Source organism: Anguilla anguilla, chromosome 6, assembly GCF_013347855.1.
Source record: "Anguilla anguilla isolate fAngAng1 chromosome 6, fAngAng1.pri, whole genome shotgun sequence".
NCBI classification, from domain to species: Eukaryota; Metazoa; Chordata; class Actinopteri; order Anguilliformes; family Anguillidae; genus Anguilla; species Anguilla anguilla.
In genome coordinates this window covers 26,376,214-26,498,109 of record NC_049206.1, presented here as the reverse complement: position 1 = coordinate 26,498,109, position 121,896 = coordinate 26,376,214, and the positions used below count along the sequence as shown (strand labels likewise).

The 121,896-nt window shown below is 40.5% G+C and overlaps 6 protein-coding genes across 15 annotated transcripts; 3 read left to right on the top strand and 3 right to left on the bottom strand.

Moving 5' to 3' along the window:
* Window positions 1-1,132: 1,132 nt before the first annotated feature.
* LOC118230560 (phospholipase A and acyltransferase 1-like) lies at window positions 1,133-4,702 on the top strand. 2 transcript variants are annotated; one of them, XM_035423672.1, is made up of 4 exons: window positions 1,133-2,317; window positions 2,960-3,098; window positions 3,192-3,457; window positions 4,295-4,702. In XM_035423672.1, the coding sequence occupies exons 1-4, from the start codon at window positions 2,315-2,317 to the stop codon at window positions 4,394-4,396; spliced, it is 510 nt and encodes a 169-aa protein (XP_035279563.1). In that variant the 5' UTR covers window positions 1,133-2,314; the 3' UTR covers window positions 4,397-4,702. The 2 variants fall into 2 exon arrangements, with proteins under 2 accessions (XP_035279563.1, XP_035279564.1); XM_035423673.1 differs by having other exon boundaries at window positions 1,135-2,317; window positions 3,192-3,379.
* A 1,222-nt stretch (window positions 4,703-5,924) lies between these two features.
* gpank1 (G patch domain and ankyrin repeats 1) lies at window positions 5,925-8,891 on the bottom strand. Its single transcript, XM_035420753.1, has 3 exons — window positions 8,705-8,891; window positions 7,368-8,024; window positions 5,925-6,879 (listed from the first exon to the last, which is right to left on the bottom strand). The coding sequence occupies exons 2-3, from the start codon at window positions 7,931-7,933 to the stop codon at window positions 6,435-6,437; spliced, it is 1,011 nt and encodes a 336-aa protein (XP_035276644.1). The 5' UTR covers window positions 7,934-8,024; window positions 8,705-8,891; the 3' UTR covers window positions 5,925-6,434.
* A 3,623-nt stretch (window positions 8,892-12,514) lies between these two features.
* On the top strand, window positions 12,515-15,549 carry lim2.2 (lens intrinsic membrane protein 2.2). The gene is made up of 4 exons (XM_035423737.1): window positions 12,515-12,692; window positions 13,287-13,424; window positions 14,386-14,520; window positions 15,191-15,549. Exons 1-4 carry the CDS (start codon window positions 12,515-12,517, stop codon window positions 15,259-15,261), a joined length of 522 nt encoding a protein of 173 aa, XP_035279628.1. The 3' UTR covers window positions 15,262-15,549.
* Window positions 15,550-17,152: 1,603 nt separating this feature from the next.
* LOC118228818 lies at window positions 17,153-69,726 on the bottom strand. 5 transcript variants are annotated; one of them, XM_035420276.1, is made up of 74 exons: window positions 69,602-69,726; window positions 69,152-69,202; window positions 68,412-68,569; window positions 68,193-68,263; window positions 67,289-67,454; window positions 66,324-66,461; window positions 65,635-65,812; window positions 65,398-65,537; window positions 64,629-64,732; window positions 63,640-63,805; window positions 62,545-62,730; window positions 62,139-62,291; window positions 61,100-61,244; window positions 60,668-60,826; window positions 60,462-60,580; window positions 59,572-59,784; window positions 59,257-59,412; window positions 58,168-58,352; window positions 57,831-58,013; window positions 57,538-57,629; window positions 56,424-56,593; window positions 56,024-56,183; window positions 55,854-55,933; window positions 55,456-55,636; window positions 55,158-55,313; window positions 54,850-54,983; window positions 52,586-52,744; window positions 52,017-52,197; window positions 51,386-51,597; window positions 50,549-50,737; window positions 50,152-50,294; window positions 49,219-49,378; window positions 48,651-48,734; window positions 47,619-47,753; window positions 46,559-46,678; window positions 46,188-46,277; window positions 44,591-44,808; window positions 44,109-44,305; window positions 43,158-43,397; window positions 41,475-41,704; window positions 41,138-41,305; window positions 39,553-39,630; window positions 38,136-38,507; window positions 36,834-37,190; window positions 33,389-33,700; window positions 33,109-33,240; window positions 32,374-32,523; window positions 31,883-31,999; window positions 31,609-31,782; window positions 31,161-31,365; window positions 30,761-30,909; window positions 30,175-30,287; window positions 29,901-29,982; window positions 29,597-29,734; window positions 29,316-29,478; window positions 28,690-28,817; window positions 28,283-28,429; window positions 27,286-27,399; window positions 26,946-27,074; window positions 25,924-26,082; window positions 25,423-25,584; window positions 24,640-24,802; window positions 24,063-24,238; window positions 23,549-23,641; window positions 23,136-23,316; window positions 22,463-22,650; window positions 22,172-22,269; window positions 21,841-22,025; window positions 21,346-21,548; window positions 20,965-21,127; window positions 20,298-20,407; window positions 19,415-19,555; window positions 18,367-18,508; window positions 17,153-18,261 (listed from the first exon to the last, which is right to left on the bottom strand). In XM_035420276.1, exons 1-74 carry the CDS (start codon window positions 69,651-69,653, stop codon window positions 18,251-18,253), a joined length of 11,457 nt encoding a protein of 3,818 aa, XP_035276167.1. In that variant the 5' UTR covers window positions 69,654-69,726; the 3' UTR covers window positions 17,153-18,250. The 5 variants fall into 5 exon arrangements, 4 of the variants coding, with proteins under 4 accessions (XP_035276167.1, XP_035276168.1, XP_035276169.1 ...); XM_035420277.1 differs by having other exon boundaries at window positions 41,138-41,302; XM_035420278.1 differs by having other exon boundaries at window positions 64,629-64,729.
* A 2,181-nt stretch (window positions 69,727-71,907) lies between these two features.
* On the bottom strand, window positions 71,908-102,933 carry LOC118228803 (GRAM domain-containing protein 2B-like). Of its 5 annotated transcripts, none has more exons than XM_035420231.1 (13): window positions 102,796-102,933; window positions 79,029-79,169; window positions 78,628-78,685; window positions 78,255-78,327; window positions 77,835-77,938; window positions 76,997-77,095; window positions 76,720-76,791; window positions 76,537-76,605; window positions 76,311-76,407; window positions 76,033-76,101; window positions 74,915-75,014; window positions 74,472-74,579; window positions 71,908-73,168 (listed from the first exon to the last, which is right to left on the bottom strand). In XM_035420231.1, exons 1-13 carry the CDS (start codon window positions 102,873-102,875, stop codon window positions 73,153-73,155), a joined length of 1,086 nt encoding a protein of 361 aa, XP_035276122.1. In that variant the 5' UTR covers window positions 102,876-102,933; the 3' UTR covers window positions 71,908-73,152. The 5 variants fall into 5 exon arrangements, with proteins under 5 accessions (XP_035276122.1, XP_035276121.1, XP_035276123.1 ...); XM_035420230.1 differs by lacking the exon at window positions 102,796-102,933 and adding an exon at window positions 84,563-84,976; XM_035420232.1 differs by lacking the exon at window positions 102,796-102,933 and adding an exon at window positions 80,874-81,253.
* A 4,389-nt stretch (window positions 102,934-107,322) lies between these two features.
* On the top strand, window positions 107,323-118,269 carry LOC118229657 (PDZ domain-containing protein GIPC3-like). The gene is made up of 7 exons (XM_035421819.1): window positions 107,323-107,373; window positions 107,451-107,732; window positions 108,855-109,040; window positions 109,898-110,078; window positions 111,783-111,892; window positions 115,304-115,385; window positions 116,757-118,269. The coding sequence occupies exons 1-7, from the start codon at window positions 107,323-107,325 to the stop codon at window positions 116,900-116,902; spliced, it is 1,038 nt and encodes a 345-aa protein (XP_035277710.1). The 3' UTR covers window positions 116,903-118,269.
* The last annotated feature ends 3,627 nt before the right edge of the window (window positions 118,270-121,896 follow it).

The following is a 121,896-nucleotide window of genomic DNA, read 5'->3' as shown; positions in this document are numbered from 1 at the left end:
GCATATGTCACTCACATACATCACTTCTGGAAATTTTGGGTCGCAGTTTAAAATCATGCATTCCACAAATGATTGACTTAACACATTCAGTAATATGACAATTCTGCTTAATGTTCTCTTTAAGACTATGCTAAATTTAGCCCTGGGGGGTGATGTTCTGCCAGCACAGCATATTTCATTAAAATGTGTGATATTTTCATACCTAGGTATATTACCCTCAATGTGCCAGTCTCACGTTTTACCATTAGGTGTGAGATTTATTTTATGAGCTATGAGCTAGCCAGCTGTTTATGAAATGGGAAAGGTGTAGCTTGGGCTAATTGTACTCATTTTAACATGCATTTTGTTTGGGGGTTGTTCTCTTCCTGGAAAGCTAGCTAATGTGCTCATTTTAATGAAAGACCTGAAATTAATTCCTTTTGTGAAACTCTGAAAAGTGGCAAATTCTCAGTGCTGCACAGGTATAGCACATGCTCACAAACTTTGCAAAAGGCATACCTGCCATCATAACAAACCATGATGCTCTGGTGGATTAGCCTTTTATCTTTTATCTGATTGATCATATTAAGTTTGGGGCAACTGGGCAACTGTAGCAAGTTAAGTATTGTAATATTACATCAATAATGCTATGTGGACTACGATAGCCTGCCATCCCAAACTATTTGCTAGCTTTGTTGATTCATTGTTGAAAGTCAGTTTTATTAGTGGGTTTTTTTAGTGGAGATGTGACAAACGCTTCACTATCACCTTGAAAGCAGTAGTTGAAGTACAGCTCGTATGAATGACTGTACAATCTCCAGGACTTGAAAAAGCTATGGCAGATTTACCATAGATTGCTTTGTTGGAAGTTGCACATGTACATGAACGGGGTACAGAGTAAATATAATATTAGCAACAATAGTGATAATTATAATAATTATAGTGGCATTTTATTATATGATTGTACACACATTGTTGTGACACAAAATGTGCGCTTTTTCATTTGTTTCATTTATCTTGCATTGTCCTTGATTTACACGCAATACTGTACTTGGCCAATTATTATTATTATTATCATTATTATTATTATTATTATTGTTGTTGTTATTGTTTCTGTTCATCCTGAAACTGAGGTTGTAAATTACTGTTGTGTGGTTATATTGCCTAAAGCAAAAGGTTTTTCAAACGTCAATGTTTGATAGACATGCATATGGATACTGTAATTATCATTTTCTGATAACAGAAATTACCAACTTTCTTTGCTTTCTCATAGACATTTTCAGTTTTTTAGGCACAATTGTTTGGTAGGCTGTTTGTGAATTTTGTGTGTACATGTGTGTATTTATGTCACCCTTTTCATCAGCTTTGTGTTCCAGCACTTTGCACTCTCTAGCAATTTGTCCTCTCTCAGACAAGAAATCAGTACAACCCTGTGTAAAGCAAAATTATCCTACACATCAATTCAATTCAAAACATTCTGCATATGTGTGCAGACCGATTGGCTACATTGCACAGAGAGTCTGTCCTATTCCCTCTCATGGGAACCTCCATGTTGTTAAAATGTGACATTTCAGAGCCAGTAAAACTCAAGTGCTGGGCCGTAAGTACTCTGCTGTCATGCAATGACCTGGAGTTTCAGATTTTGTGCGCTTGTCTGTGACATACAGTCAAAGCTTCAAGTATTAGAGTTCAGCCACATCCGTCTGGGAATCCAGGGTAGGTGGGTAGGTGTTACTACTTGGTTATATCACTCAGAATAACTGTGTTAGTTATACAGTATTCCAGCGACCGTAAAGCAGCTGTACAAGCCCTAATAGATAAGATACATTACATTACAGTTACATTTGCATTTCACGTGCATCTTACCACACTAGTCGAATGACCCCTCCATCTGTGAGCCGGCCTACTCTTTCAGCACTGCGTCTCATAATCGGAATATTATCTTCTATTCATGTCCTGTGTTGCATTATGGGACTATGCAAATTGCATTTTAGTGTGATGCATTCAGCTCCTCCTTTTCCTGTGGAGCAAGGTGAAACATCCTTAATAATGCATGCTCGTGCAGAGAGATGTGCTCTCTGTCCTATATCCCATCATGGGCTCTCTTGTGTATCTGTAGATCCTTCTCAACTTGAGCAAATTACATTCCTGCAGTGCCTGTAGTGAACTGACCCAGCTTGCACAACCCCTGTGTTTTATTGGCGCTGGGCGAGGAACTGAGGGGACACTTAAGCTCAAACAGAAGAGTGAGGAATGTTGCACCGCCCGATGCAGAGGAGGACATTTATCTGTACTCATCTGGTGCTGCTGGGAGACAGAGGGCTGCAGACTCATTATGGTATGGTACTGAGCTCTCACAGTTGTAACTTTGGTCATCTTGGACACTGTTTGCTGTCTAGTGTTTTGGTGCTTTTGTGCTTGGAAAGTGGAGCAGACATTACTTGAGTTCTATCACATTAAGTGACGCACACTGTTGTCGCTGCTTGTAGTCATTGTTCTGCTACAAATAAGGGATACAGAGAACTTTATACTGATTATGGATGTGATCTTGTGCCTCTGTAATTAAGTGATGAATAAACTTGTCAGCTGTAGCATTTTAAGCTGAAAATTCATTTTAATTTAATATAGCTTTGTTTAATGTGTTAGCATTATAAAGTAATATGTGAAGTAATTTCAGTGATTGTCAAACTTAATTGTGGGGGACCTCTGACCACAGCTGCTTCCTATTCTTTTGCTGTATGTAACAGGGAATGTTTCATCAAATCTGACTTCTGTGTATTGTGCTTTAAAAAGACAGGATAGTTTCTGAAAATGTAAATGGATACTGCTGCTTAGACCTGACATTTCTGACAACATCAGTTAACATTTGAAACAATCTTCTGAAGTGACCTCAATACAGTATCTCTATAGTGTGTACTATAATGGAATTCCAGTTAATAAATGCAGCTTGATTTTGTACCCACCTCTTCACCCTCTGTAGATGGCGTATAATGACCTTGACACCTTTGACACCCGTGGGAGTCCCCAACCCGGTGACCTCATTGAGATCTTCAGACCAGCCTATCAGCACTGGGCTCTGTACCTGGGCAATGGTTACATCATCAACCTGGAGCCAGTGGGTCAGTACAGTTATAAGTACTCTTTTGGTAAACCCGTGTTTTCTAGTAGTGCCGTTGTAATTTAGGACATATGCTGTGCCTATCCCTCCCCAGGAAAGATCCAGGTGGGAAAGTCCAGTCTGAAGTCTGTGTTGAGCCAGAAAGCAGTCATTCGCTTGCAGCTGCTGAAGGAGGTTGCTAGGGGTGACTCATACCGCATTAACAACAAATATGACGACGACCACACCCCCCTGCCCATCTGCGACATTGTTCACCGAGCCCGGCTCTACATTGGTCACGAGGTGCCCTACGACGTACTGTGCAGCAATTGTGAACACTTTGTCACCCTACTGCGCTATGGAGAAGGCGTTTCTGAGCAGGTCTTTCTCTCATATGGATCTTTTTTTCAGTGGTGACAAAGAGCAGCTTGATGAACCCAGTCAAGGACACAGCTAATATTTGCAGTCAGCTCGTTGCAACCAAATAAAGCTTAACTAAGGACACCACCCAAAAAAAAGCAGGTCAGCAGATTGAAGAATCATAGATGTAAATTAGCTAAAGGTTTTTTGTTTTTTTTTGTGAAAAGGGTAACTAAGTGGAACACCCTGCCAGGTGCTTTAGTAGAGACAGAAACTCTTTTTCTTTACACCAGTGGTTCCCAAACCAGTCTTTGACATGCTTAATGGGTTAACACATCACCTGCATCTTGTTAAAATGTAACCTGTCAAATATAGAAATATGGGATTAAAATGTTAATATACCTACATATACAGTGCCAGACATACAATTTAATTTGGCGGGTGTGGATGTCAATGGAACATGCACTCTTATTTGACTGAAATAACTTGGTATATATATATATATCTTACAAGACCACCTCAACCCTTCTCAAAACCTACATTGTGCCCCTACCCCTGGTTTGAGAACCACTGTGCTCAACAGCCAGCAAATGACAGAAAATATTCTCTTCCACTCTCCACAGCCTTACACTACAGTAGGTTAAAAACGCTGAGCCAGCACATTGGATTTAGGGCATCACTTTCAAACGTCCCTGCTCCTCATCAGTACTTTAAACTGCCTGCGATGCACTATTACTATAAACCTGCATCACATACTTGCCTGTGTCATATTACATACTGGTGGAAAGTCTCAGTCTGACACAATGTAACTGAACACTAGAATGAATGCCAAATGATACCACTCTCTTGTCTCCTCAGGCAACCTGGGCCATTGAGGCCCTCAGTTTGGTGACAGCGGCTGCAGGTGCATTGTCTGTGCTGGGAATGATCAACCCCCACTACCGAAACAGGCCATTCTAACCCCTGCTGTATACCTCTTCTCAGTTGCATTAGGCTATCGTTGTCTTTGAGCATAAATGTCCCAAACTGCCCTCTTGGTCCAGTTGACCTCTTATGTTGCAGATCATGCCTGCAAGATACTCACAGCTTAGGTTTTATGATATATTTTATGATATATAATGCACATTGTAAGATGAGAAGAGAGAATACAGGTTGCTGAACGGACAGTTTTTATACATGCCATGGTGCAGTTCTTTAATTCTAAGATGTTAAGATGTTCTAAGTGCAGACGTGAAAAATAAAAGTAGTATCTTGTGAATTCTTAAAAGATATACATAAAGTCATTTGAAAGAATGACTGATGGCATTGTGAAATTATTCTTGCACTTTTGCTCCAAAGACAAAATTATATTGCTAATTTAACCATCTAACAGCTAACATTTGACTCTTCGGTCTTCATCAGAACAACCTGCTCAGTCCACACAGGTCTGTTTAAATATTAAACCTTATGGAACCCATACGTATACAAGATAAGCACATCCCAGATACATGTTTGAAGAAGGCAGTTCATAGAACCTAGGGCCGTGTCCAAAATGGCATACTTGCCTACTGTTGAGTATTTAAGTTGATTACACTGGATTGGAAAGTTAAGTATTTAAAATTGTATCACACAGAGAAGAGGCAGAGCCATCTTTAGGTCCTATAAATCAGAGAGGAAGAGGCAGGTCCTTTTTACTACAAGGGCCTGACATTTTATGACACTTCATCAGTACTATTGAAAAAATAGGATGGATATTTTTTTCTATTTTGACCATTGCATACTGAAGAATAAAACAGTAAACAGCAGGTAGTATGTTTAGTCGGCAGTACGTGTTTTGAGGACACAGTAGTTAGAATGCTGTTTCTGACACTACCTAGGACACTGTATAGAAAAGATGGTTGAATATATATATATTTTTTTTTTTTTTTTTTTTTTTTTAAATCTTCACATATTCAAACAAGAAGCAGAATAACAAGCATACTAGATATGCCTACCAATCGCCTATCAATTACAAATATAATTTTCTAATACAAACTAATAATTCAAGCCAAATTGCCAAAAGTCAGACATATGGCTTTATACCAAATACTTTTACGTCTTTAAAGCATAACTGTGCAAGTTTTCATTCTGGATTTTCAAATGTGACATTTTTACTCTACACCTTATTCCCAGGACTTTTCGGAGTGCATATGCACATTCTCTCATCTTCAAATTATTCTTCTTAAAATGATGCAAGCACAGTACAAATTAAATTGTATAAATTAAAGTAAAATTACCCTCCTTGCTGTGTGGTGATTAAATTCTTATTTAATCAGGTGGTTCCCACCTAGTGAAAATAAAAATATGAAGAAAATGTCTTGCATTGAAAAAAAAATTTCCTATGAAATGAAATGTTATTTCTGCTTGTTTTGTAACTTCACAAACTCCTAATCAAAAAATGTGCAACCAAGCTTACAAATTGTTATCTTTACTCGCTATATCACATAATACAGGCCATGTGTAGTCATTGAATATTTTTTTAAGACCACAAAATAACTCCCAGTAACTAGTAAAATAACTACCATAACTAATATTTTCTTTTCTCTGAACAATTACTTTAAACTACACAAACTCATTATTTCTATGAACATGACTCCTTTACACAATCCACATTTCTTAGCCCCCTCATATTTCAAATCAAAGGTTTTTTTTTTTTAGATAAATATATTGTCACAGAAATATGAACTACTCTAAACAGGAGTAATGCCTTTGAGCTGCAAGATGAACCTGAAGATGCTTCCAATCACTGACAGCATTAGGCAGTCTGTTACAGTACACTGGGTCTTGAAAAATCAAGTACTATCACCCTACTGTGCCACTGATCACACAGAAATGTTTAGCTGCTCGCTGAATCAAAAAATATATACTTGTAACATAAAGTAACCAATTGTTTTATTAAAATAAATGCATGTAAAAGAGGTAGCACCTTTGCCAGACAATCCCACTTGAACTAGAATGTACATTTATGTTGGAAAACAGATTAAAGATCGAAGGATGTGCGAAAGTCCCGCTCCCAGTTCCTGTCCTTCTCTTCCTGTCTCCTCTCAGCCCTGCGTCCCAGTGTGGCCCCTCTCTCCATGCGGCCCTTGGGAACCCGCTTCACTGCCTGCGCGTCCTTGGCCTTGAAGTGCGTGACGCGGGCTTTGGGGGCGGGGCCGTAGCCCAGCCCTCCCTGGTCCCTCTTCAGCACCGTCTGGATGGGGTCCTTTCGGCCCACCCCCTCAGGCCCCAGCCCCACCCTTGGGTCCCAGCCCTCACGGAGCATCATGCGGTAGCCGGCGCTAGAGGGGGGAAGGCAGTACTGGGGGGTGGGTGGAGGTCGACGCAGGCTGAACTGGTGTAGAGTGGAGCTCTGGTGTGTTTCCATGCTCTCGCTGTACTGGGTCCCACAGACCGAACACCACTGGGGCTGGGAGGCAGAGACACTGGAGAAACATATAGTGTTAGAGAGAAAAATAAAAAAAGAGAAAGCAAGTGCCCATTCATTAATGCTTTATGCAAAAATGTTCTGAAATTCACCTTTTCTACCAATTAATTATAAACTCGTAGTAATTATAAACTCATTTGTGGTTGACAACTTGTAATTGATAGAAAACCTTGACATATCATGTTACAAAGTAAATGAACAAGCATTGCAGCTTTGTATTTCCCCAAATTGAGAGATGAAATCTAGGTCAACCTTTTCAAACTCACAAAATTAGTTAAGAGTAGTTCAGCTCTCTCTTCCCATTGTTTATGCAACCATTTCACATACCATTCAAGAGTTTGTGTGTGGTCTACAGTTTGCCATATGATATTCACTGCTTTATGCTGATTCATAACACTCTTGCCCATTGAACCCAATTTAGTTGTGTTATTAAACCAAAATAAAAACAGGTGTGAGGGTGAGTCTCAGGACGGAGTCAGTACTGACCTTCTTGTGTTTCTGGGCGTGTCTGAACGAACACCATAGCTATCCAGCTCTCTCACCACCTCCACGTGACCAGCTTGGTCAGCCAAGTCGCGCGCGTCTCGACCCTGAGTGTCCACCACCCCGACCCAAGCCGCGCCCTTGTCCAGAAGAAGCCTCACGGCCCTCCGCTGCCCCGCATAGCTTGCGCACATGATGGCCGTCCAGTAATACGTGTCCTTAAAGTTTATGTCGCATCCCTTCTTCTCCAGTAGCTCCCTGAGTCCAGGCAGATCTCCTTCTTGGGCGCATTTCAGCAGCCTGTGTCCGTCCCTCTCAGAGGCCACGGCGGTGGGGCGGGGCTGCTCCCTCCTGCTGCCGTGCGCCCTTTCAGGGTCGGTGGTCCTCCTCCTCTTCTCCCTCCTGCCCTCCCTCGCTGTGCTTCCCTCCTCTATAAGACTCTGGTAAAAATGCCTGGCCTCCTCTCCACTTTTAATGCTCTGCCAGTCTTCCAGGCGCCTCCTCCTGTCGCTTCCCAGCCAGCACCCACTTGTCTCTTTGGCAGCAGTGAATCTGATCAGGCCATTCATGGCTGCACACTGTCATCACAAACCTTGTTGCAGAGTTGCTCTCGTGGCCACTGCTAGCCAAACACACGCCGTAAGTTTGTGGTTGTACACCCTTAAGAAAAGAACATAAGCATTGGATAGGTCACTCAAATAGGCCAGCCTAATGTGTCATTGGTAGCACATGAAATACAATGGAACAGAATCATTTTTGCGGTTGCTGCAGTTAGACATTTGCAGAAGTCAAGGCAAAATATAACATATTGTTCACTAACTCATATTTGAATCAGTCCCATTGGTTTTGTATCCCTTTACTCAACCCCAAAAAAACATAATGCACCTATAATTTATAGCCTAAGTCAGTTCAGTAAAAACTACACACGCTTTTATGTTTAAATTGCCAACATTACTCGTTACTTCACCGAAATTGCCACGTTAAAAGTTTTTCAATGTAAGCTGCAATTACGGCGTATTTTCTTTTCTAAATTTAGCCCACGGAATAGTTTAATTTTTAAGACAAATTACTGTAACACTGGTAACGTCAGACTACCGTTACACTTAAACAACGCGATACAGGAAAACAAACAAGTCAGAAAAACGCAAGTAAAGATTTAATTATGTCAGTTAAATCAAGTTATACTAATGTAACGTTAGTTACGGTCGCTTTCGTGGTGTAAACTGAAATTAATCTGTAAAGGATTTCCAACATTCGATGGTCCGAAAAACGTTAGCTAACCAGCTTAGCAAAAATGTGTAAAGGCTACATATAGCTGACCTAACTATAAATTCACATACCTGACATCGGTGGTCAGCTTCAATCTGTTGTTGGTAAGTAGTCTACATAACGTAGCAGCATGTAGACCACATTAAACGGATTTAACAAATATATAAAACATAGAAAATGGTACGTCGATTCAACCGAAACAAACACCGGAAACCCAGGGAAACACACTGGCGAATTTTGATGACGACATTGAATGCGTCTGACGTTAATTACGTACGCAATCACGTGTTTAACCTCTTCGTGCAGGTCCAAATCTGGCCAATCCTCAGCCATTTAGGGCGCGTTCTATTTAAGTCTTTATCAGAGCCAGTTCACAGGGTCTATGGTTCCGACAGTAAGCATAGGCTAGGTCAGGAAGTTATTGTAAATCAACCTAGGAGACAAGTGCAATATAAGTGCTGGATTGAGATGCAAGTGTACAGTAACATGAAAGTGCTACAGGAACAAATTAGAAGGATTCAAATGATAGAAGCGATCTTAGATTTGGAGTGCCCTGCAGAATAATGATAGTTAGTCCAGGTACAGTCTGAAGAGATGCGGGGAATGATTCATGGAGGAATAGGGAGTTTGTTCCACCACTGTGGAGCTAGGGTGGAGATCACATATATAGAACAGGTAAAACTATACATGTCATAGATCATAAACTCCTTGACCACAACTGTGCAAAACCCAAGGGTGATATGTGGAACTACTACTACTAAAGAAATATGAAGCAAAAAAGAAAGCAGTGTACTCTGGTGTCCCTTAGTGTCTCCATGTCTATCAAAAATACCTAAATTGTGCATTGCTGTACATCATAATATAATCAGATATTGCAGTAGAATCAACAATTTTGACTCATGAAATTCACTTCTGCATCATTATCAAGTGGGAATTACTATCTTCATCTCAGGGGTCTTTAATATTGTAGTGAATATTATTTCTGACTGGATGTTATATACATCATTACAATAGGCTCATTAAATCGTCAGTCATCATTGTTCACTAAGCTAACCAATAAGAATCCTTGTAACACCTTTGTCATTTTCATTTAAATATACTGTGTATACAGTTCAGATGTTGTATTCACGTAAACAGTAGCTTGGAGATCATGGTATTGATGACATATAATTCCATCTGTGCCCAAGCATAAACACCATTATTTGTTTTTTGTGTCTTTTCCAAATTCATAAATCATTCTCCCAAAAAATGTTTCATTTTTTGCTACCGGGAGTGGTATTTATTGCTTATTTAAGGAGGGGTACCTCCTTAAATAAGCAACCATTAATTCATTTAAACTTTCAGATATTTAGCTAGAGTTGATACCTTAACCTGTGGTACTGTCAGGCTTGTACAAGTGTCAGACTCTGTCCAATCGTAGCTGGGCAGATTTGCGAGGGGCACATTTTGGACGAAAGCAGGTGCAAAAAAATAACACGACTGTGAGTGAGTTCCATGACTCTGAAGGATGGCTGAGTTTCTTTTCTTTGTTTTTGGTATTATATCAATTTTAGGATATGTTTTCGACCATTAATCGCAGAATGCCCTGATACCCAACATTTTAAAGCCTAGATAAATATCTAAAATATCCATATTAAAAAGTGATATCCATTCATAAGAAGAGGAATGAAACCCAAACCATGATCATTGTTTTAAAACCACTTTTCACATGAGAAACTCAAAATTCAGAATACAGCATCCATCATGTGTCCTTTCCCTACCCGGGCGTGATATGGATGTTGTAATATTACAAAAGTTTATCATGTTAATATAGCTTCTTGTGGGGAATTCTCACATTGATGGAATAGCAATAAACTCAGAGGTGTGTGTGTGTGTGTGTGTGTGTGTCAGGTTTGCCAAGTCTCATGCATCTGATGAGACACTCAGGCGTTCAGCCTTTATCTCACACTCTCACGCTTCTCCAGAAATCTCATGCCAGAGCTATTTACAGATTTCCAAATGAAGAAAATTGTGCACAGATCCATTACACCAGACCAGCTGCCCAAAGTTACATATCATATCACATATTTATCTCTGCACTATTTAGTTTTATTTGATTCATCTAGGTTATGGCAGTAGATTTTGTTGTTGATTCCCTGAAAACATTTGCAATTAATTGTTATTAATAAATTAATTGAAAATGAGAAAAAGGTTCGTATTTTCTCATTTTATGGGTAGAAAAAGATGTGTACAATGCATGTAAGCACGTGTGTGTGCAAGACAGTCTCAAATGGAAAATCTCACTCCAGCCAACTGACCAAAGTTGGCAACTCTGGTATGTGTGTGTGTGTGTGTGTGTGTCTTTGCGTGTCTGTCTCTATTTGTCTGTTTCCAACCCGACACAACCTGATCCCAACAGGGAGTCCCATGACGCCAAGTGTTGCTAGGGCTGATCAATGACTTTCGAAGGGAGACATGGATTGATAAAACAACACTGAGAGAGTGCTGTGAAATCGAAGGGTGTTGGAAGCAGGTGATGATGGAAGCGGGTGAAGAAAGTAAAGAATGCAGGGGGATGAGTAGAAGAGGAAGTAGAGGAGAGGGACAATTGCGGGTGTGAGATGGTGGGCGAGACAGAGTGGGCCAGGGGGGATTACTATCTTTCACATGTTGCGCTGGATCATTCGGCTCTATTGTGGCCAGAACAATGCGGGCACGCAGGGCAGGGCTTAAAAGGATAGGCACAGGCGACCAGGCACACAGTGGATGCCTGTGAAGTGAGGGAACTGCTGAAAAAACAAGGTATCTGAAACTTTGCACCTCTTCATTGGCATGTGTGATATCAGTGACATAGATACAGGTTGGGAACAGCAGGACACTTCTAATTACACAGAATTATGAATGTATTAATGAATCTTCAGAAATCTACTTAAGTAAGCTTATAGGTAAAAGTTTTTTCATGTTATACTATCATTGGGAGACTCACACTCTCCAGCTTTTTGCCATGTAGTGCACTCAATAGGGACCGCTAATATTGGCAGAAAAATGTATGTGCACGCTTAAATTGTCAGTTGTCATTTTTTAACAATTATTTTTCTCACTATTGTGGACATTATTGGATTATTTATTAATCATTGCATTGGGAGAGGCAAGCAGCTATTAAGATTTGGTCACTTCAAAACACAAAATCAGATGAAAAGGTGTTCCACTAATTCAGTGTTTGCATTTGTTTGAAGTGCTTAACTGGGTATGTTAAGGCAAAGGCAATATTTTATTGGCAAACACTGTGTTGAAGATTCTGGTTTATTTCACAGATGAAAGCTTGTTCAAAAGCTGTAAATAGTTTGCAGTGTGTTATGTCATGGTGTTCTGTGTTGTGCTCAAAGCTGGTTTTTGAATTGGGCAATTGATGGGGAAACGCACTGTTGTCACTGTTTCATTCCTGTGACACATGTGTGCAATGTGCTGACCCAGGCTGTTCTGTGCAAACCAGGTCACATTTATGGCTATCTTGCACTAGCACTGAATCACAAAGAGAATGAATAGCCCCACTCCCACCCTGTTTCACAACACAGCACAGCATACTGAGACTATATTGCTTCATTACAGTGAACCCAAGCTCTTCATTGATAAGTACCAAAAGATTATTTGGTGATTGGTCACTGGTTTGATTCTACATTGGTTTAATTATATGCTTGTAATTGTCACCAACTTAGACAGAAAACAGTACAAGCGTTGTACACTTGTATTTGTGCAGCATAAGGGTTTATTCTACATTTACATGTACATTTCTACATTTCTCTATTAGGAAAAACATGCGTTCTCTCACTCTCACTCACTCTTTTCTTCCTATTGATAACGGCTGCATTTAGGAGGACTGTGCAATCCCAGGCTGCTCCTTGATGCTGTACACTCTAGCAGGTGGGGGCACACTTTGTGGTGTGGCTGCCCTAGTGCTGCTGATTGTCTCTACATCGACCGATTTTTGGATGCAATATCGCTACTCTGGAAGTTCAGCCAATCAAGGCCTCTGGAGGTTTTGCATCAATCACAAGTGCCATGCTCACACTGTCACTGTTGGTAAGCTGACAACTATATTATGGTTTATGTGTACTATAGCAGAATACTAAGCAAACATGTTCTGTAAATTGTGTTTTTTTCAATAAAAACATTATTATTATTATTATTATTATTATTATTTAATGAACTGCAGGGAAACTTATTAGGCCATGGTCCTATAAATCAGTAGCCACTAGAGAGTTTGAAATGACAGAGGCAGACATACTTTTGAACCAACTGTGTCTCACATTGTAATGTTTTCTTTTTTCATGTCACATTAGAGAATGTCCAGTAAAAAAAAGTAGATGAGACAGATGTCCATTTATTAAAATCAATTGAAATGCAGCTAAAAATACCTTTACAAGGTAATCCCTTTGTTAAGAGCAGGAATAATTATCTCTCTGTTGGTATTCATTTTCATGCTTGATTGTTAATCTTACTAAGTAAAGGGAAATGGGTCGAGATAAATGATTAGCTGAAAGGTTAGGCTTCTGCCCACTATTTCCAGCTGAATGTTTTGGACTATGTTATGCTGAGGTTTGTGTTAGAAAAGGTGGCTGTATCTTGTGTAACTAGCGGTTGCTGACAGGTGACTATGCATTTATCATCACGTAGCATTCTGGGATGCAACTCGAGCCTTCATGCTGCTGTCTGTTCTGAGCTGCTTTGCTGGGGTGCTGCTGGGCCTCAGCGCCTTCGCCAATGGAACCAGTAGACGAGTGAGGACTGGAGGAATTGCACTGATACTGTCTGGTGAGAGAGAGAGAGGCAGAGAGAGACACAGAGCGGGATAGAGTGAGAGAGAGAGAGAGAGAGACAGATAGAGAGAGAGAGAGAGAGAGAGAGGGGAGAGCGAGAGAAAGAGAGAGTGTGGGGAGTGTGAGAGAAAGAGAGAGTGTGGGGAGCGTGAGAGAAAGAGAGAAAGATACGGGGGGTGGGCGGGCAAGAGGGATGGCAAGGACAAAATATAGTATATAAAGGGAGCAAGACGCAGAGGGCGATATTTGGAGATTTGGCCCACTCAGTTCTATGTCAAACCGAAGTAGTTTTTTAGAACATTAACACTAACCGGCTAACTATAGTAACATCATATCCATTACCAGTTATAACTCATTTAAATTATTTTTGCTCGCTGTACAAGTTTGAAAATCTCTTTGGCTTGCTGGTTAGCTTAACTATCATTCACATAGTGGCAGGTGCCGTGCAGGTGTACCAAATGATACTGTAATGTATGGGCATAATAATAGTGTAATTCACATTAACAGTGAAGTATTCTACAGGCATAAACCTATACTCCAACGCTGTATTGTGTACCCAATAGTGTATTATTCCTACAGAACTGTATCATTTGTTTGCAACAAACATTTCCATCAAGCCAGAATTCACAACTGGGTGACAGTGTATAATCATGGCTTCATCTGCTACAACGGTAGCTTTTTCTAGGTAGCAAGGTCATGGCTATTTATAATTTTATGCTAACTTGAAACTTTGCTTTAGTTTGATACCACTGTTGATTACTGTTTGTGCATTCTTCTTATAATTTTAAGCTTTCAAAATTAACTAAAGAGACAAGTGAACTAAAATGTGTTTTTTAAACAATTTTTTTTCATTATTTTCCCACTCGGATACCCCTATCAAACCTGCCTTTTGTCTAGTATGTTTAAAATCCTTGTTCTTTCTGTCTCTTAATCCTCTCAATTCTTTGATCTCCTAGGGTTCCTTGCACTGTTAGCTTTGTCCATATATACAGGGGTCACTGTTAACTTTTTTGGCAAGCGGTTCCTTGACTGGCGCTTCTCCTGGTCCTACATCTTGGCCTGGGTGGGCATCATCTTGGCCTTTGCTGCTGGTAAACTACCTTTCCCACCCATCATTTTACTGGTTAATTTTTATACAAACACAGATCTAGATATACTATACAGGCCTGGTGGAGGTAAATAACACTGACATATTCTATATAGTTACCAACCCACTGGACTATATCGGCCAACCAGAATGTTGAAGTCTCAACCAGAATGTTTCTTGTTTGCCACAATTAAGAAAATGCAGTACCTACTGAATTAGGTAATTTGGCATTGATTTTGTACATTGATTTTGTGCCATTTAGAAGTAGTAGGTAAATATGTTGGTACACTATCGAACAGATTGTGATGTCTGCCTATTCAATACACAATTATGGTACATTAACTTGCACAACAAAAGCATTGTGATTGGAGTTGAAGATATGGAGAGTATTGATCACTGACATTTTAATTATTTGAAGAACTACTGGGTTTAAAGAATTGCATTGTTAGATGAACTGAAGTGTTCAGAATTGGAGATGAGGGAGAGGAGTCACACATTGAGTATGGTAATAGGTGCTCCAATGGAGCAGCCATTATATGCTATAAACAGTTCGTTAATCAGTTAAAACTCAACTGTTTTCATGACCCATCGAAAGGTCCAAACATGACGTTTGGTAAGTATACTGATTTAAAGTGTTGATCTTGTGTGATTTATAGTGTTCTCTCATCCTCCAGGGGTGTTCCAGATGTGCGCTTATCAGAAGAATGCCACTGGGCCACCTACTCCCAACATTGCAGAAAGCTAAACACACTCGCTTCCAAATCACCACCACATGACCCACATCACAAACAGCTAAACATCCTCATCTCCACATCACCATCACACTACCCAACATCACAGAAAGATAAACACATTCACCTCCAAATTAACATCACACAACCCATCATGACAGACAGCGAAACACACTCACCTCTAAATCACTGCCACACCCACATCTCAGGTAACTGGACACACTCACCTTCCAATCACCCTGACATAAAGTATACTTCCCCAGAGTGTAGTCCATAACCCATATTAAATTTACCCTTTTTTGGCTTGCAATTTGGCTGGTTCATGTGAAAACATGTACCAGGTAGTATCTGTAAGATCTCACAAAACAGTATTTCGGAGTGTCTCTCAAAACAAATTACAGTTTTGTTTCATGTTGAAAATCTCATGATTGGAACTTCGGCCAGTTGGAAATCATTGCCATTCCTTTGTCTCCTAATGTGTCAATGGCAATTCAAGTGCCCCATAACACCTGACAATTACGACCATGGAGACTGGCTCCCAACTGATAGCTCATTTTTTCACTAAACAAAGCCAGGTAATTTTCCACAACCATGATCCATGATCATAATCATAAGAACAAGTAAAAAAAATAAATAAAAAAACAAGATCTGATTACAGAAGCAAAATTTGGTATTCTGGTAAAAAAAAACAGTAAAAATTTCAAGTAGTAACATACAGTATTGTGTTTGTGAAATGAGCCCCTGAATAGAAACCCAACAATAACAATAGAATTGTTCATTATACTTGCCTGAACTAGCTTTGGCCAAAAAATAAAAGGACAATTTACAGTCAATTGGAACTGGGCAGTCCCTCTTTTTTTTACAGTTGAGGCCAAACGTTTACATACACCTAGGCTAAAGACATTCAAACTCAATTTTTCACAACTTCACACATTTCATGTTACCATACATTTCCTGTGTTAATAAGAGGTTAATTTCAAAATAATGGCTAAGAGACAGATTTATTTCAGCTTTTATGTACTATATCAGATTTTCAGTGGGTCAACATTTACATACACTTTGTTAGTATTTGGTGGCATTGCCTTTGAATTGCTTAACTTGAATCAAACGCTTGGGGTAGCCTTCCACAAGCTTCTCATAATACTTTGCCAGAATTCTTGCCCATTCCTCCTGACAGAATGGGTGTAACTCAATCAGGTTTGTGGGCCTCCTTGCTCAGACATACTTTTTCAGTTCAGTCCACAAATTTTCTATGGGATTCATGTCAGGGCTTTGTGATGGCCACTCCAATACTTTTACTTTGTTGCCTTTAAGCCATTTTGTTACAACATTAGAGGTATGCTTAGGATCATTGTCCTGCCAGAAGACCCAGTTGTGACCAAGATTTAACTTTCTAGGTGATGTCTTGAGGTGTTGCTTCAGTATTTCTAGATAATCCTCCTTCTTCATGATGCCATCTATTTTCTGAAGTGTACCAGTCCCTTTTCCAGCCAAACACCCCCACAACATGACGCTGCCACCCCCATGCTTCATACTGGGATGGTGTTCTTCGGATTAAAAGCTTCACCCTTTTTCCTCCATACATAGCGCTGATCATTATGGCCAAACAGTTCATAAAATCATTTAAAACGCCAGATTGAAGTTTGCAGGTGATCACCAGGGCGAAGACCTTGGCTTTTGGAGGAGTGTTCTTTGGTCAGATTAAACAAAAATTGAACTATTTGGCCATAATGATCAGCGCTATGTATAGAGGAAAAAGGGTGAGGCTTTTAATCCGAAGAACACCATCCCAACTCTGAAGCATGGGGGTGGCAGCATCACTGAGCAGGCAATAATGACCTGTCACAAACAATAGCAGTGGACACTGGAGGGCTGGAAAATAAAGAGATAAAAAGCACACGTTCCTTGCAGTTACAAAAACTGAGGCAGTTAATTTATTCCTGACAAAAGTAACCACTCCCATTTAATTGGCAGAGCAGAACCCTGTTGTCCATAATCGCAAACACAGCGGCACACCCTCCCGTGTGTGTAACCTACATTACCATGGTAAACTGTCCATTGTTCACTGTGTCATACAAGATACTGCAGTGTATTCAGATCCCCAATGAGTCAAAGTACAAAAACATGAAAAACGTCACAGTACACATTCCTACAACATACAATACTGAATCTGAGATTCTCATTAATTTTCTAAATATTATGCCAGAGTTTCAATTACTTATTAAAAAATGATACAAACAAGCAAAATCACCAAAACAAATGGTAAGCGGTGGCACAAATTGAGCCGCAGAGCATGTCCCTTTAAAAGCTGTACAATAATTTTACCAGTCATCAGTCAATTCTAAAAATGAGGAATTATGCAAGTTTTTCACAAACACAAAATCAAAGACAGAAACCAACTACATTAAGTGTTACACAAGAAATTTAAATCACTGTATATACATTTGCATTCAAGAATGAAGCAATGCGTTCTGATATGGCAGTGATCACAGCACAGGCTGCACTTTAAATGCTTGAAAAGTGGGTAGCTTTCAAATCATCCACTACAAAATTCCTCAGGAATACATTATTTGTCATGTATGAATCATTCAAAAATATCTCAGACGCAAAGTGCAGGTGGTACTCTTTTTTGGTGTAATGTCTGGGGTTTTCCATTCTGAAGTATGATTCTGACATACAGTACAGTCAAATGATCAAAACACAGAAGGTTACCATTGCTGATTCAAACGGCTGTTGTATCACATATCCCATAACTCTCCCTTATTATTGCAATGGATTGAACAATAACTCATTTTGTACACTGAAAAAATATCATCTACCTTTCAATACTTTCCACAAGGACTTATGTGGAATTTAAAATGTGTTTCCTTGGAATTAACTGAAAAACACAGGTCTTGATTTTGCATGTACATCCACAAGCTTTTCCTGTGAACACTGCAGGCTGTCACCATTTGTGCTACGAATTTCACTTTATGGTCCACCAAGACTCCCAACACCAACCTTTCACTCATTCACTGGAACACAAGACAGAAAAGAGCAGGAAATTATGTCATAAACAGCATTATAGTTAAGGAAGATAGTGCTTAAATTGTGTGGGGGTATATGGTATTAGTACGGACCACATTGTTGGGGAAGCTCCAGGGGAACGTAGTTGCTGTTGCAGAGGTGGACATAGGCAGCTGCCAACCTGCAGGGGGCGCTGTCAGGGATTGAGGCACAACGTCTTCTTTTGCACACAGACAGGAACTGCATAGGGTCAACCTGAGAGGGGGGTTCCATTCAGTTATAAATAATGTACATAATTTAATTTAATATCATTTTTATCAATAAATAAATATAATACATTGATTTAATTTAAATAATCAGAAGTAAATACGAAAACATAAAACTACTAAAGTTAATAATAGAAAAAAAATCTAATAATAATAGAATAGCATATCATCCAGATGAAAAAAGAATCCTCCTGTTATAGAAGTGAAAATTCTGAGTTCCACAAATGTTTGTCCTCAATCTTGTCACATATATGCTGATAACCAAGAACTCAAGATTTGCTCTCTCAGACAGACAGGGAATGTGGTGGTTTCCAGTAAATAGCTTACAAAATGAAAACCCTTTCAAACCTGGTCTTCACAGAACTTATACATATTTGTTGTGTAACACAGTAAATAAAAATGAAGGTATTGCAAGCCTGTCATTCCTCTGGTGAAATGAGACAGAGAGGCTACAGATATCAAAATAGTTTGACAATGACATTTCAAATTGTTTTTGGCAAAAGGCCATACAGACAACATCTGATTAAATATAGACAAAAATGTTGCTCAGTATGTTTAGATGGAATATTAACAAATTTAATTCTCGAATCTGATAGGTCGAGCCCGTTTCTCTCTCTTGGTGCCAGATCAAATCATTTCTCAGTTGGGAGAGATAAAAGTGGATGACATACTTTTGACCCCATCAATAATAGGCATTGGGCAGTATCCCAATAAGAAAAGTAAGAAAAGACTTAATAATAAACCCTGTCTGATCATATGAAATTGGTGAGGTCATGAGCTGAAATTAGCAGGCAAGTACTGCTGCAAAAATAATTAAATCTAAAAAAAGAGTGGGCAGTAGCTAGTGCAATCAGATTAATATTTGCTTTTCTTGATGAGCGATGGGAGAACTCACCACTCTGAAGCAGGGGCTGAGGGGGGAGTCAGGACTGGAGAACAGGGACACACACCTGGGCACGTCTGCAGTCAGGTCATGCCTGGAGGCATTGGAACAGAGTCCTGCCTTCCCAGATTCACTGTAACACTGAGCCCGTACCTGCTCACACGCAGGCACGCACGCATGTACACACATGCACGCACACAAATGCACGCATGCATGAAGACACAGACGTGAGCACAGAGACACACTCTCATGCAATGTATCTGCTTTAACAGTCAATTAAATGTGTTTTAATAGTACATTTACAGACTGGTATCCCTTCTCTCTTTTCTATCTAAATCCTTTGAATGTGCAGTATAGAACAAACTCTCCATATCTCACAGCAGAACCTACTTGACCTGAACCAGTCAGGCTTAAAAGTAGTCAACTCAGACAGCGCTCCACACTGTCGCTGATGCCTGTTACACATACTTCTTGATTTCTCCACTGCCTTTCACATGGTCAACCACCAGTTCCTCCTCACCACCTTTGCTGAGCTCATAGTTTGAGTCCTACCCAACAGGCTGCTGCTACTAGATGCTGTGGAGATGATCTACATCTGCCCCATGAAAACTCAGGGCTCTCCTATCACTCATATACTGATCACATTCAGCTTATCGTTTCTTTTCCCTCTTCTGGAAATGCCAAGTCACAGCTCAGCATACCTAGACATGTCAAATATGATAGCATCTCACCACCTGACCTGAAACTGAACCTTGGCAAATCTCTTACATAAGCTGCTCTCAGTAAGAGCGTCTGCCAAATTATGTAAATGTCAAGGTAAATAAAAATAATTGAGTGAGTGTCTGCATGCAATCACAGTAGCATGTGTAGGTCTCTCATAGCACCTTAGTCATACCTGCCAGCTGTGAATGAAGTGAGCCAAGCTGCTTGCCTGGGACCCATCAGGCAGGGGCAGCTCATTCCCTGCCTCATTATCATTGGTCCCCAGGAGACCAGCAGAAATGCCTGCAGAACGGAGATTCAAACCTGGTACAACTTGCTTGCCTCATTTGGTGTTTAAATGTATCACCTCAGCATAAGTTTATGAAACGCTAAATGAGAACAAGCCATTCATCTCATCTGGGACTGCCATTTTGCATTTAGTGAAGAGTATACAAAGCACTGTGTGAGTATTGGTAAGGATCCCAGGCAACAAGCATACACTGGGCCACTAGCGGCCTGCCATCGGCTCAGCTGTCAGCTTGCCAGCACTGCTAACAGCCGTTACAGCTGTCAGCTTGTTGGCAGACTGACAGTTGCCACTGATGGTGGTCCACTACATGCGGTGGGGCTTGCCCTCCTCCAGAGAAGTCCTCTCCTTTGGTTTCCTCGTAAAAACCAGCATATTTACAATAGGTTGGCTAAGTACCTAAGTAGTGCTTACCCTTCTAATAATAAGAAGAAGAAGATTCACATACCATAGATTCAATTATGATTAATGACCCATTAACTTCATACCTTTTCTACTTTGTAAATTCTTGAGATATACAATGTGAGAACATAGTGGAGGGGTTTCATATTACCATGCTGCCAGCCATCTAGAGTCAAACTGCAGAGAGCCTGTGATAAGTCACATGTCACAAGTGCTCCATCCTGATTAGAAACCTCTATAATGTTGGGTTCTCTCCTTATGGTAACCTCAGTGTGAGAGGCTGGTGCATCCATCATACGGCAGTTAACCTCCACCTGTAGAACACAGACAGAAAGTCATTATGTCCATCTCGTTAGGTCAGTTGGGATGTGATAGTATGGCTTACAACAGCCAGGCAGACTTGAGGGATTCCAAAAATTCTCCTATGAAAACCCAAATGGAGACCCGACAGGCTTACATTCCTGTTCAGAAATGCCTTGTGATTGGTTGACTTTAAACCACAAATGAATAAGATAATATTCTGCATTTTTACCTGCCCTTCAGGGAAGATGCTCACAGTGGTATTTCCCATTTCCACCAGTAGCAGGCGCTGTGGTGTCATATCTGGGCTCAGCAGTACAGTGAAGGATTCCTGGACAACATCGTGGGCTAGGAGGAGGGCACACCTCCCAGGTATTTCATACAGATGTCCGTCAAATGACACCACAAACTGGTTGGATACCAGGAGAGCCTGGTCTGAGAAGGGGAGAGAAAGTGGCTGCATTTAATGGGAGAGGAAGTGACATAAATGAAGCTAGGTCTAAAACGCACAAGAGTCAGCTGGCTTTATCAATCTAAGTGTGTACTTGTCATGCTGATAAAGCAAAATTGAAGATGAACTCATGAAGCAAAGTCCAGTAGCCAAACATTGCATTATAATCATTTAGAAGACACCCAACAACGAAAGGGCTGTAGGAGCTGCAACATCTGCTCTACACTGCTGCACATTGCTTTGAGGGAATGTATTCTGTGTTAAATAAAAACTCACGGCGGAAGGGACTGTCCATTAGCCTCCTTTTCAGTCGGTACAGCTCTGCTAAGGGTCTGAGAGAGGTAAGAGCCTGGAGAGGCTTCAGGAGCCACTCCTCAAGAAGGAACTCCGTCAGCCCGGCACCCCCAATCTCTGACCATGGCCCTCTTGGTAATGGCACCTGGACCGTCACTTCACAGCGCCTGTGACAAACACACAAACACCATGATAATCAGTCAGCTTTCATAATCAATCCCAGTAGTGATTCTTCAAAAGGTAAATTAGTCCAAAGAAGATTTCAGTCCCAACGAGGACCAGTAAACTTCCCTGCCCTGGTCCAGATGGGTACCTTTTAGAGAGCCTATACAATGATGCCAGCCGTCTTCTGATTCCAGTCAAGGCTGCTGCCACCTTAGCTTCTGTCCACTGTGCTGTTTGCTGGCTCACCTGAGACAGATACAAGCATGTACAACCGCAAGTGCACACACACACAGTCAGTTATACACACATGTACACACACTGAGCTTTAAGATCTTATTGCTTTACAGATAGTTCAAATATATGATTGACACCAATTCACAAAATCATATTCTTTAGATTATAACAGCTTTATTATCAAGCTTATCCTGAGAAGTCTTACAACGTCTAGGACCGTCGTGAGTGTTCCCAGCACTGCTTTTAATGGCGCACTCAGGTGTCGGTCCTCCAGTACTACAGGCAGCAGTTCCGCCAGTTTTTCTGCCCACAGAGTTGTTGTCTCACGCCACTCCATGTGTAGCCACCTTCCAGTCACATCCTGGTACACACCAGCCAATGTTGTCAGTGGCTCTGAAAGCAGACATACACCAGGTAGTGTTGTCAGTGGTCCTGGAAACAAATGTGCATTCTTGGCTTGGAGTGACAGGGGCCCCGTGGAATTTGCGATTCTGCATAACCCTTCAAAACCCTGTTATGAGCTAATTGGGTAGAGACACCATGTTATGTGTTAACTGTGTAAACACACTGCTTTTTGAGTTAGCAGATTAGAGACACCATGCTATGAGTGAGCTGGGTAGAGACATCATGCTATGCGTTAACTGGGTAGAGACTCCATGATATGAGTTAGCTGGGTAGAGACACTGTGCTATGCATTAGCTGGGTAGGGACACCATGCCATGCGTTAGTTGGATAGAGACACTGTGCTATGCGTCAGCTGGGTCGAGACACTGGGTAGAGACACTGTGCTATGCATTAGCTGGGTAGATACACCATGAATTATCTGGGAAGAGACAGCGCTGTTATGAGCTTATGGGCAGAGTGTGACTAAGTCTCACTCTTGAGTTCCTGCTGGATCTGCAGGGAAACTTGCTGCAGGGAGTCCAGACAGCGTGGCAGGGTGTCAGTGAGGGCGTGGCGTAGGGAGCCTCTTCTCCAGACCTGCCAGGCCTCTCTCAGCCCCTGGACCAGCAGAACCTCAGCCTTCTGTGTCAGGCGGTAAGGCCGCTCACTCAGTTCCTGAAGAAACAAGCTGTCTTTAGACTTGGTGGACACTGGTGAGAATTATTATTCAGAATGCTAACAAACATAGCATTTTATGAGCCTACAGTAATTGATATTGCATGGAGCCTGTTTTCTTACCCACATTATCAAGTCTTCTGTTTGACTTAGGGTATTTATGTGGGTCAGAAAGTTACACAGCCATGTGCTCCAGTAATTGTCCTGTGTGTAGTAAATGCTTTGCACTGACCTGGCACTTGAATTCCACAAGAAGGCGCTGCAGGGACTGTATTCTGGCCAACAGCTTGTTCCTTATCTGGGAGCCAAGCACACGAACCCGAGCCTACACAGACATCATATAAGACCACAGGGCATATTTCAAGCATTTCCATGCAGTATCAAGGTCCTTTCCAGAGATACCAGTCATGAAAAAGAGAACTTAATATAAAGGCATTATTTTTCTCTGACATAAGTACATAGACATTACGTGAAAACACTTTATTGTAACATCATATGCATGCACCCACAACTAATGGTAAGTGCAGGTAATACAATATTGAATTGCATTTTTTAACATAAATGAATCTTGTTTAGAGCTGGACATTACATGACTCAGCCCCTGAGAATCTTACTGACCTGCTGACCCTGTACAGCCCGTAGATCCCACTAAGTCTCTCCAAGTTTATCCTGCTTTAAAACGTTTTTCTTTAAAAAATGTCTAAAAAATGTTGCTATTATTAACATTATGCCCTGAAACGTCTTACCTCCGTTGTCCATAGGTTTTCCACACACCCTTGTGCAACTAATGTCAAACTCTGATTGGCTGCACCCACAGAGACTGACACAAGCTTCTGGTACTTGGCTCCACCCTCCCTCCTCTGGGCAGCAAAGGTAATATGGCGTCGTCCCTCCAGACATAGTGCTATGGTGACGTCATCATCTGACACAGATATGCACATATGCGCACAAACACACACACACACATACACACACACGCACACGCACGCCCACACACACCCGTAAACACACATACAAGCACACACACACCCGTACATGCACATACATGCACACACACAAACACGCACACACACACACACAAATACATGCACATGCACACACAGTAAAAACAGAACAAAACAGCTTTTAGTCTAGTATTTTTAATAGGATAATTGTTTGTGTTGGCTACCATAATATATCTCTGTCCAAAAATGGCAAGGGTCTTATCTATATATTTATATTAATAATTGATTCAAAATTATGTGATCAAAGTGCTTAAAAGAATGTGCATGCAAAAGCAGTGAGACAATATTGGCATATGCAATATTACCACGTCAGTCTTACCATCATTGTATCCAGCAGCTGCTTGCAGGCAACGGCCCTCTAGTGCCCCCTGAAGCCAGACCCTCTCAATATCATCCAGTCGGGCCTGCATCAGGAGCCCAAGGCCCCTATGGGACAAGGTTGCACTGCTCCCCAAATCTAGACTTCCATCACCCACCTGAAACTACAATACACACAAACACCAGCAAGTTGGCTGGCAGGAGTTTTACCAATGATATCTTGTGTAGCAGTGTGAAGCTGATACAGTGAGCTGGAGAAGCAGGCTAATGTACTCACTCTAGTGAGTATGGAGAAGCAGGCTAGTGTACTCACACTGGTGTGTATGGAGAAGCAGGCTAATGTTCTCACTCTGGTTTGCAGGGAGAAGCAGGCTAATGTACTTACTCTGGTGTGCAGGGAGAAGCAGACTAATGTACTCACTCTGGTGTGCAGGAAGAAGCAGGCTAATGTACTTACTCTGGTGTGTATGGAGAAGCAGACTAATGTACTCACTCTGGTGAGTATGGAGAAGCAGGCTAATGTACTCACTCTGGTGTGCAGGGAGAAGCAGGCTAATGCACTCACTCTGGTGTGTATGGAGAAGCAGGCTAATTGTGCTCACTCTGGTGAGTATGGAGAAGCAGGCTAATGTACTCACTCTGGTGTGTATGGAGAAGCAGGCTAATTGTGCTCACTCTGGTGTGCAGGGTGAAGCAGGCTAATGTACTCACTCTGGTGTGTATGGAGAAGCAGGCTAATTGTACTCACTCTGGTGTGCAGGGTGAAGCAGGCAAATGTACTTACTCTGGTGTGCAGGGAGAAGTTGGTGCGATGAGCGGTAGAGGTGTTGGTGAGGGCCAGCGTGAAACTGCTGTGGTGGGGCTCCCCTGACACAGACAGGCGGGTCTGGGTGTAGAGCAGCTCCTTGCCAGTGTTGACACGATGATGTCCAGACACAACCCAGGACTACCAGACACACAAAGGTGCAAGAGTAGTACACACGCCATAGCAAAGACAGCCATTTCAGTACATTTGGGGCTGGTGGTGAGTAAACGTGTATCTGTGTATGTGAATGGCATGCACCTTGGCTTGGAAGACGAATAATTAGTGTGATATGTGATAATGTGTGTTTGTGAGTGTGTGTGTGTGTGTATGTTGTTGTTTTCATTACTCAGGTGAATGAATTTATGTCATCATTTATTGTAAGTCACTGTGTAAGAAAGCTTCTGCTAAATGAACATAGTGTAATATAATGTAATGTACTTTTAGAAGGTTCGTAGAGGGTCATTGCATGAGCACACTCACAGGGTGTGGTGGGCAGAGGCCCAGCAGTAAGTGATGCTCCAGGTGGGTTCTGCAGTCAGTGTGCACTTGGGCCAGGAAGGTGTGGGATGGGCAGGGGGAGGGAGACACATTTTCAGCTCCACCTTCTAACTGCAGTGTGTGCATTCCCCTGGCCCCTCTCTGTGGAAACACACAGAACAATAGAAAGACCACGCCTGCACAATCAATGTAACATTACTAACATAACAGACAACGCACACAATCAAAACAATATAGACAGCACATACCAGCCAAACAACCTATACAGCATAGACAGACCATATGACATAGATAGGGCCTGGATAAGCAAGCTGGTTGTTATTTCACATGTATTCCAATCTGCCACTTCCAAGTGGATGGATAGGCAGCTCATATAACATCCCATAAAACCAATATGAAAGACAACCTGCAAAACCCATACAACATACAGTAGACAAGATGTACTTGTAGAGAAAGAAGAGAAAAAGGCAATCCATATAAACCATACAACATAAAAACCCATACAGCATACACTATAAGTAAAGGATTTCCCTGTTAGCCTTTTCTGTACAACAAACAAGCACATACACACGCATGCACAACACACACAAGCATACATGTATTTTGTTGTTGTTGGTGGGTTCTAAGTTCTCATGACTCATTTTTTAGGGGAACTACCATCTTCTTATCACTGAAATAAAATGACTTTGAGCATTGTAAATTTGTGATTGAATATTGGCTGAAACGAAGTCTGTGCACTAAATTCATGGAATTTAAGAGAGACTAAGTGTCTTTACAGATCACAAACACAGTTGATGGCAAAACGCCTTTAAGATACTGATTAATATGAACAAACACAGGCATTAAGACCCAGAACCTAAGAAGTACAGTACCCTCTGAACATTGGTAATCGGATTGAAAAATAAATGTTAAGTAAAAGGCATTCAGTCATTTACACCAGTAATTTACATTAATAGAATGCATCTCTGCAGCTGTGATAGCCCACTAAAGGTGATTTACTGTACCTGGTACTTCATGCTCTGTGTAATTCTCTTATTGCCCCAGTTCAGCTCTGCCATCTGGGAGTAAGAGTTTCTCTCCCGAGCCACTGAACCACAGCCTTGAATGTCCACTAGGGGGAGCACGGTCCTCAACTGAAACGCAAGCATCCGCAAATCAGATAACACATAGTACAGTCCTATTAGCCATTATCACAGACATTCAGAATGAGAACATTTTAATCTTTAGTTAATAAAGTAGGCTACATTATAAATTTACATTCATCAAAACACATCAGGACTTAGAGGTGCAAGACATGAGGTCAGCGTGCAAGCTTTAGAAATTGGGGAGATGTTAAACACATACTTGGCCAGGCGAGAGATAGAGACAAGCGTTTCCCCTGCTGAAGTCAGTACGCCAGTACTTGTTCACACGCAGTGTAAGATTTACAGGCATCCCATCATTCCAAGACAGTTGAGCCTAGAACCACAGAGATAATACGTTTAAAAAACACACACAATCTGTACTTTTGCCAGATTTTAATTTTAGTCTTTGTGAAGTGAAGTGAAAGTGAAGTTTGCTCGAGGACAGGGAGACATTTGTAATTTTTCACAGAAAATAAATGTGTTGGGGGACATTCAGCATGCTCTACTGAATCTAATTGACTTTTAAATGTTCCTTGGGTGCTCAACTGAGAATTCAATTTGAAAATAAAAAAAATGCGAGGTACTCACAAAAATGTTAAATTCTTTGTGAATCTTTTAATATTTTATTTCCTCACACTAGTCTTCTTATTACAGTGTCACATTTTAGCTACTGGCTACTGCCAGCAACTGAAACACAGCTAGAAAATAAACTGTTAAATAATTCACAAGGAATTAAATATTTTTGCTGCCCTTTTTATTATTTTCCAGGTGTCCTTACACTTACAGCTTTCAGCATGTCCTTTATGATTGTATGCAGGGAAATAATCCATCCATGCAAGAATCATTATTTTCCTCAAGTGTAAACCCTTCTCTGGTAGAGGCAGTAAGGGGGGATGGAGTAAAGTACAGCATCTGTGTGAGGTTTATCTTGAGCTTTAATGCAGTACGTGAAATGTAGCGTCCAGAATTGCATGTGTGTGTGTGAGAGAGAGAGCATAAATGCATGCCTTCTGTGTGTGTGTGTGGGTAAGAGACAGAGAGAGAGAGAGAGAGAGAGAGAGAGATTGGGAGTGCGTATGTGAGCATACAACCTACGTGTATGCGTGCATTCTGTGGGTGGATGTGTAAATATTTGCGTGAGTGCGTGTCCTGTACATGCCCTGTGCATATGTGTGTGTGCAGATGTTTGTGTTAGTATGTGCACCTGTATGTCTTACCTGATGGCTGTTCCCCTGCCCTCCAGTGTGATGGAGAGATGATGTATGTAGGTGAAGGTGGGATAAAACAGGGGTGAAAGGTTGCCTCAGGTCCACCTGACCTTCCCACCTGTCCTCTTCATGGCTCCAAGAGCAGAGTGCTCGGACCTGGCAGCCAGATAAAGACAATTTCACTCACCAAAGAGGCAACATTACTGACAAGCAACGCTATTAACATACTGCGCGACTGACACATACGTACTGTATATAATACAGTACTGACACACAGTCCTTCCAACACACAACATCACTGACAGAAAGCAGTATTGACATTAGACAAGTAATACTCCTGACATACTTGGTGCTTCACAATATTGCATACAACTCTATTGCTAGATAATCTTAGTCTTAGTCTTCCTGTCCCCAACCTGCTCATGGCTGCCGTGTCCCATCCAGTCCAGTCGCACACGGTCCAGTCGCCTGTGAGCTAACCTTCCCAGCTGGACATCCAGATTGCACTCATGAGGCAGAGAGGCAAACGCACTGGATATCTGGACTGAGAATCAATCAATCAATCAATCAATCAATCAATCGTTACCTGATTTTTATAGCACCTTTTACAAGAAAGTTGTCACACAGCACTTCACATTTGGTTTGGTGACTACATTAATAAGACAACAATACCAGGCTGCAACTCAAGAATTAAGCAGCTCAATTTGGGTGTAGACTCAGCTTATAGGAGACAGGTGTTCAAGGAGAAACCCAGAAGGCAACTTTTCAGTTTTGATTTAAGACCAAAACAACCACTGGAGGCATGAAGTCACTACTCAAGCTGCTTTGAACTTAAAGTGCAGTGTCTTGCTTTAAACCACAAACCTGTAAATCATAAATCAACCTGTTGGCAGATCATCATAAAAACTTCTCTAATTATCTAAAATATCCTTCATCACACACAAAAAACTGGGCCAAAACTGAAGTGGTATTTAATAAATCCTGAAAGTGAACTACTCAATTCAAATAGATTGCTATAACCTGCTAGTGGACAACACCATACCTCTCAGTCTGCGGGTTCCTTTCTCCTGGTCAGGGGGGGTTGTGTACAGGCCTGAGACCCTGAGGTCCTGACCTCCCCACAAAATGTGCTGTTGCAGTTGTCGGGTGTGGCTATCCCCGTCATAGGTCATCCTCACTTCCACGGTCTTGGGGAGGGTTTTGAGCTAAGAGTGAGGAGGGGTGGGAATGAACCTGGTCATGACCAAGTTCCCAAGAGTAGCCAAGCAGATGACGTGGTCATGAAGGACATATGCTCAGCGAATGATGACAATAACAGCCTACCTGCAAGAAGGACTGGTCAAGCTCAAGAGTTTGGCTGTACCCAGTTTTGGTCAGAGCCAGGTCCCCTCGCACCCGTAGCTCCCCCCTACCCAGTTGCAGCTCAGCTGCTCCCTGTAGCCTGGTACTAGTGTGGTTCAGCTGCAGATGAACAGGGGAGAATACACACCTGCTGACCTCCAAACACATTCCTGTGTATAAATTCTCATATCATTTCTGGCTGTGCGATTTTATGTTACCAATTACAGGCGGCATAAAGAACGAAAGGGTTTATGCTAAACTGGTAAGAGCCATAGCTTCACTGCACCTGCGTTTGGGTTCCAAGATGTGATGGGAGATAGCGCTGCAGCCCAGGTATGCTCTGACGAAGTGTCACATCAAACTCTTTTCTAGAAGAAAGAATAAAACAAAATGTCAGGAATAAAAATATTAAACCAGTAAATCTGTGGTTTACGAACCTCATGAGTCACCATTGAAAACCATGGGAAATATTTGGTTGCATATAATTAAGGTTAATAAATTAATATTAGCATGGTTCATGAGCATTTGCAGAATGTGATTGGTGGGGGGTCTGAGTGTACCTGTTGGGTAAGCTGTGGCCCTGCACTCTGAGTGCCAGGGAGGAATTGGTCTCAGGGTTCACAGCCAAATAACCAGAGAGCTGTGAGTCAGTCAGCCTTCCCCAGACCTCCAGCTGGAAACATGCACACATAATAATAATAATAATAATAATAATAATAATAATAATAATAATAACAACAATAATAACAACAATAATAATAATTATTATTATTATTATTATTATTATTGCTGTGGTTGATATTTTCAATCAGAATTACTACTCATTATTACAACGATTCATTATATTGTACAATACCCTTTTTAAAAAGTTTGTTATAAGATATTCAAGATACTGTCATTTTTAATAGATATTCTGTCAGCCAAAGATTTTTCACAGACATTTTACACACCTACCCCTTCACTGCTATTACAATAATGACTGGCCCTGTTGTGCTACTACTACCATGTTCAAGTCTATTCCTCAAGTAACTATAAGTAACAGTTATTTCTGGAACTCTCTATCTGCTTGTTTGATTGACCTTTTTATCAGTTATGGTCACAGTGCACTGAGGCGTGCCTTCAGTGATGCAGCACCCGAATGCTCACCTGAAGCATCGGGGTGTCTTGGCCTTCTGCGTTTTCCTGTATCGCAGCTCTGATCTCCCTTCCTTGTGTCCCCCAACCTCCCACCTCCCCAGCAACACGGATCTGCCTGCCGTCACAATGCACATCCGCGGACACACGCCTCTGGACCCCTGAGGACACACACACGTAACATAAGAACACTCCTGGTGTACCACTAGAGGATGGTTCCAGACGACAATGCTGCTATGAAAACAGGAACAAATACAATTAGCAAAGCCTACATTGACCTTTAATGATGTTTGTTACCAAGGCACTAAAGAGTGATTACGTAAACAGATTATGGAGCAGGCACCAGAGTGCAGAGAGTTGATGTTGCTTTCTCTTAGCCAGTGCAGCACTGCTGGGACTATGGTACACCCACCTGCGTACTTTGCAGAGAGGGTAGTATTTAAAATGCGGGGCAGTCTGACTGTGAGTGAGGGGGTGCTGGCCAGCGAGAGCAGCAAGTCCAGGTGACCTCCAGCTATGCTGATGTTCAGGGTGGAGACCAAAAGCTTCTCCCCTTCCACAGACAGACTTGCTTCAGACTGAAGCTGAGGAAGGACACCATGCACGATACATACTGCCTGCAGACAGAGAGCCATACATCAGGAAGTGAAATGTTGAATGTTGTCAACATACTATACTGACTCCTTATAATATAAAGAATTACCCTTCATAATTTAGAAAATGTGAACAGCACATAATAGCAAACCTGCACTAACTTCCATCAGCTTTTGTAACTATAACTGATTACATATGTAACAACTAGCATGACCCAACATTCACCTGTGTCATGCCCTCATGCAAACAGCTCAAGGTGCCATTACCTCAACGGCCTTCGGAAGGCCGAGCCGCTGTAGCCACGGCAAGCTGTGCCGTAGTGCACCAGCCACCTCCACGTCCGTGGGTGTGTCCCTCAGCTTAGCTTTCAGACTCGCCAGTCCATCTCCAAACCGCAAGAACAGCGCCAGGCTCTTGGCCTCCCCCAGGGCTAGCTCAGCCTGACCCCATTCACAAATGCAGACAACAGAAGAGTGGGCTGCGGAATTACAGCAGGAGAAGAAAGGTCCATTTGTATTCAGATGAGACCCTGTGACTTACCTGGATGCTGTTGTTCCCTGGAAGTCCCCAGTGTTTCAGAGAGTCCAGTGTGTGAATAAGGAGATACTGCCCTCTGAGCTCACCCTGTGACCTCTGCACTCTCACCACCTCGCTGATCTGCAGGGATGCACCAATAGCAGTTTCCACAACATCCAGGGAATAATATACACTGTGAAACATTCACTCCCTTCACCATATAAACACAATGTCTTCGCATTTTCAGACTGGTCACATTTGAAGACTTGAAACAGTTCACCTCCTTGTCACGTTTCAAGTGTAAAAGCACAGTCCCCATCTGTTCCGAAACCAAAACCAGGAACCAGTCTGAACTGACAGATTATGGAGTGTGCCACAAACTGAAACCTAGTTTATTACAAAAATATGACAAAAATATTCAGCACTGCACACTCCTTCTATATAATTGCTATATGGTTCCCTTAAAAATAATCAATCAAAGACAAAATTCCCCACTGCACGCTACTGCCCCCTACCTGTTTGCTGTCCAGGCTGCAGCTCAGAACCCGATGGTAGTGGTCAGGCCCCCTCTCTGAGCTGATGGACAGTGTGGCATTGGCAGGGACTCCGCTACTCAGTAAGAGAGGCACTGAGTGAGTGATCTGGACCAGTGTCTCCTGTTGGCCCTGAGACACACACAGCAGAGGGAACACTAAAGCCAGAGGTTGGAAATCCAGCTCCAGAAAGTAAAAGTCCTCCCCAGTATTTTGTTCCAGTCACCCGTATTTGCTAGCCAGGAAGTAGAAATAATTAGTGAAATCAGCTAGCTTCATGGCTGGAAGAAACACATGGCAGGACTTTCTGACCCCCTGCCTCTGATTAAAGCCAGAGTTCACACCAATGCATTGCCTATGAAGAGAGCACCTTCCTCACTGACAACCTGCTCCCTTATCCTCGCAGTAATGGCAAGTGAGCACATAGGAGAGTTAAGGAATGGCTTTGAATTCACTTGATGTTATTAAATACTTTCTGAGTTATCAAGAGCACTCTACAATTTCAATAAAATTCTGCAAATGCATTGAAATTTCACTTGAACTCTCATCTTGAAATTGAACTCACCTAAGAGCATGTATATCAAAGGCCCTGTTAGCATTTAAGGCAATATAATTCCTGTGGATTTCAAATGCAATTAATATTAGTTTAAATACACTAAATTATACACAGGTCAGTAAGTTCCAGCAATGCCAAACCTGACAAGATAACATACACACCCTGCCTGTTTTCAGTGTCAAATGAGCCTGCAGTTTTGGCTCGTCAGTGAGGAGAGACAAATGTGAATCCAGAAGCTTCTTGTCAATGAATAAGAATCCAGACCCCTCCATTCTCGATGGAGTCCCCATTTCCTGTGAATCAAAAAATAATTCACACTGCTTAATGGAGATTGCACTTCACCAGACAACTGTCCTCTGAAGTGAAACCTCAGTGGGTAAATATGACTGAAAGTTCCATGCCATGTCAAATGGGAAGAAAGGCATCCGAAGAGTGAAGCACCTGCAGGGTCGAACAGTTGTTCTGCAGCAGCACCGTGCCCCGCAGCTTGTCATGTGACTGCAGCCCTACGGAAGCCCGGAGGGCACAGCTGCCCAGCTGCAGCTCCAGCTCCCCTCGGCGTTGCCGTGGACCTGCCTTCCCGGTCACCAGCAGCCGGCTGCGGCCTGGAAGCCCCCCCGCAGCCGAGAACCTGTGCTGCAGCACCGCCTCCACCTGGAGCCCCGAGCCGCAGCCCGCCCACCCCGCTTCCAACACGCAGCCATCCAACCGGAGGGAGCCATTCAACTGGGTCTGCGCAGGAAGCCCAAAGGCCTGGAGCAAAGTATTCAATACGTAAGAAAAATCATTATATCATAAACATGAACATAATGACTAACACTCATACAAGTATACATGTAAATATTCATGAATGATTGTGTCATACATATACATACACATGAATGTGCAGAACTAAGACTATCCCTGGAACTTTCTAAATGCCAATTTTGTCCCTGGCACTCTTCAAAAATCATATAAAATGCATGTTTTTCTGTTGAAAAGGTTCATAAAATAACTTGCATATTAAGGCAGCTCTTCCAAGTGTGTTAATTGGCACTCGTATAGCCCCCTGAGGCGAGAGCAGGCAGCTTTAGTCTTTCACAGCGAGTGATGACACTTCAGATCTCAAGGACAGATCTCCAGGACCTTAGAAAGTGTCCCCTCAACATTTGGAACCACATAATACAACTATCAGACAAATATATTCATGACCGTGCATTAATAACGGTATCATATTCACTGAGATGAATATGCATGGAGAAGACTTCCATTTCTTTCCCCGGAAAAATTCAAATAAAATCATATATTTTTTCAGCTGGTGCTGAAGATGAAAAATGAAATAGTGGCTTACATAAAATAGGCTCTGTAGCAGCCAATAATGTAATAACTACCGTTAATGTAATAACTGCCAATAACGTAATAATTTTTCCGTTCTTAATGTAATAAAAGTCGATAATGTAATACCTTACGAATAATGTAATAAAATTTCTGAACCAATAACGTAACAACTTTTTGCACATAATGTAATAAGTTATTAGATTGACTGGCTGGGTTTTAAAAAATCATTAAAAATTTAATAATAGGAGCCAATAATGTAATAATATACTTGTATCACTATGTATAAGTTTTATTTATTATCAAGTGTCAGACTTCCATAACACTTAGGCCTACCCTTACTGTTGCTTCTTTCAAATAGCTGCTCAAAAACCAGGCCAATCCTGACCCCTGAATCTTAGTCCTAACTCTGAGAAAACACACACACACACACACACACACACACACACACCTACTCTCTCTCTCTCTCTAGGAATTAATTGTTTGTGTAACTTGATGGTTAGACTTATCTCCAGCCCTGCCTTACACTCCTTTGCCATTTGAATACCAAATTAAGTGGGAGCACACATGTTTGCAAACACAGACAATTACTCTTATGTTGTATAATATGAAATCTATACCTCTTGAAGATGCTGTGTTCTCAAATAAAAAAGACCACCACTTCTTTCCATGAAAAATATAATCTTTAATCAAGTGTATTTAAATAACTTCTTCAACCAAACTGGCACTATTATCCCTTGTGCTCAACTTTCAACCTCTTAATGCAAAATTCTAAACTGTAAAATATAGTATATAACATGACCTACAAAGATAACTTTGGTAACACATCTTTCAGTTTTATCATAATAATAAAGGATGGTTTACCGTCCCTTTTTTAAAGAACTAAACATTCTCTTGATACACATTACATTTACAGTATCTATACCATTGGTCCCAGCATCATGTCTTGTCTCAGAAAACAATGTTTCATTTTATCAACAGAACTATTTTGTTAAATATTTTTTGCCCAAACTAATATAAAAGTAGTACTGATAATTATTTTAACAACATGTATTTTGCACTCCAAATTAGGAAGTATCGATAAGAGTATTGATAAGTATTGGTATTGATAAGCAGTATCAATAGTGGTATTGGTATTGATAAAATCCTAACCACGCCCATCCCTAGTTGTAGAAACTAACTAACTCACTAACAGGTGCAGTTTTCTCATGACATGGCTTGCCATTGTGCCCCTTTCTCTCTTGTTTTAAGCACTTCTTTCATGGTGACTTGACTTGTGACTTGCTTGACCTGAGCAATGACTTGACTTGACTTGTCTTGCTTGACGTTTACTAGTGACTCGACTTGACTTGCTTGAGTCTAAACACAGTGACATGGGACTTGCTTGAGACTTGAAGGTTAAGACTTGAGACTTGCTTGTGACTTGCACACGTGTGACTTACTCCCACCTCTGCCTCACTGTCAGGTGAAAAGAAGCAGTTGGCGACTCTACATGTATCAGAGGCATGTGGTAGTCTAAAAATAAAAAAGAATGAACTATAGATATCATTTGCTTCGGTTTTAGACTCTTTGTTGAGCTTGTCATGACTGTATTCAAATAGCCAGGGATGTCAATAGGGCAAAGATTCTGATTTGGTAATACATTTTCATGTAACCTTTCAGGAGTCAGGTTTGGTATATATACATAGAGAGAGAGAGTGCTGAATAGCTATAATAGTGTGGTTGAAAAAGTTTGCTTGAAAAAGTTATTTAAATACATCTAATTAAAGATGACATTTTTCATGAAAAGAGATGGTGGTCTTTGTATTCGTGGACAAAGCATCTTCAAAGAGGTATAGATTTCATATTATATGACATAAGAGTAATTGTCTGTGTTTGCAAACATATGTGCTCGCACTTCATTTGGTACTCAAATGGTTAAGGAGTAGAAGGCAGGGCTGGAGATAAGTCTAACCAAGCACCACAAACAAATAGAAAGTCATCATTCCTAGAGAGAGAGTAGGTGTGTGTGTGTGTGCGTGTGCGCGCGCGGGTGTGGTCAGGTTTTTGAACAGCTATTTGAAAGAGGAAACAAGGGTAAGTGCCATGGAAGTGTGACACTTCATAGCCAATAAATAAAACTTAAAGCGATATAAGTATACTATTACATTATTGGCTCCTGTTATTACATTTTTTATGATTAAAAAAAAAACCCAGCTAATAATGTAATAACCAGCCAATAATGTAATAACTTATTACATTAACTTATTACATTATATGCAAAAAGTTATTACGTTATTGGTTCAGAAAATGTATTACATTATTGGTCAGTTATTACATTATCGACTTTTATTACATTAAGAACGGAAAAATTATTACGTTATTGGCAGTTATTACATTAACGGTAGTTATTACATTATTGGCTGCTACAGGCTCATACAACACACATTTGCTTTTAAATTATGTCTGCTAAAAAATTGTTTTATTTTTATTACAACAAACATTATACCAAGTTGTTAAATAAAGCTTCTAATCATATGAAAATGAGTGACGTATTTCTGCAGTATGTTGAGTGCAGGGTGAGGAGTGGTACCTCTAAAAGAGGGCACTGAGTCTCTGTGACCCATGCCCACTGGCTCCTCCCCCCAGGCCTCACGTCCCCGCTCGCCCTGATCCAGCAGGGACCCGCCTTAAACACCATGACCCGGCTCTGACCTGGGCCCCCCGGCGCCGACAGGGTGAGGCTGGTTTCTGGGGGCAGGCCCCTGCTGTGTAGCTGGGTGAAGGAGTGCGTCAGGACGCCGGAGAGGCTGGCGGTGGGCTCGCACTGGTGCCCCAGACGCAGGGACAGGCTCTCCCCCTCCACGCTCACGTTGCAGGACAGGGTGGACTGACAGGGAGTCACGGAGACGAGGCCAGAGAGAGCCGTGTGTGCAGGGACACCAGCGTGCTGTAACAGAACACAGAAAGACCCGCTGCGGACTCACGCGAGAAATACTACAGTAGTATCAGCCAAATACTCTTAAACCAGCAAGGTTCACCCAATTCAAGAGGTCACCTCGAAGATTATAGTATTTTCATATTTGAGAGGCAGAATATGTGGGAACAACTGTCAAAAGCAATTGTGCTGCTGTGAACAATGAATCACCTCTATCACCCCCCTAAAGAAATGTATTGCAGAACACATGCAGGATTGATTGAATAATTGATTGATTGCGATCAGCTAATCTACTCAAATATAATTCAGTACTACATAATTCACTGATCAGGTCATCTATGCATGAAAAAAAACTACTAATAAATCAATCTCAAATGACAAGAAATATTATGAACTGCTACACACGTATGAAGTATGCAATTACAGTATATGCCATGCGTTATTTATGTGACTGTCGGTTCCAATCTTGAGTGTTTTATATGAGGGGCACTGATCTTCACCTCTTTCTCCCTCAGTTGTCTCAAGTTTAAAGATAAACAAAGCAGGAACCAGTGCAGCTGCATCCACAACTTCTGCTCTTTGAACCGAGGATCACCACCCCAATCCGACAAACTGATCTCAATTACCGAGGGGAGCTCACGCTGGCTTTTCAAACAAACACCACCAGGCACACTCAGGCAGTGTGTCAGCCATTTTGTCAATGTGATCTATCACGCTCTGTCATCAGGGACAAGTCAAATGACTAATGAGCTCCCAATTTTTGTTCACTTCCTAGGCTAACCCATCAAAGGCCTGTGTGTGTGGGGGCTGGGAGTGTTTGATGAAAGAGATTCACTGAAAAGGTCAGTGTCTACTTCTGTCCCTGCATCACCTTTTCAAATGACCTCATGGCACAAGAAATGAGCTGGAACTGGACCCAGGATCAGTGCTCCAGCTGCCCTGGAAGGAGAGGCATACCTGCAGGGCAGGGCAGTGGTTGGTGAAGTTGGCAGCCCAGCTGGACTGAGTATGTTGCGGGACAGAGGTGCCGTCAGTGCTAGCGATAGCGATGAGCTCACACCGCCCCAGCACAAGGTCCAGCTGGACGGAGGGCCGGGTCGCCAGGAGGGCAGACAGGACCAGGGTGTTGCTGGACGGGACTCCCAGGGCCTGCAGCGGGGGCAGGGAGTGCTGAACGGAGGCCTGGACACTCAGCCGGGGGGAGCAGGACAAGGCCAGGCTCAGCTCCCCCTTCTCCACCCCCCCAATCTCTACCCTCATCTCCAAACGTTTGTTGCACCCCCAGTTTGCCACGGAACCCTTCACCAAGAGCCGTTTGGGTAGATGTGCCTGAAAGAAGGAAGTCCAGTGGTCAGTTGTGCACAGAAGGGCCTGCTGAACAAGCCTCCTTGAGGTTTCCACTGATGCCCAAGGATAAATAAAAAAACATGCTTCTGAAAATTAAAATTAAAATATTTTTTACTTCTTCTCTTAGTAATGGACTATTTGCACTACAAACTTCTGCATTCGCTTAATAAAGCTTGAATACTTCCAGTCAACTCAAACTCAGTTGTCAAACTCAACTGTCAAAATGGTTTTTACACCAGATGCTTACAACAGCTGCAAAAGTTGCAACCAATGACAAACACAGATTCTGTGAAAGTTGTAGTAAAACTCCACGGAACAAACTGGAGAAAGGATTTCAATTCTACGTGTCATCGTACATTGATTATGAACTATGAAGGTACCTTGACAGTAAACTGCAGACCATGTCAAGCAAACTAATGTCAGGTGTGACTAGTGTGTCATGTTAGTGCCCAAAAAGATAACAACTAACTTAACTAAGCCAATATAAGTTAATGTAACCTTTATTAAATTAAATGTCATGTGGTGTTAAATTGATTTACTTTAATTATTCTGCAACTCTACACTCCAACTAGACTCACACCAAATGTACCTCATGACCCAATTTCAGAAGTTGGCTTGCTTAAGTTAGAGAGCTAGTAATGTTACTGTATCTGCGTCATACATCAATATGTTATGGTTAATGTGGGGAACCAGAAAATGTTCATTGATAATGTATTTTAAACTAAACTTTGAAATTATCTCTCTCCATCAGATTTCAAAATTTTGTTAACAGAAGGTGTGATTGTAGGTTATAACGTAAAATACAGGCTACGTCACAGAACATTACTCTAGATCACGGTACACGGTTTTGATACTGTATGTTATGTGCATATTAATGATCACATTATTTCTAATGTTAACTTCTCGTTGCTATGCAGTGTCAAACACAAGACAAAATAGCATTGAATTGAGGTTAGGGCCTGTTGTTTCAGGTCTATGAAGAACCTGGCAGTGTTTGTGTGGTTGTGGGTGAGTGAGACCCTCGTACCTCCACGGGCCCACCAGCCACATTCCCCGAGCACTGGCCCGAGAGCCTGTCCACTGTGACCCCTCCCGAGCAGTTCATCTGTTAAAACAAACCCTATCTCTCTCAGTTTATTTAAACAGGAGGTGCAGGGCACGAGTCAGAGGATTCTCACTTTCATAACACAACCCTGTGGCCTTGAACGTGCCAGGCCATGTTTGGCCAAATGAACCAGATTCAGGAATAAGGAATAACATATTGCAACCAGTTACATATTATGAAAATATATCAGAAGAAATCTGTGGGGAGACATCATTTGTTTCTCACTAGGAATTTGAGCTATTCCATAATTGCAAATGGATATATATATATATATAAATAAGTTTATTTTTCTGTCTTGGTCTAAAAGTACAATTGCTATCATGTTGGACTCCCCCCTTCCATCTCAGTAAATAAAGAAACTTGCTTGACAGGAGGGCTTATATAGCATAGAGGTTCAAGAAAACATACAGGAAGCTCCATAATGTTTGGGACAAAGACATTTTTTTCTTGACTTGGCTCTGTACTCCACTATTTTAGATTTGTGATCAAGCCATTCAAATGTGGTTAAAATGCACAATCTCAGCTATTATTTAAGGGAATCTTCAGCTCTTGTTTGTTTTAGGGGCTATTTGCCTTAAGATATGAAACGCATGTTTAATTGGATTCAGATCAGGTGAATGATATAGCCAGTCAAAAATTGTCCAGTCTTTGGCTTTAAGAAACTGTTGATTTAGAATTATGTTTGAGGTCATTGTCTTGCTGTAGGATGAGGTTTCCTCTAATCAGTTTGGAGGCATTTGGTTGATCTTGAGCAGATGAAATGCTTCTGTACACTTCAGAATTAATTCTACTGCTGCTATCAGCAGTTACATCATCAGTGAAGACAAGCGAGCCAGTACATGTGGCAGCCACACACGCCCAAACAACAACACCCCCACCACCATGTTTCACAGATGTTCCAAACAGTTGATTTTGGTAAGCCTAAGGTTTGGTCTATGTTTCTGACTCTTTTTCCTTATTTCTCAGCCTCATAATGGCTTCCTTGACTAGCACAACTCTGGACCTCATGTTGAGAAAATCACTAGATTCTGAAAGCTCTCGTATACCTGCAAGAAAACAAATGAACACGCCAGACTAATCAGAAACACCCATGAAGCCATTTGTCCCAAATGTTATGGTGCCCTGAAATAGAGAGACTATGTGCTGTAGTGCTAAAGTTTCTACATGGTGAAACCAAAATGTATAAAATACTATTTAATAAAAGCTGAGAATGTGTACTGTAACCACACGTGATTACAAATATAAATTTGTGGAGTACAGAGCTAAATCAAGAAAAAAAAGTATTTGTCCCAAACATTTTGGAGCTCACTGTACTTCTTGCAGAAAACACCAAAGGGTTTTACTGCTACTGTAAGCAAGTTTGTCAGTTATGCTCTATGATCTACCCAATGGCATGGTGTCAACTGTGTATTTGATCGTTACTTGTTTCTTCATGTAGCCTATCAGGTATGATGACAGAAGTGGGTTGTGGTAATAAACTAACAAGAAGGAAACACAAATCTTTCACCTGAAATAATGAGGGCACAACTCCCTCTAGCTGCCTCATGTGGTGCTGTAGAGACATTGCCAGCCTGGCACTGACATCCGTCCTGCCCGCTTCCAGAAGCACCTCCAATGCCCTCTGCTCTTCCATGTGGACGACCACGCCTGCACTAACAACCCCTGTGTCCACCTGCTGAGACAGAATGAGGGATCGGAAGACAAATTGCTGTCCACCTCTTTGCCTCATCATTTTGTTTTTCTAAGTTGATTGACTGAAAAGGGGTAATAAGGAATCAAGTTAATACAGAGGGGAATGCAGTTCAGTACAGAAGGACGTGGTAGAGAAATGGAGAGGAGCAGACCTGGTAGTGTCCTGCAGCTGCTGCAGAGCCTAGAACACCTCTCTCCAGCAGGAGCTTGATATTTTGCTGTAAGCTGGAGGAAAGTTCCCATCTCCCAGCCTCCTGCTCACTCCTGAGACCCTCCAGCCTGGCCCTGAGCCCTCGACCCCCTGCCTGGAACTCCCCCGCTGCTGAGAGTCTGCATTCCTCCTGGGCCCAGCTGAGCTGCACACTGCCATTGTAAGCCAGACCTGTTCCCGTGACAACAGAACACCAGATTACACTTCCTGCCAGAGAGCAGCCTGAAGGACCTCACACTTGCAGCATGCCATTTTAGCTGTACATGTCACTCAGTCTGAAAATGAGGGGTAGCTGAAAATCAAACTTGACTTCCATTTGTTTTCAGTTAGATAGTGAGTTATGATGTAATTATATTATTTGGTGGTTCCCGCGGGAACAGTTTTGTTTTTCTTCCCTTCTGGAATATCTGACTGACAAGGAAATTATACATTTAAAATTGACTTAGAACAGACTGAGAGGCTAATTTTGTACTTATGCTTTGGGAAATTTAATTTTCAACCATTGCTGTTATCTCGCATGCATTTCAGTCCACCATCAAATCATGCATTAAGTCATGTACAGTTAATCTGCAGCGATCATCTCAATCATGAATCATGCAGTACACATTAATGTACAATATAATGCAAAAACAGTCTCAAATCACTGTAATATGTTCTCTAAAAATCGTGAAAAGTCTTATAAAATCTGTAGATTCGTCAGAGATGCTTTGATTTTTTTTTATGTGCAAATCAGCAATGAGGAAAAATACTTATCTTAATAGTCTGCATGCTTCTTAAAAATGCATCTACATTTGGGTAATTCACTTTTTATTCTATATGAATATTTGGGATGACTAACAGCTCTGTTAAATCATAAATGAAACTAATTTCTCTCTTCCTCCACATGCTTTTTAACAACTGCTTCACACTCCCCTCTGTCTTCCTGAACGTTGTTGCGTTTTATGTTTCTGTATCATTCAATGTTGTCCTGTGGTCTAAATATATGCTGGAGTATGTGAAAAATAAAATACATCAATCTGTATTCAATTTACTAGAAAGATATTTTTTCTCTGTAATTGCTCTTCATGTTGTTTGAGTATCTGTTCCCCTTCCTCTAGAAATTGATTTGATTAATTTAGTATAAATAATGAATCATAAAGTCATAATCAACTAATCTACTCAAAGATAATTACATAATCCACTCTGTCTATACATACAAATAAACTCTAATTAAATCAATCACAAATAAAAAGGAATGATTATAAACTGTTGCATTAATTCAAATACACATGCATAAGGAAAACAGTTATTTATGTGATTGCCAGTGACAATCTTGAGTATTGCATTTTTAGGAGACTCCTACCAGATGTTTCAAGCATTTAAACAGTAAAATGATGAAATGCTTCAAGCATTTTACAGTTTTTCACTGATAAATACCTCATAATTAGTCCCTAAATGTATGATAAGTCATACATCCGTACTGACTGACTTACTAATTGCAGATTTAAAAGTGCCTCCAGGGGAGCCTGGAGGATAACTGCTAGAATTCAAGCTAACTACTCAGACGGTCACATGTTCAAGATGAACTCTATGCCCTAGTGATGGCACGGTGGCTGATGATGATGCTACTGCTCCTAGCTGGTACCTGCGGCGTAGAGCTTGGGCGAAGTATGGGACAGAAGGGCATGGAGTCTGCCAGCTCGCCATGTCTCCAGAATGCTGCTTATTTCCACGCACAGAGCCTGCTCTGTGGCGTAAACACACAGTGAGTCCCTCGCCCGAGCTGCTTTCTCTCCCAGCACGTCTTCCTTCCCTGGACCACTAGCCTCCTGGTGATTCAGCTCCACCGCATACACAGCATCCATCACCGTCACTTTCAGCTCTCCTGTGAAAAGTATGGGGCCAAACATAGCCAAAAACAAGATTTCCAATGCTGAACCCTGAGAGTTAGTTTTCTTGGAATGTTTTTTTCAACTCCATTGCTTTCAATTAACAATTATCATTACCAATAGTTATTATATCGGCATTAGAATGTTCAGTTAAGACCATTCTAATCCCATATTTGTGATCTAATGCAGCATTCCAGATTTCTACTGTAGGAAACTCCTAATTAAGAAACTAACTATAGCCATCCAACCATGAAAGATACACTGGAATGGCCCGTTAACACAGAATTACTAGTCGGAAAGTTGGGTATCATTTCATAGCTGAGTTGCCGACTAGGAGGAAACTGATATCACTGAATGGCTGAAATATCGGTGTACACAATAACAGCTAACAGCAGTTAACTTTCAAAATATGTTTTCATATCTATTCTACTGTTCCCAATTAAAAGCCTATGTTACAAAGTAGGTCTGAAGCTTTTGGTGCTCAGAGAGTGTCAGAGCTAGCGACAGCTTCTGGCCAGCCATCATGTTATGAAAGCACAACAGAATGCACACCAGACGTACTGTAGATTATCTACTGTTAGGGTTGAATAGTAGCTTTGATGAGATTTGTACATTTTACAATATTTGTCACTGGTCTACACTTGTTGAAAAATTTGCACCACTTCAAAGACTCTGGGCCTGAACACTACGGCCCAATATTACAATACCTTCAGTGAGCCTTGGTGACTGTCTGAGCACACCCTTCAGTCCCAGGGCAGGGGGGAGCACCTTCAGGCGGGGCAGGGAGTTCTGAAGTGTGCCACTGACGTTCAGCCGCAGCCCAGGGCCGTGCTCCACCGCTCCACCCAACCGGGCCTCCAGAGCCCTGCCTCCTTCCTGCGTCAGGGATAACAGTGCAGACAGCCTGCCAAGAAAAGGCACAGCCAGGGATTGATCATGACACCTTGATAGGAAGCATTGGGAAGAATGGTGAAGTTCAAAAAGTAAAGTTTCACTTCCAGTGTGCTTGGTGAGTGCCTGCAAATGTATTGCAGGCTTGTATACTGTAGCACTTGAAACTACAGTGAAAGTCATTTAACACATGCCTAGCTAGCTTAGCTTGCGAATTTAGTGAAATTCTTTTTTTTATTTTTACACTTTACACAATAACAGCATCACCCCTTTGCTGTTAAATGTTGAGGTCACTTACCTCTCAGTAGAGATGTTAGCAGACAGTTGCAGCTCAGTGTCCTGAATGATAGGCAGGAGCCTCTGACGTAGGGCCACTTTGGCCTCAAGTATTTTGGTGCTGTTCTTCTGGGCATTGACCAAGTTAGCCTCCAGTGTGGCCCGGTCTTCTCCATCCGTCTTCACACAGACATAGCTGCTGACTCCACCCTCCCCGGACAACTCAGCCTCAGCATGAGCCTGGACAGGAAATTGATGTCATTGACGTTTCTTATTTCAGAAGAACCTGTGATTAGCCTGAATTCCAGATTAATCCATTAATCCAAGTTAGAAATGGAAGAATTATCCATCCATGCACAGAGAATTATATTATTTTATTTGTACACCCTTTATTAAACTATTACAACTATTAATCTACTGTATTAGGGAGGGACAAGTGATATATATGAAGAGAAAGGGGTTATAAATGCAAACAGATTAATGTGTTATTGCTAATGACCAGTTTAAGACTGTTTTTGGATCGCAAGTAACATTTGTATGTTGTGAAATAGGAGAAAAACATTACAACTTCCACACAGTGGTTTTGTAGTAAGTCTCATTTGGTTTTGACGGCAGAGGCGGAGGTCCAAGGGTCAGAAAGTAAAAGTCCTGCCATGTGTTTCGTCCACGCATGAACTTCAGCTGATTTTACTTAATTAGTTCTAGCTCCTTGCTGATGAATTTTGCTAATTAGCAAATTCAAGTGATTGGAACACAATACTGGGGAGGACTTTCTGAACCTGAATTTTCCATCTCAGTTTGAGGGTTAGCTGAAAACTTTGCTTATTAGCTATCTAAGCTAATGAAAAAAAGGAATTTGTTGTTGCCACTAAAAAGAATTTCTAGCATTTAAATCTTGTGAAATTTGATTGTAGTTGTTTTTAAATCATTTACTAATTGCATGGCAAACATTTATTATTATTTTTATTAGTTTATTTAGTATATAAGTATCACCAGTGCATGTTCCAACTTTGACTCACCTCCTGCAATTGGAATTCTATTCAAGATTGTGACTCATCGGAAATATTAAATGACTGATGGTTTAATAGCCAAGCACATTCCTGATGTTGGTGGGGTTACACCAGTTGGAAAGACAGGTGAATTACGCTCATACCTGACAAGTGAGGCTGATTTGAAAGATGAATTACAAGTTGGTTACATTTTGACTGGTGTAGTCATTAATGTATTGCACCTTGTAGGTTGGGGGGCAAACACAGCAAGGGAATTGCATTTCAATTCTACATGCAAAACCTGCATTTATTAACACTCAAATTCGCAGTAAGCCTGGTATACAGACAGGTCATTAAATGAGACTGTGTCACAGCCCAGTCTATACCATGGTCATTAGAACAGAGTGTCAAGGAAAAGCCTAAACCATGCTCAACAGATCAGATAGGGCCATGGTCTAGTTTAAACCATGTTTTTAAGTTAAGAGAACTTCACACCCTTCCATTTAAACCACACTTAAACATTAACAGTTGCATACAGTAGTTGGCATGTCATAAATTATCAATACAGATTACAGGCCTACCTCCTTGAGAATAAATAATTATTGACAAATAAGATGAGGATGAACCCACCTGTAATGTCCTTGGAATAAAGTTAAATGGATGACTGAAGGAAGAGTAGAGCCCCAATCCATTTGATGACCCATTGAACTGCACACTGAACTGCAAGGGAATAAATAACATGTAAAACCTTTTTGGAGAGTTTGGATATAATTCAAATTGGGGTATTATATATTAAATTAATATTACAACACCAGGTAATACAGAGTGATGCTTTCTCTAAAAAAAAATAAACATGACATACTGATACATTACGGTACTCTAAAAAGGGTGTGTGTGTGTGTTTGTGCTGGTGTGTGTGTGTGTGTGTGCTGGTGTGTGTGTGTGTGTGTGTGTGTGTGTGTGTGCGGGTGTGTGTGTAGGATCAGCAGTAGCGGTCTCACCCGGCACTTCTCTTTATGGTTGATCACAGCCCTTCCTGCACCCAAATAGTCAAATTGTGGACTGTTATTGGTATTCCATGAAATCTTTCCTTCCAGATTTACTGAAGGGGGGAGCTGTGACTGGAATACAGTGTCATTATCACACAAGCAAAACATCAGAACCACACATACACATGCAGACACACATACACCTGCACAACATAAACACAATAGTATAACTACGCATACTATTATTAGATGCAAAAGGACATGGCTTGAGAAAAAAAGACACAAAATATCAGAAAGTGTCACAACATCAGATTGAAGAAATACAGCAAGGTCAACAGTGCCCTTAGCTAGAGTCTGAACCTCAGGTATAAACCACCAGACCATGGAACTAAATAAGAGCCAGAGCAGGTTTCCACATTTTTTAAATAAGGATTAGCTGTTTCCAAGGGCATACCATCAATTTGAAATTTGGGGGTGGGTTAAATACATAGACCCCGAGAACTGCAACCGTGTAGAGGGGTTTGGTGGCAAGCCCCCTGGAAGAATATTTTTAAAAGGACAGCGATGAAATTATAATTTCTGGTGAATACTACAGATGACTGATCATTAAGGCTGGGTATTTGTCATTTAAAATATTGGCAGAAGTCGCAGGGCAGTAACAGCAAAGTTGTTAAAAATCATAGAACATTGAAAAAAGTGGAGTTAAAAACAAAAATGTAGTTATTAAATGAATTAAGAGGTCTCATGTGCAGCAGTGAGAAAAGATTTAAATTTGGCCTGGGTATTTGGCCTGGGGGGAACGGGTTGTCTCCCTCTAATGTCAGAGGCACAAGTACAATATCAAAAGGAGGCCAGAAACAGTACAGTCCTTGACACTTAACAAAACAGATATGTGTATCAGAAACAAGCTAAGTCAATGTCAGGGAAGTCATAGAGACCCCTTTTCAAGGCATTGCTAAATTGTTCAAATAGAAATTTGTTGATTCTCAACCTTGAATATTGAATGTTATCTCAGCTGCCACCAGGGATTCGGTATTCTGACAAAGTAGAACTCCTAGGGAGATTTGTTTACCTGGAAGAGGTGAGTAAGGTTGAACTGGAGGGTCAGTCCATGCTGAGAAGTGTCTGCTGTGTTCTGGACCCTTCCCAGGACTGTCAGTTTATCCTTTTTGTTGATGCGCATCATCCCTTGCACCTCTTGCTGTGTCTACAGAGAGGGGGAAGGGTGTCCAGACACAGTAATGGCTGTCTCATTATTACACCTTTGACCGAGGACAATAAATAGATAAAACAGAATAAAAATTTCTAAAAAAGAAATACGGAAAAAAAAAATCCTGAGCAGTTCAGTCAGTGAAGGTGCCCATCATGAGCGGTGATGAGCCAAATAGGGTAGACATTGCAGGTCGAAGCCTAGGTTGTGCCATTAGATACAAATCAGATCCATTAGGGTTAGGGTAGATTAACATCATCCTGGATTGCCAGGGTACAGTACCACTGTAATAGTTCTTCCCAACAACAAGCTATCCACCTACAGTAAACCACCTATCATCAGTGAGATACCTTTCTCCTCCAAATGGCGTAAACTCTCTGGAAGTACTGTGCCTATGGTGTGGATACAGGTTACAGGCTTGCAGGTGAGTGGATGAGTGGAGTAAACAAATTTCAAATGCAGTGCTCCCTTTGTTTGATACAAGTAGCATAGCAGTAACTTAAGGAGCAAGTAAAAATTCCAAACAGTAAAGAAGTCACAATTTGTTCTTCTTCTTCTCTCATTATTGTTGTGGGAAATGGTTGTTCAACTACATTACAACTTTGACTTCAAAATAATAATAATCATAATAATAATAATAATAATTATTATTATTATTATTATGATTATTATAAAATGTATTTTGCATAGCACATTTCTCAAACCTAAGGAGATTTTACAAGCAAGGTATTTAGAAAGACAAAAGGACAAATAACGTACTACAGGAAAACAATAAGGAAAAAAAGACAAACAATGTGTGATCTGAGGCTTATTTATTTTTTCAGACCATGATGTCATGTGATGATATACAATGCGAGTATTTTAACAGGTATAGATCAGTCCTCTTTATCTTACCTGGTTACTGTGCAGTCTTACACACAGCTCAGACTCCTGGGGAATGACCTCAGAGCTGTAGGGGTGAGTTAGTGAAGAACAAACCTGTGCCAAACAAAATAATAATCTGAGTACTGGAAGTTTGATTATTATGGATGGTACTGTGAAAAAAATAACATCTCTGGCATTCCTGGGGTAGGAGGATCCTTGAAATTGGGCAATTGCAATTATCGCCTGAAGAATACCAGCTGATTTTTTGTAGGTGCTTGCGTCCAAAAGTTTATAAAATAAAAAGGCTAAAAAGAAAGCCACCAATTGCTTTCATTGCAGTGAAAAAGACCTATGGGTCATAATGTTACACAAATTGTTAAATAAACAGAAGCAATGAAAGCAGTTTGCGGCATTATTTTTCAGACAAATCTCCTGAAGCACACCACAAGAGATAAGTAAGCCTTTAAGTAACATTTTTTTTTTTTTTTGATTCTCAGCTACAAAATATTAAAATGGCAGCATACAGCAGATCATTTCAGTAGAATTGCCCGCAGTCTTTAGTAGACCCGCCATGTCGCTTTGATTTCCCATAACTCACGAAGGGGCCGGTGGGCTTGTAGCCGAGGGTAAAGGTGTGGACGCTCTCTTTGCCTCCGCTGAGAATGGCTCTGGACTCCAGGACATAGCGGGCCTGACGGAGATCTACGGTGAAGGTCTCCTGGAGGACCAGACTCTGGGGAAAGTTCCGGAATGGCTGCCTGGAAGAGAGAGGAGCTCAGCACTGGCAAGACAGATATCAGCTTTACTGGTAGCTCGGTAGAAGGACGTGAATGACATAACCACGGTCCATTCTGGAGGAAAAGACCTGGGTCAAATATGTGAGTATTTAAATATTTGTCTTTGAAAACACAACTTCTATGTATTCAACGAAAATTTTAAATACTTTTCACACACCAGCTACAATACATATTTTAACTACATTTAAAATACCTTGACCAAATAATTATGCCCAAAAAGGGGTGTTGTTGAACAATGTTTTTTTCCCTAATATGGTGATATCATATGATAACAGACAGGTGGCAAGGGCTTTATATCATTCCCACTGGTGAAAGCATTTCCTTGTTAAAATCAGACCTGGGCCAAATACTTTTCTGTGCTCTATTGATCTTGCCTGGTGTAATTGAGCCTGCCAATATGACCAGAAGGCGGGGTTTGCACTGAGAGTATTTCATTGGTTCCAATACACCAGACGATATCAGTAAAGCATATAAAAGAATTTGAATCCAAAACGAATACGTATTTGTCCCAGGTCTGGTTAAAATCGGATAATATCGCAACACAACCATTGTCATTTGCGAATATACATGCGAATGGAGTGTGCACTATATGTGATGGGTAGCACACTGAAGGTAAGTAAAGGTTACTCTTCTGTGTGAAACCCTAGAATAAGACACCACTTCAGCCCAGGAGGATATAGGATCCATGCCCATTAGAGAGACCTGTCCCCTTTGCCCAGGTACCCCACACGTACCTGAGGTGCAATCTCCCCTGTTTCTGGTATAGATCTTTATGCCTTTTCAGCTCTTCCACAATACCCTCCAGCTCCAGCTCCACAGCTGGGCTCATAGGCTCCGTCAGCACCAACTTTACCGTCACCAGCCTCTTCCTCAGTTTCTGTCACATACAAGCACTGCTGTATTTCATCAATGAAACCATCTAAAATTGCAACTGCATATACTGCCTCTACCTCCCCAATCAATTGACCAGTCAGTTTTTAACTCCGAAGTTCTACTGTAATTTTTTTATGTGACACAAAAACAAGAGAGACTTTATAAACTTTGTTTCCTCTTGACAGAAATCATATTTTGAAGGATTAATTTAAGTACTTCAATAAAAGATGCTACCGGTATGGCAGAATGGTTTTCTACCTTGTCTGCGATACTGAGAGCACTGGAGAGGCTGATGTTTTGCTTGCCATAGCTGGCCACCAGCTGCAGGGCTTTCTGGTGCCTGCTGTTCTCCATGGAGATGTCTCCCAGCAGGGTCGAAGTCCATGCACTGCTCAGGGAGCTGGAGACTTTGAGGCCCTTTTTCCCCACCACTCCCCTGCCACTGGCCTGGAACAGGATCCCCATGAGACCAAATTACAGGCCCAGAAACAACCATAAACCTTTAATCAACCAACATTTATCATTCCATGTTATGTCTAAGCCTGTCAAGAGCTATGTATCTGATCCTGATACAAGATTATGTCCCCATTCTCTGAAACAATGACTGTGATCTGCCCTCTTAACTGGTTAGCTTTACTGGATAATTGCTTTTTAAAAATCCTGATTTAGCCATTGAGCATCATTCAGTAATAGTTGGCTCTACATCCCTTTCCACAAAAGTGATGGTGAATGACTGACAGGTCTAATATATCCAGAGTAAAAATGAAAGCGATTGCCATGTTATTTGAGATGTGGCCAATAACAAATTATGACAAGGATTAAAACTGCAAACAGAAGCAATACTATTATACAGTTATGATTTTCTTCAAAATGTATGTTTTAGATAAAGAAAAAGAAATGTCAATTTCCTTATGGAATTAATGAACTTTTTGCCACAAATCTCCCAGTGTTATCCAAAATGTCTTCAGGTCTTTACAATACAGCAAATTACTGTATTACTAATGCTATACACAATCAGAACATTGAGAAATCCTTAGTTTGCCCTATACCAAAATTAGGTTGACTGACACAATGTTGTTTCAGTGAGCCCCAAACCTTCAAGTAGGTGCCTGCAGGGGTGTAGAGGTGTAGAAGCCCTTCCCTCTCCTTGCTCTTCTCCCTGTAGAAGCCCTCCACCGCTAAGTTGCGTAGGTTGACCAACTTGCGGGTGGTGATCTCTGATTTAAAATGGAAGGCACGGCGCTGGGGCTGGCTGAGTTTGTGGGCAGTGTAGACATAGAGCCAGGGTGTGTCCATGTTAAAGGAGCCTAATGATCACCACAGAGATCAGTTACTCATATTGTGAGAGAGAACATCACTGCTTACTGCATAAACTTTCTTTAAATGATATTGCCTAAGCATAGAGTTGCTCGCTGCTATCACATGAGATTACAATACAGGATAGACCAGACTGTTTTATTATTCAGTGGATTTTCTATACACTTTTAGTGGCCTTTTTTGCAAGGGTAATTTATGCATGTTTAAAGGCCACAGATAATATACAGGCTGTTCAGTTGGTTGGTTATTGAAAGATAAACGAGCTAGAAATTGATAACTGGGTTGGTTCTCTGACCTGAATGCCTTTTCTGCAATGCATTGAAATCAATGTATCAAAATTAGTCTGCGAAATTTAACTGAGAGGTGTTGAAAATGTTCTTGAAAGGTAAGGGTGTAAGCTCATAGTTACCTTCCCATTTCTGCACTAGAGCCTTTGAGGAATCCTTCCAGTGCAGGCCAGCTACCAGAGGCATCTGGTCATTGTAGTTGACCTTCAAGTGGGTGCTGCTTTCTGCCCCCCTCTGACGCAGATGGGAGTGGAGAAGCTGGGTCTTGTAGTTCATGTGTTTCTCTAGCACCTGCAGGCTGAACTGACGTGGTGGAATGCAGTATTGGGAAGAAGATTATAATTCTCTCGTTCCCATTCAATCAGTCCCATGACCCCCCTCAAAATAAACTCCATACTTCAGCCATCCTTCAGTCAGGACAATTAGATGTATATGATATGAAGAGGATAATAAAGAAAATAGAAGGTAGGATTTAAAATGGTGGTTAAAACTTGTAGCCAATGACAACAGTTTTCTAAAACTAACCACAACCTACCAATATTTTCAGGTTAATGAATATGGGCAATATTTGTTGACACTCTTCTTTTCATTTTCAATGAGCATGGTGCTGTACAGGGTGGCAAGAACAGTACCTCCAGCAGGTAGCTGGTGTAAATGAACATGGTGCTGTACAGGGTGGAGAGAACAGTACCTCCAGCAGGTAGCTGGTGAGAGCGTGTCTGGACTGGTTCTTAAAGGCCTGGCTGAGAAGAACACGGCGCTTGTTGTTGATCTCATCCCAGTGTTTTCCGTAGCTGAGGTCCAGAGCAGACTGTATGTGACCTGGACCTTCCTCGTGTCTCAGATGGACCTACATGTGATAAGAGTGGGTCCAAGACTCAACCTGCTAATTCAGCAGCAAGGCTCTTTATTTGTGTTTCAAGCAATCAAAGCATGAAAGTTAAAGGTTGTGAAATATATGTAACAGGTGAATTGATTGACCCTGAATAGAAGCTGGCTCACTGAAGAGTATTTCCAAAGACTACGCACCACCCCCATTAAACTGAGACAATTCTTTCCGATCCTATAAAGATCGATTTTTTAAATGAGAGAATATCTTCTGATACATATCTTGGCCTTTGGCTGTATTGTCTTTTAATATTAATGTAAGCTGCTGAGCTATGAAATGGAAAGTGAAACTGGGTTTCTTTTGGAGCAAGCCTTGTTCTTATTTCATTTGAAAGCATGTTTTTAAAATCCCCCACTATCATAATGAAACTGGAAGAATTGCTTCCACTTATCCTCTGGGGTCATGGAACATGTTACTGAAAAAACTTAATCTTGTTTCTGTCAATGAGTTCAATTCTGGGTTCTGAAATATAGTATCTGAGGAGGGTAAATAAAATAAAATAAACTTTAATCACTGTTCCCTTGCATCATTGCTTTTCTTCTGAAAAAATGTGCGTCATTATATCTCAATGATGCTTTCATTCTGCATCCCACAATCAATAGTCATATAGTGCAATACTAATAAATATTTTGATGGGAAGGGCTGGGCCCAAGAAAATGTATGCTGAATGCTGAAGACAGAGAACTAGGGCATATGAATTAATACATTATTTGCCATTTGAAATGTCTAAACTGGCCAAATACCTGAGGACAGAGGACCATGAGGAGAAGTGATCATTTGATGTTCTATTATAAAAAGAATAAGAGGAACTAACATGCATGATACCTCAATTACACCTTTCTAAGGAGGTATGGTTTTCAATGCAAACTTGAAAATAATCAAGGATTATCCATATAGGAAAATGTATGTTTTTATTTGGTATAACCCTACTATTATGCTGGGAAAAATTACATGCAAAAAGCATTCATACTTTGGGGGAACTATCACCTTATTTAAAGCTAGGCTCAAAACATATCTTTTTAGTCTCTCCTATATTTGAGGGGCAGGAGTGGGTGGCGGGCATAACTATAGAGTCTCTGGTGGACTGAGCAGTTAGTGCTGTCACTGGATCATCATTGGTAGTGCTTTGTTAAGCTGAACCGGTCATGGTCTGGTGATGACTGTCTCAAGCCTACCCTCATGGCTGCGTTGGCCCCTGTCTCTGTTTCCCTTAGCTATGCTGCCATAGCCTTATTCTGCCAGGGTTTTCCTTATTGCATGCAGGCACCTCTGTCTCTTCTGCTCTGCTTGCTAATCTACCATCTGAACCCCCTAACAATTTTTTTTTTTTTTTTTCTCATCTTCCTCAGCCCGGAGCTCTAGCCCAAGTTTGCTGAGCACCCCCTCCCTGGCCCGGAGCTCCAGCCCTACACCAGCTAGACCAGCTGGGCACCCCCACCTCCTGCCACTGTTGATTTTCCATAACAAACAGGTGCCTGCCCACGGCAGGTGGGTTCCCCCTCTGAGTCCGGTTCTGGTCAAGGTTTCTTCCAGTTATCAGTCAGGGAGTTTTTCCTTGCCACTGTTGCCCTAGGCTTACTCTTTGGGGGCCGGTTCTCTGTAAAGCTGCATTGTGACAAAGCTCCTTTGTTAAAAGCGCTATACAAATAAAAATTGATTGATTGATTGATTGAACTACAGAACTATACGTTGTTTTCCTTATTGTATGAGGGCATCTCTGTGAAAAGAATAAATTAACCTTACTGTTTTTAGCAGTGCCTAAGTGCTTCTGAAAAAGATGTAACTGATATGAAAAACCAGACCATGTTTACTTTCACGTTTTGACCATTAGTGATCAATACTAATCATATTTACAGGGCCATTTCAGAAACTATGTGGATGGAAGAGATGCATGCTGTACTTGGATGCTTTATCTTAGTCGTATAGTATAGGAAGGCCCACAGTGAGTGAAGTAGGTGAGAGGTGTGGTGTGATGTGGGCTGGCCTAAACTAAACCACAAGCTTCAGATTTCAAGTTTCAAATAATTCTAAGACATTCTACCTTCTTAAGAAGTCCCTGGACTTACCTTGTGATTTAAAGAGGTGATGTGGGAACAGTAGAGCTCATGCTTGGCCCACAGGCGATAGATTTGTCTGGAGTCCCTTTCGTTCTTCAGGTTCTGTGTCATGTGGCACTCCTGCCGCTGGTTCTGAGCATCTCCTGTTATACGACACAGGGATTAGAGCTCTATGATCACTGCTTCTCACTAAACAGATCTCAATGAGTATGCCTATATTCACATGAGCCTCCATGCTGGGTTCCATGTAGACATCTCGGCCTGCAGCTCCCTCTTTGGCCCTAACACTTGGCATTGTGACATCACTTCAGCCTTACCTTGCAGTCCGTATCTGAGCCTCATGGCGGTGCTCCAGAGTGGGCCCCTTTGCTGCAGCAGCCCGATGATTTGGCCCCCCAGCACGCCGGGCAGGAGGAGCTCTGCCTCCGTGGTGTACTGCCTGTGCCCCTCCTCTACCCTGCGATCCAGCAGCACTGTCGACATCCAACCACAACAAGCACCCCTCAGGGTAATCCCCAATTTTTAGACCTGTATTAGTATTGAGCTAGTCAGACTGAGAAAACAATGGTGATGTAAACAACAGGAGATTCAACCAATACTATCACAACTGTATACCAGAGAATGAAGCGGTCTCCCTGAACAGATTTTTCAGCTTGGCAGACACACTGATCTTTCTACCCATCCCACGGGTAATGTTGGCAGAGAGGATTATGGGATGGCCTTCAGCTGTTATTTTAGCCTCCAGGTGGGACAGGAGCCTCTGCTCTGTGGGAAGGATCTGCATGTCCATCAGTCCCTAACATGACAAAGAATGCCATGGGAAATAAACATGGAGGTTCAGATCCTATGAGATTCACATAAGGATAACATATGATCATGTTCAAACTTACATGGAAAACAACTTATAAGTGTTCTGCTTCGAAAATGAAAAAAAAAAAAAATAATAATAATTTTCAAACTCCAAAAATATATTTTCAATGTCTCAGAACCTATTTTTTAAGTTGATATTTTACCTTCATATAATAATGATGAAGATTATCAACCAGGAGCTCCAACTTCCCACTGTGCATACCTCTAAATTGATCAGCTTGCCCTGGGAAAAGTGACACATTAACACTTGTTGTATGAATGAAATCAATGAACTGAAGCCTTAATATGGTCAGACTGTGGAATTTTAGCCAACCTTGAATGTGTAAGCTTTTTAGTGGATGAGTCATTTTCAGAGTCAGCTTAGGGGTGACAGAGCTGAAACTCAGGTCCAGGGCGACATCTCTTGGAACAGTAGAATGTGGGGTGCCCAGGAAGAGGTGCAGGGAGGCCTCAAGGGGGACCCAGGTGCCCCGCTGAAACATATATGAACATCCAATGAGTACACACAAAAGTCCAAAGGGAGCAAGTTCCCTTTTTTAAGGTCCTTTCTCTTGAGATCGATATGCACCACTGCGTAAAGCAACCGCGATGAACTGAAACATCATGGTTTCAAAGTAGGTGGTATTTCATTCGAGAAAATAGTACCAGTGGTATCTGGGCAGACATATTTCCTTGTCGTTGATTTGAAGGACCGCAGAGATAATGGGGTGTACCTGGGACTGGAGGGAATAAGCTGCCTCCAGAAGGTACTGGTGAAGGCCTCTGTCCAGCTTCAGCAGCCTTAGGGACAGGACGGCTGGGCCTGCTGGCGGCAGTGCCACACCCAACCCGGACAAGGGGTAGGAAGCCTGGGAGCACAGCTGCCATCCCACAAGCTTGGACCCTGTCAGAAAAACAGATTCAAGATTAAATCAGGCCAAAGCACTCAAAGGAGAAAGACACATTAACAGCCATACACTGCATTAGGGCTGCACTATGTATCTTTCACTGCAAAGGGCTGTGCTGTCAGAATTATGAATATTAGAACAAGTCATGTTGACCCTGTCAACCTCACTCCACAATCAAATCTTTTTTTTTCTCCACAATGCAATCGGTAAAGCCTAATTTATAATTCACGCAAAGCTTTTTTGTAAAAAATGTAGTGTGATACAAATGACATATTTTCAACTAAAAAAAGTGTCACACTTTGTCTCAGTGTCACAAACCTCTAGAATTTTGTGATGTCGTGGACGCAGTCATACTTTGTCATGCAGTGCGATTGGACAGCAAGAGGGAACACCAAAAAACTTTGTCACTGATACTATTTTTTATTTTTTTATATTTATTTATTTATTTATTTATTTTTTTGCTTCATTGTTTTGGTTTGTACTGGTGCTGAGTGGATAAAGGAAAGGCTATTGGAATAAATAAGAATCATCTGACATGTTAATTGTACATCGCACATTTTGCCCATGTCATACAGCCCTACCCTACATGATCAACAACATATCTGTTCTTGATTGAAGAAGGTAAAATATCTAAAGAACTGACAAATTAAAAACAATATACTCAGGGACAGAGTTTGCTTTGATCTATGTAATTTGGTCATATTTTCCTTGTTTTATTGATATGCACTTCTTCTTTATGTAATATAAAACTCCATGTAGATATCCTTTAAAAATGTGTAATAACAGTTTGGAGACCTAGAAATAAATTTAAAAAACAATTCTGAATACACCTAACTGCACTGTAAAACAGTATATTTGTTACTAGTATACACCCTGATATCTGGCCCCACTTTACAATTCACTGTTGAAGCTTATAATTGAAACCAAGGGGGACACTCACAATCTTGAGGTGTGCAAATAGTCTTGTCCACACGATCTCGAAAACCTGTCAGTTCCTCTCTGACTGCTGCATTCACGCTGTAGGTTCTAGAGCTGGGTATTAGAGCGCAAGGCTTTCATGTTAATAATCACTGGATGGTGACACAGTACTAAATGATACATTGAGGAGCATCAGTTTGGAACAAGCCTGGTGACAGTAGAACAGACAAAAATAACTCCTTTTCTTAGCTGACCACATTTTGGCAGGCTTGCTGGTTATGACATCTTGAGGGAAGGCTTCATTTTTGACCTGACCTGAAATGAATGATGTCCATGATGTCTTCGGGAGTATTCAGGGTCACTCTCAGGTCCTGCCCTTTCTGCAGCTGAATGGCGCCATCCAGGCTCGTGGAGGTTCGGAGCCCCATGGCCCACTCCACCCCCGCCTGGCCATAGGGCCCCTCCACCCCCATACGGGTCCACACCCCCACATACGCACTGAAAGGGTGACAAATAAGCATCACTCAGGTGTTGACCAAAGGTGTCAGGTGTCAGCATCACTCAGGTGTTGCCAAAGGTGTCAGGTGTCACCATCACTCAGGCGTTGACCAAAATGACACCTTCCACAGCCTGTCAGTGACAGGCAACGTACCTTGGTTTGATGTAGCCAGAGACTGAGAAGTGGGACCAGCTTACAAGGTTGGCACTTCCTTTCACTCGCAGGCTGAGAGAGGAAGATACATTGAGGGCCAGCTTGACAGGCAGGCCGGAAAGAGAGGGCAGGACCAGCTCTTCCGTAACTAGCACTGCTCTGCGGTTGAGCTGCAACTCCTGACCCTGCAGACAGAGAAGAGTTTGAACTCAGGTGTTAAGGTTAATTCAAATCATCACCAGCCAATACGTATGTCCAATATACAGGGTTGTATGGTTGTTTTATGCACGTTAATGTTGCTCTTATGAACAGGACCATGAGTTTCTTCCTGACTTCTTTTAACCTGTCATTCTGTCCTTTGATACCAAGAGATTGATGAATCCATGTCTTCAGCAGTCAACTTATTGCAGAACCTTATTCATCACAATTAATCATTCAGTTGGCAATCATTTATGGGTGCCCAATCTTATGCAAAAATATAGAAACACTAACCCTGTACCAGTACTTTTGGAGCACAAATTGTGGACATGGCTCTTGCAATTTCGGTGGTTACTCCATTCACTTGAGATACAGGAAGAGTTACCAGCAGCCTGCCACTGAGCAAACTCTTTGTTTTCAGTCGATGCCTGCATGAGCTCAGGGGCTCTAGCAGTGGGAAGCTAGAGCCCCGGGAGGCAGGTGCCTGTTTCACACGCAATTCATCTAGGCTACACTTAACTGAAATGTCAAACTATTTATGTGTGTTTGCATGCAGTGCCTGGGGATCTGCATGAATATGCTGTAGGTTAAATGTTTCCCAGGTCACACGGTCAGGAAAAATTCACAATTATGATTTTGATTGTGTGATTATGGTCTGCTCTTGAGGAAAATCATTAGACAGGATTTTGTAATAATGGTTTTATTTTAGCTCTGTGCCTCAGTGCCTATTTACTCCTGCCGCTTCATACCTCTGCTCCTGTCCTTGTTGCTGATGATGAATAAAATGAATAAATAATATGAATGCTGTGGTAAATTTTGATCTCATACCAGCAGGAATAGAAAGAAAGAAATACTAAGGTTTCACTGAGGTATCACCGCTAACAGTCTCACCTTCAGCAGTCTGACTGCTACTCCAGCCAGGCTGAGCGACAGCTGCCTCATCTGCGCACTGACGTCATCGCAGGTAACAAAGGCCAGCTCGTCGCCAAACACCTTCACGCTCAGCCCACACCGTGGCCTGGTGTCACCTGACCGTCGCCCTGCAAACTGAACCGCGCAGCAGTGAGTGCAAGCGCTTTACGAAACCGCCTTCACCCGCCATATATTCCATTCAGCGCTAACACAATATCCACATGGCAGTAATGTAAGAGTCATTTAGTCTTTCATGTGACACTGAGTCACTTTTCCAGGGGCCAGTGCCTTTACCTTAGCCTTGGCCTGTCCGAGGCGAGTCGAGCCGTTACTGCGACAGGCCTTCTCCTTCCTGTCTGGGAAATCGTTGGCTTCTTTCCCTGCTTCTCCACTCCTCCTTTTCCTCTCAGGCGCTTCTGGACGGCCAGCCTCCTCTTCAGATGGCGGTGCTTGGCGACCAAACACTTGTTTCATAAGAGGCTCCATGTTTTCTGCTCGGACGTTAATCTGAGATGAAGAACATAGCAAATGCACTGCATTTAAAAGTGAAAGAAACATATCTATCACCATTTTTTATTTTTCGTTAGAGAAAATTCAGAAAATGGCAACAGCAATGCCCATACAATAGACAATAGGGATATTCCACAGCTGTCTAGATCAGTTCTCAAACAACATATGCTTTAATTTTCTGCGATGTGTTTATATGCCAAATAATTCATTTAGGAAGTGATTAAGTGTTTAATTGATAAAATTTTACAATAACAAGTGAAATTTATCCTTTTTATGACCCCAGATCAGGAGCGCTCTCTTTCCACTTGAATATCAAAAGGGACTTTATTATTGAATCAATGAGAATATATGTTTGCATGGCATTATTACTTTCTATTCTGTTGCTTGTGTGCTTCGACACATAACTGATTCAGTGCAAAAGGCACTCAGTATATTGCTATAAATACTTTCTGTGTTCTCTCTGCAACATTGTTTTGGCTATAGTCTATTAATCTTTTCAAAAGGTCATTATGAATACTATTTTAGTTCCACAGTGTTTGGTCATGTTTTACAGTACAGTACAAATTCATTTCACTGTACACTACCATTATGAATTGTGAAATCATTGCCAAAGGCGTTGATTGCATTTTTTGTAATTATGTCTATTGCTCCCTCACTCTCTTCATCCTACCCACCTCTAGCAGGTTGAAGGCTCTTCCCAGAATGTGGAGGGTGAGGTTGGCCATGGCAGAGCGTGGAAAAAGGGAGCTGGGTGAGAAGACCAGGGCCCCCTCCACATTAACACCTCCAAACCCTGTCACATAGACAGATCATAATGCACAACACAGTCATTACATAGCATTACAACATCAAGCATTATTCTCTTTCATTTCCAGCACACCTGTGTCCATAGTGGCATCGATGTAAGAGGAATATTTCCAAGATTCTGCCTCAAAGTCTTTGCTGATGATGTCATCAGGCAGCGACTCCATTAGGGCCTGCTTCAGAGGGTCCTCGGTCTTCTGAATCTGAGTCAGGTGACTCCAGACAAAGGCGCCCACTGTGAAGAGATTCATGCCCACATACATCTACAAATGCACTGAAAATTCTGAGAGTACACTGTTTGGATTTACTGCTTAATATTCCTACAATAAACAAGTTGTTATGGACTGTAAACAACAACAACAAAAAGAAATGAACACCAAAACTGACAAACAAGGAAAAATTTCCTCACAACTAAATCGCAGTACTACTATTTTGATTGATTTCAGGAAACCTTACTGTTGGCTCAGTGCTCCCTGGTTTCACCCCACATCCACCTCTTGCCTCTCACCTTGGCTTGATGTCTCATTTCTCAGAGTAGTCCTCACTCTCCGCAGCACCTGTGGGTCTGGGCAGCGCATCAGCTGCTGGTATGCAGCGATCCTGACCTCTACGTCTTCCTGAGCTGAGCAGTACAACTGGACCAGAGCCTTTCTCTGGATAGAAAAAAGGTTTGTCACACTTGTTTCATTTATTTAAAGAAAAAAGTTATCAAACACCCATATAACCCATGTGAAAAAGTAATTGCCCCCTTTAAAGCAGTTGCACCTCCTTTAGGAGAAATAACCAAACACTTCCTAGAATTTTATATCCATCTTGCATATCGCTGTGGAGGAATTTTTGCAAACTCTTCTTTGCAGAACTGCTTTAATTCAAACAAATTGGCAAGTTTTTGACAATATCTGCTCATTTCAGGTCCTGCAACAGCATCTGAAATTTGATGTCATAAATTTGACTGCACTACTTCAAAACTTGAATTTTGTTTATATTCAGCTATTCAGATGTGGACTGGCTTTTGTGTTTCGGATCATTGGCTTGCTGCATAACACAATTACACTTCAGCTTCAGCTCACAGACAGAAGACCAGACATTCTCCTTAAGAATTTTCTGGCACAGATTAGAATGATGCTATGATTCCTTCAGTAATAGAAAATGGACCAAGCAGCAAAGCATCTCCACACTCTCACACTACCACCACCATGTTTGACTATTGTTATGATGTTCTTACTGTGAAATGCCAGACATAATGGGACCTGTGCCATCAAAGAAGTATCACTTTTGACTCTATAGACCTAATATTACATTTTGTCTGAAGATCTGAAACCATTCAGTGTGACAAATATGCAGTAATAGAGGAAATCAGTATGGGCAAATGTTTTTTATGGCACTTGTACTTATACTTGTGGAATTAAATGGATATGTAAGTCCATATTGATATGCAGCAATGTAATTCATCAAACAAATAAAGACTCTTTTACTAAACCTGAAGCTGTTTCTTACTATAAGAAAGCCCTTAACTTCAGGCATGACCAGTTTGAGATGATACTTACATTAGCACTGCAGGGGATGCGTCTGAAAGCATGGATAGCAGCAAGCCTCAGCTCCAGGGGGCTGGAAACATTCTGAGCACAAGCGCTCAGCACAGAGGTGAAAGAAGAAGCTGCAAGGCCTGCATTCCCCACTGCCTTCAACACTCTGAGCTTCTGCACGCACAGAGAATCCACCATCATCATTACAATCAAAATCATCACCATTGACAATATTGTCATCATTACCATCATAAAACAGTATTTCTCAGTGTCAATGTTTACACTGTCATTGCCATGGTTGTTATTTTCATCGCCATCTCATCTACGTCTTCCTCAATTGACTCCATTATTTGTATTTTCAATAATCTCATCATGTTCTCTGTCATCATCTCCATTAAAATGAGCGAGAGAGCACACTAATCTGTACCTCAGCTAGCTGTGAGGTTCTCCCATCCTTGCAGTCTTTTCCCAGCATCTCCCTCAGCATATCCATGAGCTGCTGAACCTCAGGGAAGAGGCTGCATGGAGACCGTGCCCTCTGGCAGAGGGAGTGGACCATTGCAGACACAGCCAGAAGGGTGCCAGATCCAACCTCTGGAGACTTCAGTAAAGCCTGGGGGATACAATGTCCATGAGTCAGCCCTCAAACTAAGAACTGTCAGCCAGTCGCTCTGTAAAGCTATGATAGAGAACTGTTAGTTGGCCAGAGTCTCCTTACTATGCTAGGACAGAGAACTGTGGGCGAGTCTCTTTGTTAAGCTAGGACAGAGAACTGTAGGTTAGCCTTCTTACTACGCTAGGACAGAAAACAGTATGTTAGTCTTCTTACTACGCTAGGACAGAGAAGAGTAGACCAGTCTCTTTGCAAAGCTAGAACACATAACTGTGGGCCAGGCTCTTTGCTAAGCTATGACAGAGAACCTCAGGCTAGTCTCCTTACTACGCTAGGACAGATAACTGTAGGCCAATCTCCTTGTTAAGCTAGGACACATAACTGTAGGTCAGTCTCTTTGCTCTTATTGGTTGAGATGCTGCTAAAAACAGCCTCAGTGGGGATATTTAAGTATAAAAACTTAATATTGGATGTTTTGTTTCCTGTGAGATTGCAGATATTGTAAACATTCAGTTTTTTGTTCCTTAGTCAAAGCTTAACATTTTCAAACTATGGACTCAGACATATTTCATGCAAAACATTATAATTTCAGCCTTTTGCATTATTTTTAAAGGTTCAATGTAGATTTAAAAATTAATCAAAATTCAGAAGATAGGAGGCTTGGGGGCACAATCAGACAATCTGATTTACTGAAATAACTGCACATCAGTGATTCACGCAGAAGAGGTTTACTTGCTGTAACATGTGTGTTACCCTCTTTTTAAAATCTCAATGAGACTACACTGGTTAAATAACGGACATATATACAGTATATGTAACTGATTGACCTGGGGTTCCCAAAAGTTCCCTTGATGGATTCAGGTTTAGGTTGCTCCACAGTGCTGTACCATGTGGCCAGGTTGTACTCACACTGATGGAACGAATCATGGCGGGGGTGGGGTGGGGAATAAACGCAAAGGAGGAGAGGAAGGAGGACACCCGTTCTTCTTCCACCTCGCCGCCCAGAATGAGGTCCGTCATGATGGAGATGCACGCCTCGGAGCCACACGCTGGCAGGGCGTCCAGTAGAGGCTGCCTGCAACCAAGGCAATGGCCAGGATTCAGCAGCTTACATTGACAAATAAATTCAAATAGAGCAAATCGTACCAAACACTGTCATTTATATGTAGGTCCAAAATTAAGGACAAATTTCATTTGAATCCTAGACAATGAATCACATTTGCCAATGGAAAGTGATTGGAAAGACTACATATGAAGCTTTTTTTAAGGTCTCCCCTCTGCCTCAAACAAACCCCAATGCTCCAGTGCGGTGGTAGGGGTAATGTGCTATAGAGGATGCTGTCTTTCAGATGAGATGTTATGCCAAGGTCCTAAATCTCTGTAGCCATTAACAGTCCCTTATTGCACAATGTAGGGGTTATCCCAATCTTTCTCAAGCTGGCCACCTAATCATCCCCCAGATTAAGTGGCACAATCATTTCCTTCCTCTCCACTGAAGATAATGTGTGATACGCATCCTGTCTCAAAATGGTGAGAGCTACGCATGGTTGAGGTCAGCTTCCCCCTTTGCTGTGTAGAGCAATGGCATAGTGAAAAGCCTTAAATTACATTACATTACATTACACTTAAATAAATGCAATCGATTCATATTTATTTAATCCCTCTCGATTCAATATGTTGTACCCTAACTTGTTTGTGTAATTCTCTTTTTTTTGTGTTGCTTAATCAAAATTAGCCATTATGATAGTGTTGTTATGTTATATGCCATATTTTAAGTTTTTATATTTTATTCTAGGCTAATTGAGTGACCTGTGGCTCCTGCTGTTTTGTGATTTTTTTTCTAGCAGTCATGTGAACATTGGAAAGGCAAACGTTTTGATGCTGCAGAGGAGACTGACCAATCATCACGGCACTTGAAGGATGCCTCCAGCCACAGTTCCTGCAGCTGGTCCCTGGACAGCGCCCTCAGCTGGAACACCAGGCGTAGGAACAGGGCTGCCTGCTGGAAGGGGGTGAATGAAGCCCAGGATCAGGGACGTGCAAATAAACCCCCCCAACACCATCACAATCTCAACCAGCAGCCAATGAATTTAAACTCATTGGAATGCAAACAAAGTGCAAAAAAAACGGAAAATAAAATGGAAAAGGGCTTGCGCAATTATTAGAGAAATGCTAAAGAAGGATCAGTTTGGGTTACAAACAAACTTCCTAAAACACCATAGAATAATGGCTTGTCTACATCAAATGTGTAATGACCATTACATATAGCTACAGAATGGCACTTTGAGTCACATGAGGCTTTGTGTTTCAAGTAGCCCTTGCGGTTGGGAGTGGGATAAAACCTCCAATATTTCACATTTGCTTAATTCACTTTTACTTTACTTTTATCACCAGTGCATTAATTAAAAATGACTTTCCTTACATCATATTCAGTTTACCTGTCATTTATCTGGCAGCCTGATTAACCTGGCAGTTTTTGGCATACAATGATATATTATCATAAAGATAAATTTAGATTTTATCAGGATCTTAATCCAGGCTGCTATATGAGTTTAATTTGTCTTATTTTTTCATTTTATTTTTGTGTTTTCGTCAGTGGTGCACTCAGATCAGGGTCATAGACTCTGCTCAGATGTACAGGAAATGACCTCATTATGCTTCCCTTACCTTCTGATGGTCCCCTTTTAAGGCACAGAGCTTTCTCACTGTGTCAGAGGACTCAGCTGGTGTCTGTTTACTGCCCTGACCTGGGACTCCAGGGGGTTGCTTGAACCTCAAATTGCTGGAATACACAGGGCCTACTGCATCTGGAGAAGGAAAAGTGAGACTTAACCTCAGACCACTGCAGCACACTGGACCTCCTTCTTTGTATTTGTGGTTGTATTTTAGCACTGTAGTACCCACCTGGACTCACTGGCACCCCCTCCTGGGCCCTCAGAAGGGTGAGAGTGGTCACAGTCTCAGTGTGTGGCCCACCTGATGGGCCAGACAGTGTGGCTAGACTGACTGTCTCCGTACAGTTGACCTCTTCCATGGCCTGGTCTCTATGGCACTGAAAGCACTTCACCCTGGACTCCAAGGCCTGCTCTTGGAATGTAGGAATAGATCTAGAACATTCCAGTACGTACACTCGACCTGACTGCTCATGAGATGCTCTGCTTACAATGCCAATATCAATGATCAAAATGCCACAAACTTTATAGAAAATGGGAAAACAATTATACATGTACTACAGTATAATTATACCTAGATACAGTATTTACTCTTTGTCCCATATTTACATAGATATATTTTTTCTCATTTGTTTGCAATGGAGATTCAGTGTTCATAAAGCTAAGTTGCCTGAAGCATTCCAGATCTTATTGGTATCTTCCATTTTTAAAAATTCTTCACCCTCTCCCTGGTCATGATTTCTATACCAAATTTAGGATAACTGTGTTATCCAAGACTGCAACAAAATGCTGATCCCATCCAAGGATTTGCATCAAAACTGACCCCCTGTGCTGTAACATCACCCAGCGTGTTATTACTTTGCGAAGACGGACACAGTCTAGTCACAGGCCTTCCCACGCAAAGAGGGCGCTAGAGCTCACCGTGGTGTCAGTGAGAGGGACAGAGTGCACCCAGAAATCAGCCAGCCTGTCCTGGTAACACTGCTGAAGGTTTCGTGTTTTTACTAGCAGTGGGCCCCTCCGTTCATAGGTGCTCCAGCAGGTTCCATGAATGTCTGTCTGCACAAAAAAAGAGAGGCATTTAGGTAACAGTCCAAATCTCTCGCTGACCAGGCTTAAAGCTGCCTTAAAATGTCCAATATTCTGCTCTCTGACTTGTCCTTTAAAACGCATGTCATTGAAATAAAAGTAAAAAGATTTTTTTTTATAAAGATCCATATAGAATTTGATAATAAATCCAAGGACAAAACATTTTGTTCACACACACACACACACACCTACACACACACACACACACAGAGCCAGTGGCTGTTGCAAGAAGGACTTATATATGCTTAATGTACAACGCCCTGCTAATTGCCTGACATTCTCACATGTAGTTTAGAAACACCCTACATGCTTATGATGAGTATGTTGGAAAATTACTTGGAAATAATAATAGGGTTCTGTTCCAGATCTCCAGGGTCATATCTCAAGGTATTTGATCCCTTTCTGAATTCCTCTATTATTTCATATTTGTCACACTGAATGGTTTCAGATCTTTTGACAAAATGTAATATTAGACAAAGGGAACCTGAGTTAACACAAAACACATTTTTTAAAAGTATTATTTCATTTATTTAATGAGAAACGCAATCAAACACCCATATCACCCATGTGAAAAAATAATTGATACCCCTTACAAAACTGGTTGTACCACCTTTAGCAACAATAGCTGCAACCAAATGCTTGCTATAATTCTATATCAGTCTTTCACATCGCTATGGAGGAAATCAAGAAGGGGCAAAATACTTTTTCATGGTACTGCAGATGGATTGCAGATCTGGATCTCTTACACCACAGAGTGCATCTTGTGAGGCCGATGGCTATATGACCTGTGCTCTCACCTCTTCCACCATTTCCTGTGTCTCCCCAGTGTGAGAGGTCTGGAGCACGCTCAGTATGGCCCTCTTGATGTTGAGCGTCCACGCAGCCTCCCCTGCCCTGGGGCAGACTTCCAGCACCTTCCCCTGCCGCATAGAGAACAGCAGGGCATTCCTCTCCAGGGCCTCCCTGGAAATACAAACAACAGATGGATCTGCTCCCAGCAGTTCCACAGGTTGCTATACATCGCAGCTTTGCATCCCAGAAGCCCCACAGGCCACTGCGCCTAACAGCTCCACCTCCGAGCACCCCCCACAGGCCACTCTGCCTCCCAGTAGCCCCACAGGCCACTCCGCCTCCTAGCAACACCACAGGCCACTCATTCTCGCAGGTTCATACTGTTCTCATGACAGCTGCATCTTCAGGGTCGGCAAAAGCTGTGTTTTCACCCAAGCAAATTCATGGATAACATAACAATGACTGTTTGCAAAGGGCTTGAATGAATGTAATTTGAACCCAAGCTGAAATCTTGTCCCAAGTAAATAAAGTGTTGAATAATAAACACTCCAGGGGTTAGGACTTCTTTGACTCACCTAATATGCCTTGCATATGCTTTCCATTAGTCAGACTTTACATTCTTTATTTGTATTATCCAGGGTGAGCTACACAGGTCAAATTTTACATATCTCTCTTTGAACGCCTGGATACTGAAGACATTTGGGGCAAGTGTCTTCTATTACATGTTTGATTTTTACACACACTGCTGGATACAAGCCTAACTTATTAAGCACTACACCATACTTTCATGCAAAAACAAAAACTGTTCACCACAAAATTAAGCAGTTGAGAGCACCATTAAAATAAAATTTTTAAAAAAGTTTTGTTTGATAAATCCTCCAAATAATCAGAGGATGATATCAGCTTTACCTAAAATTCTTCAAGCGTTGCACTGAATTTTCCCTCTGCGGAGACACCTTCTTGATCTGTGAATTCCTCAGCTACAGAAAACAAACAAGCACCATGAAAATGAGACAAGTGCAAAGACATACCTCAGTAAGACCTTAGTAAGACCATAAAATGCAGGTCTTAGGGATCAGTTCAAACGCAATTGAATGGTTAAATCCAGAAGTTTCTATGGTGGCAGACCTTCATCATCAGCAGGCACCCGGAAAGGACGTCAATGTCAATCAGACAGTCAAGAGCCAGTCCACTGCTGTCTGAGGCTGAACTCTGAAGTGAGCTGGTTACTATGGTGCTGTACCTGTAGGTGTACCTCATGCCACTCGGGTAGCGCACATCTATAGCTGTTGGAAGTAGGAAATATTGCATGTTAATTTCAGATGGTAGTGTGTGATTACATGCATGGTTATAGTTAGCTAAGCAACATTTTGGCCAACTTTTTGCCATTTGTCATATTTTTCCACCAAAGTAATGTAATAAGTTAATGTTATGACTGTTTTACAACCTAAATAGAATATAGTATTAATACAGATGCAGAATGTGCAGGTCTGACAAAGTACTGTGAGCACATTCACCTTGTGTGGGTATGTGCAGAGTGCCCAATAGCACAAGCAAATGAGTATAAAACATGTGTCCCTGCTGTGGATTCACTATCAGGATAAAAACTTAATTGTCCTTGAATAATATGCATACAGTCAAGCTGTATCAATATGGAAGTTATTTTTGGCCTCTTGTCAATTATGCTTTAACTACATCACTATTGAACACACATGCAGATGTATCTTTGAATCTAGAAATGTTCTGTTGGGCTAATATTTAGTTAAATGTTTTTAGTTAACATTTTTCCAACACAGTGCTTCAAGAAAACAGACTGTAGATTAAAAGGGTCTATCTAGTTTGAAATTGAGTTTTAACTGTTCTCTTACCATTGCATGCTGCAGTGCAAGGCCGATCTGTTTGCTTTGGTTTACACTCACCTGTCAAAACAATATCCATTGTAAGCTAACTGATGGTAATGCAGAAACAACTCAATGGGCAGAGAGCGCAGTCCTATAGTTAATCTAACAGGGTGTGCGATATGTATTTGACACTAGAGCACATCATTTTGAAAAGTCCTTACAAGAGTCAAAACATAGTGTAAGCAGAATTGCCTTATTAATGTGAGGCATAATTACTTATTAGATTAGACGTATGACCTTCTTTTCACTTAATTTGTTTGTAGCTAATATTTGTAACAAAAAAATCAATATTCACAAATAAGAAAATCATTATATAACTACTTTGCCTTGATTTCTCACTGACATAAATTTATGCAATTAATTGTGAAATCTTTAGCTTGGAAGAATTCAGAGCAAACAAGAATGTTAATCACTTACTGATGATAATGGCAACCATGAAAACGAGGATGCGACACATGTCCAATGGCATGGCTATTCAGGAGTCTGGAAGCAGCGGCCCTTGGTTTCAACATGAGCAGTCAGACAAATAAGCAGCATCTGACAGTATGAGCTGGGAATAGACCGGCCTGTTGGCCACACTGACCCAAACACAGCAGGAGTCATGTTAGCCAATCAGAATCATCTGCTACACTTAGCATTTCTCCCAGGTCACATGACAAATCTGTTGCTCTTTGAAAGCTGGGGCTTGTCCAAATCAGCACACTTGCCTACTACTGAGTTTGCAAGTTGCATACAACTTTAATTCTTAATAGTAGGCAAGTATGTTGATTCGGACATGTGTAGGGGTATCTTAAACTAATGCTGATCTTTTGCCTTTCTTTTAACAGATTTAGAGACACAGCCTCATTCCCACAGGGGTCATGAGGAAATGTCATGCCAACATCAACATATTTCCTGGGGATTTGAGATTACAGATTACAGATGTATTTTTAATTGCTGATTTCCAGTCATAAGTACACTTTTCTGTTACTGCTCTTAAAAAAGACTATATTGGTCAATTGAAGATAGTACTATTAACTATTAATCATGCTTTGGTATACTGATATCATAGAATATTTGACATTTAACATCTAGCGTTATTAAAATTACATCTCTATGCTCTTACACAAACTGCTAAAAAGATATCCAGATATATCTACAAGAGTCATAACTGTGATCTGACTTAACTGCTATCTTCAGAACGAAACCTCCTCTAATTCAGAGTGTCAATGGTTCGTAGCTCATACTGTAGTTCTACGCTTTCTAATGCAAGTCAGTAATTATTTAGTTATCAATTACAGTATTTCAATGAGCGTTATTACTCATTACAGCCTTTGAGCACTTGAATCACTTCTGGGATCATTTCCAGCACAATACAACACACCTTTCAATCATAGTTTATTGATACCCTGCTAATATTTTATTCCTACTGTATGTTTAATAAATGTAGGTTTTTCATGCCACACTGGAAGTCTCAGAGTATAAATATAGGAAAATAGAACAGAGTAGTCACTGTGAGAGGCAGGAATGCTTAATATTTATAAATGCAGATTTATAAAAATCGAACATTGATTAATAATTTTGTGCAACTTGCCTTATGGGAAACAGGCATTATGAAATTAGATTTTTCCCCCCCGTCAGCATCATAAAAATATGGAGAAATGAAAAATTACTTATCAAAACATATATTTAGGCATGACTAAAATGATTAACCTGCAACACATCACACACCAACTACATTTAAACATCCTCTGCACTCATATTATCATTTCATGATCATCAGTCTGCAAGTAAAGGAAAACCTGCCTGGTGGGTATTTTGCAATTGCAATTGTTTTTAGCGCTGAGTCATACATTTACACCAGTATTCAAATGGAAAAAATAACTACTGTCATATTGCTTTTTTTTTTTTGTCAAGAACCATATATACTATTGAAAATGGTGTAAATGTATGTATCAATTGTATACTATATGAGCAGTTTCCATTACGCATTTTCTGTTAAATAAACATGGAGACATGCAGTGCTTCAAAGGGCCTCTTTTTTGAAGGACCTGCACGAGCTATTACTAATTGTTGATATTTATCATTTTGTATTACTGTCCTGATTGTGAATTAAACAAAGACCATCATAAACAATAGGATTTGTCCTTTGAACTGTGGAAGCTTCAGGTATTTTCTGTCTAATAACATGAGAGACCATGAAAAAAAAAGACTGTCTACTAATCAATGCTTTGCTTAATCGTTTAATTGTGTAAGTGTGCAACAGTTAAAGCCATTTTTAAGGCCTAACATATGGTGGTTAAGGTGATCAGACTTAATAGTGATGAGAGCCGATGTACTGATGGCACTGATAACCAGGGGGAGGGGATTATCGTGTGTCGTGTTATTTCTTAATACTGTGTAATGGTGGTTATTAATGAATGCTACAGTTGTTGCACTTTGTAAACATTCAGCAGGTTTTCCTGTAGATGTTTCACTCCAACCCAAACAATGCACACCTCAATCAACAGCTAGAGATCTTGTTGAGCTGCTGATTAGTAGAATTATGTGAGCCAAATTAAAACTTACACGACAGTAGATGTCCAGGAGCAGAGTTAAGAACCACTGCTATACTGCAATCCCAATTTTGTAGGTTATTCCCAAAAGCACTATATATAGGACAAACCATTTGGCTGATTAGTCCTAGCTAATACAGCTATTGGCAACATCACAGAAAGAATTCGTAACAATTATGTCAGCAGACATACTTTAAAAAACGGTCTTTATTGAAGAACAGGAATGAATGAAAATGCAATACATGGTAAAATATGACAGTATTCTACATGAAAAACATTTTTTATATCCTAAACCTTGGCAATTAATTTTAGTCCCCTGTAGGGAGCATAGGTATCTGGTCTTAATCACAATAACCAAATGTTATACTGTGCTGAAACCTACACAATGAACATTCAGTAAAAAAAAATAATTAAATAATGGTTTGATAATATTTTTAATGCAACATGTTTTTATCATCCAAGATACTTGGATTATGTCAAAAATGAAATTAATATTTTAACTTTCATCTTTTTTTATGCCAGGTCTCAGGATTCAGAATCAGGTCTCAAATTCTTTAAAAAAAACAAAAAAAAACACACATTCATATTTTTGTACATTTTTGTAATGCCTGGTATATGTTGCAAATATGACAACATATAATGTCACATATTCTATGTGACATTAACTTATATGTCTGATAGAGTACTTACTGCAATGTGGAGTCTTTTGTAAATGTAAAAGTCATATTCTTATTATTATTGGAATTTGAACAGATTTGTTATTAAAGAACAAAGTAAAGCCTTTCTCTCAGTTTATATTCATATATTAAGCTTTCAGCCAAGATGTAAAACTGAGACAGACAACATTCCTGATCTACAAGACTTTAAAAGGTCACTTGTAGAAATGTAGAAGGGCCACATAAAATTAAGCATGGTTTTTGTGATACTCCAAATGCACACAAGTAACCAGACTATTTGTTTTTCTGTGACACAGTACTTAAAGTAGTTTATTCCAAAAAAAGTACATTCTGCTCCTTCTGACATAACAAAGGTTACACTCTATCTCTTTTGCTTTCAGAAGAATACATAACAAAGTATGTAAAAAAAAAATACAAAAGTACAACATGCTCATCGAACGTGTAAAACTGAACGGTCCCCAAAGTGAGGACTTAGCCGCAGACAGGCCTGCTGTCTTTGGTTTCACAAGGGAAATAACCACACTGCTCCACTTGCCCAAGGGAGCCATGCGACTCCTAAAAAAACACCACTGGTGTCTGGCTATACTCTCAGTGGTCCTACCCCCGCCTTTTAAAAAACCATTTACAGAGGAGGTGGAATTTTGCAAATAGGTACTGGGGCATCACTTATATTTTAAATGATGACAAAAAAGGTCTCCAGTATTGTCCACTGAATGAGTCAAGCAATCGTCTTTCTTCATTTTCCTTGTCCAAAAGGCTATGTGTCTTTGTACCTGAGAAAAAGGAAGGAACGATCAGGTCACTGTACCCTCAGAACACGCCCTCCACCACACAAGTGCACAAAAATCCACTTTCACAGAAATGCCTATTATCCCCACTTTCAAAAAATCTTCAGCTTTTATTACAAAAAAAAAAAACTGATTTTGAAGCCCTGGTTCTACTACATATTAAACAAAACGGGAGTCAAACGACATTATGATATCCCTGGAAGGAGGAGGTTAGCTCCACCCAGAATGGGAGGGCTATATGAGAGATGATAGCGGAGTGATTTCAAGCAAACAATCAGATGATATGATACGGTGGAGTCCATTTTCTCCCGGAGGTGCAGACTTAAATACCTCAGAAAGTCTTACAGCATTCCTTTTGTAGAATTTAAGCTAAGAGGAATGCCCTTTGCCAAGGCTCACTGTTTGACTGTCTCATTAAAAAATTCCTTCTGCTTTGATTGTTTTGTTTATTTAATTATATATTAAAATATGAAAATTGATGGTATGTAGAGCAACATACTTTTGTCATGTCAAATGTTTACAAAAGAAAAAGCTTGGGTGGAACAGAACTTAGGAGATGCTCATCAACCCCAAGATTTGTTAATAAAATGCAGAAAATAAGTAATATGGAAAAGTATTGAAAAAGTATGCAGGAAATATGGAATGGAAAGTAAGGAATGGGAAGGTATGGATCATGACAAATGAAACAGAAAAATAATTATACATTCACCTCAATGTTCAAATGCTTTACAATCCAGGAAGTGGAATAATTATGAGCAAATATAGTTGTTGATACTTTTTTTCAGATTTGGATTTACTGCCTTGTCTTCTGACCCAGGTTTCTAATGAGGGGATTTAATTTGGTTTCCAGGTATAGGTGGTCTACTGGCACATTAGGATACCTCCGTAGAGTGTGTGGAGCCCTGAAATACAGCCTCTGGACCTCTACTGTATACAGTGTGTGGAACCCTGAAATACAGTCTCATGACCTCTACTGTACACAGTGTGTGGAGCCCTGAAATACAGTCTCTAGACCTCTACTGTATACAGTGTGTGGAACCTTGAAATACAGTCTCATGACCTCTATTGTATACAGTATGTGGAACCCTGAAATACAGTCTCTGGACATCTACTGTAAACAGCATGTTGAGCCCTGAAATATAGCCTCTGGACCTCTACTGTAAACTGTGTTGAGCTCTGAGATACAGTCTCTGGACCTCTACTGCATATAATGTGTGAAACCTTATATGGAAGGAGAAGGATACATTAAAGGGGATGGGGGTAGGTTAGGGGGAATTCAGGGACTTACCCGCTCTGCAGAGAGAACTCGGGCAGCGCCCCCATGGAGCTCAGCTGCTCCTCCAGAGCCATGATGCGCAGGCCGATGTACCCCGACGTCAGCACGAGAAGCAGCACCCTGCGCGGAACAGCAAATGAGCACTCAGACCCCCCTCACAGGAGAGCATGCATCACACTGTCACACGGCCACCAGAGCAGGGGGCTCACGGGCTCAGAAACACCCCATTCCAAATCACCGGACTGATGCGATCTAGAAATGATTGTGATGATTACAAGTGGCACGTGATTATCTGAGAAATGCCAACAATGTGCCAATCATTTTAATATATCTCACGTAGCTACTTTTTGACCACTGTGACCGTGCGTGCGAGCTAAAGCGGGTGGAACTAGAATCAGATGCAACGGCGTCACAGTATACTGTAAAGCATGTGAAAGTGAGGGAATGGGACTCACAGAAGTAAGTAGATGCAGAGGAGGAGGTTGAAGTTATTGGACTCTCTCAGTATGAGGAGGGACTTGACCTTCTCTGTTACGGACCAAATCCAAGACGGCTCTGTAAAAAAGAACAAGAGCACAACAGTTCATACAGGACTGTTGTGCTCTTGAAAGAAACTTTGTTTGTTTCTGTCAGGACCACTGTCATCAAAGTAGAACTTTATTGACAATAAAGGCAATACAGTTATGTTTGGCGGTATGGCTCTGTTCTGGAGCTCTCCCGCCAACCACGCAGCCCACGTGGATAAGGCCGGAAGGCCAGCAGCCAAACCCCCCTAGAGGGGTACATACAGAACAGATCCAGCAGCAAAGCAAGTTCTTAACACATAGGGATGGAGCAATGCAATTTCTTAACACATAGGGATGGAGCAGTACAAATTCTTAACACATAGGAATGGAGAAATGCAAATTCTTGACGCATGGGGATGGAGCTGGGGTGGTGGAGGGGATTTACGAAGCAACGTGCAGCGCTTGCATGCAGGAGGAGCAGCCTAATGAGTAGAGGGAGGCTGTTTAAGTAGACCGTCCCGTTAGTGAATGTACTGTGATAGGCGAACATCACTCAGCTGAGCCATCAGCTGATTCAGCCGGAGCGCTTGACTCTCGTGGCCTGCCAGAACTACGTGATGCTCCATTTTTGTGACTTTTTAAAATAAAACGAGAGGCACTCTGTCCTTATGTATTTTTCCACTTTATTCTGACTGGGTTACAGACAGATATGAGATCACAGCACAGAAAGTGCCATGGCCAGAAATATAATCCTTGACTACACAGCTGCCCAACAGACAGTGCAACAAGGTCTAGCCCAGTTTATGTTACCATTATCGCAGAGGTAGCTGTTGACACTGTCATTAAATATTGTATGTGTGCGCGTGGTGTGTGTCTTGAAGCAACCAATAGAAACAGAAGTACAAACATCCAATACAAGCTGTTCAATCAACGGTTTAATAAACAAATGGGAAAATGTGTCCATAATTACTTGGTGATAAGAGACTTCTAATCTACACTAACCTCAATATATCTACAGCCATTTAAATGGTGTGTGTGTGTCTGTACACATTTAATGCAGGGGATACCTGTGTTTTCGTCACTGGAACTCTCGTCATTCTCTGTAGAAGTTGAGCTGCTCTGACGAGTCCTTGAGGCTGTGGGTATCATGAAGAAAACTCATACATCTCATCGCTACTGAGGCAATTGCTTTCACTAGCATCAACTGATTCATCGCTGCTGCGGTATTCACTTGCAGTATCATCACCTGATACCTCAGTCTCGTCTCACCAGCCTCACCGCCCACCGAACACCACCAAGGCCACAGCAAACCATGGGTCGGGGCCCACGTTAAGGAGACACTCACTTCTGATCAGCTTGGGCAAGGGTGCTTTCAACTGGACACTGCGGTTTCTGTCATCCAGGTGATTCGGAGTGTCCTCCAGACTTGACTCACTTGAGTTCTGTAAACATGCAGAAGAGAGAGAACCACTGACTCTCACGACACACCAGAAACCCAGAAAGTTCCATAACCAAACTAAGTTACAGTTAGGGAAGCTCATTAAAAATAAAGGCTGATAGAGTAGACTTACTGAATCCTTCCCGGGATCAATGCCATTCTCTGCTGAGGAGGCAACCGGGCTGTTCTGACCGCTCTTTTCCTATAAACAAAACCACCAGATAGAACCGTTACTGATCCGTGGCTGCCAAGGCCCTGTCCGGGACCAGGCCAAGTGACCTAATAATGTAGCGCGACACAGCCCTATTGTACGTACCACCACGTTCGGACACACTGAGCACAGTAGCTTGTAGCAGGCCTCGCGGTTCCGTAAAGACACAAACAAATACTGAAATGCAAGAAGAATGGCGGCCTTAATACATCATTACACAGTTCAAAGTGTTTTCATTTTACAAATGAATGATGTAAATGCATGCTACGTTTGCTACGCTACAGCATTTTTAGCAGCTGGTTTGGTTTCATTCCTAAAGGACTGTTCACCACGGCGGGGCCATTCAGAGGCCCAGAGGTGTGACCGTGGTGACGGTGCTCACCTTCTCCCCCTCGTTGGTGTGGATTGACAGGGCGTTGGGCACCACTCGGGCTGTGTTCTGCTTCTTCACTGCTTGCACATTAGATACATGGATCACCACCTAGGAAAGGAAAACAGAACAGCCCTTAACCTTATTGGACAATTCAAACGAAGTTTGGTATAAGTATTATCCATATTGTTTTTTTTTTTTAAGCAAAGCAATACTGCGGTCGCAAGGCAATCAAATGACGGCTTTTTAGAATGAGCGTTCAGCTGAATATGCAAGCTTAATACACCAACCCATTCATTGCTTTAAACTTCCCACAAGGCAAGAGAATGCTGAGTTGATGTTGTGTTCATTTTACATTAGCCGAGATTACAATTATGCTGTAAGGATTCATCTCTACTAGCAGATGCACATGAAGGCAGCATTTAGAATCCCACAGATTTTGTTGCTAAGTTAATTGCACATTTTTATTTAAATCTTAAAACCAAAGACAACATATAAATCCTGCTCTGTAGTGCTATTAGCAACAGCCTGTGCTCAAAATGGCTACCGAAGATGAATCACTCCAGTTAATACGTTTCTCATTATTCTGAATATATACAGCCTATATAAAAGTATTTTTTCTGTATCTATAAATGATATTTGTATGAATATTGTTATTTGTGTGAATATTCAGGGAAAGACTCTACTGAAATAAGAATATAATCAGATTTAAGGTAATATCAGTGCCTCCTCAATTTTTTATGGATGCCTGAAACCTCTGGAATTGTCTTTAGAAGGCTGATAAATGATAGATGCAGTACACTTCAGAAAACAGTTTACCCAGGTGGCATGTAAAGGGTTAAATACTTACTCTGGTTTCCTTGAGCAGCACAGAGGAGTAGAAGCACACGTAATTATCCGACACAAAGAGCTTGCCTTGATAAAGCACCTCCTTCTGCAGGGCACAGGTGAAAGCTGTGGAAGGAAGGGCATACCTGTGTTACGTAAAGGCCTCCCACAACCACCTCATATGTTCATGACGCAGAACAGATAACATCGATTTTCCATTTGTCACGTTTCAGTGCCCCAGCACCTCTTCAAAAATGTAACTAAAAAAATGGACCTGATCGACATCGCTATCCATTCGGGCTAAACATATAGCGACTGTGCTACCAACAATCGGGTGTGGACAGGGGAGATAGGGTTGTACTGTTTTGGTTGTACTAATTAATTCATTCTATGTGCCAAGCAATAAACAGGATTGTTTGGTTTAAGGCTTAGATCAGCTCACCATGTGTTAATTCCTCGCCCTCAGGAATGTCTAGGAAAATCTTGTGGAATGTCTTGTTGTGCTTGATAAAACTCTGCATTGTAAAAGAGGAAGAGAAGCAAACACAACCGTTAAGATCAAACAATTACAGGCATCAAAATGGCATGCGTTTTGAAGGTCAGAATTGACAGCGTGCTTTGTTTTCAGACAGCATCAATCCATTTATGCTTTGAAAAGAACATGACAGCTCAAAGGATGGTTTGATTTTCATCAGACTCCTATAAATAAAATATTTAAACCTCGAAAAAAATTTTATGTTTCATCACTTTTCCCTGGTGTTTCTTGTGAGCAGCTGGGCGTGCGAAAATACTGGAGTAAAATTACAGGAACTTACACTCCGTGTGACATCGCCTTCAGACCTTTCAAAGCCTCTCTCATCAATGGTCTGTGAGCTGAGGAACCAGAAAACACCAGAATGATTCAGGCAAAAACATATTTAGTAGAAAAAGGGCCTAATCATATATTCTTTTAAAACATCTTCAATGTATATTTTTTGTATAATTCAAAATGAAGAATTATGAACAGGAAATTTATATGTACAGGATTTTGAACAAATGAACAGGGACAGAAATAGACAAATTGGCATGCACGGAACTGTTACTGTCCAGTAATAGGGCTTTCTTATTCCAGCATGATGAAACATGCATGCCTGCGTGCGCATACACACACACACACACACACACACACGCACATACACACGTAAACACACACACACACGCACACACACACACACACCTGATTGGAGTCTGCCTGCTGAGGCTCTTGTTGAGCTCCTGTATCTCCAGCTGGGCATCCTCCACACTCTCTACTTTCATGGGTTCAAACCTGCTCTTGCTCTTCACTTTCCTCAGCCTCCCACCCCCTTCCACTGTGTAGCTGGAAGAAAGGACATACACATGTGAGTCCAGAATCAGACAGCTTCTCATGGCTTAGAGCAGGCTGATGGATCTCCAGAACTGCTCTCCACTGCCACCACCCACAGCACTTCTAACGACCGTTTAGCCGGTTAGCAGTCCCCATAAGACGTGAGATTGAAGCAGATGAGCAAATGAGAAAAAGAGGCACTTTATCTTCTGATCCTAGATGCTACGTTATTTAGGGTGCTTGGTCTTGGGTCTCACGGGGGTTTCTGTGCCACAGCAGAACCTACTTTTCCAGCTTTTACTCAGTCAATGTACACAGACAACAAACAGCCTCAGGTCCAGTAATGAAATCAGCCATCAACATGCTGACCAGACACCGGCTGACTGCATCTACTGCCAAGGAATGGCAGCTGCCCATCTCAGTCCTAATACTGTTAGCAAAGCCTTGCTTGTTAGCCTCAACTTCCAGCGATCTCACACTAGACTGTGTATTCAAATCTCTCTTACTTTAATAATGAAATGATTAAAGTGATGTTTGTTTGCAATAATTTTTGTTTTATTCATTACAAATACATTAAAATAATTATTATAACACATTTTTGCCATGTATACCTGGTAATGCTGCTGCTGGTGGTGGTAATAATACAGTTGTTTTTGATAGCAAACAAAATTCATAGAAAACAAAAGGGCTGACGCAAGCTAGCTGGGCTGATGAACCCTTGGTTGGTGCTCAGCATCAACCTATCCCTACAGGGTAGTGATAACACGGGGGAGGTACAGTAATCTGACTGACAGACTAATTTAAGTGAGTACTTCCTCCTTGGGTGTATGCGGTGAGTCTATATTAAGCCAGCTATATAATAAGTCTGCTTTTCCAGTCTGAATACTTCACAACAAATAGCTTATATTGTGTGACCATCTTTAGCTCGCTTACCCCTAACAAGGGTGAGGATGTTGTCATCAATATTATTGGGGTGTATTATGTCAGCATAAGCTCATCTACAATTAAACATGCTAATTTGAGTCAGCGTAACTGGAGTATAGCAGTTGAGACAGATCTTAAAGTTTAGCTACATGAAGTCATAATTCATGAGTCATGAATTATGACTAAATTAGCAAGAAGCAGACACGGAAAATGTATTCTCAAAGTAATTCTCAGAATCCCACAGCCCCACAATAAGAGCGTTTGGCAGACATACACATATACACACTCATAAAGAGGCCCTTTACTTAAACTAAAACACTTTGTGTTGAGTATAAATATAATTTGTTATCCTGTGTTAACAGCACTTTAGTCTGAGCATGAGTTTTAAAGGCTAAATCAGTCAAACAGACAAACAAGATATGACATTCTCTTTCCAGAATTGCACAGTTCTTCGAGAGTTTTTCATTTCTAAATAATATTGTGTATCCCTTGCCAGTAAAAAACATTGAAATCAGTTTTTGATCAGTGTTGATATAAAAATCAGTTTTCCCATTTAGAACTAGTAAGGTATGAAGGCTTCACGAAAAAGAAACTAAAAATCTCAACATGACAAATTGGGTTACCTTTAAAAACTTGCCGAACAGAGAAACACAGCCCTTACCAGTCTTCTGGCTTGCCTTTAACTGAGCGAAAACTCCAACACCTTTCCATTGCAAACTGTACCCATATTTCGGAGACAGAAACTTAATGCTTTGCTAAGATAAGTACCCTAAGCCACGGAAAATATATTACTTCTGGTATAGGTTCTGATCTCGCCTTGTCCGACGTGTAGATCCACCATGGCTTCTTTCGTGAACCATCATCAATGGACATCTACTGAAAGCAACAGCTTATCTCAGGCAAACTGTTGTTGCAATTTCTGGCTCTACCGGGAAACCTGCTTTAAGGGAAATGGCATTTAGTCACTGTTGCCATGGGGTCAGGCCACTCCCACCAGGGCATCCTTTGTGTTTGTTGCTCAGGCAGGTGTGAACGCACGGCACAGGCCCCGCCAGTTTTCCACACAGCATAGTTGACGTAGCCTGCGCAGGATATCTCTGAAGCAGAGAGCAATCAGCCACAGGATTTTACGCAAACAGATTATGTCTGAGGCACGTGCGAAAACGAAAGCAAAGGCAAAAGCGCTATCTCACATACACGCCGTCCTCAAATCAGATACTAGATAAAGCCCTCACTGATGCAATAAATGCATGGTGCTCTGGGTAAATAAAAAAAATTCTTTCAGACGCAATAGAAAAAAACATTTAAAAGAATTTTTTTTGCGTGTTAATCAGTGCATTTCTACGTGCCTCTGCTGTTTGGTCAACATGTGCATACGTGAGTGAGAGAGCGCGTATGTGTGTGCGTATGTAAGTGCATTTGTGCAGATGTGTTCCTTTGCGTGTGTGTGCATTTTTGGGCTTTGTTGTTTCCTTTCTGACAATCTGTACCAGAGTTCAGCAGAACTTCGGGGGAAGAGAATAAGGCCAAAGCCCTGAGCAGACCGGATTCACCAGATGCCAAAGACAGAGGGTGGAGCTTCACTGCGCTGCAGGCTGGCTGTAACCGGCTTCACTTACAATCTGACTGGGTGCAAAGGCAAACCATTTTCCACAATGTTTTTGTATCGTATTAGAGAATCCCTGAATTTAAAGTTATTCTATTTAAATCCACGCAGTGTAAAATACAAAAACAATTTTATTTATGGGATACATTTGAAAATAATGACATCAAATGCTTCACACACACACACACACATAATATAATACTTCACAGTAATAATACTAGAGAGTTGTGACAAATTTTAACAGGAAATCCAAAAACTTCTGTGGAAACCTCTGTAGTTAATAAGAGTCTTAAAGCGGTTGCACACCTGGTGAATTCAGTTCAATACAGGGTTGTCCCTGGCTCAAAACAGGGCTAGGTGGTAACTTTGCGTGACAGAGCCAGCTTTACAGCTACTGCCAACTCAATGTATTGGCTCCCTATATTTAGCTAGTTTCAGAATATAAAGTGCTGTAATTTCTTCAAGAGACCACCACATTGCATTGAGATGTTGACAATATAAAATTAAATGCGGGCGGAAAAAAAATGGGAACAATTGAAATATTTATTGAAGGGTTATACATTTTAAGTGCCAGAACTAGCCTACACTGAAGGACCAACACATTGCAAGGGGTCATTCTACAGGAACAGTGGTATTTGGAACAGCAAAATGCACTGCAGTTTTGGCTGTCAAAACTTAGGGTACAATATTAACCTTTTAAATTAATGAATGCACATAAATATCACCTTAATATATATAAATTAATTTTATACACTGCTTGCATCATCCTTTTTTCACACTGGTGTAACTAGTACTCTGTAACAACATAAAAGGCTTTTCAGAATTGTATTCCTCAGTTCAATCTGCATACATAGACAAAAACAGCAAAGTTAATGATGATACACAGTAGGGGCCACTTAAATGCATACTGGATATTGCATAATTTGGGTATTTTCACAGAATTTCCAAACCCCAAACCATTTCCCATTCATTCCATTATAAAGAGATCAGATATTTGCATAAACCATTATTGCATATTTCTGATATTTTCAAGGAATTATGTCCAAATTAGGTCACATAATAATCTATAAATTATATGTTGGCAGATCCCTCATAAATAAACTGACAATTGCCCTATAAGGACACTAAACTGCTCAAATGTACGACGGTAGGTGTCGACTGAGTCATGGTTGTTGGCACTCTGTCTACTGACTCATTCTTTTATGCAATTAAGCGGATTCTACTGAAGTTCACTTAGCATGTCTAAGATTCCACATAAACCTGAAAGCAGTCAAAACAAACAAAAAAAAAAACAAACAAAAAAAAAAACCTGAAATGCAGTATCATTCATGACCAAAATGTACCAATAAATGCACATGCCATTTCTAATTGTTTTATGGGTGCTTTTGTTTGTGTGATTTCTCCTATAGGTGGCATAGGAGGCTTGAAAAAACACTTAGGCGGTCCGACTGAGACATTTCAATGCAGGAAAAGCCCTGCAATAAAGTAGCTAGTTGGACCCATTAATGAAGTTAAATTCACCTTATTGCTATGGTACATGTAATTTATTATTATAATATTATAATAATAATAATTATAATAATAATAATAATAATAATAATAATAATACTAGAAATAATGCATCACTTTTCTTTACGTGCTTCACAAAAAGTAGGCTAAAAGAAACTGTTTGAAAACAGAGCAAAACCAACAACAGGCACAATGTAAATATGTATATAAAAGTATTTAAAAAAACTATTGCCATTTAAATATGAAAACAAAAATGCTATTATTGTGTTTTGCTTGTAAGTAGATTTTGTTTTGTTCTTGAACAGCTAATCTTTCTCTGTAATATTTTACATTTTATATGATCTTACATTGTGTCATCTACACCTTCTTTTGTTCATGGATCTAAAATAGCATGTTGTGCAAGTGCATCTCTTTGTAGTTCTGCACTGCAGATCACTTTCACTTTAGGCTCTAGAATTAGAATGAGCTTTTCCAGTTCCATTTTCTTTAACAAAAAAATAAAATAAAATAAAAAGGTTGGTGCGAGATTCATTGCAATTGATACTGTGAAAAAGTGACTGTGATTTCAAAGCAATTTTGAAACTAACGTTGTAATTGCAATGTTTTTACTATTTGACCGCAGCATTACTCAACTACTGATGCACTTGTCCTGGCTAGCACCAAAAGTGCAGTTTGTAAGAACTGGGATAAACCATAAAAAGAATACTGACCATGAACAGTGTGTTAAAGGTGTTTCAGTAATAAAGTGTACTTTAAATCAAATAATGAGATCCTGCCACCATCTCCATTGTACAAGATCTAAAGTTGTAGTCTAGATCTGTTTATTATTTAACGATGATTACAGTGTCCTGTCTGCAGGTGAGTCTTGAAACTCACCAAATGTTTAACAAGTATATTTTAATTGCTCACGGGAGACGTGCAAGAACTAATCACTAGTACGGCGTGACTATAAATGTTCTATCATTCCTTCATTCTAGTCTAGTCAGGCTGGTTAACACTGCTGTTATTCTCCAGCTGTCAAAAACAGTCAGTGTTGGATTTGTGAGTATATGAGCAACAATTCCTACTCCACAGATGAACAGTGAACAGGTGGAAGAGAGAAGGAGCAATATAGTGAGTGAGCGAACTGAACTCAATTCAAATCGGAACTAAAATGCAATGGATTATATAAAGGAAACAAAAGGTCAGGTTTTAAGACATTCTGATCATTAGTCATCCACGAATAGATGGTAAAGTAAGAAATCATGCGTGTGCGTTTACTTTAAAAAGATTAAGCTACATTTCAGTAACGCGTACAGTAAGCAGCTCGTGTTTTTTTTAGCAACTACGATGTAAAGACGTGTGTGCATGGTATAGAAATACTTACCAAGCGCTGTCCAGAGAAAACTTCCTGCATATTTTACCATGTAGATTCATGGTGTGCATTTGAGGGTTGACCAAATATAACGTCCAATTATTCAGTGAACTTCTTTGATATACGACTGTATATGTCTCCCCTTTCGATTTATGAACTCCTGTCCCAGGTCCGACCATGTCCTTAAAAACGCTGAGATCAGTAACTGATAGCAACGGAGGCGGGGCTTTTCCCCCTTTCCTCAGCTTTATCAAATTATCGCTAGTGCCACTGTGCCAGAAAACTGCAACACGCAGTGCTGTCCTCCGTGCTAGTTTCTAGGACGGCTTTCTAAAGTATCCTACTCTACAAATTTTGGATTTACTATGCATTAAGTTTTCAGCGTGCAGCTGGAGTTCCGTACCAGCTGATCCCGTAAAAGTTACAGCATAGGCATGCATATTTGCGCTAGATGCATACTAGTCCCAAAATTCACTGTTTATATTTTATCCGCTGTAGTGCGCATGCTCTTGAGCGGAATTCAGAGAGATTAAACGGTGTAAACGCCAGTTGTATGTTAGGCACCGTGAAAGTCAAGAATATAATTTCCATATTTATATTGGTCAATAATTCGGTCAGTTACACATATTAACCAATCCAAGGCATCCTCCAGAGACGTAGACGTATCTAAAGCTTTTCTTGTGTGCAAATCGCAATACGGTTTCAATATTCCATTTGATTTTGAATCCATTCATAGCAACGCAAAATTAAGGTCACACAGACTATATGATCAATAATATAATCTAATTGTTTAATATCCTCATTCATATTACCAGTATAGAACATTAGTCCCGCACCATATACAAGTTAATACATCGCAAATGTTTTGGAAAGTTCAGCTTTCTTACAAAGTAGAGCCATGACTGTATACTTTCTTTATAATGTTGATGGACTTCTCCTTCCTGTTTATTGTGATTTTTCTTTGGTTTGATTACACTGATAAAGTCAAATTGTTGTTTGAAATTTAATTATAAATCAAAAAATATGAACCAATGCTCATAATAAAGTGTGCATTGAAGCCTGCATCTATTGCTTGTTTGTAATCTACTAGTTATATGAATTAGTAGGTTACAAACGATGAAAACTGAACAGTGTGGATCTACTCATCACAGGACGTAAAGTACTTCATTAATTTAAACTGATCAAACATTCTTGATCAAATATTACTTCATTAGTAAATCTGAATAAGTCTCCGTATGTATTACACTCTATTCCGTAATCCTGATCATATTCATTCGTATTGACATACCTCAGCTCCCTATTGTAGTCAGAGTAAGTATTACATGTGTTGAGTGAGCCCACTGGCCATAATATAATGACACTGTTGGGGAACCAACAAAGTACTTTGTTCCTGGGCCCAGGCTGTCTCATGGATTGAGGTGCACCTTACAGATCTTATTGTTTTGACACCTTCTGACTCTGTCCACCCAGTTTTTTTCCTTTCCTGCATTCCAAAGTTTCCCTGTCTTATCCATGGATTATTTCTGTCCCTCCCTACTGATGTACCATGCCATTAATGGCAAAACTGTTTACAGAGTGTATCAGTTATATTTCCCTTTTATTCTTCTTAGTGCATCCCCAATGTCCATTTATTTTAGTAGTGGTAGTGGTTAGTGATCAGTTATTGGCCTTTACATCAACAACTGTTAACAGAAACAATCTTTCTTATACTGTCCAAAATAGGTACCACGGTGAATGCTGGTTGTCATTCCATCCACAATTGCGATCCCAGAATTTTAAAAAGTTGTAAATTTTTCTTACTCCGGTACTCTTCGTGTTTAGAGGGATTATTTGGGCTAAACCACATTGTCAAAAATAGCTATGCATGCCATGAAGTATAAAAGTCCCATACTCACATTGTAATATATTGCAAACATTTTTCCTACAAGACGTAAAAGTGTTTTAACTGATCAAAGTAAAGGCTGAATTTGAATCAGGCTCCTAATTGGTGAAAGTGTGGACACATGGCCACTAAAATTAACTATTTGTAGATAATGAAGAAAAAGACTATGCAAATGATAACAAGCCAAACCTCCAATGTATTAAAGAAAAAAAAGAGAGCCAGTGGCCAGTGGAATGCTGTGGAACCACTGTACTTTCACAGTCCAAGATTGTTGGATCTAATGTTCATTGTTGGACTCCAATTGTTGAAACCAATTGATGCGTTAAAGCCATTGGATGCAGCAAAGCCTGTTAACACTTTGTGTTCTATGTTTTTGTCTTCATTATTCGTCTAAAAAGTTGAGCTCCTTTTAAACAGACTTGAACATTATAACATTTTGTTTGTTATAAAATACATGCTGCTATATAAATTTTATAAAAATCTTCATTATGCACAGATGCTTTATGGCATACATTTGCCTTTCTTGCTTCATAACTTTCATTTTCTAAGTTGCTTGAAAGAAAGCATTATTCATGACAATGAACAATAATTTTTTTGAGTATTCCCAGAAACAAAAGTAAATAGTCCAACTAATCGATTAAAAATAGTCAGCAGATTAATCGATCATCAATATTGTTGTTAGTTGCAGCCCAAAAAATAATGCTGTTAACATCAGGGTGTCAGTAAACGTGCAACTGAAGAACAAGATACAGCCTAACAAACAGGCATGAATCAAATAATAACCAGCTCATTGCTGCTGTTGTTTCAGCATCAATGCTGCAGGAAAAAAAATCACACCAAAGATTCAGTTGTGTATTTTAATGAAAATTTTCTTAACATACATTTTTTTACAAAACAAAGCAAGCTTTGCAGTAGTATGGCTCCACAGGCCTGTTTCACAACGCAGGATTACTGAGTTAGCTGGATAATTCCAATGAGAAAAACCCAGAACAGCTCTTTTTACTTCAGTCCAGCTAACTCAATCCTGCTTCATGGAACAGGGCCCTGATACCTTGAATCTCTTCCCAGACAGGGAGAGTATAATTCTGCTTCTATGGTTTCTGTTAGAATAGAAACTACAGCCACTTTTATAAGAACAATTCATGGAACAGAAGCCTGGAAAGTCCATCAGTGAGTGTGACTCCAGGTGTGTCCTGAATTGTGCCTCCAGCTAGACTGGTATGCAGTCATTGAACAAAATGGGCAGGGTACCACCATGGCAAAGTTCTTCTGTCGACGTGAACTGGCCTTGACGTTGAACTGGCCTTGACGTTGAACTGCAATGTGTTCTTATTAATCAGAATAACAAGAGTAACTTTTAGCAAAAAACAACATTTGATCATATGAGCTAAATGAAGTGGCATGTTCCATTTTTCATCATGCTGATGTATCGATGTTGTATACCTTCTTCGTACTACTAAGAATGCCTGACTTGTTTGCATTCTGGACAGATGTGATTGCAAGCAAATCTATCGCAGTGACCGTTATCACTGTGACCCCTCGACACAAGCAACAGCAGAAGCGCTGTCCAAAAATATATTCTTATCATGAAGAGTGCCTGACCCGCAAGCCTGTGTTACCACAGTACCACAGTTATATTGAGAAATACAATCGTTGGAAATAAGGCTATTTGCTGACACTGCATTTAGATCAGACCTATCATGCAAATTAAAAAAAAACTCATCAGTCACCTGCTCAGTCCATTTATAATGCTATCATAGCACGGAGCATTTAAGACATAATAGATCATGCATTTTCAGTTTCTCAATCATAACATTGTTGCCTGTGCAGTTTCATTAACCCATTAGTGGCTGATGCTCACTTCACTTCTTTTATGTACTAACTACGGATTCTCCCCTGAATATTATTATACTGGTTGCGGCCGTCTCACATTCAGGTCACTTTAGGTATTCCCCCCTCCAATTGAGGGTGAGCACGAAGATTGGAAAAGGGGCCTTGGTTTCGATTTTGATTTACACCCGGGAAATGCAGAAGTCTCAAGAAAATCCCGTACTAGCCTCTTACTTGAAAGCACACTGCAATCAACCCACAAGGCGAAATGTGCTACAAAGATATGTTATATTTTTTATGTCAGTCCTGGATCTGCTTGCTTCTTATCACAAGTCCAAGACCACGTGTTACCATGGTGTGACACTCGGATGGCCACCATCAGATTTTTAAAAGCGTGACTTTTCAAAAAGAAGACTTTTCAAGAATGCACAGTATGTGCAATCAGAAACGTCAGCAGATAAAATCTCCACAGGGTGTATTCTTTGAAGGCACAGTTCGTCTTGTACATTTCCTTATGAAAATGAAAACAAATACTGCTGGAAACTCTGCAATACATTGGGCATTTGCAAAAAAAAGGTGAGAGTGTAAAGTAGATAAGTGAGAGTTGGAGCAAACGTATCTTATGTTTTAGAGTAAAAAGAAGCCATGAGGTAATGAGCTATAAAATACTCTTAACTTGTATGTGTGCATTTTGAAGTCCTCATTTGCTCTCATATCAGGCTAAACTTGTTGCATTACACTTTGTTGCATTAAACTGTATCACTTCAAGTGGGTGGCAGCAATACTGTCCTTTCAAATTCATTTTGCAAAGGCAGTCATTCCACCCAGCACAGTTAAAGCATATTTGTAAAATGAATTATAATGCTATCATATGTCATTTGTGACAGTGTCATATGTCATACTGTCAATGTCATAATACAAGTTCATACCATTGTAAAAAAAAAAGGTTATTTTTAATTTTTATAAAAGTTTAAGAATTATGATTCAGTATAATTACATTATCCCAGAATATGTGGAGTTATGCATTAATCTTAAGGAGTTATTTATTTAGCAATAGTAATATATTACATTGTAATTATCATATCACCTAGAAGCACCTAGAGGCTAGAATACATTGTCTCTGGAACAACCAGTCTAGAATAGAAGAAGCTTACTGTGCTTGAATGTCTGTTCCAATAAGTGTTATGCATGTGTATGTGTTATGTTATGCAATTATGTTCCAAGGCTTTATGTAGCTGGTCTGTCACTTTAGAGAAGTTGCTTGGGTAAGGAAATTCTTTACTGATCATGGGTCTGGCTGTTTCAAGCACCTTCTTTCCCACTTTTAGTAGCAGATCTGATGCTTGTGAAACTCCGAAAAATACAAAAAAAGTGTAACCTAATCCCCCCATCAAAATTACAGTTTGATTGTTCATCTCAGTTCTAATTTCAACAGACTGAAAGTGATGATACACAGCTCGATTATTATTCTGCTGCCCCATTGTGTGCAATCTGTGCTTTGGTTACCAGCTCCTTCCTTTTAGTCTCCTCTGCACAAAGAGCCACATGAAAGGCCACAATCCCAGGGAGTCAGTTGACATAGGTATCACAATTAGCCCACATGCAGAGAATACATCCCTGGGTGGGTGGGTGGCAGTAGATGACAATGGGAAAGGAGCTAGTTGATCTTGGGACTTTTTTCTTTGTTCTCAAAGTTTCTTCCTGTTCCCATTAAGGACAAAAAGCAAGAGTGTGTACATGTTCTGTGCATTGAATGTGTAGTGAATATTTTGCATCAGGCTTCTGGGATCAGGTTGCACCCGTTCCCATAGCTGAATTTTTTTGGTAGTGAAATCTTGTCACGATACTCTTAATGCTATTTGAGAACAACATGTGAAGAGATAATCATCTTCTGTAAGAATGAGGCTGCATTCCATAGCCTAAGATCATTCAGCCAATCACAGGCATGCCGGTGAACTTTGTACTTGTAATCTTCCTGGTGGCAGTCAGGCCAGGAGCACAATGTCTACAGAGGGACATGCCCCAAACCCTTCCTCATACAATGCATTTACATTACATTTACTGTACATTCAGTAGACATTCTTGTTAGTCTGAGTAGTGTGACAACCAGTTGTAAGTCATAACATAAACGTACAATATAAAGCGTCAAGTGTGCAAGAGGGAGATTAAGGATGTGTAATGCTTTAAGGAGTAAATGTATTTGAGCATATAGCATACAATGTATAAACAGAAATATGAATTGATATGCTTGAAGAGACAGACTGAGAATGAAAGAAATTAGAAAATAAGCTGAGAACCTTTTGTGGTACTGTGGTTTGTTTTTATACGTACAGTTTATTTTTATTTTTTGTACCAACCCATAGGGTGAATGGAGAAGATTTTGCTTGATGAATTTATTTTGTTTAATTAAACTGCACTCCATGGGACAAGGGTTGTCACGGGGAGTGATTCGTCTGTAGAAGACGTGCTGGTTGCAATTTCAGAGCAGGTAGGAGGTGGAAATGTAGATTCAGCTTCACGAATTAATAAAGTGGATTTGGTTCATTTAAGTCAATTGCTGTCTTTGCAGGAAATGTCTAGAACAAAAACCTATTGGAAATTTAATGTTAAACTGCTGGAGGATATGGACGTCTGTGGCAGGTTTGAGAACTTTTGGGAACTGTGGTTGGGTTAAAAGGAGAAGTATGATACTCTAAGTCTATGGTGGGAGGTCGGGAAGGCGCAGATTAGATTTTTTTGCCGATAATACACTGCTTACACTACGGCTAAGATAAGATGGGTTCTGAGCATGTTGCAAAGGGAGGCTGAAATGGTTAACAACAAAAAGATGGGGCTGGTGCATGGGTTAAAGGATAAGAAAGAACATTTGGAGAGTATTTTACATGAGAGGACCACTGACCCTGGGAAAATCCGTGACGCAGCAGTGCAGTTTCATGCTAACTTGTCCTCCACAGAGGCTTGCCACAGCTCAGTACAAGGCAGCTTTGGACTCCGCTCTCAGCCTGCAGGAGTTCACTGAGGCGGTGGCACAGATGGCACCTGGACATTCTCCAGGTATTGATGGGCTGCCTGCTGATTTTTATAAGATGTTCTGGGCATGTACTGGTGAGCAATTTTATGAGCTGGCAGTAAAAGGGGAGTTGCTACAGAGTTGTTGTCAGGTCATTCTCACACTCCAGCCAAAAAATGGGATTTGTGTCTACTTAAGAACAGGAGACCTGTAGCACTTCTCTGCTGTGATATTAAGACACTCTCAGGCTGTGTCTTAGGCTATTAAGAACTGAGTTAAGATGGTTTTAGCAGAATTTGTGCATAAGGATCAGTCCTATCGTACAATTAGGGATAACTTGTTTTTTAATACAAGATGTAATAGATTTGGCAAAGATGGGTGACCTGTGCGTTGGTTTATATTACATACACCAGGAGAAAGCATTTGATTGGGTTGATTACGGGTACCTGCCGGAGAGATTGAAGGCTTTTGGGTTTGGGGAGGGCCTGTGTTTGTGGGTGAGTCTGCTCTACAAAAAAGTTTCCTTCCTGGTGAAGGTGGCGAGTGGCCTCAGTAGCCCAATAAGTGTGCACATAGGTATCGGACAGGGATGCCCTTTGTATGGGCTCCTGTACACTTTGGCCATTGATCCACTGTTATGCCAGATACAGCACAGGCTGGGGGGTCTCGGGGTGCCTGGTGCATATTTGCCCAAAGAGGCAATTAAGGTCTATGCTTATGCGGACGACATTTCAGCCATTGTGACTAGTCAGGAGGACCTACATGATTTGGTTGGCTGGATTCAGACCGATGAACAGGCCTCTTTTGCCAGGGTTGACCAGGAAAAGAGTGCTCTGCTCTGTGGGTCATGGCTGGATAGGCCTCCTCCCAGGCTGCCTGGAAACCTAGCCTGAAAAAGGGTGGGACTTAAGTTGTTCAGGGTGCACCTAGGGAGGGTGCATTGGATAAAGCATGTGCCAGAATGTCTAAGTGGAAGTGGCTCCTTTCTCAGGTTTCTTTTAGGGGGAGGGTGCTGATTCTCAACAATGAATTGAATTGCCTCTGCTCTTTGGCATAAGCTCACAGTTCTAACACCACCTAAGGGCTTCCTGACTACACTGCAAAAGGCCATTGTTAATTTTTTTTTTGGTCAGGGCAGCACTGGCTTAGGGCAGCAGTGCTGTGTCTGCCTTTGCAGGAAGGGTGGCAGGGTCTTATTGACCTGGAGAGCCGTGTGATGGCATTCCGTTTGCAAGCTGCACAGAGACTGCTGTACCTCGCTGATGTGTGCTGGAGGGACACTGTGCACTGCTGAGGTGGCTGGGGGCTGGACCGGCACCTGTTTCTGATGAACTTCCAGCGGGCAAATATTGCAGGCCTTCCTGATTTTTACTCCTCTTTGCTGAAGGCATAGTCGGACGTTTTTATTACACGGAAGATGACCCTTAAGGGGCTGGAAGAGCCTCTGTTCAGTAACCCACTGTTGAGACTGTCACCGCAGAAATTTTCCAGCCTTAGAGGCAACATTTTAAGGACTGGTATAATGAAGCTGGTGAATCTGTGGAGCTCGGTGGGCACTGGTTCGAGAGACACAGCGGCCATTGCTGCACAGGCAGGGGTACACTCAGTGTGGCTGGTGGAGAAGATTCTGGTGAGAATAAGAGCAGTTTTGCACCAGTTTACAGAGGCCCCTGCTTTCCCACCTATCTATGTGCAGGCAGCGGTGGGGGACTGGCAGGAGGAACAGGGAAACATTTAACACCCTTGTTGGGGGATTTTAAGGATGACAGCAAGAGGGCCTTGTACACTGTCTGTGTAAAGGTTTGGCACCTTCTTTCCTTAAGAGGGGTGAGGGCCGGTGTTTGGGCCCAAATTTTGTACCGACTCTGAGGAACTGGAGAATGTTGTACAAGACAACAGTACCAAAACATTCAGGAGACCTCCCATGGAGGCTTATCGATGCAGCCATAGCCACAAATAGACACTTGGCACATGCTCTGGGGGAAGGCTGCCCTATCTGTGGGGAGGGGGAATCGGTGTATCACTTGTTTGTGCAATGCAATCGTCTGTCATCATTGATTGTATTGTAGGAAGATCTGTGTGGGAGTCCAGGATACTATGGTAAACATAGATATAAACTCTCTTTGATATATTTTTTGCTTGGACAAGCAAAGCTTCAGTTTGGATCACTAGGAGGAACAAGATACAATAGGGGGAGGCAACTGATCCATTGCTGGATTCTAGGGGGGTGGTTTTAGAAAGTTTGCAAATAGAACCTGTGTATTTTAGATGAACTAATAATGTAAGAATGTCCAAAAAAAATTGGGGTTTAAATGAGGCTATTAATGTTGTGGATGATGGAGGGGGCTACAAGACATGTTTTTAAACACAATGTAAGACATGGGTGGACTGGAATGAGTTTGGTTTTCATTCTGTTTTGGTTCATTGTGTTTTTAATGCTTTATTTTATTTATTGGTTTTATCATGGTCTTATTGAATATCTGTTTTCTGATGGTTTTATTGTTAAAATGTTTTGTGGTATTTGTTTCTATTTAAATCCTTCTTGGCCTTTTGTCCCTTTTAATTTCTTTTAGGAACATTGTTATAGATTCGACGTCATTGCGTATTTGTTTCAGTGAAAGTTTTTGCAATGTTTCAATAAAAAGGACATCAGAATAAAATCTCTCTCTCTCTCTGTCTCTCTCTTTGTGCATGCCGGGAATTTTGGTGTGCTGGAGGTTGCTCACTGTGAGAAGGAAATGTTTAAGGGTTTTTTCCCTTTTCTTTTTGAGTCATATACATAAGTACAGGAAATATGTGTTGCTTTGAATGCGGTGAGATCGGGTATGATAGGGTGTAATGTGTCAGCCCAAGGATGTGTAGGGGACATGCCGCTACTTCTCATAGTTGGGCACCAAACTGTAGGAGATGTACATCAATATCCCCACAGGTGGTGCCAGCATTTAATAATCAGTCTCATAATTTTAAATATACAAATTATAAATTGGTAATTTCAATTAATAACTAAATTAAGTATTATCAAAAATACACAATAATAGTCTATCTTAACCAGATCATAATGTACCTTCAGCTAATACTAAATTAAAATGATTTAGCTAAGAGGTGAAGGTATTCTATTAAGTTCTTTGGATTAGCAGCAGCTGAATCAATTCAACACAAGGGTCATATAAATACAGACAACCATATATAATAAAGTTTATTAACACAAAGTACTGAAAAGACAAAGCACAATTCTCTACAATAATGTATAACAAACTATGTGAGTGCACGTGTGTGTGTGTGTGTGTATGTGTGCGTGAGTATGTGAGTGAGGAATGTTGGATGTTCTCCTATGTGGGGGGTTGTGTACCGCGGACACCTGTTCACGGAGAACAAAGGAACAAGATGGAGTACGAATGGGGGGGGGGGGGGGGGGGGGTTGAATTTAGACAAAGCTAGTGAGAAACAATGGCATATGAAGCGTACCAAACAGATACAGGGTAGCTGAATAGTTAGTTAGTTAGTTAGTTAGTTAGTTAGTTAATTAGTTTTTTTTTTTTTTTTTGGTAACAATAAGTTTTTGTTGTCTTAACAACAATTTTACCATACATTTATGAAAAAAATGGATAAATAATACCAAGTCATTGTATCAAAAATAAACCAAAATCAAAACATAATATTCTATGCCTGAAAAAAAAGGTATAGGCTGAAGCCTGAGCTTATTGTGCCTACCCTTAATACAAACATTATACTTACGCTGCCCAAAATAGCAGTTTAACAAAACAAACCAAAAAAACAAACTGAAATAAAGCAACACATTAGCATAAAACAGAAACAGAGACAAACATTTACAGATCGTAAGTGTCATTCATTTTTCATTGATGGTCACATCATATTTCTGTATTTTTCTAATGTAATGCTTTTAAACATTTTCTTAAATTTACACATATTACTACATTCTTTTAGTTCATTATTACAACTATTCCATAATTTAACCCCTTTAACTGTCACACTATTTACACATAGACCGAAATATAGGCTACCAGAAATTATTTCATTTTAATACTATTAAAATTAAACAATTTCTGGTATATTTCGGTGTATGTGTAGGCTATGTGATTTTAAGTAATTGAATTTGAATAGGAGCTCCGAATTTGCGCTGATGTTCAGGCTACTGTCTGTCCATAGTGTCAAAATCTGCCGACGTGGAAGGCTAATTCAATTCAATGGGCTACCTCACTCGTCAACCCAAGACGCCCAAGTCTTTCGAACACGTCGAATAGTGACGAGAAGGGCCCTTGCCCAAGCTGCGATATTTGACCAGTTGGGAATGAGAACGTGTTGGCCTGTGAGGAAGGATTGATTACATATATGTGTCAACGGTTTTACGATGCATTCAATAATGTTTTTAACTAGTGACATATCAATGGAATTACAATCAGTAGACTTTTTATTCCTGAATTTATTAACAATATCAATAACTTCATTTTCGTGAACCCCACTGAGAAACATGAACATTTTTATCAGAGCTCTTGTCTTCTATACCTTGCTTGTTACTCGGCTCAGCAATCTCATTTGCTGAAGTAGGTACAACTTTTACAAAGTAATCATTAAATTCATCAGCAACCTCTGTTATGTTATTAATGTTTACATTTTGATTTTTAACAAAATAACTAGGGTAATCTGCTTTCCCAGTACCCTTTTTGATTATGCTGTTTTCCTCTAACAATTTTCTATAATACTCCTTCTTGTTACATCTCATAATGCTTATCAATTTGTTTTTATATCTCATATTTATTTTCATTTTCTTTTGTTCTACTTTTGAGGAATTCCCTGTAGAGTGTATTTTTCTTCTTGCATGCATTCTGCAGCCCTTTAGTAATCCATGGCTTTTCCACATATTTATGCTTCCCTCTGGATTTTTTTAACGGGCAATGTATTTCATAGAGTTCTGTTAATGTAGCCAGGAATGCATTGTAGGCTTTATCTGGATCATCAACATATACCTTGTTCCAGTCTTGTTTCATTAAGTCTGCCTTAAATGCATTGGTGGCTTACTGTGTTCTGTGTCATACCAGTTTGCAATCATTAATATCAGCTTTGAATCTAAGATCCTTCTGAAGAATTGTAAAGACTGGTGAGTGGTCACATAATTTATAAGCAATCCACCCATCAGTTCTCTATCAATTACGTTTGTAAATATGTTATCTATTAATGTTGCACTATGTGTTGTTATTCTGCTTGGCTTTACGATAATGGGATATAGGCTAGTGCTGAACATTGTGTTAATAAAGTCTGATGTCTTTTTATAACCATTTGGGTTTAACAAATCAATATTTAAATCACCACACACAAAAACCACCTTATTCTCATTTAGCTTATCATAAATTCCAGCTATCTTATTCTTAAATTGGTCAATGCATGATCCTAGTGTTCTATATACAGAGCTTATGTTTATATTTTTGGATTTTTCCACATCGATTTCAATAGTTATACATTCCATTACATTATCTAATTATCTATGGTTGTTGTCATGCTGCCTTCAACTTTGTATTTGAGGTCTGTATCAACATACAGGGCAACTCCCCCTCCCCTTTTGTCGGTCCTATTAACACAAACATCTCATATCCCTCCAGTTCAACATCAGCATCTTTATCATCACTAAGCCAAGTCTCAGATATTGCAATTATATCGAACCTCTTATCAAATTGCCTCAAATAATCTTTGATTTTTTCAAAGTTACTGTAGAGGCTTCTACTGTTAAAGTGTATTAGTGATAATACTCCTTCCAGTTTCACATTATGGTTGAACTGGTCTTCAGTATAGCACTCACAGTTGTTTTTGATGTTGTTATAGAAATGGTTTTCTGGGTCAATGGCACAAATTAAGATGTTTTCTAAAAATTATACAATTCATACAACACAAAGGGCAAAGGAAATTATTCAAAGGCAAGAGGAGGATATTAAGGGCATTGAAAGAGATTTGCTGAATTTTCATGGTTTGGAAGAACTGTTGAACAATAAAAAAATGCAAATTTGGCCTCTTCCTGCAGGATCGGGTGAAGGGGGCATTGGTTAGGGCTTGGAAAGCTGCTCAGAAAAAAACTGGTGTTTTTCCTTTGTCACCCCAATGGGACATTGGCCACAGACCCAACTGAAATGAGGAAGGCTGCTTTGAGGAGCTACCAGAGTTGGTTCAGTGGCAGTCTCCAGGGCATGTACCAGGAGTGTATGGGCTCACTGCAGAATATTTATGCAGCATTTATGGGGACTATTAGAGAGGGATTCTTATGAGGAGATCAAACAATGTCTGCAAATGGGCTCACTACCCAGTAGCTATAGACAGGCTGTTTTGTCAGTTTTAACAAAGAGCCTAGGCTCTCTAAAAACTGGTGACTGATCACTTTGTTATGTCTGGATCATAAAATATTTTCAAAGTTCTCGGAAAACATACTTGGGGGTTATCTGGGTGGTCTTCATTCATTCATGAAGACCAGATGTATTACAGACCAGTCAATTATGGTCAACCTCTTTGTGATGAGATGTTTTTGATTTTAATATGATGAACAACCAAAATATTGGTGTATTTTCTGTTGATCAAGAGAAAGCCTTTGACTGGGTGAGGCATGAATACCTTTTTAATATTGTAAGAGCTTTGGTGACAGGTTTGTTTTGTTGGTCAAGCTGTTGTATGCTGTTGCATCAATCATGGTCAAGGTGGGGGGTGGGTTGAGCCGCCTCAACTCATACTTTTTTTTTTTTTCAAAATTATTTTTTTCAAAATTATTGAAGGCAGATGTGCTACCCGGTGAACTACTAACTTACACACTGTCTGTCGTCTGGTTAGCAAGGTGGCTAATGTTAAAATGCCAGCCAAAATGCCAAACGCGGAATGCTCTAAATTGTAGGTATATTTTATTTGTAGTTGTATAAATGACTTTCCCGGAAAGATTATTCAGATGCAAAAGCAAGAGTTTAAATGTTTTATTTTTAATTAGCCAGCAAGACAGTGTAATGAGTTAGCGATTTGCTTCAGTCAGAGTGGGGATTTGAACCCCAGTCTATCATCGCATCAAATTTAAAACATTGGTCCTAGCATACCAGGCAGTCAAGGGATCAGCCCCAGCATACCTCCACAAGATATTCAAACCCTACATGCCAGCCAGATCCCTCCGTTCTGCTACCTCAGGACGCCTAGCACCTCCCCCTCTTCGCACCTGCACTTCCAGAACACGTCTCCTGTCTGTTCTGGCCCCACGATGGTGGAATGACCTCCCTGTGGAGGTCAGAACAGCTGAGACTGTGACCCATTTCAAACGACAACTGAAGACCCACTTCTTCAGGCTGCACCTCTCCCCATCCCTCCCTTCCCCCCTGTAAATGATTAAACTTAGGGTTGTAACTAGGCAGCTGTTTCATAGGTGACTTAGTTGATGCGCCTGTCTTAACGACTACTTGTATTTTTTTATTTTTTTTTATTTTTCCATAGATTGCGTTGTTGCCGTTCTCGTTGTTAGTGTTAATCAGTTTAACCATCAGGGTCCAAGTTGAACTATGCGGTTGTTCCCTGTACTTGGACCGGTACTTCTCTCTAGGGGTTTCGTCATACTTGTTCCTGGTTATGGTTATACACTTTGTTGTACGTCGCTCTGGATAAGAGCGTCTGCCAAATGCCTGTAATGTAATGTAATGTAATGTAATATCAGTCCGGTAAAAAGTTCTAAAAGGTGAAGGCACTACCCAGTGAGCTACAAGGGAAGTATATGTCAGAGCTGCAAAGTTGTACTGTTTTAAACGTGCACACTTGTATAAATGTACCTAAAATGACCAATGGCGAGACATATTCTTTGTGGGCTATGAGCATTTGTAGCAGGGAAAAGAAGGAGACAACACAAAATCCCCTTAGTTTGGGGCTTTATTGTGTGGATGTTAAAATGGGGTCAGAATGTACAGAAATGAATGCTTTTAAGGGCTGAACGTCTGTGGCCATTGTAGTTATTTCTGTAGGGAACCCTGAAAGTGCCAAACTCTCGGTGCTATGTAGGTATGGGGCTGTTACATCCCAGTCTTTTTTGGGCTGTGTGTTCTGTTGCTGCCGCATTGTTTCTGGCTCCTCTACAGAACCGTCCTCTGCCTCACGAAAAGGGGGAACCTAGCTAATGTTGACATCAAATTTAGGTGATTGCCTTCCGCAACCAGCCCACATAGCTTCTACCTCTAACTCTCTTAGGCGCACCTATGCCTCCATCTCTCTTTCCTTCAGCTCTAAACATTTCATTTCCAGCTCTAATTGTACAAACTGAATCGTAGTTTTGGGGCTCTTGGACTTAATAAGGGTTGTTTCCCTGGAGTTAACTTTCACAGACAGTATTTGTTGTTCAAGCAACCCCTCCATTACCTTAGCTTTAATGACCAGTTTCCTTTCAGAGCAGATCACATCGATTTTAATCTTCAGTTAACAGAAGGTCAGCCTTCCGGCAGCTGTCCAGCTGTTCGAATGTTGGGTCATCAAGAAACCGTTCTAGTTCAAACTCCATGGTAACGTAGCTAGCAACAGAAACACAGGCTGTCAGAATTCAAAAGCAAAGCTGTATCTCTAAACGCCCGTGGCAAAGAAATAACAAGATGGCAACACTCAACTGGTACGAGTACAGTAGGTGGTATGTGGCAAGTCAAACGCTACAAAATGACAAAAGTAGCACACCTCAAAGTGACACTCTTAGCTAGTACTACAGACGGGACAAAAAATCGTACCAAGCAAAGTAACACTGTTACAAATTCTAAAACCAGTACTACGAACTTTGTACAAAGTAGTACCTAGCAACAAAGTAACCGTGCTACAAATCACAATGCTCTGGCATTACGTAGTCCCTCAAGTTGCAAATTAGCATCAAAGTACAGCAAGTCTACGGTTCAGGAAAGAGCCCCCAGTCCCCCTACAGACGGACATAATGATGTCACGGTCCTGTCTGTAGGGGAGCCAGAAACAACGCGGCAGCAACAAAACACAAAGCCCAAAAAAGACTGGGACGTAACAGGGTCATAGCTTCCATCCCAATTTATCAAATTTAGAAGAGGCTGATCATTTCTTTCTGGCCAGAGCAGCACTGGATGCGTGCACCTGCCTTGTATTTGTTGGTTCAGGAAGGAGGGGAGGGCCTGGTGAATGTCAGGAGCCAGATTTATGCTTTCCAACTGCAGGTAGCACAGAGACTTCTCTACTGAGTGGACCTGACTCGGATTAAGATTGCATGCACTCTCCTGTGGAAGGTAGAGAACCTGTGGTACAACCGGCAGCTTACAGGCTACACCCACCAGTGACATAATCACAGACATCTACTTTACTATTTATACATAGAGCTGTGCTTCAGCTGGCCATCTTAAATATTTCACTTTTAAATAGCCATTGTAATTCCGCACCATCACCAGCCCAGAGTAATTCAGGTTTTTGTTTTTGCATTACATTAAGCAGAGGAGTCCTCAGATCGTCATACAGTGAACAATAACACAAAGTGAAAATCATTTTCAACATCTTTCAAATCACACACATTAATTTCCTTCAATGGCAAGGGGCAGGATACCAGTTCTCAGCTGAGCACACAGAGACCTCTGGCTTCTAGATAGATAGGAGTAAATATAGGGCTCAAGACCATAGTATTGCTTCACCTGAACATATGATCTAAATTTTCATTTAGTCCATATGTCACTTGACCACTTCTCCCTGAACTTAAGTAAAAGCTTCTGATTCTCCAAGTTAACACTGCAGCACAGCCTGTTCCTAAAGATATACACAAGATCAGCCTTCCTAAAAATAGAGAACAGCTCTTTTGTCCAGGGGTGGTTTTGTGCTAAATCCCAATTGAAAACCTTTTTTTGTTATCCTTCTCTCTGGCATATTAATAAGCCAAACCCCCATTTGCCTGATCTCCAGTGCCTCCCATCCCATGTGTCCTTGTATTGCAATAGAGGGGGCACATTTGTGTACCCCAAGAAAATATTGAATTGCCCTATTTTGGACAGAAATAGCTCTTTTAGCCTTTTTGTACCCCTGTACTCCAGCTGCATAGTTCAATATGGGGGAAAAAAATTATACATGTGAGAGTTTAGTTTAGTTTAGTTTATTCATTTGACGATTCACTTTAAAAGGACAATTACATGGTTGCAAACACCAATATACACATGTATACATGTGAGAGCATGTGGAATATCCCAGCAACCAACAACAACCAACAATTATGTCATCAACTTTAACACCCAACTTGGAGGACCTGTTGGGTGTTAAAGTTTAGCAAAAGTCACGCATGGGGAACCATATGCATTTTATGACGGCAGATTTATTGATTTTCTTCAGAAGTTACAACAGCTGACCACTGTGGCATTTCTACTAACTACTTTCTCACTTGGCTGCTGTAGAAAACATTCTTATCAGCAAACGCCACGTTTCTATATTAATGTTACCTCGCCCTGTTCTCTATCTACAGACATAAAAACAATTAGTACGTCTGTAGTGTCAACAACACCTCATTAAAAACATTCAATTTAAAAACATGACTCATTCATAATTATAACTAGTAGTAGTCTATGTGAAAAAAGTACATTTGTACAACAGTTCTTACATGCAATTCCACGCTTTCCTTCACAACTGTATATACGATCACTTAATAATACCATCTGCTTTATATACCGTTCAATAAGGAAACTTTAATCACGCTCATGGTCAGTATATTTTCTTTGTACAGTAGTCTGTGATCATGCCAAACTTAACCTAAATTCTGCAGAAAACATTCTGGCAAACGCTGGCGAAAATTACCTTTTAGTTTGCCCAAATTAATTACAGAATTACCGCATCTCCTCGCGTCCAGCTATTCTGTCCCTCCCAGGGGTGTCACCCAGCACATACATGTATGGAGTACCTCAACCATAATGACTTTAAAAACAATGTCTGTCACTCCATCACAGAACAAAGCCAGCCTGTCCAGTAGGCCATGTAGGTGACCCACTAGTGGCCTGGTGTGATTAAGGGCCCCTCATGTGCTGTTTTTCAAGATCTTGCCGAGGGCCTCACAGACTCACAGTCCGGCTCTGTCAGAATTTTTGAACATTTTAATAGTTAAAATGATTTCTCATTTTAAAACAAAGTACTTTTCTGAAATACTCCCATTTCCTTTCAAAAGCAGATTTTTAAAAAACCCTATTGTCAGTCAACTATGAATTATTTCGTGAATATGCTATTTAAAAATCTACAGTAGCCTACTTTTTCATCAAAACTGAAGAAAAAATATAATTTCCTATATGCCATCTTTACTTTTACAGAAATACCTGTTTATCAGTATATTTGTGCTACAAACCTATGAAAATGTTTACTTTTCACCTTAATTCTATGTCAGCATGAAAGGTTCCATATTTAATCACAGAATTCTTCTTGTAGTCTAGTTGTTTCTTCAGTAGCAAGGGCAAGTGCAACAGTGGACTTGCCCTTGCTAGACTGGAATTCTGTTCTGAAATAATCATATCTCACCAGGTTTTTAACCCCTGAGCAACTTACCTTCCCTGCTCCTCTGGTGTGGGCATGTCCACACTGTCTATAGACACGTGGTGGCACCAGGTCCTTCTCCTTTTCTCCATTAAGGACAGAGCAGTGTCCGGTGTAAAGGCCAGTGTTGCACAGATCTCTTTTCAACACTGGTTTGCCCCAGCAGAGCAACGCCACACTGTAGCCGGGCGCAGCTTGTGCACCCACACGATCAGCTCACCTCCTTAAGTTACCGTGGAAACGGCTGGATGTGCCACAGTGGGTGGGAAGAAAAGATGGCACAAAGCACTGCGCTGAGGAGCAGATTATTTTTAGGCTGAGGGTGTGGAGGATTGACAGTTATTAAAAGGTAAAAAAAAGATACCTACACTTTCTCTTAGTTGGCCCTTGAACATATTGCGCCTACATGTTTTGTATTTTTTGTGGCAAAGACACATTCTTATGTATAGAAAAAAAAATTATTTCATTCCATAAGGAGAAGGTATATCTAAATCAAATAATAATTTAATGTGCCATGTAAAAAATGAATTTATTTATAGTAAATCAATACTAGGTTTAACATATGTGGGTTGGAGTCTCAGAGATAGTGGATTTTATATGTAGACATACACATTTATTTCAATTTAGAAATCTCCATTAAAAAATGGTGTAAAATTGTTCAGAAGTCCTATATGCGCTGATATACTTGCTCAGTAGTAATGAGTAATCATAGTTTATTTTCTGCAGGTTAGACATTTGTAATAAAAAAAGAAAATATAATTATTGTCAATATGTTGTTCAGTCAATTCCACTTCATGATATGACATTACATTCTTTAAAGTGATTCATACAGAGATGAACTATTTATACAATGTTAGGATTTTGAAACAAAACGTTTTGTTTCAATTGATTTTGTATATGTTGTTGAATATTAAAGTGGCCATAATCATAATACACTGTCTGGCCAAAAAAAAAATGTTGCCGTTTGGATTTTTTTGGACAGTGCCCACTATACAAGCCTCTGGAGGCAGTGTTCTGGGATTGTTTTAATTGGTCAGGTCTAGGCTCAGCAACGTTATGCGGCAATAAAATGAAGTCAGCTGAGTACCTGAATGTACTGAATGACCAGGTTCCCTGACGCACGTGCATATTCCAGGACGACAATGCCAAGATTCATCGGGCTCAAATTGTGAAAGAGTGGTTCTGGGAGCATGAGGAATCATTTTAAAACATGAATTGGCCACCAGAGTCCTGACCTTAACCCCACTGAAAGTCTTTGGGATGTGCTGGAGAAGACTTTACGGAGTGGTTTGACACTCCCGTCGTCAATACAAGATCCCGGCCAAAAATTAATGCAATTCTGGACGGAAATAAATGTGACGTTGCATAAGGTTGTCGAAACAATGCCACAACAAATGCGTGCCGTAATCAAAGCTGAAGGCGGTCCAACAAAATATTAGAGTGTGCGACTTTTTTTTTTGGCCAGGCAGTGTATGAGACACGCATATTTATATATAGTATATTTTAAAAAATCGTTCTATTTGAAACATGAAATCTGTATATATTTTTTCCATATTGGTGCTGATTTATATTGATAATGCTTTTTAATCTAATTTCAAAAGGTAGCTCTTAAGAGTGCTGGAGGACAAGACATTGGAATATATCACGAAGGTCCTTTTCTCTGTATGTCCTGAAGTGTTACAACTTACTGTGCTACAAGCTGGTACACAGACAATTCATTATTAAGTCTGCATACTCCTTGTAAGAGATGTGACCTCCAGTGCCAGCAGCCATGTCACCATGCACCCCGCTCCAGCCGGATGCTGTGGGCTTGGTTAGTGCTTGGATGGCCGACCTCTTGGGAAAACTAAATTGCTGCTGATAGTGGTGTAGGCCCTCTGGTCAGATAATCCTCAATGCCCCAGGACTGTGATGGCGACACTGTGCTGTAGGAGACGCCATCTGTCAGATGAAACTTGGCTCTTGCAACCTGCCACCTAATCATCCCTTAATTTAATTGGCTCAAACTCGTTTTCTCCACTTCCACCTGTGCTGATGTGTAATTCTGGCACAAATTGGCTTGTGTGTTACACATTGGTGGTGGTTGAGGAGAGTTTCCTCTTGATCACTATAAAGCACTTTGAGCTATATAGATGCAATGTTTCATGAATTCATTCATTCATTCATTCATATGTAATATGGGGATGGGCTTCAGCTTTTGACTGTGTGGTCCACTAACTGGAGAAAAAAAGCATCCTAATGTGGTGTCATTGTGGACCAAAGTGATGTGAAAATGAATACAATTTTGCAGGATATTTTCAATGCACCTTTTAAATAAACAAATCGATGACTTGTGGAATTTTGGTTTGGTGTTATTTTGTTTGTTGTAAAAATAGTTCCAACCTGAATTTCTTACAGTTGTACAAATCTTCCCTATCTTGGGAAGAAATATGTTTCCTTCCACAGGCAGACTAATTCCATGAAAATAATATTTAGGCTAAGATGTATTATAGCCAACAAGCCTTAAACATACTCACGTTGGAAAGTCTTTATTGCAGTTGTAGTTTGCCCACATGCAGCTTACTTGTTTTTTTTAGATGGGTATACATTTTTAATTTGCTAGGTTAAACAGTTTTCAAGCAAGCCCTTTATGCAATCATTAAACACAAATAAGGGCATAACATGCTTATATTGAAGCCATGTTTACATGACAGTAGTTCTCTGTATGTTCATCACAATTTTAACATTGCATGGCAACTAGGCTACACCTGGCAGGCAGGAAAAAAACAGCAAGCAGTTCTATAGTTATTTGCTATTTAGGAAGAGAATGAATATTATAATCCTGGGGAAGGTAACTTCTCTATTCCCAGAACAGGTGCAGAATAGAATATCCTGTTAAAGTACGCTCATTTCCTATGCTCACTTGTTTTACTGACAGAACTTAACTTGAAAAATTGATTTTAGTTTACTTTTTAATCACTTTTATGAATTTAAACACCATACACACCTTTTATTAAACTTGAAGAAATTATGAATTTTTAAGTCTTTGTAACTTTTATATTCCATGCCAGGAACTAATTTAGTTTCCCTTTCTTGAACTTTCAGAGATTCCCTAGCTTTCTTGTGGTGTGCTGCACAGAACTCGACACAATGCTTTAAGTATATATAACGTCCTTTGATTTATACTCAATACTTGCTATACATCCCAGCATCCTGATGGTCTGTTTTACTGCTGCAAAACAATGCCTTGACCCCAATCAACTACTAATTCTTTTTTTTCTCTTTTCCAAATTCCTGCCTTAATTTTTCATTTATTCCCGATGTGCAGAATTTTGCACTAAATAAATAAGGAAAAGCCCTGGTGCCAATTCTGAACCCACTCTGAAATAACTTGTTATTCCCACTGACATAATTTTGATAATGAGCCTCTCGAATTGCACTCAGTCCAAATGAAACTCAAATGTATAAGTCCAATAGGTTTGTTAGGTATGACTTCCCCCTGCGACAACCTTGTCGGTTATGCCTGAAGATTGGGCCGGCCCTAGGATTTTGGTTGCCCTAAGCAAATCTGTGGGGGGAGGGGTGCTTTTGGATTCCATCGATCCTTCTTACATTACATTGTTATGAAATGTCCGGTTGTGGCCCTACCAACCACATAGACCGTTTATGCCACAGGCCGGCCCTGCTGAAGATGATGCTTTTTTTGTCAAGAACCTCAAACTTGCACCTATGTAAAAACTGTAGTATTTTACATGAGATACAAGTTGAACCGACAAGGCTATGTTTTCCTGGATCAGTGCAGTTTACTCCGGTTTGTAGAGAGTACCTGTCAGTAGTCTACTGATAATATCCTGTAGCGCTTTAAGGATGCGTGGATGTATGGCACCAGGGCCTGTCACCTTATTTTGTCAAAATATATGGTTCCATCTTCTGCATTTTATTGAGTATCTCTATTTTAAACTCTACAAAAGCTTTTGTACAATGAACAAACAACCATAAAAATGACTAAAGCACATATCATGCTAAACCACATGCATCCAGTTCTTGCATTATTTACAAATAAGACAAATTCAGAATTCTATATAATGTCAAATATTTTTTATATATATATACAATTAGTCAGTGAAGCAAGAAATGTGCACTCACTGTAATGCAATGCAAATTGTGTAATGCAATGCAAAATAAGATCATATTGATCAAGATTCTGTTTTGGTAATACAAACCAACCTTTAAATCAAGCATCATTGTAGTGTGCAATTGCAGTGTCCATTAAATGCCACGTACAGTATGGACAAAACTATAGTATAAAAACCAAAGTGTTTTTGGCTCTGTGGGTGACACAGTGATGTTAGTGACACAGGTGGTGATTTCCTAGAAAAGAGGGGAAAATGTGTAAAAAAAAAAAAGAAAATAAAACGCATTCAGAATTTTATGCTTGACTGACAGACTGATGTGCTGGAGTGCCCTGCGGGAGGGCCTGTGCACTAATGTTCTAAAGCAGGTAGTTGGGGATTACTGTGCTTCGCTTGCTGAAGAGCTCTTGCACTCATCTCTGGTGACATGAATAAGATCCCTCTCCTGAGGGGTGTCGGATATCCTGCGGGCTCTCAGGTGACCCGTCACCTGGTCACGCTCTTCATTAATTCAGCGGGTGAACTCTGGCACCGGGAGCCCCGGCCGTGTCGCAGGAGTCCCGGAAGAGCGCGGAATCCAGGCAGATGCAGGACGGAGGATCCGCGGGCCTGCTGGCGACGGGTCCGGCGGGCGCGGGGGAGGAGGCCGTCCGCGAGGCCGTGCCGTCGGCGCCTCCGCTCCCCTCCTCCCCGGGAACGCCCGCCCGGACCCGGCCCAGGCTGGTGTTCCACACCCAGCTCGCTCACGGCAGCCACACGGGCACCATCCACGGCTTCACCAACGTCAAGGAGCTGTACGTCAAGATTGCAGAGGTGTTTCTCATCTCGGCGTCAGAGGTAGGCCATAGTCCGCTGCTTCCCTTTCAAAAACTCATCCAAAGGTTTTTTGTTGTGAGACATGCATCAAATAGTGTAACATTATTGCGTCTTCAGTGCAGTACGACAATTGATTCAGTCATTTGTCAGAATTTAATTCTGCTATAAAGTGACTGTAGAGGAAGTTTTAGTTATCATGGTGTTATTTAATTGACCACACATGACACAGAAGGCTATCTGGCTAGTCATGAACAATACACGCTTCTTTCTGTTGTGTGTTTTTGTTGAAGGTCGCTTAGAACGTTTTGCCTGTATCATGAATCTGAATCTTAATAATTTATGTCACATTGCGCGACAGTATTCTCGGTTGCTAATGTGGTCATTTAAGCTATCAAATGAACAGTAATGGGTCTGAAGCATTTTAAGTGGGGGTTTGAAATCTATATCATCAAAATGGTTTGAACATTGATCTGATTTTGTTTTCTCAAGACGTGTTAAACTGCATGTTTGTACCACAATCTACCAGCACATATGGAAATCTTAGAACTTGCTTAGAGTTATTTTCTGAAGAATCCTCTTAAATATTTACAATTTGGCAAGTTGAAAGGTGAGTGTGACTGTATTAACCAGTGTAGTTCCGTTTACTCACCTTTATAAATTTTGTAGATGGTTCCAGAAATGCTCAGTTCTCATGACTGAAATGTATATGTGCATTTTTGTTGTACACAATTGTCTGCCATATTTCTGCCATGCATCTTCAGTTGATATGAGCAGTGGTAGCCACACATAGTAGATTTCAGCACAGGAGTGAAAAGCATGAGTACAAGACACAATGTTTCTGGCCAATGTGAAAAAGGATCACACCATCACATGAAAATTTGAAAGCTAATTTTCAGAGTGTAGTTGCAGGGAGAAATGACCATGCTTTGACAGGAGAGACATTACATTACAGTACGTACATTAAAAATGTAATACATCTTGATTTGGAAACAGGTTTCCTATGTATAAACTGTAGGGCAGGTTATTACCGATGATTGTCATGTACTCCCTCTTAAAGAATATTCACATTGACATTCAATTTAGATGCCACAATCAATGTCTGCTGATAGAGATGACCTGTATCCCCCCCTCCCACCCTTGTAGATCCTGTTCTGTACACTGAACACACATAAGGCAGACATGCAGAAACTGCTGGGGGGACAGATCGGTCTCGAGGACTTCATCTTCGCCCACGTGAGGGGGGAAACAAAGGAGGTGGAGGTCACCAAGACGGAGGAGGCGCTTGGCCTGACCATCACAGACAACGGCGCAGGATATGCTTTCATTAAGGTTGGGCCTTTCCGAGCTAAATAAAGCGGCTTCACAGAGGAGGGAGGACATCACACATGATTACACATTTACTGCACACTGCAGTAGAACCTCTGAGATAACATTCATAACTTAAGAAAGTGGCATCTAGTGCACCAATTTTGAGGATTTGAATTTGCCATTGATAGTAATCATTATTTACATGACTGTAGATTTTTATTTTTTATTTTACTGTGAACACAGCGAAGAAGCACACAGCCTACTATTGTCCTTCTGCCAACGCATCCTTTTGTCTGCCATTGTTTTGCCAATTGACATTACAGCAGTCTGCAAGTGGAAAGTCAGGGCAAAAGAGTTTGGATGAGAATTGGCTATTCTGAGAAGGCAAAACTGCATGAAGGCTGTATGTAGGCAGTGTAGTATAATGGGTAAGGAACTGGTCTTGTAACCTAAAGTTCACAGGTTCGAGTCCTGGGTGGTACACTGTCGTTGTACGGTTGAGCAAGGTACTTAACCTGCATTGCTTCAGTATATATCCCGCTGTATAAATGGATGCAATGTAAATGCTATGTAAAAGTTGTGTAAGTTGCTTCTGCTAAATACCTGTAATGTAATCTAATGTCCTTTGGAAAATTGACCTCCATAAGACCAAAGATGTGGGGTACACTTGGAACACTACCAAATATTTTCTGTGGAGTTTATTTTAAAAAGCTTTGTTTTGTAGCTTGTTTATTTTGATCTACTTTGAGTTCAGTTGTAATTAGTTGCCCATGCTAATTGATTATTGTAAAGAGGGCAAACTATGGAGCATTTACAAAATCATGATGCATAGTTAGTGACGGATTCCACCCTTTGTCCTAATTTCACTATGTAAACAGAGAATCAAAGAGGGAAGTACCATTGACAAGCTGAAGACAGTATGTGTAGGCGACCACATTGAGGCCATCAACGAATGCAGCATCGTTGGGTGCAGGCACTATGAGGTGGCCAAGATGCTGAAGGAGCTGCCCAGAGGAGCACCCTTCACCCTCCGCCTGGTGGAGCCTAAGAAAGCCTTTGGTGAGAGGGCACGCTAACACATAGAGCCACGACTCTGAAATTAATTCACTCTTAAGACTGGGTGATGTACATAACACTAACCAATCCATCAATGAATAAATAAATCTGTCAATGCATTTGCTATAACACATTTTTTTTACACAATAGATTTGTCACAAAGTACTGATCAAAAGGTGTTTTCCAGGGAGAATTGAACATTAAAATACCACCCTGTTCTATTTTCTACATTCATCGAGACTTCAAGTCTTTCTATGACACGTGAAATGAATGTTTGTTTACAAACACAATTTGCGAAAATTCAAGCACTCAAGCAAACAACAGTTTATTTTACCTTTTGTTTAGTGTAATGGAGATTAATTCAGCAGCAAACTAACACAGCGTTTCCCCGCCTTTTTCCTTCCGTGGCACACCACTCTCAAAAGAAAAAAAACGCGAGCGACGTAATGACGTTGATGTGATGTGCCAACAGTAGGCTTAAATGTTCTTTTGGGGTTTTAATTAAGCAATATGCATTTTAATGACATTTATTTTGGCTTTTGTGAATGGGATTTGTTCAGTTGTTTTTAATCATTTGAACATTTAAATTTTTTTTAAAGGATTTTTCACACGGCACACCAGAGTGCCGCGGCACACCGGTTGGGAAACGTTGAACTATCATATGATGGATCAGTTGAATATTTAATTCCTTGAAAAAGGAACAGTGTGCATGAGATTCCAATAAATGTGCAACACACAATATGAATACACCACTAAATTATTATCAGGTTAAAAGGAACACTAAAATTAGTTTATGAGTTATCTGTTTGAAATTATCTGTAGACATTAAACTGAGAGCAAATCAGAGTTGAAACTGTTGAAACAGTGCCTTGCTGTGGTAATAGGTTGGCAGTGCAAAATGAGTCAGGTGTTTGCCAATGGAAATTAGTTTATTACAGAAAATAATTCTACTGCGGACAAAAACCGAAGAATGAACAATAATGTAAAGATTCAACAGAAATATCAAATGTGGCTTTTATGTATACTCTATCTAGGGGGGATTTTCATACACTACTTATTTATGGGCCAAAGTACAGCATATCCAAAAATGGTGCTACTGAACTTCTTGCTGGGGAAGGCAAAGACAGCCATTTGGCTTACTTTGAAAAATAGAATAGGTGGTATGGGTTCATTGGAACATGGACATGTTTTAAATGGATTTATTCAGAAGCAATTGCTCACTGAGGTGACATATTTTGCATTGGGTTTCAGGGGGATTTGGGGAGTGGGGGATTTTCTATGTACGATGAATGTGGAAGAAAAACTAGAACTGAGTATTGGTATGAAGATCTATTTTCACAATCGTGGTTTTTTGTTTTGATTTGTGACAGTGTAGTTTGTTTGATTTTGTTTTGTTTCTTTAGGTTTCTTGCAATGGTTTCTTTTCTGTGATTTTATTTACTACTTTTTTCCTTTTTTCTGTGTGCGTGTGTGCATGTCTGTGTGTGCATGTGAGTGGGTATTTTGTATAATGTCGTGAACATGTTGGTCTAACTTATTTATTGTTTTGTTCTGTGCAATAAACGAGACCTAAAAGTCAGTCTCTCTCTCTCTGGATTTGTTTTGGGTTTGTAAATAGTGGTTTGGGGTAGGTTTTCAGGCAACTGTAGAAAGTTTCTGTGTTCCAATAAAAGAACATTAAAAGTCAAAAGTCTCCCTCTCTGTCAGATATGATTGGCCAGAGAACGAAGGCACCCAAATCTGGTGAGGGAAAGATGACGAGTGGGAGAGAGACCCTCCGCCTTCGAACCACGGGGGCTGCCACTGTACAGGAAGAGGTGAGTTTGCACTGGCACACGCAGACACGGATGACATGTTCATGGACGGTGAGTAACCCATAACAAATAATTATTCACCGATAAGATTTCCTATAGACAGTGACCATGGATATAACCCTAGAGGATCAGTGCTTTAGCAGAAGAACTGAAATACCATAGAGCGATAGCAGGGATAGACTTTCGTCCAGTTCAGCCCACCACAATCGGCCAGGCACCAAACCATCCTTGCTGGTGATTTACAAATCTCCTGCCTCTTTTTATCACATTAATTTACTGGTGAGCTGAAAATTGGTGGGGCGCAAAACTTTCCTTTAAACTAATCATTGATCTCAAACTAATTGAATTAATTTTCAGTGATTAACAAGAATGCAAATGATCTGACTAATCAATTGGAAAGTGACATACAGCTTCTTCGCGTTGTGTTAGGGAGATTAAATGATAAATGCAATTTAGAAAAATCAGTTTAGTTTTAATCACTAAGCAGTGGCAGAAACTTCCCGATTTTCCTTGAGTATCAATTTTGTGCACATTATTAATCAACATTATTTGCGGATACATGCACTTCTTTCTCCGCACTCATATTCATGGCAAATATCTGCAATGCGTAGATTGTAAACAATCTTGAAGTGCAGGTTTTGTTTTTGCTGGTTATTCTGAAAGCTAACACGGTAGATAACAGACTGGTGTATCTTAAGTGTAGACTACTTGGTGAATAAAACGGATTTTTAACAGAAATTGAATTTATGATTTAATCCCCCTAACACGGTACGAAGACGCTGTGTGTTAGGCTACTTGCCATTTGATTAGTCTGATCGTTGGCACGCTTGATAATAAAGGAAAATTAATGAAAACAGGTTGAGATCAATGATTAGTTTAAAGGAAAGTTTTGTGCCCCACCGATTTTCAGCTCACCAGTCGCCGCTGATAATTACCGATGTCTGAAGTAAGTAGAAGTGATTAAATAGATAAAGTAGCCCTACTCGTACACATAAAAGGCTACCTGGCTGTGGATCAATGCGTCTTCCCCAAATACTCGACTCCACATGTTTGAAAGCTGGCATTGATGTAAAAAAGCATGAAACAATTTTAGATCTTTCGCTAATGTTAGCTAATAGCTACACAATTAAGCTACAAGAAATAAAATCCAAAAGACGTAAGTTTGTTCACTACGAAGTTATATTGGTAACACCGGGAGCTTATTTTGACTTGGTAAGTTCCGTAACAGCTTCTACGAGCATTCCAGCTTGTCTCTGTGAAAGCTACAGGAGTGAACAGTCTCCTGATAATTATAGCTAGCTAGTATCTTCAGCTAAAATGCTGGATCAACAACAGCTTAGTTAGTCTTAGTTAATAGCGTTACTTAGGACTGATATTAACGCTAACCAGCTTTCAAGATAATGTTATGGGATGTAATGAGAAAAAAAAAATTTCATGGACATATCACAACTTTTGGACAGTTTTTTGGGTTTTGGACAGTTCTGTCCGAATTTTGCACCAGCTACATATGCAAATAAGAATGGAAAATATCATACTTTAGCTAACCCTAACCCTAATTTTTTTGGTGTTTAAATAATAATCATTGTGTTTCTCAAAGTTTGGTGTGGTAGTTTTTTAAGTTGTAGTTTTGAAAAGGCAGATATTCAACACAGTTCACACAACAATAAGCATTGTAGTAACTACGATGACTATAGTAGTTAGAAAAAAGAATTTCAAATGTCATGGTACATTCATATTTATTGAAAATAAAAAAAGAAAATCTAAATCAAAATCGAGTTTTCCAAACTGAAACATATTTGAACCAAACTCACAAAACACTGATCGCTCATCAGTCCCTAACCAAATAAAACATTTTTTTTATTTTTTATTTTGCTGCCTCATTCTAGAGATTTTAGTTTCTTCTCCTGTAATTTTTCTGCCCCTCTTTACATTTTTTGGTTGTGAAGGAAACATAACATACATTGGTCCTCATTCACGAAACATGTGTACGTTCAAATCTGATCTTTAACTGTGCTTACAAATGTTTCCGCAGACATTTTGGCATTCATAATTTTATTCTAATCTGAATTAGGGGCATCATAGCTCAGGAGGTAAGTGTGATTGTCTGGCAGTCGGAGGGTTGCCAGTTCGATCCCCCGCCCTGGGCATGTCGAAGTGTCCCTGAGCAAGACACCTAACCCCTAATTGCTCCCAACAAGCTGATTGGTACCTTGCATGGCAGCCTTTCATTGTTGGTGTGTGTGTGAGTGTGTGTGTGTGAATGGGTGAATGAGAGGCATAAATAGTAAAGCACTACATAAATGCAGTCCATTTACCATTTAGGTTAAATCTATATGCGTCTGGAAATGTGTAAAAGCATGTGCAGAAGTGGTTTATTACTGGAATGCTTTATTATTCATGCAAAGTAATTTTAAGTAGTTACATATCTCATATTGAAAACAAATGTCTATCGATACAATTTTTATATGTATATTGCTTTGCTATTGATTTTAACTACATTTTCTAATCTGCATAGCCTCAATTATTATTATTTTTATGTATTTATTTATTTAGATTTAAGGACAGATTTGGTAGTTTTAGTTTTGATTAGTTTCTTCAGAACCTCTTGTTTTAATTTCTATTTCAGTTTACAGTGTTTTTTTTCCCCACATACTTTTCGTATTTGTTTTTTTTTTAATGATAGTAACATGTGGAATTAATTAGATTATTTATAAAGAGCATTTATGATGATTGATAATGATATATAAAGACCCAGAAACGTGCAGCCAAAGCCAGCACTTAGCAGTGGCATTTTTATTGCTTTTGGATTACTTGGCTGATCGTGCCTTGGAGAGAGAGCGCGTCTTTAGGGGCCGTGCATATGAGGCACAGATGCGTTTGCGATGAATGGCTGATGTTTGCACACAACTCTGCAAGTGGCATACATTTTATAGGATCCCTAGGGTGCTTCCTTATGCAAATCAACATGAACAGGCACACGCATTCAGTTAGCATTCATCCTCTGATATACTTGGGATAAACATAAAAGGTCTGTGCATATTTCATGAATCCCACATTGGTTTTTTGTGGGTTCTTTTAAGAGCAAAAACAGGAAAAGTCCACTTTATAATTGTTTTTTTTTCAATCTGTATATAGCAGCATGGAAATATGTTGTTTTTTTTTTTTTTACATTTTAATGTCATGAGCTCTCTTATATTTAAGTTTCAGCACAAGAAATGTTTTGTGAATATATACTGTATGATTTGCCCATGATTAGACATTAATGTACATGTCTCACTGTTCTGAGTAGAAAGATCAAACCGTAAATTACCACTGATGGTAATAACAAGCTTCCATTTTATTAACTTCATCTAATTGATTGTATGTTTGATACTGATTCTTGATACTGAGTCATGGAGACTTTCCTTTCCCCAGCCGGACGAGTTCGAGGAGAGAGCTGTGAAGACAGTGGATGACCTGCTAGAGAGTTACATGGGCATCCGGGACCTGGAGTTGGGTGAGGTGGATTGCTTCTTTTTTCCCCCGCTGAAATGACTGAGCTCTGGGTCAGCGCTTTCCTTTAAATGTCTTCAATGACCATGTGTCAGAAATTCTGGGAAATAGCAAGGAATGGAAAGACAAGGATTGCCAAGGTAATGATCAGGTTTGATACAAACATATTAGCAGGGAGTACACATAGAGAGGTGTTGTTCCAACTGTTCCAACAGTCGTCACCTCCAGGACATCTTTACAGTACTGTATGTACACCATACATGTTTTTGGGTTGTGGCACACTGAGTTACACAGCCAGTGTCAGTGACATCCCCAACCTAGAATAATGTTCCCCAACCTAGAATAATGTATTCCCTTAACTCACCAAATTTTCAGAGTAGCACAATGCCGATGCAAACATATAAAGTACTGATGGCTAACTTAATGTTTTATAAAAGGCAGCTTTTACTAAACTAACTAAAATAAACTGAAGCGTAGCATCTGAAGACGGGAACTTAAACACGCTCTCAGGAACCATTAGCAGTGTTATCCCTTAAGCCCTTGGTGAGGGTTTTCCCTTTAGTTATGTGCAAAGATATCAACAAGCAGTCGTTCCGAGGCTTGAGGGATTGAGGGACTGAGAGGTGGTAAAAAGCAGCACTTTAAAACCATTGAGTGTCGCTACCCTCACATAGTCCAGTGGATGGCGCAGTACAACAGTGCCCAGGAGACCATTCTGAGGCAGTAATATATCCTGTAGAGCAGAGGTATATGCATATATATCTGGGTGCTGTGTGAATGATTCAGCTGGGATTTCTGAAAGTTATTAACTTGTTTAGAGAGCTGCACTCATGCTTATTTGAGTAGTTGACTTTAAAGCTAAAGTAATTGGAAATATAAAATGATTAAGAAATACTTGATTTTCCAGACTTGATAACTTGATAGACTTGACGCCTTGCTATGCCAATACCTATTTGCTTAATAATAATAATAATAATAATAATAATAATAATAATAATAATAATAATAATTTGGCAGCAATATTGCCAAATATTAGACAGATGGCTGTTCATTGACCATGGTGATTTGTGGAATTATTGGGAAGTGTTGTGATGCTGTCTGGGATAGGGCCTAAGATGGTGATGACAAGATGGAAAGATTAGCTTGTGAGTCAGTGGTGTCTGCAAGTTATCAGATTGGGATCCACTGAAGAACCTTTCTTGGCTCAGGGGTATCAGCATGGGTTTAGAGGTCAGAGTTAGCAACGCTTAAGACCATTGGAAATGGTGCAATGTGTTTCGCTAATGGCTAATTGTCCAACTGAAATTTTATGTAAGGATCTGTAAGGGTCTCACTCGCCAGCAGGGAACTCAAGTATGTCACTTCTCTCTTGTAGCGGCCACTATAGTGGAGGCAGGCAAAGACAAGAAGAACCCAGACGACTTTGCCCAGGCTCTGGATTCGGTTCTGGGGGACTTTGCCTTCCCAGACGTGCTGTTGCTGGATGTGTGGAGCGCCATTGGGGATGTGAAAAGTGGATGAGTAGAGGTGACCACATGCTCTAAATCATGGGGGTGGGGCAGGTCTCTATCACACACAATGTATGCATGTACTGTACAATACTCTTTAACTTGCAAAAGGGCTTTAATGGATTTTCTAGTAGTAGCTTTCAGAAATTACCTGACAATCCACACCGGGAGGTCTGCTTCCCTTGGAAATGAACAACTAACTTAATTCGTGTTAAGGTCTGTGGTAGCAGTATTAGTCTGAACAACAAAACATCTCTAGTTATCATGATGTTTGTAGTCTGAAAATGCACTTTATCCACTGCAAGATAAGGCATAATGATTAAAGAAATATGATTTCCAGGGCTACACAAATTGGAAATTTAAGCCTTGGCTCTCGCACACCCGTAAACAATATAAAATTTTCCTTAAATGATTTGCTTTCATGGAACACCTCTGCTTTATTGAAATTCCCTGGATGATTTTCTGATTTGCACAGTTAGCTCTGCAGCCCTTTGCTTTAACACCAAATACCATTGCTGCTGTAAACCACCAGAAAGATTATACAGCCATGCACACAACCAAACCAAGTATTCCAAAAGGGTTTAGAGCATTGATTTGCATGTTTGCATGACTAACAGAGACAAATAAAAACAGAATGTTAATGCTTTATCCAACCTCTTCTACTGTATGCCAGTTTTAGAAGAATGTTTTCCAATTTGATATTCTGCATAATGTGTGATTTTGTCTTTCCTGGAATTCTTGAGTATTCCAATTAATATTGGGCTGCATGTAACATAGTCACTGATTTCAGTGTTTTCATGAGGATTGCAATTTAGCCTGTAAATCTCACTGCTTCTATGTCTACAAGTGCTATGCCCTTCACATTAATCTGGAAAGTATTATTTATTCCATTGCTTCACTCATGCAATGTGAGATCTGCAATCATTGTTTAAAAAATACACAAAAGGGAGAAATGTAACATTTCAATTGTTTCTTCAATTGAAGGGCAAAGCAAATTAGTGCTAAACATAAGCTTTAATTATAATTGTAAGCAGCTGGTTAATTTACATTGTTGTTGATGTGGAATATGTCCTACATATAACCTATGTATTTACCCTTATCCTGTCACTGTTATTGCATATGTTTATGTGTGCAGGTAAATACTCCTGTTTGTTTTTTCAGTAATATATTGTGGTTTATTTTTATATATTGCTAGTCAAAAAGTTAGGTGTTCAGTCAAATGACAACATGGTCTGGATATGGTACAGAAGATAGATGAGAGTTGTACAGGAATAGCATTGTTAGTTGTATATATGAGGTGATTATACTCTATAAGAAGAGCTGAATGTTCAAGACACATATTTTCCAATGCTGCATTCTGACAATTGCTAATAAATGTTATAAAGGATTATTGGTGGGGTGTTTCTTTCACAAAACTGCATATTTGTTGCATATTTACCAGTATCAGAGGGGTACCATGAAACAAGACCAACAGATGGCATCTCAAATAAAGTACTTGTCTCAAGGGGGCTGCTGGGTGGCTCATTTGGCTTAGGCACCACACGGTGGTGTATGGGAGAGCCCTATGGCCTTGGATTGAATCCAGGTCATGTCAGTGCTGTGGCTGATTGCTCACTAGCATTAGGCGCCTGCGATTCATAGCTCTTTAGCAACCCCCTCTGGTTGATTGGTCATCTGTCAACTGCAAATCAAATATGACTTCCTCTGACTCAACTCTATGCAAACTTAGCTGTAGGCTGCAGTGTGAAAGGAAGCTGTGATACCACATGTTTAGAAGAATCAGATGAACATTATTAAGAAGAAAAAGAGCACTGGTGGGCTCAGCAATTGCAAAAAAATTGCTAAAATAGCCTGTGAAGTTCTAGAAAATGGTATTAATTCATGTGTATCAGAGTGATGGCAAGGGCAAAATGTGCTGCCCAGGATCCAAAGCACCCACCTTCATCTGTCGGGGTTACATATAAAAAATACTGTAATTTCTACATGGTGACTACAATCAAAATACTAATCAAAGCTGAGCACGAGAAATTCAACCATGTGAATTGTTTGATTACAAATCTAAAATTGTGGAGTGAAGAAGAAATATATATTTTTCCCAAAGATTATGGAGCTCACTATAAATTCATATATGCATAAAATATTTGGATTTAAGCTGCATTCACACTTAAGCTATTTATCACACAGCTTAGTCCATGTAGCCAAGTGCTATGGACAAGCTAGGAATTAACTACCAGAATTTGCTCGACTTTGAGTTCTACATGGGTCGCATGTGCCAGATGACAGCTCTGAGTATTCTGATTGTAGTCTCTTTACCCTTATTGGTTTAACCACACTTAATCTTGCATTACTATACATTATAGCTTATATGTCACACTAGAAACGATAAGATGAAACTAATGGATGAGTGGACAAAAGTTTAGAGAGCGAAATGCACCCTTATTGCTATGGGTGAAACAACGAAAAAGGGAGCATAAACCCTTGTTAACTGTTCAAGCAGTCTCTAAAATGATTCTCCCTGGGGACTATACTCTCAGGAGTTAAACAGTCAAAAATGCACAAATTTGGATTATTGGATTGTTGTGCAACCCAGTTACCCAATTAGGAGCTAGATTAAGGCATCAATATTAAACAATAATTAACCAGTCAGCCTTTTTGATCAAAAAAGGCTGACTTTTTTTTAAATCAAATTGTTACGAAAGCATGTTTTCTACATGTTTTGAGTAAATAGTTCTGAAGTACCATAATTACATGCACATGAACCCTCCATTCTAACATATGGTGTGAAACAAATGTTTACATGACTGGATGAGTTTATGTTCAAGTAGCAAATTGTTAGGAAATGGTAAGAATGTAAAGATGGTCACAAATTCTTTGTAAATACCTCCAGGGAAATATGGAAGTCAAGGAATCAAATGATGTATTTTGTGTACAGTATTACATATAAGGGGAAACCATTTGAGGAATGCACTGGAAAACTATCGTCTTGGTGGAAAGGACAATGTCACAATAGGAATGACCAGAAATATATATTAAGTGGGCTTGGAATTGGAAATGTTGAACCACAATTCATGTGATGGTCATTTCACTTAAATTGCGCTCTAAAGGGTGTGGGAGGGGAAAGTAGGGTTAGAAATAATAATAATATGCTGTCACATGCCAGATGCGGCAGTGTCGGGAAGCATCGTTGGTTGCCTCAAGAAGAGAGAGTGAGTGCACCCACACAAACACAAAATTAAATAAACGACTATCTTCTATCTTCACCCTTCCCCCTCACGGGTTCCGGGCAAAAACAATAAACTAAAACAAGCCAAAACAACAAAGACAAAAGAAAGTAAAAGAAAAAAAGGCGCAAACACTTTCCTGTGTACCGCCTGTAGGTGGCCCGCTTTCCAGCCAGCGCCAGCTCCTCCAACTTCCCAGTGGCAGACTACTGTCTTTTTCTTTTATGCTCAAACAAAGTGCAAAAATAAAACAAACCAAAACTCATAACCACGCTCTCGGTGCGAGCTCCCGGTCTTGGCCCGGAACTGTGGAGCACAGCACACCTTTAAGCACCTGGACTGATTAGCTAACGCAACCCAGGTGCGTGTGCTCTCTCCACCAGCCGATGCAGCTGAGACTAATCCGCCTCTCTGGCGGACCGAATGCTACACATATGCTACATATGCTTTCTGCAATGATTGTACTTTTTTTTTTTTAAAGGATAACAGCAACACAATCCAGGGAAGACACGTTAATGTATTCCAGTGTTGAAGTTCATAATTAGTCTAAACAGATGAAGTCTTGGCAACATTTTGACATAATGACTATGGCTGTGAGTGGCCATGGAAACATTTAGCCTGTATTTCAGTCCTCAGAGGCTCACGGTAGACACACTTTGTGCAGTAATTAGTGGGGTGCAGTCTCAGGACCATGACTAATTCTTCCGCTAAGGACCGTCTGAAGAGCTTGCTTTTACAATGCTTAAGTCTCTAATCCAGGGATTTTCTGTCTTATCTAAAAGGACCAGTGTGAGTGAAGCTTTTTTGTTTAGGCCAGGCACTAATACATCTTACTCAACTGAACAACATTGATTGGAGATTATGATTAGTTCTTTAGTTGAACCAGCTGTTGTAGTGCTGGGATGGAACAAAATGCTCACTTCCACACTGGCCCTTCTTGGATGAATGATTAATTAAGATTATTAAGGTACTGCAGTGTGTTGATTCCTTAATAAATGGCTTCAGGAGGTGATGTTGAATAGAAGAATTACACATTAAAAAAAGAAGTCATGAAAAAATCATAGCCCTAATAATAAATGCTGGTCAGGAACATTACTGGGAATTCACAGTTTTGTGAAGGAGAACTGTCTTAATTAGTATTAGGAGAAAGATTTATAATCGTATTAATTATACTTACAGTGCAAAAGAGAACTCGGAAATTGCTTTAGCTATTTTTGGAAAGGAGGGTTGAAAATGAATAGAATCATGCAGCTCTTACACTACCATTGAATCTTTGCAACTAGTAATGTGTAAGGCTTTCCACTTATCATGACTTTTTTCATTTTTTTTACCTGGCAAATATTCAATTTAAACAACAAGCTGTTGTTTTTGAGTTTAGTCTAGGCTTGAGAGGAGCTATTTGGTCAAATGTAGCAATAAAGCACAAATGAAATCTTAGTTTATTTATCTATTGAGACTAAGGCAATAAGTCAATGGAGAAGCTGGCTTAAACAGATCTGAAAACTTCTGGAGTGGATACTGTGTGACCACCATGAGGAAATTGCCTACTTTTTAAATTTTTAAATTTTTGCATTTTCCCAAAAATTCTGAATGGCAGATGTATGTTCTTGCTCATTGTTCCAGCGTCCTTGGTCAGTTAGGTTGGTCAGGTCAGTGAGAGATTGCAGACAAGTTTGTTTATTTATTTATTTATTTATTTGACAGGGACAATACGCATTGATCAACATCACTATTATGTTACGTAAATTTGCCAGATTTAGCTAGATCACTAATTTCCATCTGCTGT

Excerpts from the sequence above, each read along its gene's own strand:
- lim2.2 (XM_035423737.1), top strand. The coding sequence starts at position 12,515 with ATGCTGTACACTCTAGCAGGTGGGGGCACACTTTGTGGTGTGGCTGCC. Across the intron at positions 12,693-13,286 it reads TGCTCACACTGTCACTGTTG|CATTCTGGGATGCAACTCGA; the intron begins GTAAGCTGACAA and ends ATCATCACGTAG. Across the intron at positions 13,425-14,385 it reads AATTGCACTGATACTGTCTG|GGTTCCTTGCACTGTTAGCT; the intron begins GTGAGAGAGAGA and ends TTGATCTCCTAG.
- LOC118229657 (XM_035421819.1), top strand. The coding sequence starts at position 107,323 with ATGAATAAGATCCCTCTCCTGAGGGGTGTCGGATATCCTGCGGGCTCT. Across the intron at positions 107,733-108,854 it reads TTCTCATCTCGGCGTCAGAG|ATCCTGTTCTGTACACTGAA; the intron begins GTAGGCCATAGT and ends CCACCCTTGTAG. Across the intron at positions 111,893-115,303 it reads CTGCCACTGTACAGGAAGAG|CCGGACGAGTTCGAGGAGAG; the intron begins GTGAGTTTGCAC and ends TCCTTTCCCCAG.
- LOC118228803 (XM_035420230.1), bottom strand. The coding sequence starts at position 84,729 with ATGGTCGGACCTGGGACAGGAGTTCATAAATCGAAAGGGGAGACATAT. Across the intron at positions 78,328-78,627 it reads AAGGCGATGTCACACGGAGT|AGTTTTATCAAGCACAACAA; the intron begins GTAAGTTCCTGT and ends TTTACAATGCAG. Across the intron at positions 76,792-76,996 it reads ACACCAACGAGGGGGAGAAG|TATTTGTTTGTGTCTTTACG; the intron begins GTGAGCACCGTC and ends CTTGCATTTCAG.
- LOC118228818 (XM_035420276.1), bottom strand. The coding sequence starts at position 69,653 with ATGCCATTGGACATGTGTCGCATCCTCGTTTTCATGGTTGCCATTATC. Across the intron at positions 55,314-55,455 it reads GGAGACCGCTTCATTCTCTG|TGCTGCTGGATCGCAGGGTA; the intron begins GTATACAGTTGT and ends GGATGTCGACAG. Across the intron at positions 50,295-50,548 it reads CTCTCAGTATCGCAGACAAG|AAACTGAGGAAGAGGCTGGT; the intron begins GTAGAAAACCAT and ends TGTATGTGACAG.
- LOC118230560 (XM_035423672.1), top strand. Across the intron at positions 3,099-3,191 it reads CATCAACCTGGAGCCAGTGG|GAAAGATCCAGGTGGGAAAG; the intron begins GTCAGTACAGTT and ends ATCCCTCCCCAG. Across the intron at positions 3,458-4,294 it reads GAGAAGGCGTTTCTGAGCAG|GCAACCTGGGCCATTGAGGC; the intron begins GTCTTTCTCTCA and ends TTGTCTCCTCAG.
- gpank1 (XM_035420753.1), bottom strand. The coding sequence starts at position 7,933 with ATGAATGGCCTGATCAGATTCACTGCTGCCAAAGAGACAAGTGGGTGC. Across the intron at positions 6,880-7,367 it reads ACGCCCAGAAACACAAGAAG|TGTCTCTGCCTCCCAGCCCC; the intron begins GTCAGTACTGAC and ends ATGTTTCTCCAG.